Source organism: Lutra lutra, chromosome 5, assembly GCF_902655055.1.
Source record: "Lutra lutra chromosome 5, mLutLut1.2, whole genome shotgun sequence".
NCBI lineage: Eukaryota > Metazoa > Chordata > Mammalia > Carnivora > Mustelidae > Lutra > Lutra lutra.
In genome coordinates this window covers 51771641-51915819 of record NC_062282.1, presented here as the reverse complement: position 1 = coordinate 51915819, position 144179 = coordinate 51771641, and the positions used below count along the sequence as shown (strand labels likewise).

The 144179-nt window shown below is 41.3% G+C and overlaps 1 protein-coding gene and 1 long non-coding RNA gene across 5 annotated transcripts; one reads left to right on the top strand and one right to left on the bottom strand.

The window, feature by feature from the left end:
* The first annotated feature begins 31821 nt into the window (after positions 1-31821).
* Positions 31822-132382, top strand: ATP10B (ATPase phospholipid transporting 10B (putative)). 4 transcript variants are annotated; one of them, XM_047730957.1, is made up of 22 exons: positions 31822-32110; positions 33095-33289; positions 49975-50179; positions 65108-65193; positions 67870-67976; positions 71416-71547; positions 74914-75041; positions 76625-76877; positions 77981-78219; positions 87476-87667; positions 89170-89770; positions 92172-92281; positions 94250-94376; positions 97319-97503; positions 101818-102139; positions 105044-105120; positions 107125-107250; positions 114100-114300; positions 115475-115555; positions 116758-116862; positions 124729-124916; positions 129592-132382. In XM_047730957.1, the coding sequence occupies exons 1-22, from the start codon at positions 31836-31838 to the stop codon at positions 130052-130054; spliced, it is 4398 nt and encodes a 1465-aa protein (XP_047586913.1). In that variant the 5' UTR covers positions 31822-31835; the 3' UTR covers positions 130055-132382. The 4 variants fall into 4 exon arrangements, with proteins under 4 accessions (XP_047586913.1, XP_047586910.1, XP_047586912.1 ...); XM_047730954.1 differs by lacking the exons at positions 31822-32110; positions 33095-33289 and adding an exon at positions 34158-34813; XM_047730955.1 differs by lacking the exons at positions 31822-32110; positions 33095-33289 and adding an exon at positions 34538-34691.
* LOC125100631 (uncharacterized) lies at positions 95237-97176 on the bottom strand. Its single transcript, XR_007127616.1, has 3 exons — positions 96245-97176; positions 96066-96140; positions 95237-95518 (listed from the first exon to the last, which is right to left on the bottom strand). It is a non-coding gene; the product is annotated as an uncharacterized LOC125100631 (long non-coding RNA).
* Positions 132383-144179: the final 11797 nt, after the last annotated feature.

Here is a 144179-nt window from a genome sequence, read left to right as displayed (position 1 = left end):
GAGGGAAATTTAGAGGAGCGGCTTGATGGGCAACATACACATACAAAAGAAAAGTGTTTTGCTGCCTCAGTCATCTGATCTAACAACAAAAAAAAATATTGATTTTTCCCAGGAGCTCATTCAGCCTTGAGCATATGCAATAGCTGTGCATGCATCATTACAACTCTCATCAAGCAGGGGGAAAGTGCATCAGGAAGACAAAGAATTAATTTCCTACCTCATCATGTGGTCTTAGGCTTATGATTTAACCTTTTTTTTTTTTTTTTTTTTTGCTTAAATTTCCTCATCTGTAAAATGGGAAGAATACTATTTCCCACACAGGGTAAGAATGAGGTAGTATAGTATGGAAGTCAAGAGAACAGACCTGAAGTCCAAGCAACTGTTGGACCTGAAGTCCAACAACCTCACCTTCTCAGAGCTGCACACTCTGCATCTCTAAAACAAGGACAGGTGTATCTACTGTGGACTTTGTCAGCACAAAATAATTTATAAAAGAACAACACATAAGGCCTTATAGTTCAAGGGCTTAAAACTGTAGCTAAAAACTTTTTAAGTAAGTAATGGTACTTTGAAAAATATAAAACACCTGTGGGTGCACACTGGTTTTTTTATATTGTCACTATTACTATTATCATAGCTTCACCACTGATTCAAGGAAGCACAGTAGGAACAAGAATAAGGAAAGTACAACTTCAAAGTATGTTCTTATCCTTCCTTCTTCAAAAGACTCTTCCTTGCTACCAAGTAAAATAAAAATACTCTGCCTTGCTGGATAAAGTCATCTCCAGCCTCATTTCTTGCATTCTCTCCCCCTTGTTCCTGTTGCTTCCCTTGCTGTATTTAATAACCCAAGCTCACCAGCTATGGGTCAGTCCCCACAAACACATGTGACTTAAAAATCCCTGTGACTGGGGCGCCTGGGTGGCTCAGTGGGTTAAGCCGCTGCCTTCGGCTCAGGTCATGATCCCAGGTCCTGGGTTCAAGCCCCACATCGGGCTGTCTGCTCAGTGGGGAGCCTGCTTCCTCCTCTCTCTCTGCCTGCCTCTCTGCCTATTTGTGATTTCTCTCTGTCAAATAAAAAAAGAAAAATTGTAAAAAAAAAAAAAAAATCCCTGTGACTTTATTTGAGTCACTTTCTTCTCTTGGAAAAACCCTTTGATTAAGCTCTACCCATTGAAATTCTTATTTTAAATCCTATATAACTTCTAGACCCTTATTGCGATGACTACCATTGCCACTTTCTGAGTTATTCATTCACTCCTTCAAATTTTCCTTGTACCTTCGTTCATAATTAGCCCTTGTTTTATTTAGATATTCTATTTAGTTGTTTATATGACCCAGCCTCTCACCCCATTAAAAGCCCCTATAGGGCAAAGGACAGCTCATTGTTTTGTAATCCCTGCTAGCTATCCCAGTGGCTGACCTATGGTAGAATACAGAATTGTTGGAAGGGGAGGGAAGGAAGCAAGGCAGGAAGACAGTGTGCTGGAAAGGACCCTCTGTGGAGCTCCCATGCGTGATCCTGACAAGTATTAGCACTGTGTTCCAGTAAACTGGGCTACCCAGCCTAGCAAGAGTACTCAGAAATGAAAAGATAAACTTCTGGTTATAAACCTCGGGAAGGTTTTCACCCTTTCCATGCTGGCAATCATGGAATCCCAGAAAATCTAAACCCTTAAGAGACCTAGTGATAATTTAACTCAGTATCTCCATATTAAACATAAAGAAACTGAGGCCCAGGGAGGTTTAACCTCCAGTCCCCCCAAAGGCATTACACGAGTGAACAACAGACCTGAGGCTAGGATCAGGGCCCCTCTATGCCTGCCATGTCCAGACCATCCTTCCTTAGCTTCCATCTGCCATTCCAGGGCTTTACCTGATTTCCATTTTCCTGGGCTTGACCCCTGGCTTGTCCCCAGTCCCTTAATGGCCCAACCCAGTACTACAGTTGCTCATTCTAGGGGCTTGTTACTTTGAACTTAAACAAGGAGACAGGAGTAGTACACAGCCCAGACTGAAGCAGCCAGCAAAAGGGCTAATTGAGCCCACAAAGTTAGAGAGAATCACAGTCCATACACCCACCTTCACCTCTGACAGCAGTTGCAAGTTTTGGGGTTCCCAAGACTCACTTGGGATTGTGACTCACTAGCAGGACCCAGAATACACTGTATGCTGTTAGACTCATGGTTATGGTTTATGACAAGGAAAAGATACAAAGTAAAATCAGTCAAGGGAGGATATTCATGAAGCAGCTTCCAAAAAAGTTCCAGATGTAGTTTCTACTGTCTTACACCCCTAGAACTGGGAATAGTGTTACTTTCCCAGCATCATTGTGTGACAACACATGCAGAATATTTGCCAAACAGGGATGCTCCCCTCACGCTTTGTGTACTGAGTTTTCACTGGGCTTTCATCATGTAGACACAGCTATCTGCCCACATGGCTAATCTCAGTCTCCAGCCACTCTGCATGTTGAGCTGATACTACATGACACAAAGCTCCCACAGTAAATCGCATTGTTAGACTATCTAGCATGACCCAACATCCACAGGCAAACAAAAACACTCTCAGGCATGGCTTTCTGTGGCCTTAGAAGTTACTTCCCAGAAGTAGAGGGAGAAAGGCAGACCTCTTTCAGGCAAGGTTAAAATCTTCACTATTACACAGATTCTCTTCCTGACCCTCTTTGCCCTCACTTCAGCAAGGCATATTGGGAAATTCATGAGCTTTGGAGCCAGATAGGCCTAGGCAGGCTTTATCATTTACATCCCCATGACTTCAGCCAGGCACTGATACCTATAAGCCTAAGTGTTTCCCTTTGGAAAATGGAGATAAAATACCTATCACTTGCAGTGTTTGTAAGGATCAGAGTTAATGCTTTTAACATACTTCATATAATTCTCACATGTAGGAGGTACCAAATAAATGAGAGCTGGCATTAATACCTTCTGTTCTGCAGTCCTTTCTTTATCCTTTTCTCTCGTGATCTCTCTCTCTCTTTCTTTCTCGCTCTCTCTCTCGTGATCTCTCTCATTCTCCCGTGTCCTGTTTCCTTTTCCAACCTTTCATCCTCTCTCAAAATAGGAGGATGTCACTTCAGTGTGCTGTGAGTAAGAAAATGCCAAACGCAGAAGAACCAAATCTTGCAGCAGCCTTGGGATATGCTGCCCCCTAGAGACAGCCTCTGAAGGTCTATGTTGGACAGAACGGGCTGTCCCAGGCTGGGATGAACAAGAGCTAACACATTGTAATAACTTAGCTCCACTCCAGATCTGGTGTAAATTGAAGATGAAAATGTGTTTTCCAAAAATACACGGGCTGCTACAGATATCTGGTCCTGTTTCACCTTTGGTTATACAATAGTCTTGCCTGGGCTTCTCTTCTGGGTTCACAGGGATGGCTGGGCTCACATTGCAGGAAACGTTCAGAAGAAAAGCTCTGTGAGTAGCAACCAGCACACTCACTGCACAGAGAAAGAATCTGAAGCACCCGAGAGTAACCTTGACCCTGTTCTAAAGGCAGGTCTTAGACCACGGAACTCATACCCTCCTGAGCTGTTCTCACGCATCTTTCAGAAGCTCCCCTGATGCTGCCTGGAATTGTTCCAGGATTTAGGAAAGGTAAAACTTCTCCAGACTCCTATTCTGTGATTCAGATCAACCTGTGTACACTTTTCCTTCAGAATACTTTCTCCTACATAGCTATAATCATAAAGAAGGAAAACTTGAAGAAGTCCTGGTCCGGGACCTCTGTTTTCAGACTATTAAAGACCCGCGTCATAGGTGTGCTGTTCCCTTCCCTGCACTGCTTCCCACAAACACTTGGAATGGTCAGTGGTAAGGAGCCTGTACATTTTCTGCATGAGAATCTCATGACAAGCCTATGATGGATTCCCAGGCAATAAGAGCTGGGTGAGACAGTTAAACACTGGTGCACTGCCTTTATTTTACCTGCAAGCTCTAGAGAGAGAAAACCACTTCTCCAAAGTCACAGATGTTCTTAGTGAGCTGAGTAGGTGACTCCCTAATCTTGGGTAATGAGTAAAGATTGAACTGAACTAAACAAAGATTTTGCTTTCCATGACTCCTGGCTATTTTTATACTTGGCCTCTCTTATTTGGCTTGAAATGATATTTCCCCTATGAACATTCCTTCCTTCCTTTCCCTTATTTGTCATTCTCCCTCCTCTTCCTTTTCTAAATCAGGTATCATTACCTTTTTCAATCTTGATATTTTTTAAATTATCAGGTCAGAGGAATAGGGTCCTCTTCCTTAGTTCATTAAAGCAACAGATATTTATTAGGTCATTCCTACACACAAACTAGTCTAGGTTATCTAAATACTGGAAAGGACAAAACAGACAAAAATCCCCACCCTCATATAATTTATATTTTAGTAATGGGAAACAAATACATAGGAAAATAAAAAATAGTTTAAAAAAAGTATATATCAGATGGTGATAAATGTTTTGGAGAAAAAAAAATGTAAGGAAGAATAATAAAGAATATTGAGGCATAGGGGGCTTGCTATTTAGGGTGGTTGGGGAAGTCCCTAGTGAAAAGACAACATCAGAGCAAGAACCAGGGGAGGTGATCAAGGGAGCCCAGTGGGTATTAGGACAGACGTAACAGCAGGTTCTTGGGCTCTAGGGGTCATGCAAGGAGTGCCCTAAGAACAGTGGGGCAACTATGGCTAGAGCAGAGTAAGCACAAGAAGAAGGGACTTAGGTGATCAGAGCAGAGAGGAGGGTCCAGAAAGTATAGGATCTTCTGTTGTAACTGCAGAGTAACAAGGCATACAAACAGAAAGGAACTTCAGTTACTTTGACTTTTACTCTGAGCATATGGGAAGCCGCTGGAGACTTTAGAGTGTAGTTATGAAATCACTTGATTTATGTTTTTAAGAACAAGCATGGCTACTCTTTTTAGAATAGACTCGAAGGAGCCATAGTAGAAAAGCAATCAGCTTGGTTTTCATTGCAACAAGCCAGTTGAAAGATGATGGTGTTTCAGACCAGTGCTCAGACTCTGTATATATTGAGGCAGAGAAGAGGTGGTATTTCTTGATTTCCTGTATATGATCGGATATGGGGTAAAACAAAGAAAGACAGAAAGTCAAAGGCAAATGAGAATGACACAAAGGTATTTGACCAACGACTGGAAGGTTGGAGTTGCAATTCAGAAACAAATTATGATTAATCTCTTTATGCCTCAGTTTTCTCATCTGCCAAATGGGTAAGCTAATTGAAATGATAAGTTTGTAAAAGTTAAATGAGCTGTTAAAACCAAAATGCTTGGGATTTTTCCTGGTCATAATAAGCAAATGTTAGCTACTATTCTCTTGATTTTCCTCTTTTTCCTGCTTGCTCCTTTCAGAGAATCAAGCATAGTCTCTGATATGATCTTGTGTGTGTGTGTGTGTGTGTGTGTGTGTGTGTGTGTGTGTGTGTGTGTTTTGTCATCTGTTTCCTTCACCAAAATGTAAGCTTCATGAGGACAAAGATCTCATATATCAAGTTCATTCTGTATTGTCAACTCCTACAACAGTTTCAACCTTAACATATGCTTGATAAATATTTATGAGTAGAAGTGTGAAAAGACAGAACACTTGGACTGCCTGGATTTCTCATGATGTTTTTGTTTGGCATATGTACTGTCGGTTTCACACACTCATACTTGTCTGTTTGCTGTTTAGAAAATTTGGTCCCAGACATTAAGGAGAGCCTTAAAAGGTAGACCACACATAAGTTAGTGCACTCTGAAAAGTCTCTTTGTGCTATGACTTGATGAAAGGAAAAGTTCTACCTACATACAATCATCAGCAGGAGCTCTGAGATTCTGGGCACCACAGTCCATGCCTACTCCTTCTGAAGCTGAAGTGAATGCACCTGGTTGTTCTTTAATTAGCTGAGCCATCACTCTGCCTCCACCCCCTGGTTCTGCTGTCAAGATGTCGCACATTTCTGAGCTGGCTTTCCATCCCAAGATGGTTTAGTTTGCTGTGCATGGCTGGAAGAAGGCAGGAAAAGGGCAAGGAGCCAATTAGATTGAAATGGAATCTGGTCTTTGGAGGCCAGGGTGAAGAGTATTGTCAGGGTGTCAGGGTGAAGAGTATTGGATGTTCCCAAAGATGACAGATGCTTCTTTATTTGGGCTGATCTTAGGGGTTAGAGGTCATTTGTAAATAAGATTTGCTCCATTTGGTATGGCAAGTTCTATTCTCTGTGCCTTATTTTTTTTTCAGTCCCTGAGTCTTTTCTCTGTGTTTTGACATGCTCACTGCCAGCAGAAAGGCCATTTGGTTTAGAATGAATATTTCAAATCTTTGGGAGCAGCTGAAGTAGCAACCAGCAGTTAGATAGGTTCACTTAGGGCCCAATGATCAGTTCATATATTGCTAAAAGGAATCCAATGGGAAGAGAGAAGGTAGAACAACTGGTATGAGGAAGGAAGGAAGGAAGGAAGGAAGGAAGGAAGGAAGGAAGGAAGGATGGATGGATGGATGGAACGGGAGAGGGAAGGAATATTAGCAAAGTCTCAAAGATTATTTTCTCTTTTTTAGCTGAGAGGAGAGGAAATATGCTAAACACTTTTAGTCTTTATTTTGTTGGTCTAAGTAATCTTTGTATAGATGATATTCCATGGAATGTAATTTCCAAATAAATAAAAACCCATTCTGAATATAAACACAAATGTTAATCCAAATCAGGGAATTTTAACTCAGGTCAGTGGACTCACAAGTATCCATGAAATGCCTGAAATATGCTTTTTAAATATATTTCGTTAACAACCACCTGTAAGGAAAGCCCTTAATATGGCGCAGTCTTTGTTCTAACATTTTAGAAGTTTTATCTCATGTAATCCCCACAACCCTAGGAGGTAAATATTATTACTATCACCATACAAGTTCTGAGATACTAAGATACCAAGATAAGTAGGACTTAACAACTAGTAAGTGGCAGAGCTAGGGTTTAAACTCAGGTAGTTTGGATCTATTGAATACACAGTGTTATGATAGGTCAAGGAGAGGACGTGGACATAGATTTGTTGTTTTTTTGTTTTGTTTTGTTTTGTTTTGCTTTGCTTTATAAAGGAGGGTATATTGAAAAGAATCAGAACATCTCATAGAATTCAAAGGCAAAGAGAGCAGCTAGCCTCATGAGGCATTAGAACCAGAGAATGCTAAGACATCAGGAGCCTTTGCAACAATCTATCTGGTCTCTCAGCTTTTCTTTGTGTTTTCTCTGCAAAACTGGCCTATGAACCCACTCATCAACTGAATGTGGCCCATCATAGCTGACAAACACACAACCTCAGCTTCTTAGCCTTTCCTATCTGGCTCTCACCTTTACCTATCATCTGTGGCTCCATGGATAAATAATGATTGGCCTAAGTTGATGGGGTTTAAAAGTTTAATTTCTAGAAGCTTCATTGGATATTGTGAGTTGCACTTCAGCAACCTGTTCAGAACTGTGCATTCCATATTTCTTCCTTCATGCCATCATACTCATGGCAATGAACCTGAGCCTTGAGGAAGACAAAAGTGTGGGCTTGAACCCAGGGAAGATAATGTTGAAGATCTAGCAGAACCCACTCTATATCTTGAAACTTTATTTTCCCTTTTAATAAAATCAATATTATAAATCAGGTCAGCATCACCATAATTACCTATCAATGCTCATTGCTCAGGAAGTGATAACATTTGAGAGAAAACAGACTATCCCACCCCAGCATATGCCACTTTGGCACATGGATTATTTCAAAATGAAGAAAGGGCCGATCAGACTGAGAAAGAGCTTTTTACCTCCCCCTTAACTGCCTAAAAGAATTCAGACAGGGGTCTGTACGAGGAAGAGAGCTTTATATCAGAAAGGCTTATCTGCATGGCATAGTAAATATTTGTTTATAAAACAATTGCTCTTCACATCTTCCTATGAATTATCTTTCGTCTCTTTGAAGTCTCAAATCCCTACCCCTTCTCCTTAGTTAGAGTGGTAGGTAAGTCTCAGTTACCTGATATTAGGGTCACATATTTTTATGGGGCTCCCACACATACAAAGTTTATTTTTCCTGTTATCCTGTCTTTATCAATTTAATTATTAGATTAACCAAAGAACCTAGAAGGGAAAAAGAGACAAGATTTCCACCCTTACACATTCCATAAGGACAGAGCACCATTATTCATGAATTCCTACGTGTTCTGATGAATCCTGATCTCTGATTCAGGAGAGTGATGTGTGTACATTGTCCCCAACTTAAGTAAGCCCAAGTGGCAATATTCTACTTATATTGCTTTAATCATAAGTAACACAGCACACACACATACACATTCACACCTTGGCAGCCACAACTTGTATTAAAACTGGCCTACTCACTATAGTCAATGTAGACCCTCATGTCAGTTACCATCTGAGTGAATTAACATCAAGAATAATAAGAAAAGACAACGGACTGAGTCATGAAATGGAATAAGTTTTGATTGCATGGGTTTATGACCAAACATGCAAAACATATGCTTCTTCATCGCAGCTACTATTCTGACCAAGGCAACATGTCCCTTTGAAAAGCTGACAACAGATGTGGTGAAGCATCAAAGAAATTTTCAGCATAAGTAAAGGATAGTTTGAGCTCTTCAGGAAGAAGAAACTATACACCCAAGGAAAAGCTACATATGCAGAAAAGAAGCAAGGCAAGAAACTTTCAGAGAATTCAAGAGTTGAAACTACTGATGTAGGATACTAGCAATCGCATGGTATTTTACATCACAAAATAAGGATAAAGATTTTCTGGACCCATTGCACAGGTTTTCAGGCATATTGACTCATAAGTAAAGTTTAGGAGTGTTGATTTTATTTGTTTTTATTATGTTATGTTTGTCACTATACAGTACATCATTAGTTTTTGATGTAGTGTTCCATGATTCATTATTTGCATATAACACCCAGTGCTCATTACAACACGTGCCCTCCTTAATACCCATCATGGAGCTAACCCATCCCCTGACTCCCCTCCCCTCTGAAATCCTCAGATTGTTTTCTAAGTCCATAGTCCCTCATGGTTCATATCTTCCTCTGACTTCCCCTCTTCAGTTTCCCCTTCCTTCCTCTAATGTTCTACATGCTATTACTTATGTTCCACATATGAGTGAAACCATGCGATAATAAGTCTGCTTGACTTATTTCACTTAGCATAATCCCCCCCAGTTCCATCCATGTTGATGCAAATGGTGGGTATTCATCCATTCTGATGGCTGAGCAATATTCCATTGTATATATGAACCATATCTTTTTTATCCATTTGTCTGTTGAAGGGCATCTCAGTTCCTTCCACAGTTTGGCTATTGTGGACATTGCTGCTACAAACGTTGGGGTGCATGTGGCCCTTTTCACTACATCTTTATCTTTTAGGTAAATACCCCTTAATACAATTGCTGGGACATAGGGTAGCTCTATTTTTAACTTATTGAGGAACCTCCATACTGTTTTCCAAAGTGGCTGTACCGACTTGCATTCCTACCAACAATGTAAAGGGTTTGCCTTTCTCCACATCGTCTCCAACATTTGTTGTTTCCTGCCTTGTTAATTTTTGCAATTCTAACTGGTATAAGGTGGTATCTCAATATGGTTTTGATTTGAATTTCCCTCATGGCTAAAGATGTTGAACATTTTTTCATGTGTCTGTTAGCTATTCATATGTCTTCTTTGGAGAAGTGTCTGTTCATGTCTTCTGTCCATTTTTTGACTTGATTATTTGTTTTTGGGTGTTGAGTTTGAGAAGTTCTTTATAGATCTTGGATACCAGCCCTTTATCTGAAGTGTCATGTGCAAATATCTTCTACCATTCTGTGAGTTGCCTCTTAGTTTTGTTGACTGTTTCCTTTGCTGAGCAGAAACTTTTTATCTTGATGAAGTCCCAATAGTTCATTTTTGCTTTTGTTTCCCTTCCCTTTGGAGACATGTCATGAAAGAAGTTGCTATGGCCAATGTAGAAGAAGTGACTGCCTGTGTCCTCCTCTAAGATTTTGATGGATTCCTGTCAGACATTGAGGTCTTTCATCCATTTAGAGTTTATCTTTTGGTATGGTGTAAGAGAATGGTCGAGTTTCATTCTTCTGTATATAGCTGTCCAATTTTCCCAGCACCATTTATTGAAGAGACTATCTTTTTTCCATTGGATATCTTTCCTGACTTGTCAAAGTTTAGTTGACCATAGAGTTCAGAGCCTGGGCTCTCTGTTCTGTTCCACTGATCCATGTGTCCGTTTTTGTGCCAGTACTGTGCTGTCTTAGTGATCATAGCTTTGTAAGATAGTTTGAAACCAGTTTTTCAATATAGTTTGAAACTTGATGTCCCCAGCTTTGTTTTTCCTTTTTCAACATTTCCTAAGTGATTCAGGGTCTTTTCTGGTTCCATACAATTTTTAGGGTTGTTTGTTCTAGCCCTTTGAAAAATGCCATTGGTATTTTGATTGTAAGGGCATTGAATGTATAGATTACTCTGGGCAGCATAGACATTTCAATAATGTTTATTCTTCCAACCCATGAGCATGGAATGTTTTTCCATCTTTTTGTTTCTTCTTCAATTTCTTTCATAAGTGTTCTGTAGTTTCTATAGATTCTTTACCTTTTTGGTTAGATTTATTCCACATTATCTTATGGGTTTTGGTGCCATTGTAAATGGAATCAATTCTCTGATTTCCCTTTCTACAATTACATTATTAGTGTGTAGAAAAGCAACTGATTTCTGTGCATCAATTTTGTATCACATTACTGAATTGCTGTATGAGTTCTAGTAATTTGGAGGTGGAGTCTTTTGGGTTTTCCACACCAAGTATCAGGTCATCTGCCAAGAGAGAGAGTTTGACTTCTTCTTTGCCAATTTGAATACCTTTTATTTCTTTTTGTTGTCTGATTGTTGTTGGTAGGACTTCCAGTACTACGTTGAACAATAGTGGTGAGAGTGGGCATCCTTGTTGTGTTCCTGATTTTGAGAATAATATTTGTTGTGGGCTTTTCATAGATGATTTTATGAAATTGAGGGTGTTCCCACTCTCCCTACACTCTGAAGAGTTTTAGTCAGGAAAGGATGCTGTATTTTGTCAAATGCTTTTCCTGCATCAATTAAGAGGATCATATGGTTCTTGTCTTTTCTTTTACTATTGTGTTCTATTACATTGATTGATTTGTAAATGTTGAACCACCCTTGCATCACAGGGATAAATCCCACCTGGTCATAATGGATAATCCTTTTAATATACTGTTGGATCCTATTGTCTAGGATCTTGAAGTATTGACTTTAATCTGAATTCAGTTCAAAGGACCCTGAAGCAAAGAATGTTTAAGAAGCTTGTTGGAGTGATATTGGCCAGGAAAGGAAGCCAATATTTTCATTTCAAACTCCATTGCACTCAGAATTTTGTCACTTCTTAAAGAAAAAGAAAGAAAATACAATGTAGACTTTACATTCACTATTTGATTTTTGCTTCTTAATAATGTTTATAAAAGCACATATTTGGGTGCTCTTTTGGGGGGGGAATTCCCCCTCATTTATTTTCATAATTAGTGTTGGTTTTTTATGCTATACGAAGTTTCCATAGGGTAGTAATAATTCATAACATCTGTCCAATGGAAATAAATGTTTACATTATGTCAACTAGGTTTGCCAGCAGAAAACAATTAGGTTAGGAGTTACATATATTCAGGGTATATTCATGAGATAAGTAGCCAGTGCCTTGGGAGGGGTTGTAGTGCTTCACATTTGATAAGCTCTCAACCAATTTACTCCTTTTAAAGCAGGCACTCAAAAAACTCTGCCCTTTGGAACAAACTATTCCAAGTCCAGTAAGGGCTTGAATTTTCAAGAGGAGAGGAAACTCTGGGGGATCTAGATCCTTCTCTTCAGGAAGAGAGTGTAAAAACCAAAGTCCAAAATGGTGTCACTTAGGCCAAGTCACCAAACCAGAGCTTACTACCAATTCCAATTTCAGCCTCAATCTCCCCTAGAAATGTAGTCTTAACTACTAAGTGAGGAATTTTCTGATGAGCATCATTGAGGTAATCTGCCAAATGGATCCTCTCCATCCCCCTAAGGAAAATGTAGCAATCCACCTAATAAGACCCCTGCTCTTTCCACCTAACAGAAGGTGGCCTTGCCTAGAACAATATTTTTTTTTCTTTTGCTATTAACTTGCTTACCCCACCCTCCTTCCTATAATAGCCTTCCATTTTCTATAACTCCTCAGAGCTCCCCTCTACTTGCTAGATTGGATGCTGCCCAATTCGTGAATCAGAAAGCAAATTAGATCTTCAAACTTTTGTTCTTTAACAAGAGAAAAAAGAGTGAATGAACTACTCAAAAGAAGAGGAGAACTAGAAAACACACATACCCTTCTGAAAGACACACTGGATCTTAACCTCCACCGAACTTATCAAATTTTAACATTATTTCATTTTTGCATTAGAGGTTTTTTTAAAGGTTAGACATATAAGTGAAATTTATGGTGTATCCCTCTGTAGTGCTTCTTCTTCCTTCCTTCTCCAAACACAACTATTGTCCTAAATGTGATATTAATTATTCCCATACATGTTTTTCTACTATAAACAATATATAGTATTCTTTCAAGCCTTACCTAAATGGTGTTTGGGATAGAAACTCTTAATTTCCTATTCAACATTTATTTATTAGTTGACCTACTCAGTATTTACTCTTCTATTTTATAGAACAGGTAGTATATTCTGGGTAAAAGTGCGCCCTACTAAAGGCCTACATTTCTCACCTTCTCTTACAGCTATAGGGACAGCCAGTGAGAGGAGACAAAGGTCATTGGGCAGGGCTTCTGGGATGACCCTTTAAAGTGACTCGGCTGACAGGTATACCATTTGCTCTTCCTTCTTTTTCCTTCCCACTTGGAACACAGCTGTGGTGGTGAAGCTCCGATAGTGTAATGCCTAAGTTTTCGCATCTGAGAGACCACCAAGGAGCCAACACGGATGCAATCACACGAGGGTTTATTTTACAAGCTTAAGCTTGGGCCCAAGTATACTGGATGCAGCGAAGTAGGGACTTGGACCCCGAGGCTAGTTAAGGGAGGCGTTTTTATGGGTCATTACAAGACGCTTGGGGAGGGGGTGAAGAGGAGAATTTCAGACTTTTCTGCAGTAAGCTGATTAGCTGTTGCCGGAGTGTTGCAGGGTGGGGTACTTTCTTGGAACTAAAGCAGGGTGGGGGTCCCTGGAACTAAAGTAAAGTAGGGGAAATTTCAGCCCTTGGGCCTGAGATGGCTGCCAAAGCTAAGATGGCTATACTCGTGCTAATGCTAAACCTGAGGTGGGATGACCTTAATTTTCTCAGCCTCCACAATACCTCTTTGGTTCATGATATCACCTAAGGTCAGAAACCAGTACTAAGAATCATGGAACAGAAAGTCTAGGGTCCCTTATGACCCTGAACTGTATCAGCCCTGAACTGCCTACCTCTAGATTCATTTTATATTATAAATATGAATATAAATACAAATATCTTGTTCAAGGCACTTTTTATTGTTAAATATAGTTGAACTTCACCCTAAATAATAGAGAAACATACTGTGTGAATCCTCTTCCAAACTGAATTTTTCTCTCAACATTATATTTTTGTTGCTCAGCATTCTGAGTGTATTTTATAAGGCAGGTACAGTGTTAAAATCACTAATTCTGGGATTAGACTGGCTGGTTTACAGCTCAGCTCTGTCACTGATAGCTATGAGACTTGGGGGTAATTAATTACATTTTTCTGAACCTTAGTTTGCTCATAAAACAGAGATGAAATAGTACCCCTGCCAGAGGAATGTCAAGAGAATTAAATGAGTTCATATGTATATGCAAAGTGCTTACCGTACTACCTACAGCAAAATAATTAAGCTATAGAGAATTATTAACTATTATTTTGCTATTTATCCATGATGATACAGTTCAGTTTTAAGTGCCATATAATATTACATTTTATAAACATGCTATAATTTATGTTTTCATTTTGTTTGATGTGTATGTTTCCAGTTTTTAACTTTTACTAAATGATGATGCATTGAACATTTCTGAATATATCTTCTGAATTTTGAATATACATGTGAAGTTTCTCCAGGCTATCTACCCAGAAGTAGAAATTCTGAGTCTAGGGACGTGTGCACTTCCAGCCTGGCCTGATAAAGCTAAATTGCTTTCCAAAGTGTTTGTAACAATTTATATAAGAAAAGTGCCCATTGCATTTCATCTTTGCCAAATCTTAATGTAATTAGAATTAATTTTTGCCAATCTGATGATACAGCAAGGTATCACTTTGTTGTTTTAATTTGCATTTTCCTGATTACTAACAAAGCTGGAAATAATTTCATGTGATTTGGAGCCATTTAGGTTTCCTCTTCTGATAATATCCTGTTCCTGCCATTTCTTGTTTTTCTCCTGGGTTGTTTATCTTTTCCTTTTTGAATTTGTTTATGTAATAATGTTACAAGCATCTCTTCCCTTTCTGTGACTTGCCTTTCTACAATCTTTAGGACACAGAAATTTTAATGCAGCCAAATTTATCAGTCTTTAATTATTGATGTCTTTGCCTTAAGAGTTGCCTCCCTACCACAAGGTCATAAGGATTTTCTTCTATATTTTTATTGCAACAGGAATTTTTTTTTTTTTTTTTTGGTCTGCTGTGTAAAGTAGAAATTTGTTGTTATCGTTGTTTTTGCTGTTATATAAGTTAACAATCTCAACACTATTGACTGAGTATTCTGTCCACACTGATTTGTAAGGCCACATCTGTCACGTATCAAGTCCCCATATGTACACAAGTCTGTTGCCCAGCTCTCTGGTGTGTATCATTTGTCTATTTGCTATTTTGGTGCCAATACGCAATGTCTGAATCTGTCTCCAAGGGGTCTTTAATCCATGAGATAATTCAAGAACCTTGGTTTTTGGCATCGTACAGATAAATCAAATCATCAGATGGATTTTCCCCATTCAGACAGTTCTTCCAGCACTACGTAGGACAAGTCTCAGTGCCACAGAGACACAGCAGAAGGGAGGAAAAGGTTTAACTCAAAGCTGCTTTTTACCTCTCTTCTCAATATATACCCTGTGGTGTTTCAGACTCCAAAATCCATACACGCATTCTGCCGCCATCAGAGTCTACTCTACATGATGCTGTACTTGCCAGTCTCCCTTCCCCACATTGTTGCACAACAAAGCCATTTGTCTTTCTAATGGTCTAGAGGAAAAGAATGGTATCTAGGCAATATTTATAGCCTGCATAATATGAAGTGCTTGTGACAGAGACCATCATATTGGAGATGTAAAACGTCACCAAATCTCCACACGCATGGGGATTTGGTGACTGAGAGAACTGGAAATAAATTATCCACTCACCAGATGGAGTGTTATCTCCTTGGCTCTTTCATGAAAGGACAGAATGAAGTGATTAGAGAGTGGGAGGGAAGGTGAGTGTAGCTACCTACATGCGTTAATTTGCTTTTTTCTCATTTTCCAACATCAGAATAATAAGCCAAACAAAGTATACCAGAAAGAATGCTAATTTTGTCTTATAAATCAAATTTTTAAAAGCCTGCAACACCCCAAAAATGTTTAAATGGTGGCCAAACCCCCTGGGCACCAGGAAATGTAAGTGAGTCTGCCTTAGCAGCCTCAACCACAATCAATCAGACAGGAACATAAAAAAAAAAAGCCCAGTGGTTTTCCTAAACATCCAGGATCTCTAGCCAAGGATTGAGGTTTAATGAAGAGAGAGGAATTGAGCCTCAGGGACTAAGGCTTCAGAAGGGGAAGATTACCTAGAGGTGTGGGCAGCTCCCAACCCCTATCAGACAGTCCAGCCAGGAGACATTACTCTGTCATTCTTCTTCAAGTTTTTGGTGGCAGATTGATTTACCCTGTGCTGCTTTTCCACATCTCCATGGACCTTTGCCATTTAAACCATAGGAGTATTCAAGTGGTGACAACTGTTTCTCTACTTTTTTCTCATTGTGTGTGTGTGTGTGTGTGTGTCTTTTCTCTCCTCTCCTGTCTCTGCGTTTACAGATTTGTGGTTTTGTCATAGGAGACTACAGCCATTTTCTCCTTCACAGTCTTTTTCTTTTTTTTTTTTTAAGATTTTATTATTAAGTAATCTCTACACCCAACGTGGGGCTCGAACTCCACAACCCTGAGACTGAGAGTCACATGTTTCAGTGACTGGGTCAGCCAGGCTCCTGCCCTCCTATTTACTTATTTGTTTGTTTGTTTGTTTGTTTGTTTGACAGACAGAGATCACAAGTAGGCAGAGAGGCAGGCAGAGAGAGAGGGGAAAGCAGGCTCCCCACTGAGCAGAGAGCCTGATGCAGGACTTGATCCCAGGACTCTGGGATCATGACATGAGCCAAAGGCAGAGGCTTTAACCCACTGAGCTACCCAGGCGTGACTCCTTCACTCTTACAGAGCTCCTTCCACACACCCAACTTTAATAACTTCTTCTTGACTATAGGAAGCAGATTAACAATTATGGTGTATTGTTCTCCAGAAAACTATCTGTGGATCTGTTTGCTCCACCCTGAAGATAAAATGTGCATATTTCAATAGACAAAAAAGAATATGTGTTGTTTTCACCATCCAATGCAAAGTCTCTGTCCAGAAACTCTTGCTTACAGTTTAATGAGTCTTATAACAACCAGGAAGTCCTTTTAGAATCTCAAATGATGTAAAAAAAATTTTTAAAAATAAAAAAAAGGTTATGATTGGCTATCATGGAGAGTCCAGGCTCCCCGCGCCGAAAAGCCAGACTCCTAAGCACCCGTACCAGCTTGAGCATTCTGCTCATAGTGGGAGAGCCAGAAGTAGTGTGAATTGTACCAGAAAGTCACTTAGTATTATTTCAGGTATAGATAAAGGGATGTAAAACAAATGAACAATCCATAAACAAACCTTTGACCAACTGAGTTTCTTGGTGCCAATGACCAAGTATCATTATAGCACTAGGGTCAAGATCTGTACTGTTCTCCAATTTGAAATGCTCTGTAATTTAAGAAATGTTTTAAATGTCCAGATGAAAAATAAATAAAGTCTATAGTTTAGTTAATTGTTAATTGTATGGTACTGATGCTAATTATTATTTTGAGAAATGTAGCCTGATTCTATAAGATTAGGAGAATGTCAGGTAAAGGAGCTCTCTGTACTATCTTTGCAATTTTTCTGTAAACCTGAAATTATTCTGAAATCAAAAGTTTATTTTTAAACAAATAATCCAGGGAATTAAAAGATATCAAAAGTTATAGGAACAAATACAAATGGCTCACACTGAGGTAGAAAAAAACAAAAGCCACACTGTCCAGGCTGTGCATTAAGAAACTGACAATTCTACTGACTATCTTTATGACCTTAAGCCACCTAAACTTTTTTTGTTTATTATTCCAGAGTAAAAGAGCCATCAGATTGATCTCTAAAACATGGAAAAATTCAGAATTATTCACAGCCATGCCCTCCAAGACACAATTTCACCAAATATGAAAATTTAGTACAAACAAATTTAATCCTGAAATCTTCTAGTTCACCCAGACAGTATCAGTTCTGCTGTGTGCAAATATCAAGTCATTTCTAAGAAAACAGGGAACTGAAGAGTTGGTAATAAATAAAGACAGTGTATTGGAAGTAAAGGTTTACATGAGATAACATTAAAAGATAAATATTGAATGCATATGAATTGTGATCCTGGAACTGCAGAGAGAGCTTTTGCTAGAAGGTGTAAGAACAACGTTTTACAAGTACTTTAGTCAGAAATGCTCCTAAGCAGTTAAGGACATGCAATCCTATGTCATGGGGAGAGAATTTCAGAAACACTTCTCCGGTAATTTATCTCAAAGATCCAGCCATAGTCATTGAGATCTAAGAAGCCAGAAATCAAAAACGCTATTTCATAAATCAGAATAATTTTGTTTGTATGCTTCATAACAGATGTTAGCTACAAACAGAATTAACTTCCAGTTTCTTGTATTAAGAGAGGCAAGCATTAGAAAGATCTAGAGAGCAGATTCTGAGTGAAACTGTATCATATCTGTTGTTATTTTATTTATTTATTTTTTTAAAGATTTTTATTTATTTATTTGAGAGAGAGACAGTGAGAGAGAGCATGAGCGAGGAGAAGGTCAGAGGGAGAAGCAGACTCCCCATGGAGCTGGGAGCCCGATGCGGGACTCGATCCCGGGACTCCGGGATCATGACCTGAGCCAAAGGCAGTCATCCAACCAACTGAGCCACCCAGGCATCCCTCTGTTGTTATTTTAAAAGGAAAAATTTCATTTATATTGAAATTATGTAGTATGCTACATCAATTGTCTTTTTCAAAACATTATATATTATTTTCTCAAAGCTTGGTCACAAGGAAGGGGAACTTCTGCTATGAGTTCTCGAATTCCTTAATCACAGATCCCTCTAAGTAGGCATTTTGAGGAACTTAATGCCTATGGCTAGAAAGAACCACCATAATACTTCAAAGGATCATTTGGAGGGAAAAATGGAATAATAAGGTTGAGGTTTTTTGAAATTCTTAAAACAATATTGCAATACAAATTTTTTCTTCATCAAATCAGGCACCTCTTGGTGTCTATCATTGTACTGGGGAAGGAGGTGTAAAGAGCTGATTGTTCCCAGGAGGTGCTGGGGTAAAGTCATGACTAAACACACCAGGCACTGGGGAAGGGTGGTGACTACTCCCAGAATGCACTAGGGTTGTTAGTGGTGACTGCTTTCAAGAGACATGGAGTGGGGTTATTAAAATGGTGGCTGCCCCGAGGCGCCTGGGTGGCTCAGTGGGTTGAAGCCTCTGCCTTCGGCTCAGGTCATAGTCTCAGGGTCCTGGGATCGAGCCCCGCGTCCGGCTCTCTGCTCAGCAGGGCGCCTGCTTCCCTCTCTCTCTCTCTGTCTGCCTCTCTGCCTACTTGTGATCTCTCTCTGCATCAAATAAATAAATTTTAAAAAAAAAATCTTTAAAATGGTGGCTGCCCCCAAGAAACATGGAGTGTAGAGTGGTGACTGCCCCATAGAAGCTTTCAATCCAGACAAATGCATAGGCTCAATACACAGAACTAAGAGTTAAAATGGTATAAGGACAGAGTACTCTGAAGCATATGAGTAACCCTTAAATCATACTTTAGGACCAAGGAAAGTTTTCCAGGGAAGGGAACATCTAAGTCAAAAAATGAATGAAGATTAGCTAGCTAGGCCTGGTGGTGGTGGGGAGGGGTAGAAAGTGCTGCTGGTATTGGTTGTGACAGTGAGAGACACAAAAACAAATACAATAATTTCCTATGACTAGAATAGAGCACAAAAAAGAGGTACAGAAGAGGAGCTCTATCTAATTCATGGAGAGAAGGATTTATAAATTATTTTAAAGTTCAGTTATTCTATCTGATGGAAACTGAAAGTTAGAAAGGGTTTTGATCAAGGCAGTGACATGAATGGATTCACAATTGGATGACATCTTTCTGATTTCACTTTGGGAAGACAGATTGGAGGGGAGCAAATATGGAAGCAAGGGGACCAACTATGAAACTATCCATGTATTTGAGGCAACTATGGCTTAGACTGCTGTGGTGGCAAGGATCCCAGAGGAGAGTAGACAGAACTGACAAAATGTATATAGGATGGAATCAACAGGACTTGGTAACTGATTGGATACATTAGGTGGGAGAGGAATCAGAAGCCTAGTCAACTGAAAGCGTAGCACTGTCACTCCACGAGATAGGGACTGGAGTTAACATCAGATACGGGGGTAAAGATAATGAGTCTCTCTGGAAGCAAACAGAGATTGACATTCTTTTTTTTTTTTTTTTGAGATTGACATTCTTAATAGACATCCAGGTGATGATATCCAATAGACCATTAGGATCTGTCTTGAAACTCCTCCTTATATTAGGAATGGAAGTTTGGAACTTGTAGAGGCCTTTTGAGAACATTATCATGGCTATATTAATGTAATAAAAAAGGAGAAATAATAAAGATGAGAGGGTTTAGGTGTTGTTTTGGAAATGTGAGAATATTTAGCCCAAGCATGTATAAAAAAATAACTCAACCAAAATAGATCTAAGAAAAAGGCTCCATTTCTGAAAAGAGAAAGGATCAGCCACTTAGCAGTCACACGCTCTGAGACCTGACCTTTTAAGGATAGGCTATCATCTGGGGAGGAAATAATCTGCCGCCTGACAAGGTCCCTTATCAAGGTCACTCATCTCCTTGACTTCTGAAAAGTCAGGGTGAGAATTAAACCTGAAGCAAAAGTGTTAGAGACACACATGGGTGTGAGTGATTACCTAGTCAGATTCCCTCATTCATAGAGGAAGGAACTAAGGCCCAGAGAGAGTAAGCAACATGCCCTCTGGTCACACAGCTAGTCAGTGAGATGTATAAACCAGGTGTCAGCTTGGCTTGGCTTACCCCACCCTTTAAAATCCAAATTAGATGAACTTGAACCCCTATGTTATATCCTATGAAAAACCTCATGCCACCATGTGCCTCCCAACTTCTGTGAATTCTTAGGGATTTTTGTTTTTCCTTACCATCTCTAGTTCTGATTTCCAGCATTTGCTTAGTTTCTCATTCTCTACTCTTTCTTGTGCCTCTTCTTTTATCTTCTTCCCCTGGCATTGAGCCAACCAAATATGGGAACAACTCTTTCTTGACTTCTAGACCTCTACCCCTAATCAAATGCTATCATTTATACAAGTCCACTCTGTGTTGTAAAGTTTTATGAAAAAATTTCAAGTATCATGAAAACACATTACACATATTCCAATATCATACATATTTTTAGTGAATATTTGACCTTTAAAAAAAAGTCCCATATATACAATGGAATATTATTTAGTCATAAAAAAGAAGGAAATCTTGCAATTTGCAACAGTACCGATGGATCTTAAGGGCTTTACACTGAGTGAAATAAATCAGAGAAAAATACTGAGTAATCTCACTTATATGTGGAATCTAAAAGAAAAAAAAAGTAAGCTCATAGAAATAGAGAACTTGGGCATCTGGGTGGCTCAGTCAGTTAAGCATCTGCCTTCAGCTCTGGTCATGATCCCAGGGTCCTGGGATCAAACCCTGCTTCAGGTTCCCTGCTCAATGGGGAGCCTGCTTCTCCCTCTTCCTCTGCTGCTCCCCCTGCTTGTGCTCTCTCACACATATGCTCTCCCTCTCTGTGTCAAATAAATAAAATTAAAGTTAAAAAAGAAATAGAGAAGAGATTGGTGGTTGCCAGAGGTGGTGGTGCTTGGGGTGGGTGAAATGGGTGAAGGAGGTCAGAAGGTACAAGCTTCCAGTTGTAAAATAAGTCTTGGGTATGTAACATAAACACATGACTGTAGTTAATAATACTATATTGCATATTTGAAAGTTGCTAAGAAAGTTCTTAAATATTCTCATTATAAGAAAAAAAATTGTAATTATGTATGACAATGGATGTTAACTAGACTTACCATGGTGATCATTTTGCAATATATACCATTGTTAAATCATTATGTTAGACACCTGAAATTATTGTAGTGTTATGTGGCAATTATACCTCAAAAAATTTTAGAAAGTCCCTCTACCTTTTTCTGACAACGCAAGCAGCAACTATCTTAATCTCTATTTCTTATACTCTTGCCAACTAATTCTTTCCTCCTTTCCCTTCCCCTTTTTTTCCTTCTACTTAATTTGTGTTCCCTAGCCTTTCATCCCAAGTGTTGATCAGTGTGCATTTCCTTCCTAAGGAAACTCTAGAGACGCCCACTAAAATATCAGTTTTTCTCACCCCATTTTACAGATCTGGTCCCATTTTCTTTGCATTGAGCCAGTTGTCTAGTCCATTTGACCCTGAGAAAACTCCTCCCATCTTTCCCAGGTCCTGCTCTCTCACTGCCTACCTCACCTCAGTCTTTCTTGGAAGTATTAGCATGTAACTCACAGAATCATGCATATGTTTGGAGTGAGGTGAACTGAGCACATCAGTGTGTCCTATTGTCTTTTAATTGCTTTCACTCCTGCAGACTTCGAACAACTTTCTTCACCCTTCAGCTCAGCACTGATTTATTCAGCTTGTGAAAGCAATTTGTTCACTTTTAATTAGACCCAATTTAATTATTTTATCAGTAAAATAAACCAAAAGAACTATAAAACAACTTTTAAGTGAAATCACCTTTCTGCCTGAAGGGATATAAAAAATGAAATTATGCATCTCATTTTACCTACCTCTTACAAAGAGAAGATTGTCTACATTGTCTTTTTATTTCCCAAGATCTTCTGCCTTTATTAGGAAGACACTTGGGAAATCAGGCTTGGAATAGAGGAAAGAAAATAAGTAAAGGTAGTTTTCAATAGACAGCAGATATTTAAGGGCGTAAGGGAGGGTCTTTCCAGGTTTGCCGTTTAGCAGTCCCTACTTTACAATGATCTGGGAGCTGGTTAGGAGTACCAGTTTCCTATCCCATTCCCAGGATTTCTAACTTAGTAGGTCTGAGAGGTGGGAACAAGAGACCTTGCTTCTGGGTACCCAGGCTTTTATTCACTAATTGACCACTTCTGCTTCTCCAGCAAGTTTGCCTTGTCCTACTCAGTCATTCATGTTTTCTTCTACCTTTGGCAACTTCCAGAGCTTGCTGTTTGTGTTTATTTAATTCTCTGTTGATAGCCTATCTGTTACCTTTCTTGTGTATAACCTCATCTCTCCAACCATCTTGTTGGGGCGGGAACTGTGCTTTACAGAACTTTTTCTCTGCACTTAGCCAAATACCCTGTATTCAACTCTGTGCTCCCTCCGCTACACCAGTTTTTCCAACCTTTCAAAGCCCAAAGACGTCTTCTTTCATCAAAGAATTTCATAACCTACACCTCAGAGTTGGTATAATTTTAGTATCTTGGACTGAGGAAATACATAATAGCAAAAGTTTACCATGAAGTCAGTAATGCCCTTAAACAAATTTGCAATATATCCATTTCAACCCTATCTGCTACACATTTGCAAAGGTAGCGGCTCACATTTGCAACAACATGGATGGAGCTAGAGAGTATAATGCTAAGCAAATTAAATCGGAGAAAGGCAAATACTATATGATTTCACTCATATGTGGAATTTAAGAAACAAACAAAAACGAAATCAAAGGAAAAAAAAAAATAAGAGAGAGAGCCTCACCGAAGAACAGGCTCTTAACTATAGAGAATAAACTGATGGTTACCAGAAGGGAGGTGGGTGAGGGGAGGAGCTAAATATCTGATGGGGATTAAGGAACGCATTTGTCCTGATGAACACAGGGTCATGTATGGAAGTGTTGAATTATTATATTTCATACCTGAAACTATTATAACACTGTATGTTAAGTGAAATTAAAATAACCGAATAAATAAAAACTTTTAAAAAAGAGAGAAAGAAAAAAGAAGTAGTAGTTCACATATGTATGCAGCATATAATGTGTTCCATCTACAGACTATGCCTGGAGCACATACGAATTCTCTAATATCTCTCTATCAACAGTCTTAACCCAGGGCAGCAGCTAAGGGCCAGTATCTACAGATCCCTCTCTTGGCCTCAAATTTGAAGGAGGGCACCCAAATAGAAGGTCAAAGTGTTCAGAAAGTGTAGAATCCCTTTCTTCAGCTAACAGGAAATAATGACAGGCCTGACCGTATCCTAACCGCCACACTGACACGTTGCCTAGTAGCCCTCAGTGGATTAATCCTATGCCCAAATCTATGAAGAAATGTCATTTAACTTGAGACCTGGTAGAAACCACCAATTCTCGCCAAAGATTCTATGTATTTGCCCACATAGCTCACCCTCCCTTGTAGCCGAGGTTAGACCATGTGGCTGATTCTGGCAGCCATTTAATTATGAGCAAAGTCATGTAGTTCACGTCTACATCTCTGTTATGGCTCTATTTAAAGCCACATGTTAAGACGATGAGACAGAGGGAGCCTGGAGCCCTGAGCCACTGGATTGAGGAGAGCTACTTTGGAGCTGCAAACCCTTAGTGGTTGTGCTAAGCCACTGAGATCTAGGGCTTCATCTCACAGCCTGGCCTGTGGCTTAGCCTGACTAATATACTAGGCAAAGCCTGAAGAAAGGGCCTTCAAGGGAGACAAACTACTAACTGCCTAAATTCTCACACATGTGCACACGTGCACATGCACGCGTGCACACACACACACGCACACACACACGGGGTGGGGGAGACAGACGGGAGGTGGAGAAAGAAAGCTTGGAGTATTTGAGAATACTGAATAAGAAAAAAAGATATAGGTGGAAGCTGGGTCACATGAAGTCTACTGTAGGCCACAGTGAGAAGTCTGGGTTTTATACAAAAATAATCATAATCACTGAAAGTATTAAGAGACCTGACATGATCTGATTTGCACTTTAGAAAAACAACTTTGGCTGTTAGGAGGAAACCAGGGTGGAAAGGAGCAAGCAAGGATGTAGAAAGCCAACAGGAGTCTGTGCAGTGGTCCATACAAGAGACAATAATGTCTTTTCTTATATTGGAAGCAGTAGAAATGTTGAGAAGCAGATGGATTTGAAAAATATTTAGGTGAACACATGTAGAATTTTAAAATAGCTTGACTGTTCGTCAAAAAAATGAAATTTTACCATTTGCAACAATATGGATGAACTAGAGGGTATTATGCTAAGTGAAGTAAGTCAATAAGAGAAAGATGAGTATTTTATAATTTCACTTATATGTGGAATTTAAGAAACAAAACATATGAACATAGGGGAAGGGATTGGGAAAAATAAAATAAGACGAAATCAGAGAGGGAGACCAACCATAAGAGACTCTCAGCTATAGGAAACAAACTGAAATTTGCCTGAGGGGAGGCCGCTGGAAGGGGTAGGGTTACTGGGTGATGGGCATTAAGGAGGGTACTTGATGTAATGAGCACTGGGTGTTATATGCATGTGATGAATCACTAAATTCTACCTCTGAAACTAATAATACACTATATGGTAATTAATTGATTTTAAATATAACTTTAAAAAATAGACTGTAGCAAATGAAGAAGAAATCAGAGATAACTTCCAGGTCATTTGGGTAAAGGGAGATGCTACTCATAGGAATGGGGGCTACTGGAACCAAAGTGAATTTTGGAGAGAATCCAAATCTTTAGAAATATTAAAGCTGAGATACCTAGAAAAGAAGAGAAGATGGCAAAGAAGCAGTGGGACACTCCTGTCCAAAACTCATGAAAAATGTCTGAGTTCCAAATACACTTAATGGGAGACCATCTTGCTGGGTACCTGGTGATGCCCTAAACTCCAATGAACCTGGGGAGTAATGAAGTAGAGTATAGCAGACCATAAAACTTTCTTCTTGTCTGTTTAAGAAACAATTGCTGTCCTTGAAAATCTGTTGGAGTAAGGCTCTTATGGACCAAGATGCTAAGAAAAAATCAGGGTAAACCACATTCACAAAAAAGACTGGTAATGGAGACTGAGTGTGGTATGCTATTAATACTTCTATAAAGATCTACCCTCTGGTCATTCCCACACAACCCCATTCTGTAGGATTTCATTTGTGACATGTTTTCATTATCTTCTACAGAAGTACCTTCTTCAAATTAAATTTTATCTAAGGTGATTGCTATTTCCTTCTCACTCTGCCTTTGCCTTTCACTCCCAGCAGCCTCCAAAAGCCACAATTTCCACCCCACCCTGTGCAAGGGCCTCAGACGCATTTCTTATTCAAAATTTCTTTCTCTCTGGAGGAAGCCAGCATCTGGCATCCTAATTATAGGACACGTTTTGTACCCGGTGAATGAGGCACAATCACAGCTCCTGCTCCTCCCAGTGGGAAGGACAGAGCACTTTCTGGTACTTACAAGAACTGATTGCCCACAGCAGCTATATGTAGAATCCTGGAGCCGCATACAAGGCAAATGAAGGCTCTGACGTTCTGCCATCCTCAAGGCTTCTAGCCTCTCTGAATTCCACTGAAGAATAAGGTCTCCCCTTGGGCCATTCCTTTCCCAGCTTTCTCAGCCAGGTTCTGGAACTGGAAGCCTTAGTGACAGGCTTTTAAACTGTGATTTCTGTTCTGTGGTCTGCAACTAAATGTATTTCCTTGAATCTAAAATGTCATCAGCTTAATAATATGTTGTGAGGGTAAAAAAGAAATATTATCATATCAATTATGTGACATATCCTAGGTTCAAAACATTAAAATGTGGGGGAAAAAGTACATTTTGGATTCTAATAAATATAGGTTTTTCTAACAGGGAGGAGGAAGAAGTTTCCATAAAGGAATCATTCTATTCCCCTTACTTTTGTTTCTCCATCTATAAAATGGGTATGGGTAAAATAGGTAGAGGACTACATAAAAGTAGTGGCCATTTTCTTGAGCAAATCCAATCAGAATAAGTGGGGGAAATAACAAAATGAATAGGGAATTTGTAATAAGCTTGTAGTATTGCAAATTTTTCCTTGATCTAGTAGAATATTTGGGAAATGGATAGGAAGCAGTTTCTCTGGATTTTTTATTTAATTCAGGGTTGATGAAAAGCCTTTTGTTGTTTTGACACTTCTGTGGGAAACAAACAAAGAACTTGCAAAACATGTTAGCAGCATTTCCTGCATTAGTAGGTAAGCATCGAATAATGAAAATGATACTTTCTCTATAATTGATGATGTTTCTGAACCTGGTTCCCCCAATGGCAAAGGGAGATATAGAAGGTCTAGGACAGTGTTGTGATAATGGGCCAGCAGTTTTTATTTTAATAAAAGTAGGACCATGTTAGTGCCTATGAAAAATAATGTGTATCAAACCCCTAATTTCAGATATCAGTGTCATATCAGAGTTATAGTCAGCGTTATATCACTGTTAAAGTCAATATTTAAGCTTTAAAAAAAGCGAGTTGACTTAAAACATATTGCATTTAATAAAACAAATGATCTTTGGGTATGGTAAAAATTGGAAAGGTAATTCAAGAATGATTGCAATTTGGGGAAAACTGATATAATTGATTGATTTAAGGACATACTAACCCTTGACTACTCTAAGGTGTTATTTTTGTTAACTAGAACTCTAAGAGGAAATTATTTTGTGAGATTCATACATTTTGTAGGACTCAGGGTAGAGTGTTTTAAAAACTCCTGTGGTTAATTGAAGGCCAAACTTTCTTAGAATCCAATTAATTTTAATATCGAGATAGTGTACTTTTTATCAAGAATCTCAGTGTATACTAAATTTAATTTTATAGTTGTTTGTTTGTTTTCCCTTCATGGTCCTGCCTAACTGATATACTTTTTAAGGAACTGGACATGAGGGGAAAATAACTCTCTAGTCTCCACTTACTACTACTTTCTAGCGTTATTTGAATTTTCTTCCCATTTTTAAAATCAATATTTGCTCTAGCCATAGAATACTTGTAAATGTGGCTTCTTCTTAGGATGCTCTCTTACTTACAGACACAATGCACATATACACACAACACACATACACTTATCCCATCCCCCTTACAGACACAATGCACATATACACACAGCACACATATACTTATCCCATCCCCCTGATCTCAGCTCAAACCCCACCTCTTCAGGGACAAGGCCACACCCCTCTGTAGTACAATCACGTTGGGCCCTTTTCTCCTTTGTGACACTTACCATGGTTGGTGAATATACAGTTGACCCTTGAAGAGCACAGGGGTTAGGGGTGCAGACACTCCGCACAGTCAAAAGAAAAAGCACAAGTCAAAATCTACATATAACTTTTGACTCTCCAAAAACAACTACTAATAACCTACTATTGACTGGAAGCCTTTTGGATAACATAAACAGTCAATCAGCACATATTTTGTATGTCATACATATTATATTCTTCGTTCTTACAATGAAGTAAACTCAAGAAAAAAATATTTTAAAAATCATAAATTACATTTACAGTACTGTGCTGTATTGAAAAAAAATCTACATTAAAGTGCACACAAGTGGTTCAAACCCATGTTGTTCAAGGATCAACTTTACATTTATTTCTATGAGTGTGTGTTTAGCTTCTGAGTGCCTCACTAGAGTGCAAGTTCCAGAAGAAAAGAAATGGATGTGTAGGTTTTACTCACTTAGTACAAAACAAGAGTTCAATAAGTATTTTTTGGTTTGAAGAATGACTGGTTGATTAAGGAGTCATCCTTAACAGTGAAAATGGGATTTGCTGAAGATGGGGTTTCCTTGGTTTGTTAAAATAAAAAAGTAAAGGCCTAGGGTTAATTGGAATATGGGCCAGGCTAGATGGAGAAAGTTGGGGAACAGGATTTCTCAGTAAACTGTAATTAACTGTAATTAACTCAGTATGTTAGGCTAATGGTCCACCAAATAAAAATGTACCCCCTACCATCTAGAGGACATTCTGCCCAGGGGAAAATGATAGTGGTGCTAGAAGGAATTACTACTTCCAGCCAGAGGGATCTGAGTATGAATTAGCAAAACTAGAAACTTCTCAAGCTTATTGTTAGTGGGAGGTACCATTTCAGAAAATTAGGAGAAAAAAGACTTTGTAACTGGATGGACCTTGTAGAGTTGCTTCAGACAGGGCCCTCCCTCTAGGCAAGCAGTAATAAACCACACCTCAGATAAAAGGATTACGCAATACCGCCTTGTTTCCTGATCTACTTTTGGAAAGCAGTTGCTTACTTGGAAGAATGAGTAAACAGTGGGTTAAGGAGCAGCTGTCCCAACAGGGTCTTGGCCCCACCCAAACCATTCCAGTAAGTTTCTGGCAGAGCAAAGCCTGGGATTCACAGCTCTGGTCAGGTGCTTTCCCTGCCTAAAACTCTTCAGGACTCCATTCTACTCTCCCCACAATAGCCTTAACAAGCCAGCTGGTCAGGCTCCCCACTCAGTGGGGAGCCTGCTTCTCCCTACCCCTCTGCTGCACCCCCTGCTTAGGCTCTCTCTCTCTCTCTGTCAAATAAATAAATAAAATCTTAAAAAAAAAAGGGGGGGGGGGGTTTCCTGGGTGGCTCAGTTGGTTAAGCCTCTGCTTTTGGCTCAGGTCATGATCCCAGGGTCCTGGGATTGAGTCCCACATCGGGCTCCCTGCTCAGTGAGGAGCTTGCTTCTCCCTCACCCTCTGCTGCTCCCCTTGCTTATGCTCTCTCTTATTCTGTCAAATAAATAAATAAAATATTTGACAAGCCATCTGGTCCTTGTCTGGCCCTCCAGCCTCAGCCCTTGTTATTTGTCCCGTACTTCATGTGCTCTATAGGACACTCCTATGAACTTTTTTTTTTGTTTCTAGAACCAGTTCTTCTCCATGGATCACCCCTGCACAACCTTCCTACCTAGCTAAGTATGTATATGTATATATGTATACACACACATATACAAACATGGACATTATTTTCTGAACCACTGAAACATCTTGCCCCTTTACCCATAACTACTTTAGGATGAATTTTCTAGGAACAAGAACATTTTCTTATATCACCACAATATAATTATTATAATAGGGTAAATTGACATTACTAAAATGCTATTACTAAGCTTCAAATAATTTTTAAATTTTATGTATTGTCCATTTATGTCCTTTATACCTATATTATCCCCCCCAAGCCAGGATCCAACCCAGGATTACACATTACACTTAATTATCATATCGTTTTAGTCTGTTTTATTTTTTTTTATTTTTTTAAGATTTTATTTTATTTTTTTATTTGACAGAGAGAGAGAGATAGATCACAAGTAGGCAGAGCAGCAGGCAGAGGGAAAGGAAGAAGCAGGCTCTCCACTGAGCAGGGAACCCTATGTGGGGCTCAATCCCAGGACCCTGGGTTCATGACCTGAGCCAAAGGCAGCCCTTTAACCTACTGAGCCACCTAGGAGCCCCTTTTTAGTCTGTTTTAATCAGAATAGTTCCTCTGCCTTTTTTTGACCTTTGACATTTAATACCTTTAAGGTAAACGGATTATTTTATAAAATAATCCCCAGCTTGAGGCTTTTCAATGTTTCCTTGTGACTACCACAGAGATGATGCCATGTCCTTGGTACATCATAACAGGAGGCACAGAATGTCAGGTTATACCATTTTGGTGATTTTGCTTTAATCTCTTAGATTAGGTAGTGCCTGCCATGTTTCTTTACTACAATGATTCTTTTTTTACTATTGTAATTAATAATTTGGGGGAAAGATATTTTGAAACTATGGAAATATTCACTTCCTCATCAAACTTAAGTCTACTTGTTTAGCATCCATTTTACATCTGTTTTATTTTTAAGAAAGTTTATTTTACAGTGTGAATAAAGAAAAGCAAAAGATATGATATGAAAAATGGACTTTTTAAACCACCCTACCTAAAATATCTGCATCTCCCATATCAATTCAGTCTTCCTTTTTGAAGTCCTTATTATCTAAAATTGAGAGAAGCCTGATATGTATGGAATTAGGCACGGCAAGATTTCTCATTTGCATTTTCAACCCTATTCATGAATTATCTTTTCATTTCCTTTTCTTTTACAATAATAAAAAAAATCCTTGAAAGGAACATTTTTTTATAATGAGAAAGAAGATATACGATATTATTTCTGGCTTATCATATGTCATAATATTGCTTTTGGTCACATTATGATGGGCATCAGTAATTGCATTTATTTTTTCATGCTTGCTACAAGGGCTCACTTAAGACTCTGAAGAGCTCTTCTGGATTGAAAATCATTTGGATTGATTAAACTCATGAGGAGAATTATGATAAGGGTCAGATCATAGGGCATCAGGAAGGTAAAATATTATCATTTAAACTAGAAATGGAACTTTTTCTCCTTTAAATAACCATATTGTCAATGACAGGTGAGGTTGTTCATCGTAGGATAAATAATACCTGATGTTTACTGGTCTATTTATTCAAAAGAAAATCATCCTGTGAGCCTAAGTGAGAAGCCCCATTATATGCAACTTCTTACAAAGGATGTCTTTGAATAAAATCCTTCAGGGTCTTTAAGTAAGAATGGCCAGAAGGAAACTTGAAGGCCTGCTTATAGATTCCATTAAAAGAGCTCAGGAACTGGAATATCCTAGATAAAGCAGTATTTTGTCCCCCATCTAGGAGGATCATCTGAAAAAGTGCTCAGTTTCAGAAACCACCAAATGGAGTTGGAGAGTAAGAGAAGGGTCTCCCACCCTCACACCCAGTCAGCCACGTTAAAAAAAAAAAAAAGGTGATGTCCCCGACATTCTGTACAGCACAGTCACCTCAGGCCAAAGTTTCCTAGGAAAGAAACTGTCTCCTCTGTCCCACCTATTACTCTCATTTGAGGTTCTGACCACAAACAAGGTTCTCCAAAATATCTGTACCAGAGAATTTTAGAGATAGAGAACACCCTTCCTTTTAAGATATGACTCAGCATATTTTTATGTACTATTTAATTCACTCCTTACAAAAAGCTTGTGACAAAGGTAGAATAAGACTAGTTTTCCTGATATTACAGTGAAGACACTGAAGACCGTGAAGGTGAAGGGACAGCTCAGTGTTAGGAACAAATCACAGATCACATTCTGACCTCTGGGGGTCGTAGCCCACTAGGCTATACCTTTCCTGATAGGCCGAACAAGGTCATCAGCCCCCTCCTCCCATCTTAAATGCTTTCGTGGTACTTACCACTGTGCTAGTTGTGTATTATTTATATGATTATTTGCTTTATGTCTCTCACTCTTGAACATATGGTTTATAGGGATTGAACCTATTTGGTTCACATTGTATCCCAGAATCTACCTTGGATGGATGGGTAAACAAGTGGGTGAGCCAATGTACCACTTATTTTCTTCTGACCATGGCAACTGCCTGTGTCTGTTTTCAGACCATAGCTTGCTATCAGAAATGGCCCTCTCAGTGGACTCATCTTGGCACCGGTGGCAGTGGCGAGTCAGAGATGGCCTCCCCCAGTCTCCATCAGAAGCCACACCTCTGTTGTCCCAAGATAGAAGAAGGCAAAGCTACAACCTGACACAGCAGCGGGTCGTGTTCCCCAACAACAGCATGTGCCACCAAGATTGGGCAGCGGTCTCCAGGAAATACTCTGGCAACAGAATCTGCACGACCAAATATACCTTCCTCACCTTCCTGCCTCAGAATCTCTTTGAGCAGTTTCATAGGTATGCAACCAGTTGGCCAAGTAATATGTGCTTTAACCAAGTATTTGCTAGTATTTCTGAAACAAAGATGCTGCCCTTGGGGCCACCTAGCCTTTAATATCCAAATGCATAAACCTTGAAAAGACTTGTCATTCATTTGCTCATTCATTCATTCAATAAATATTAGATTCTACTCTGTGTTAGGCCATGCATTAGCTGCTAGAGATACATGAGGGGAAGAAAAGAGAGGGATTGTCCTATTTTCTAGTAGAAGAGATAGGCATTAATTTTAAGAATAACATAAATTGATATAAAATTAGAACTTAGAGAGATACTTCCAAAGAGAGGTATATGGTGATCTTAGAGTGAATAGGAGGGAGATCTGGCCTAGTTAAGAAAGTCAGGAAAGACTTCCAGGAGGAAGTGACAATTGAATTGAAGTAACCTGAAAGAAGAGAATGCATTAACTGGATAAAAACAGAAGTCAGGAAGGGAGCCAGGGGAATGTTCCTGCCAACAGAACTTCATAGTGGCAAGAAGGAGCAAAATGCACTTGGAAGACTTAAAAATGTAAGCCATACTTTCAAGATAATATATGCAAGATCATCTTTTATTTATAAAGCAAAATACATACCAAGCTATCATCCTAAATTTTGTAATTACTATTACAAGCTATCATTTATTGAGCAAGTACCATGACTGAGAACCCTCTATTGTGTATATAACAAATATTATCCTTTGTAATATTTATATGAGCCCTTAAAAGTTGGTAGTACTATCCCCCTTTTATACAAGTTGAAACAAGCTCCAGAGGGTCACACAACTAGTGAACACTTCAAGTTTGAATGTATCTGGATTTGGCTAAAAAGCCCTTACCATAATTCCAGGTGACACTGAAAGAGAGTATCATTTCTGTTGGTAAGGGCCAACAGTAGGGAAGAAGGAATGAGGAGAGTATATTTTCCTCTCCGTGGTTTTCCCTCACACTTTGCTTGCTCCTTCCAGATGGGCTAACCTCTACTTCCTGTTCCTGGTGATTCTGAACTGGATACCCTCCATGGAAGTTTTCCACAGAGAAATCACCATGTTACCATTGGCCATTGTGCTGTTTATCATCATGGTCAAGGATGGCATGGAGGACTTCAAGAGACATCGTTTTGACAGAGAGATCAACTGCTCCAACATCTGGATATATGAAAGGTAAGAGAAATCATTCTTCTGTTTGCTTTCTTGCAAATAGGTTATACATATTCACCAGCCTTTTCAAAGGATTGGTCTCTCTTCTCACATTTTATTTTCTTAAGTTCACTTAATTCAGTGACTCTCAACCAGGGCAGTTTTTCCCAGGAGGGAACATTTGACAATGCCTGGAGACATTTTTCTCTGCCATATTGTGAAGGAAAATGCCAACGGCATGTAGTGGATAAAGGCAGAAAGACGATGCTAAACATCTTACGCCATGCAGGACAGCTGTCCACAACAAATAATGTCAGTGATATTGAGATTTAGATACCTTAATTTAACAGGCATAAGCACTCAAATTATTAAATACAAGAATGTTATATTATTAATAGTACAGTTGGAAGCTCAAGAATTGATGTCTAAAATTGACTAGATTGGGGCACCTGGGTGGCTCAGTGGGTTAAGCCTCTGTCTTTGGCTCATGTCATGGTATTACAGTCCTGGGATCGAGCCCTGCATTGGGTTCTCTGCTCAGCAGGAAGCCTGCTTCCCCCTTTCTCTCTGCCTACTTGTAATCTCTGTCTGTCAAAGAAATAAATTTTTTTAAAAATCTTTAAAAAAATTTTAAAAAATAAAATTGACTAGATCATCTCAGGAGACCAAGTTTAAAACCAGCTCTTTGGAGAGTAAGTGATAGGCTATGTCTCCCATACAAGAAAATGTATACCATTTTTTTTTATATACCATTTTAAAGCATCTAGGCTTCTTGTTTTTAAAACTTAACCAGGTAGGTTTTAGGACCTAGAGTTGGCACACCTGTTCTTGGCTGCCTGGGTGGAAAAGGAAGATCCCCATGGGTCCTATCGATATTCCAAGAGGCGGAGTCTCAAGAGGTAGAAGGAAGTGGCCTGGCAGGTGCACACCTGTTCTCTGCAAGCTTTCTCCTTGTCATTTCTCACCTGGTGTTTGTAAACCAGCTTTATTTTTAATTTTCCTTTTGAAAGAAGAGAGAGAAATTTCCAGCGGAGAAGGCAAGTAAAAGATGTCAGGGACATGACTCACTGGCAGCTCAACAATGGGACTGATTAGGGAAAAACTCTTTTATGGGGAACTCATGTGCCGTGCTATAAGAATTAAAGAGATGAATTGAGCCGAGATGAGAAAGGAAGGGAAGAAAGGGCGGAAAAGGGAAGAAGACAAGAAACGAGTGGTAGTCTCCAACCTGCCCTTTGAAGGATGGTCCTGCGAAGAGAATCCCAACAGGCATTATTGTGGAAATCAAATTAAGACCAGCAAGTACACTGTGTTGTCCTTCATGCCCAAGAACATCTTTGAACAGCTGCACCGCTTTGCCAATCTCTATTTTCTGGGAATTGTGGTTCTGAATTTTGTCCCTGTGGTCAATGCTTTCCAGCCTGAGGTGAGCATGATACCTATCTGTATCATTCTGGCGGTCACTGCCATCAAGGATGCTTGGGAAGACCTCCGGAGGTACAAATCTGATAAAGTGATCAATAACCAAGAGTGTATCATCTATCGCAGGTAAACCAAAACCCACTGGGGAAGTCTTGTGGGCCTAGCTCTGATATTTCTAAAGCTGCTGCCACTACCGCTACGGTTGATAGAGGAGATAGAATAGAGAGAGAGCGTTATTTTATTTCAGTGAAGCTGTTTAATTCTCCACAGTCAGAATTATGATCTAAAAGCAAAAACCAGATTTAAAAAAAAAAAAAAAAAAAAAAAGAGTCTTGAATCCATTGCTTATTTTTTGTAAGGTTTTATTTATTTATTTATTTATTTGAGAGAGAGAGTGCACAAGCCAGGGGAGGGAGAGGGACAAGCAGACTTTGCACTGAGCATGGAGCCCCAGGCAGGGCTAAGCTTGCAACCCTGAGATCATGACCTGAGCCATAACTAAGAGTCAGACACTTAATAGACTGAGCCACACAGGCACCCCTTGAACCTGCTGTTTATTAAAATTAAGAGGTCTTTATTATGTGGTATTTTCTTTGGTGCTTCAAATGTGTTTAACATTTAAGAATTTTGCATAGGGGCGCCTGGGTGGCTCAGTGGGTTAAGCCGCTGCCTTCGGCTCAGGTCATGATCCCAGGTCCTGGGTTCGAGCCCCACATCGGGCTTTCTGCTCAGCAGGGAGCCTGCTTCCTCCTCTCTCTCTCTGCCTGCCTCTCTGCTTACTTGTGATTTCTCTCTGTCAAATAAATAAATAAAATCTTTAAAATCTTTAGTCTGGTGTTACTATGAGCGCACTGGAGCATATCTGGAGAACTTTAGATGGAACAGGCGTCACTCTTTCAGGAGAGCTGTAGAGCATTTTTTTATTAGATGCACTGGAGACACACACTCTGAATCAAACTGCTCATTAACTACATGACCTTAGGCAGGTGACCCAAACTCTCTGAGCCTCATTTTGTCACCTATAAAATTGAAATCCTTCCTGGGGTGGTCATGAGAATTGCATCATTCGAAAGTGCTTAGCACTATGCCTGATATATAATAAATACTCAATACACAAGCTGTAATTGCTTTATTTTTAGACTATAAAACTCATGTTAGCTCCATCATCAAGGCTTTCCTTAAGATTTCTCTTTGATGTTGTGCCAACAAAAGCAAAAACGGTGAACCACCTGTCTTGCCACATTTTTTTAAAGTTATTTCATACATGCTATTGTTTTACAAAGGTTCCACTGAGGGTTGTTAGGGAAAGGACATGCACTTGGTCAGCCATATCCATATCCTTCTTTAGTGAAAGAGAAAAAGATAAGAGTTGTTGTAGGTCTTAAGTTTATGACTGCACATGTAGCCAACAAAGAAGCAAGGGAGTCAAGTCTGGGCTTGAAGAGCAACTGCCTGCGGAGACTGAAGGCTTTCTGGGCTAGCAGTCTGAAGCCATTGATGACTAAGTCGAGAGCAGGGACGGTCTTGACTTTTTTGGCAGATGAGGAAAACATCCATCTCTCTCAAAGGGCACCATCCCTCTGACTTTATCAACCTCAACTCAGCAGAAGTTCTGCCGTCACTTTGGTCACTCTTAAAATGAGAAGGACTGGCTTCAAGGTGTGCGCTACAGCCTTTTAGTGGCTTCCTTCTCAGGAGGGTTTCTATTCCCCAGGGAAATGGAGGGTGATTGACTTGGAGCTGGCTGATGAAAGGTTTTATAAGAGACCATTGAATACAAGGGACTCATTTCTTCCAGGACACCTCTATGAAAAACTCCACTCCCTCCCTCAGCAGTAGCTGTGCTTCTGGTCTTTTTGCTTGCAGGGCCACAGTTGCATGTCTAAAGAAGTTAATCGGAAGCGTGTGTGTGTGTGTGTGTGTGTGTGTGTGTGTGTGTGTGTGTGTGTGTGTGTGTGTTTTCAGCTAAATCTAATTGTCTTGATTGTTGTTAGCACACTGAACACCTAGAGATGAGATTTAGTCATTCCTCACCTTTGAATAATAAATTATAAAGAGAGGGAAAATAATTGTCAGGTTGCCTTTGTTTGAAGAGACTGTCAACCAGTCTACCCCATCACTTTTTGTTTGCTCCTTTTCTCCTTCGTTGTTTTCCTCAGAGAAGACATACAGGGGTGAGCCAGGAAACTGTTTCTTTAGGGAAGAATGAGTGTGGGCACCTCAATTAACCTGATCCTATTCTCCCTCATCTGCCAGAAATCCTCTGCCCTAAGCCTCCTAGAGTCATGGGCCTGTTCTTGGGGATAATCTCAGTGTTGATCAGACCCTAGACTGACCTGTGCTGGGAGCTGGTCTTACATAGGCCACACTGTTGTTCTGATCTCAAAATAGCTTCCAGGGAACAGTGAAAAACGGAGGCAATAGCAATCCTAGCAAAAAGAGACCTTGGTCCACAGGTTCACTGGCAGTGAGGGGCATAAGAGGTTTTATAATAGCAATATTTCCCAAAATGTATTCAGTGGAATAATAATGACAAAGAGGTAGTCTCTGAGAAAAAAGGCATTCATGATCAAAAAATAATACATTGGCCCTCCTAACCTGTGTTCCACGAGGGAACTGAGAAAAGAGACACCATAAAGAAATCTGTCCATCCTTAACTCCATGTTGTTCCTAACTTACTTAGCTTGGAAATTTTTTCTAACATATATTAACATCTCAATTAGGGGAATTTTACCTTCTTCAATATAACAAAATAATTGACTACAGGGCCAGGCAGGTAATTGAATGAATGAAGTGGACTAGATACAAAAAGGAAAGCAATATTATCTGTGTACTAACAAGTGGGAACGGATCCTCCGCATCAGTGCTAGGATGAGCAAGGGAATGGTGAGCACTCTGGGAAATGGGGGGACCCACGTTCTCATATCAGGAGACAGAGCTGGCCACCATATGGAAATATAGACCTAGTGTTGCCAGATTATCTGAATTTTATTAAAGGAGCTTAGAAGTTAGTATTTTTATTTTAAATAACCTGATACTTAAATGAAATAATCTGATATAATTTTTTCAAATACTTCATGCCTATTTTGTTTGGCCTGAATTTCTTATTTTGCCTGTGAGTCCCTAATTTGCAAACTTTGCTTTAGCCTCTGGCCCTAGGAATCTAGAGTCTCTGAAAAAGAATAATTAGATTCTTCTTTTGAGATTCATCTTCAGTGAAGGAACCTCTTAACCTCTTTGCTCAGGGATGGGGTGTAACTTTGAAGTGAGAATACAGGCCTGGTATTCAGTAGGTCTAAACTTGAAGCCCACATCTACTACTGACTACTAATAATAGCTTAGAAAAGTCATTTAATTCTCTGGATCTATTTCCACTTTTGTAAGACTTGGTAGTCAGACTAGATCTTGTCCTGTGAAATGGGCTCTGAAAGAAGAGAATCCATGGGGCGCCTGGGTAGCTCAGTGGGTTAAAGCCTCTGCCTTCGGCTCAGGTCATGATCCCAGGGTCCTGGGATCGAGCCCCACATCGGGCTCTCTGCTCCGCGGGGAGCCTGCTTCCTCCTCTCTCTCTCTCTGCCTGCCTCTCTGCCTACTTGTGATCTCTGTCTGTCAAATAAATAAATAAAATCTTAAAAAAAAAAAGGAGAGAATCCACAACCAAATAAATTTGAGAAATAGAACATATTTGACCTTTCTCTTGAATCTAACAATGCACAGCAATATAATAAAGGTCCTAGGAGGACATTCCATAAGTAATCTGTCCAATTTTGTTTAATTCAGTTGTGTCTGTTGGAATACTCTCTACTATAAGCAGCAGAAACCAATTCAAATTTAAGCAACAAACAGACTTGTTGGTTTAAGTCACTACAAATGTTCTGAGGTGGTCAGGTGATCAGGTATAGTTCAGTCTGCTTTCTCGATCTAGCACTTAGCTGTCCTTCTCATTCAGTCTCCTCTGCATTATCTTTACCCTGGGCAGATTTCCCTCATGGCAGTGAAATGGCTGCAGGAGCTCCAGCCTTCACATCTACATGTGGTAACTCACAAAGGGAAAAAGAAAGGCACTTCTGGGAGTATTCTTGCAAGGGCTAGAAAGCTTATTTTCCCAAACCTCCTCACACCTCAGTGACCCCAATGGGTCACACGCTCATCCTTGAACCAATCCCTATGACTAGGAGACGGGGTTATGTGAACTAAATTTAACTGAACCACAGTTCAGCATGAAGACCATTTCCCTGAATGCATATGTGCTACCCAGAGAAGATGTAAAACCCAAATGAAAATAATAATAATAATAAAGTAGTTTCTAAGAGAAGGGGGACCAGATATTGAAGAGGCCACTTCTGTGGACTCAATACCATCATCTTAAAATATGTTTGAGCCTAAATTCTTTGTAAATTGCTTTGCACATATTAATAGGAGCATATACTCTTGGGGACATTCTGTACTATACATCAGTAAGGTTCTTCCAACTCTGAATCAATTATTGATTCTATAAAAGACCCTGGAATAGGAAGCTAGGAAATTCTAGGTAAATGTTAGTTATTACCTTAATTGATGGATGCTGAAGAACATTTCCTTTTGCCAAATATCGATGGCACATGATAGGATGTCAGGCAAAGAATACAAGATCTAAGAGGACAATTTGTTTTTCAAGAACAATGTAAAAGCTTATATCTCAGGCACTAGCTCTATCCATTTTGTCTCAGCATCACACATTTGAGAAATGTTGCCTCTGTGTGTGTGTGTGTGTGTGTGTGTGTATACATACACATGAGGGTCACTGAATACTAGGGCCCTTAGAATTTTGCTCAACCCAATTCTATGCATCATACAGCCCAGACTTGTTTATACTGTGAAAGACTCCTTTTGCAAACAGCAGAAGCCTTGTTAACAGAATTACAATCCTGTTAGAGCATTTTCTTTTAATATAGCAACTGTGCTTGTGGTCTAAAGGTGACCCATTAATCAGATTTATGGAATGACTTCAAGAAGAGATTAGCTTCAGAATTGTATTAGCTTACTTTCTCCCAGGGCTCAGTTTAATGAATCTAGGAACCATACCCAGCAAGAGATTTCTATCCTTCCATTCAGCTTAGTAAATTTTTGTTTGTATTCAGAAAACATGCAGTAAGGAAGCAGGGGTGTGAACTGAGGAGATCTGTGATGGTGTTTGTTCCCATATTATAATGAAACTAAAGCCCTCCCGTGTCTCAGCAGCAGTTGGTCACTCTTTTGTTCCCAAATGTTCATTTGGGATCTATGTGTGTACACCACATAGTAGGCCCTGAGTAGACCCCAGGGATTCTCAGTCCAGGGATCACAAGGAACTTGTAAACAGCTACATTGTCCCATGCCTATGCACAAAGGGCACAGTCATTAAGGGAATGAGGTGATGCATCTGCCTGCAGAAAACATCAAGGTCGAGGGAAGCCTTCCCTGAAGAGGTGACATTTCAAGAGGCATTAGAACATGAGCAGCATTTAAATGGGCAGAGGAAACGCATTTTAGCTCATAGCCTGTTCATGCGTCAACTAAAGGTTGTATGTGTGGCTTATGTTGGTATCAAAAAAACGCAATCAAGAAACATCAGAAATTTAAAAGAATGGCTCAGATTAGAGATTTTTGAAATTCTGGCTCTTTTACCAATTCTTGCCTGGAAGTCAGGTGGCCACTGTAACAGATGCTACGGGAGAGTGGCCAGTCTTCCGACAGCATGGCACTGAGGGCCTGATTTCCCAGCAGTGACCAGCTCTACTGGGAAGAAAGAAGCCTGACCTGCAACCTGTTTTTAGTTGTATGTCAGCCACCTTTAATGCCAGAGCCCCTACTGGAAAGCCTGAGAATGCAGAAACCCGAAGTCCTGGTCCTGGGTCTGCCACTAATTAGCTATACGACATCAGGGAAGCCACTTAAGCAGTTGGGGCCCCATTTGTCTCCTCTTTAAAGAGTGGTCATAATCTCTATGGCGTATTTTGTGAAAAGACATACAGTTGACATACAAGAGGGCTTGAAAATAACAGAGCTATAGAAACAAACTATGCAATGCGTACCAAAGGAGGGTGAAAAATGAATGTCAACGATGGCATTTAAAATGTGACCTCTTACTGGATTCTTGGCGTCAAGGACTTTGGCCTCAGACCTAGGATTGTCCAGAACTGCCACATACCAAAGCCCTGACTGTGTGTAGTGATTTGATTCCTTGAGCCTTCATTTCAACCCCTATAAAGTGGGAACAATACTAGCTCCTAATTCTTAGGGAACTGTGGAGGGAATGAGATCATCTTTATAAATTGTTTAACTTCCTGTTTGCACCATAAGTAGTACTAAGTACTTTTTTCCTTAATTTCCAGTGACTTCAACTCTAATTTTTTCAGCATCAGGCCCAGCCTGAGTCTTTAACTTTCATGCTACACTCCCCACACATGCAAGGTAGGAATCACTCATGTTAGTAGTGAAAAACAAGGCTCTGCTCCCTTCTTTCTATTCAATGTGGCAGAATCTGAAACCTGAAATCAAGAATCCCCTCTGGAACCTAGCCCTCTTTCCCCCTCCTCCCTTTTCACAGAGTACCTGAGCACACCCACACCAACAGTCACATTCAGTCAAAGGATCCAGAAGGCCTCGATTAGCCCACAACCAAGGGCACTTTGTCCAACCCAACTTCTAACACAGAGCATGCATTAGAATATCATACATGTGTGGTTATTAACAAGGCAACGATTTGGGTCTCATTTCAATATTATTTCCTCTAAATAATGGCTTTCGCTATTATTTCCTCTAAATAATGGCTCTTTGGAAAGCCCAAAGGAGAGGAGATGGTTGATAAGACAGAATTCAGGCTTTGCCAGGGTTATTCTAACATCGAGATACATAAAAACACTTTTCTCTAAAACTATGTCCCTGGGTTGCTGTGGGTGCTGAATGAGAGAATGTATGTAAAATGCTTAGCATAGTGCCTGACGCTCAGTAGCCTTCAGAAAATGTTAGCTATAATCATGATAGCCAGGAGTTACCATGAGTTTGACCCAAGATGATTAAGGAAGAAATGCCATTGGCTGGCATTTGAAACCACATGAGAGAAGACAAACTCTGTAGCTAAAGAACTTGAACTCCAAGCTCTTGAACATAACAAAATGGGCCTGAGGGAAGAATCTGAAAAATGCAAACAACAGACAAACGTCTAGTGTCATCTGAAGCATGACCATGAAAAGCACCACTGGCTGGAGTTTATGGATCAGCAGCCCACTGCATCCCACACATCTTTGCTCTGCATTTAGCATCAGCAAACTAGGCTCCACTCTGAAGCATCAATTTTACAAGCACCCACCCTATTCCCGCTGCCTCCCCTGAGCTCACAGAAGGCCATAAACTATTTGGACCAATTCAACTTGTCATTTCAGCATCGAATGCATTAGGTCTTCTCCAAAACTCAATGGATGGAAGAATCATAAAACAAGAATCCAGGTGTCCCTGAAGCTCTGACCTCATGTCAATGGGCATGATTTATATTTTGGCAGGTAGGGATTTATAGCCTCTGTTAAGGAGCTCACAATTCCAAAAGGTGAGGCTCCTATTTTCAACCTGGCTCTAGTTGTTTAGGTCACCAGTTTCTGAGGTTTCATCTGCATTGTAGCTCACTCCAAACAGAACCAAGAGACCACATCAAGCCATGAAGTTTCCATGTCTGTCACTTATATGTCCAAATAGACACACCTGTGTCACCTTATGCAAGTTAGAAAACCTTTCTGGGCCTGCTTTCTCATTTATGAAAAGGAGATAATGGTAATAATAAAGGTTGTTTCATTATTAGGTAATATAATGTAGCTAAATAGTAATGGAGCTTAAGTGCTGGGCAGAAGATAGATAAGCATATTGTGTTGTATTGTGTTCTGTTGTGTTGTGTTGTACATTACCAGAAGTCTCCCCCCACCCCCGGCAAGTCCATAACAAAAAGAGAGAGACTGGATATTAAAATGACTGAAAGTTTAGGAAAAGCTTCTCTTCTGCTGCCTCATATTCAAAACAAATCTGCACAGAATAAGTTACTAAATACTTACCAAACACTTCCCCATATGCTAGGCATCCCCCACCAGATCCTATGTAGGAACAGAAATATAAGGCTCAGGAGTCATCCCACCTCTCCACAAGCTTATTACATTGTTAAAAGTAAAAGAGACATGAAACAGTTAGGAAATGGGACCACAGTATGTCAGGAAATGGGGCAAAGAGAGGTGCACAACTGATATTCAGTGCCCAGAGTTGAAAGTGAAAGGTCTCATTTACAACTGCAGAGGCTCGAGGAAAGTCTTTTGGGGTGACATCTCATGCCTTCAGTACTCCCAGGCTGCTTCTCCATAATCTGGGAATGTGACCTTGATGGATTGCACCTGCGAGTCTCTTGTCCCCTGAGCATGGTGTTTCAATGGCCATCACTGCTTTGTGCCATTCTGTGCTCATTTCTGCTTTCTGTGTGTGACAGGTGTGTGCACAAAGAGGTCAAAGAGTGGACTATCCCTTGGAGCTTTGATACAAAGATGGGACTCTCAGTATAAAGAAGGACTTTAATAACAAACATAACTGGTTGTGTTGGGCTCATTGACCTCTGGGTGAGGTCACATTAATACATATACTCCAGTGACACTTAACCCCAAACTGCTGATTTGGGACATGTTCTCCCACCCTAATTTTAAGCCACCCCCAGACATGCCTAAGCATCCTCAGATACAGGGACTGTCACTGTGTCCCTCGATATTTCCAGTCAAGCCAGAAATCAAGGTACCCTGCCACTCCTCTGGCCCCCTACTATCCCTTTCTGGTACTTTTCTTAGTCCTGTAAGCTTGAAGCCCTCTCACTTGTGGACTGTAGCTGACAGGTGGATGCAGAGGGGAAGGAAGAGCCAGGCAGGGCACACTCACAACCCAGGCTCAGGCTGTCTTTAATGTAAATGCTTTAGCTTCTGTTCTATTTCCTGGAGCCAGGTCAGCGACAGAGGCCACACAACCCTTTATCTCTTTGTCCCTTTTCAAATCTTCTATACCTTCTTGCCACTTTCCTCCCCCAGGGGAAAAAAGAAGAAGAAGAAGAAGAAGAAAACACCTCATTCATATGAGATCATAAAAATAGACAATTTCACCCTCTCTAGTCTACCGTCTCCACAGCAGTGAACCTGTTTGCTCCAAGCTAATAATAACTACAATGATAATAATAGCAGTAGGAAATGCCATTTGCTGTGCAGTCATTAAACACTTCTCATATATTATTTTAGTTAGCTCTCACTAAACCTATAGAATATATTTCTGTTGTCCTATTTGATAGATGAATAAATTGAGGGTCAGACAATAAAGCAGTAGATTCAGGGCAGCACCACATGTAAGAGATAGTTCCAGGTTTCAAATCAGGCTCACCTGACTCCAAAGCTTTTAACCATTCTCTGGTACTGCCTCTACCTCAACACACCACTGGCAAAACAATGGGACATTACAAGTATTCCTGAAGCAGCCACAGGGCCCTGGGTTCTCTTCCTTGGCACCATGGAAAGGGTATAGGTTCTAGAGCAAATTTTGTTACAGTGTACCTTGGCCAGGTCACTCCTAGCCTCAGTTTCCTTACCTGAATAATAGGAGTAGAATTGGAAATCCATCAAATCCCTTCTCTCCTGATTTTGTTGTTGTTGTTGATTAAGATTTTCATCACCATACACAAGGTCATCTGGATTTTCTCCTATGTTAACTTCTGAAAGTCTTAGAGTTCTGTGTTTTGCATTTAGGTCTATGATAAATTTTGAATTAATTTGGGGGAAAGGTATAAGGTCTGTGTCTAAATTCATTTGTTTGTCTGTGGACATCCAGTTCTAGCACCATTTGTTGAAAAAACTATCTTTCCTCCATTGTATTGCCTTTGGTCCTTTGTCAAAGATCAGTTGAATGTGTGTGTGTGTGTGTGTGTGTGTGTTTCTGAGTTATCTCTTCTGTACCATTGATCTGTTTATCTGTTCTTTCACCAACACCACACCACCTTGAATACTGCAGCCTGAAGTCCTGTAGTCAATAGCGATAGTCCTCCAATTTTGCTCTCCTCTAATATTGTGCTGGCTATTCTGGATCTTTTGCCCCTTTATATCAACTTTAGAATCGGTGTGTCATCATCTGCAAAGGAACTTGTTGGACAGCACTGATTTTAAGGGTATTCTTTCCTGGGAGTTTGTGCCCGTAGCCGGAGCCCTAAGTCTTCAATCAGCTAGATTGAGTCCCTCTTTTCTGAACTTGGGAAAAGGATTCAGTCTTTAGAGTTTCCTGTGTTTGCATATTGTGTCGCTGGGCCTGCCATAAAATGCAATCATGGGCATAAAAGGGGTGTCCCAGCTGTGTGAAGGAGAGAGCGCTGGACCTGGCAGAGCAGGGAGTTAGCACTCACCATGATATTAAGAACCATTGTCATTATCCTTGTCCTCATCATCGGCATCATCATCATCATCATCAAACGAGCTTGTATTTATTGAGTACTTACCAAGTGCAAAGCCCTGAGCTCAGTCCCTGTCATGGGTCATGTCACCAAACCTTTCAACAAGCCTCTGAGGCAAGTGCACGTATTACTGTCAACTGAAAAAACAAAGGCTCCGCGAGGTTAAATAACTTGCCCAGGGTCACATGGGTAATAAGCTGCGACGTTGAACTTCAAACCCACTCTTAACCCCTACACTATACTCATTCTCCCTGGCATTCCTCTTTCACCCTGGGGTAGGAATGTGGACTCTTCTACGTCTGCCATTCAAGCTTCTGGAAGGACAGCTGAGGTCAGCTCATCATCCTGTTTTGAATAGATAGTCCCACAGACAACCAAACCTCCTGAGAAATCCTCTCTCCTCTAGTTCCTTAAAACTCTTTTTGTAAAACCCACACACTTGATGAATGGAGCCTTAAGCATCCTCTCCTTCCCCATCTCCCTCCTTTCACCTGCCTCCCCGTGACATCCAGTTGGTTACAAACCTCTCTTGCTGTTTATTTCCCTCTTAATAAGCCCCATCTCCTCTTGGAAAGTCATTTAGCACGGCTCCACTTAATTTCTCCTCGAAGCAGAATCTGCCAGATGGAGTCTTCATCCCAAGCCATGTTGATTTGTCTTATTTTTAAACAGCAGTGAACACCCCATGAAACTAAAATAGCAGTAGGTTCCCAGGTGTGACTCACTGAGCAAGGAGGTGATCAAGAGCGCATGGAGTCATCCACCTGAGGCAGCTGTTCCGAATGACTTCCTCAGGTGGCGCCCAGCCAGCTGCTGGCCACATCTGGGTGTCACTCAATGCAGGAGCATGCTGCTTTTCCGCATCAGCTGGGCTCAGCCACTCATCACTTCCTCTGGCTGGACCCCGTTTGGCTATGCATCCTTGCCTTTCCCACAAACATACTCACACTGCTGACTATTGGGGAGACAAAATGGACCCAGAGGACCAAGAGACCAGCACAAAATGGCCAAGTGAAAGAATGACATGTCTCATTTTTTACCCTGTTATTTTTATCTCCAAAATACCTGATTTTTTTATCTCCAAAAATTCCTTTAAAATTTGACTCTGATTCTAGAACTAACTATATTTGAGTTAATATAAATATAATTCATCAAATTATGTACCAGCTAAATTGCTAAACCATATCCCTACACACACACACACACACACACACACACACACACACACACCAGGTTTTTTAAAGCTAACATCCCAAAATCATGTTGATTCTATAGCTTCATTATCCCAGACACACGTAATAGATTGTGTGCTTCAAGGCATATGTGCCTCTGTTTCAGGTGTACACTCACAAAGATGGGCAGTCTCTTTCATAAGAGAGGATAGGCCTACAACAGGGACTAAGAATGTTTCTTTACTTCCACATGTCATCCTAAGAAAGGATTAACCTAAAGGAAAGACAGAAGTGATAGTTACTAGTAAGGCAGTGACTTCCCTGGGATCTGAGGAATAATAGAAATCAGAGACTGGTCTGACTTTCTGCATCTTGGGTGGCTCCCTGACCTCATTATACCCATCATCCCAGTGGGAATTGACAACATTCAATCCCAGCTCACAGAAGTGACTGCTTGTAAAAATGTATATACCATAAGCTTATCTCCATAACTCTCCATCTTCCATAACCTTAAGAGCCCAGAGCCCATAATAAGCAGTGGAGTCTGTTATTAGAAGGTGAAAGAATGAGGGGTGGCTGTGTGGCTCAGCTGGTTAAGCATCTGCCTTTGGCTCAGGTCATGATCCCAAGGTCCTGGGACAGAGTTCTGCATCAGGTTCCCTGTTCAGTGGAGAGCCTGCTTCTCCCTCTTTCTTTGTTGCTCCCCCTGCTTGTGCTCTCTCTCTCTCTCTGTCAAATAAATAAATAAAATCTTTTTATTAAAAAAAGGGGGGGTAATGAGATTCAGTGTTCATAGATGAGGGTATGCTGGCCTTGCCTCTGATATGCCTATGTATGCAGCAATTCCAACTAGCACTTGCAAATCTTCTGAACCAGTGTGCTCTGGAAGTTTTGGCAATGAGGATATGGCTCAGAGTCTAAGGCATTTTCACTAAACTCAATTTCAAATACCAGGCAGAATGCTGAGATTATAGGGATCAACTGATACCCACCATCCCCAAAGGCATTACCTGATAGGACATAGAAGTCAGAGCTGGGAGGTGGGGAAGAATGTGGACAGGTTGAGTGATAATCCTTTATTCCTTGGATGAATTTTGCTATAACATTTAGGAATTTTTTGTTTTGTTTTAAGCGCCCTCTCAAAAAGAAGAACAACAACAAAAACAGTAGAGAAAGCTAGTCTTTCTTTGACCCTGTGAGGTTCCTTCTCCCACGGAGAGTATGGGCCATTCCAGTTCCTTTAGGTAGCCTTATACTCAAACATTTATACTCTCAAGAAAAAAACAAATCCTTCCCGGAATCAGCAGAGAGACCATGAATTATCTGACAGTAATATTCACATTTCTGGCGGAGGAGTAGCCACCCCAAATACATCAAGAAACAAACAGGTATATTTCCGAAATGCCACTGAGAAAAAACATGAGGGGTACTGTCCCTATTCTTTACATGAAAAATAAGTGGTAAAATAAGTTGATGGAATCAAAAAGGTGTTTAGAAACCTGTTAAATGTCTTTCCATGGAAAGAAGCACTATTACTAAATTTTACTAAATTTATTTAGTAATAAATATTACTAAAATGCCACAGGTGCATTGCCCCCCAAATCCTCAGAAGTGGTGGCATTAGTCATTTGGATGATATTGCCCATGGACTGATTATACCAGTGGCTGCTTTACTGTGCTTTCTGGAGCCATGGGAATGTCCACAGAATTCTGTGGGTCTTTAGCATGGCAAGATGCTCCCCAGGGGTGCCTGGGTGGCTCAGTTGGTTAAGTGACCGCCTTCAGCTCAGGTCATGATCCTGGAGTCCCAGGATCGAGTCCCACATAAGGCTCCCTGCTGGGCAGGGAGTCTGCTTCTCCTGCTGACTTTTCTCCTCTCTCTCTCTCTCTCTTTCAAATAAATAAATAAAATCTTTAAAAAAAATGCTCCCCAGTACTAATGTCCCTGATTATCTTATAGATTCAGATCAGACCTTTCCTTGATTGGCCTTCCAGATGAAACCACACTCATTTCAAGGGATTAGGAGAGTCCTTTGCATAGATCTTTTATGACAAGAACAATGGTGTCTTAGGAGGGCTTATTTGGAGTTCTCCAGAGGGCACCAAAGAAGAAAGGAAGACCTCAAACCCTTACCCACTTTAGGGACTTTTATGAAGTTAAAAAGGAAAAGCAAAATTCCAGTCACATCTCTTTCTCTGTAGTCTTGTCATGACCAGGGCACCCAGATTCCAACAGAAACATTAACATGCCAGAGGGACTAGCACCAGTGGAGAAAAACAGCCAGAAAAGCCTGCTTCCCTGGGCCTGACTGGGCTCAGAGGTACCCAGCTGAAAACCAGCTCGGCTCAGTTGAAATGACCATGTGTACAATATTGGTTTGTTTCCAAATCCCATATTTAAAGAGGAACATTTCCAAATACAGCCCTAGACAAAACAGCCCACACTTTCAGGACAGGTCTTGAAACTGCCATACAGGAGTAATGAAGGGCACTTGGAGAGTTAAATTTGACTTGGCAAGTCCAAAAGGCTTCCAGAAATACCTGATAAATGCCTTAAAATATTTACAAAATGGTAGAAGATGGAATAGATTACCCAGGAGAGCAGAACTAGTTCAGTATTTGGCTAAGTAGAAGGAGGACTTTCTAAGACGAGAGCTTCTTGAAATGGAATGTCTTGACTTGGGTAGTAGGGAGTCCTTTTGCTGATGGTGCAAAAACGGAGGCTGCCATACCACCAGAGACCTGAGGAAAGAGGGGAATACTTTTGAGAAGGTAGGATCTCCAAGCATTGAAAACTGTGGGGTTGGATGCCAACTTGTATCTGGGCTTAGGTTTCAGATATTTTAATAAGACCTTGGGAAATTTTTCTTTGACCTTCGACTTCCTCATTTGTGAACTGGGTCTAATATTCATTTCAATAAGCTATTATACAAATAAAGAAAGTATTAACTATCACTAGTACTTGGCACAGTAGATATGCTGCTACATTTGTGATTATTGCTGCCATCTTATATCTGAGCTTGATAAATGGGGTGGGAAGAGAAAGTTCATAATTTCCTGGGATTTCTTTAACCCGCTGGTTCTATGATTACCGTGGGTCCCATCCCATCAAACTTCTGGTGCTATCTTTCTAATTCCCTGATTGTTCAGAGTTTTCCATTTCAGCATCATCCCAGATCTTTCTACACAATGGTTTATATCCTCACTTTCCTACGGCCACTTTCCTAATCAGAAACACTCTTTCCTGAACAAACCTTTCCTTGCAACCCTGCTTGCTACAGTGATAACTGGCTATTCTGGAAAATGATGTATATCAAGAGTACTAAAGTAATATGACTATATAATCACCTTCTCCTTTAATTTTTTTTCTTCTGCTAGGAAGCAAGGCTGAGCATAGTACCTAGTCTACAGCCAACAGTCAATCAAAACTCTAAAGGCTCATGAGGACAGATCTTCTATTAGTGGGATTCTTTAGACCATACTTAGCTTTTCTAGAGAGTTATGATGGTGGTTATTTGGGGCAAGGTAGAACACCAAACAATCTTGTGACAGGCTCCTTGAGGGATATTTAGGCACAGGCCAGGACTTCCTCTATTCACTTATTAATTCTCTAGAGAACCTTAAAACTCACTATTGTTCTTCTACCCAAGAAAAGAGCGGAGCTACGTGCAGAAATGCTGGAAGGATGTGCGTGTGGGAGACTTCATCCAAATGAAATGCAACGAGATCATCCCAGCAGACATACTCCTCCTCTTTTCCTCAGACCCCAGTGGGATCTGCCACCTGGAAACTGCCAACCTGGATGGAGAAACAAACCTCAAACAAAGACGTGTTGTAAAGGGCTTCTCACAACAGGTAAGGCTCTTTCTAACATCTTCATAGATGAGGTCAAAGGGAAGAAGCAAGCCAACTCTACTGGGAAATTGAACTTAGTCTGATAGCTAGAGGAAAGAGTAGGGGATGCCTCCTTTTCCCAAGCCCTTAGCTATATTAATCTTCCCAGCAAGCCTCTTGGTGGCTATTATCCCTTTATCACAGATGGGGAAATAGTCTTAGGAAAGTTGACTAACTTCCTGAAAGCCTCAGAATTCCTAAGTGGGGTTGCACTTTATTAATGAAACTGTGTTCTGAGCTCTGAAGAGTCTAATATCTCTTCAGTTACCCTTAGGACTAACTCACTTTTCCATGCTTATGCAGTCCTTGCCCATCCTCCCCAGCTCCACTCCCTCAACCATTTCCTCTTTGAATCTTCTCCAGAACTACTTTGACTCCAGTATAAGCTACAGGAAGGAATTGCTAACTATTTTTCCACTTGTGTACATCTTACCTTATCTCCTTGAGAAACAGGGAATGATCATCACCACTTTTAGTTAACGCCCATATACTTATATGTATGGTACCATAGACATCATAAGGAAGTTACAACTGTTTGGTGGTTAAGACCCCAGGCTCTGGAGGCTGACAGAACTGAACTCAAAGTCCAACCCAACCATTTATTAGTATTCTCACCTCAAGCAAGTTACTACTCTCTCACATCTTTATTCCTTCATTGGGGAAATGGGTACAAAAATAGTCCTTCTCCATTAGGATGATTCTGAAGACTAAAGGACATGTATAGAAATTATTTAGCATAAAGGTAGACACATAGTAAGAAACCCGTAAATAGCTAGCAGTAAATGTCAGTGGTGTTCAGAGGCAATATGTGTTGATAAATTGAAACTAGATGTGATATTCCAATTTTCAATTAAAATTCCTCTTGGAAGGGTTGGTTTTTAATCTAGAACCTTCTTCTGCCTGTGGAAAAGAATAAAATTCTATCAGTTTCTTCACTCTGTCAGCCTTCGGTGGGAGAGAAATTAGATGAGTCAGGGATTTAGGGGAAAGAAGGCAAGTGCTTCATTCCTCAGAGATTCTCTTGAACTAGAGTTCAGTTATCCAGATAGAAACTTCTTGAAAGAAGTTTCAATGACAACTTGACAACTGTGACAACTTGTCATACCTCACTTTGCCTCTCTCCAAGCACCCGATGAGCAGTTCTTGAAAAATCTCTTTGGTGTGATTGATTCAGTCCTCAGAAACCTGTTCTCTGACCTCTGCATAGTTCTTCCCTAGTTCTGCTCTGAGATTCAGAGGAGATAAAGAAAGTAAGGAACAAAATGTAAGGTTTGGTGCATAGTAGGCCCATAATAAATGGTCTGTTACTGCTACCTCAGCTGTATTTACTACCCTGGGCATGGAAACCACCGTGACCACTTTGCTGCCATCTGCTTTTTCTTGCTATTTTGCAGCTTCAGTCTTTCCATTGGTCTCTCTCTGTCTCTCTCAAACAAATAAATAGAATCTTTTAAATAAATAAATAAAATTTAAAAATTAAAAAGTAGCCTCAGCCAGCTCTCTAAGAAGGAGGAATTTGGGCTGCTCTTTGCTACCTTGCTTCTCCCTTATATCAGTGTGAAAAGATCTCTGAACATAAGTAGAATTCTATTCTAACTCTTTACTATAACATTTCTCAAATGTGTTGGACAGACATTGATGAGAGTTGCAGGAAAAGTATATGTTGCAAAATCATAAAGTAGAAGACAATAGGTTACAAATTTTCAAGTATTTCACAAACTACTGCCTGACATCTCAGGTAATTTAAGAAAGCTCAAGGAGGAGAGAGGACGGGGACTAGTATGTAGCATCTCTAACCATTTCACCACAAAGAACTTTTGTTCCACAGAACATACTCTAGGACTATTGCAGGAGATGTAGGATCACAATTTAGGGATTTGGTCCAAATATCTTACAGGTGTTCAAGATGTACCATCATCACCACAGGGAGAAACTTTTAAAAATATATATGCATTCTTCCCCATTATCACTACATTATGGCTCTCTAGGACTGAGTAGGGGTCGGGCATGTATATTTTTTAAATGCTCTCCCATATGATCTTGCCATGAGCCTACCACATACCAGCTTTTTTGCAGACCTGTATGACAAAAGGGAAGGTGTCACCTCAAGCACTCACAAAAAACCACTTTTAATAATAAGAACAAAACTACCATCTCCATGCTTCTTAGATGTGCCTGTGCTTTTCCATACATTGTCTCTTTTAGTCCCTGCAACCACCCTATGAAGTAGATATTACTATCCTCATTTTACAGATGAAAACTGAGGAATAGAAGTAGAATATTTCACTATTGTCTCAGAGAAGATTTTGAGCACCTACAGATATGGTTTGTTGCGAAATTTGGTATCTTAAAAAATAAGTAGTAAAAAATAAATTTAAAAAAAAAGCATTTTTTAGTTTTCCCTCTAACCCTTAATAACTATAAGACCTTCACCTTGCCAAAAGGGTTTCTACTAACAGAGATTTATAGAAACTTCCCACTCCATCTGTACACCCATACCCATTTTTACCATCTTGAAGATGATGAGAGATTATTATATTTTGTTAATTTAGAGTCAATAAGCAAACTTTGTCCCAGCTCCCCTAGATCAGCATTTCTCAAGACAGAGTGTGCCAAATGCTTATTTCAAGAGATAGTTCTTAGAAAACAAGGTTCATTGTCAAATCTGATTAGAAAAACTGTCCTGTGAACCCCTCTTAGAGGGTCCAATGTACATCAACATAGCAAAGTCTCTGAGAAGATCTGCAGTCAACAGATCTTTTAAACTTTCTTTAACCCTGAGTTTTCAGAACTATTATTTGGCACAATAATTTTAGCATTCCCATGAAAATTTGGGAGGAAAACTAACCTGGATTGTGGAGCATGCATGATCACAGTAGCTGAACAGTAACCAGAGAAGGACCTAGGCAATTCATCCTTCCTTTCCTATATAGGTTCAAATGAAATCATAAACATAAAAGAGCTTCTCAAAAGTATCTTTCTCCTGTGACAAGTCACATCATTCTCAAGGTTGCCAAAGAGTCGCTTTCAAAATCCTTTTCTTAGTATTCAACTTGGACAAGTCCAACTTTTTTTTTCAATTTAGAATTTTATCATGCTGGGTGATCTTTAAATTCACAAAATTATTGACCTGTTCTTAAAATATTTATTCCCACATCCCATTGCTGAGGAGAGGGAAGGAATCCAAAATTTGGCTTATGCTAAAGTCTGCTGAGCAGGTCAGAAGACTTTATTAGAGAATTAAATTGTACCATTCTCTCTTTGATGACATTCTGATACCCAAAATCTCTTCTAAAAAGGATTTCCAAAATGGGTAGGAGGCATTTAATACCTGAAAAGGAGTGTGTGCCTTTATTTTGGTAAATAGAAAATACCAAAGCCAAAGAATCAGAAATGAATTCTTCCAATTAATATTTCAGATGAAACATATTCCTGGCTGTCTATTATCCAAATCACTGAATCCTAAGTCCTACTAAAACGTGTGTCAGATCATTTCCTAGTGGCCAGCCAAGTGCTTACCATGGCGAGTATGATATGTGGGTGAGCCTCTTTGTTGTCAACTGGGAGCTTGTTAAAAATGCAGAATTTCAGGCCCTGCCATAAACTCAATCGGAATCTGCAGTTTAACAAGATCCCCCATGTGACAGCCGTGCACTGCAGAAAATTGAGAACTCTGGCTTAGGGCATCATCGACTGATGTAATAATTGTGCTTATCTGTTTATTGCCCAAATTAAAGATTTTTAATTGACTCTCCCTTTTAACTAGCTTGCCTTCCACAAAGGTTAGTGATTTTAAGCCATTTTCTCAGTTAGGAAGAACCACTGGAGCTCGGATCTTCTACAGTGAATGTGTGCACTGACTTGAACATATTTAGGCAGCAGAGCACTTTGCTGAAAGACTTGAGGGAAGATAGGGAGTCCTTTATCACCCTCCCATTTCAATGATGACACACCTAGAAAGAAGCAAAAGGTAGCTATCCTCTCAACCCTGCCTGCCCTGAGAACCAGAGGAAAAATCCCCTTTCCTGGGGGATTTTGTTATAAGACCTGCCCCTGGTAGGCTGTTGCAAGTTTCCCTCAAGAATGATAGTCTTTCTACCTATTAACCACTGATTAAATGTTGAGCAGAGATCATATTTTCTAGAATCCCTTCAATATAAAATCTACATCACGATATATAATGATAATAAGTAATATCAATAGATAAGTTGATTGATCATACACTGTGTGCCATGGGCAGGTCTCTTAAGTGTTTTAGACCTATTATTTTTCTCCTCTCCATAAATAACCCTGCGAGGTAGGCACTTTGAATATCCCCATTTGACAAATGAGGCAAGAACAGTTAAATAACCCTCCTAGCAGTGAGCTGAGCTTGGATTTAAACTCAGGCAGAATTATTTTACTTTAACATTTTTTCTTTTTTTTTTTTTAAGATTTTATTTATTTTTTTGGCAGACAGAGATCACAAGTAGGCAGAGGCAGGCAGAGGGGGGGGGGAAGCAGATTCCCTGCTGAGCAGAGAGCCCAATGCCTATGCGAGGCTTGATGTGGGGCTTAATCCCAGGATGCTGAGATCTTGACCTGAAGGCAGAGGCTTAACCCACTGAGCCACCCAGGCACCACTTACTTTAACATTTTATTATGGAAATTTTCAAGTGCATTCAAATGTAGGGAGAATAGTATGATGAATTTTTAATGTGCCCATCACCCAATTTCAACAACCACCATAGCCAATTTTGTTTTATCTATAGCCTCACCCTCGTCACTCTGCAAATTATTTTGAAGTAAACTTCAGTGTTGCAGCATTTCACCTGTAGGTACTTTAATTAATCTAACTCTCAAGGATACGATTTTTAAAACTTGCAATGATACCATTGTCACTCCTAAAATATTAGCATTAATTTCTTGATGTCAGCTTTGAAGTCAGTGTTCAGTGTTTTCCAGTTTGTTTGAATAAGAATCCAAGTAAGTCTAAAGACCCAGATAAGTTTCTCTTTTACTCTAGGGGTTCCCTGCGCAGCTTTCTTTTTTTGTTTTTCTTGTATATTCAGTTTTGCTGCTGAATAAATCAGGTTGTTGGTCCTGTAAAATTTCCTACAGTCTGGATTTTGCTGATCACATTGACTCCCAGCTGTGTCATTTAAACATGTTTCCCTGTTCATTATATTTCTATAAATTAGCAGTTAGAGCTCATGCCTAAATCTGATTCAGGTTAGGTTTGTGTTTGAGAGTGTATATGTCACTTTTGCATGAATTGATTCCCTCCCATCTTGTAAAAGGTGACCGGTGAGTTTGTCTTTTTTAGTATCAATATGCACTGATGGATTTAAACAGATTTGATATGTGTCAAATCAGTGCAGTTGTTATCTTTATTGATTACCCCATTTTTAGCTGGTGAGACCTTCTTTGAGTTGGCTCCTGAGCTCTTTTTTATGATCCCTGTAGTCTTAATAGATCGAGTCCCTTTCAATGTAAAATAGGATTTAGAAATCACAATAAGACATGTCAGAGGTATATACAGCTATTGGATTGATCATTATTTCCATGCCATTTAAATGGACATAACTAGGACTTCTTAAAGATTAAATAATCAAGATTTATGCCGATACTTGAAATTCAGGACTATAAGTCTTTATACAACATCATCAATATGAAATATGTAAACCCTTCTCTCACATCAGGCAAAGTCCTTAGCCACTGTACTACACAGCCTATTTTTACTACACAGTCCCCTTGGATATTTGACACTCACAACAATCCTTGGAAGTAGAAAAGGAAGGGATTAGTAACATTTTCAAGATGAGGAAACAATTGCAGAAAAATTAAATCTTATCAAAGATTACCCCACAAATGCAGTGTTATGCCAAAATTGGAACTCAGTTCAGATGTACATGATTATTTTTCCCATTGCTGAAGTGATTCTTAGATCCTTTTAGGTGTATATTTTATTTCTCAAGTAAATACAATTTTCACAGATATAAAAATACTGCAACTATACAAGTTTTGGTCGTAATTATTTGCAATAATAATAATTAGACCAGGAAGGAAATAACCCTACAAAAAACCTTACTTTTATTTTTTATAGCCCTCTGACCTATTTTTGGCCAGAGTTGTTCTAGGGCATGAGCAACACACACACACACACACAAAACACAAACATGGGAGATCCCCTCCCCTTCTCAGTGTTTAGCAGTATTTGGAAACTTCTATTAAAAAGTCTTTTTCTATTTTTGTCCCTTCAGGGCCTTATGAGGAAGCGCTGCTATGTTATGTGAAAGACATAATCATGCAAAGTGTTAATAGATGATAGCTTAAACTTTTCCTCCTCCCCACTATCTCCATATACCGTGAGAACATATTTACCTTTGAAGAGTGGCCTTCGCAGTCATAACCACCAAGGATAATTGGGAATATTTCAGGCCAGTGTGGGAACTATTTGACGTCTCAAAGGAGAACCATAGCAATCTAGTATAAGGATTAGGCAAGACTCTTCGTTGCATGTGACTGAATTCTGATTCATAGTAGCCTTGATGGAAAGAGAATTTACTGAAAGAAAATAAGGTGAATTGGGCCTTAGGGTAGTGTCAACCAGAAATTTAAAATCCATCAGTGCAACCCTCGTTTCTTGTCTGGGTTTCTCGCCATGTTTGGCTTTCATCTCTCACAAATAGACCTAACACTCACAGCTTCACTTCCAGAGAAGGACTGGAAAATTTTCTGATGTCTGAATTGAAAGGTATCCCAAAGACAGGGACTGATTGGCCTGGCTCGTTCTGTGCACCCATCCTTAGACCAACCAATTAACTCTGGCTGGAGGGAAAGGATTCTGAGATTGGCATCCTCTACTTGGACTTGATGGTGGAGATTAGCCTATGCAGCAGGAGGGTTCTGAGCAGCTCACCAATAAATGTCCATTAAATACGTATTGTGAATCAGGGCTATATGTATCTAACTTACCTATGTGCCCTATCTCTGCCTACACAGCATCCTCTGTAACGTACCCAGAGTAAATCGTTCCTTCCTCTGTGCTCCCATCGACCACTTCTGTCACTCTCAACCATTGTGCCTGCCTCACCGTAGTTCATTCAATGAATTCACTTTTCCAACCAGTATCCGATAAGGTCCTTTTATTGCCAGATACTGTGCCAGATCATTTTGTTGTTGTTTATTGGGGTGATGCACTACGATCATATCTTTTGTGAGCAACTGAATAAAAAAAGTTTCTCAGGTCAGAATTCATACTCTCTTCTCTGTGACTTCTTTTGCCAGAAACATAAGGTACAAAACATTGGCTCTCATGTCATTTTCTTTTGTCTCAGTTATCCATAGCCAGAAAAAGGTATGCAGAAAAGGTCTGTCTGTGCAATGGCCTGTGGCACCACGGCCCATCTGGTGGCCACGTTTCAGGCGTAATGTAGTCCCTCATTCATTCACCAAATATCTATGGATTAGGTCCTCTGTGTCAGGTGCTGTAGTGTGCACTAGGGGTTCAGGTTTAAACAGGAGAGATACAGGCTGTGACTATATACGCTAACAGGGAATCACAAAGACAATGATTGACAAACACTCCCACAAATAATTAGTAATTGGTTCCTTCTAAGAATGACAGAAGAAGTCATTATTTTTCCAGTATTCGCTTGGCATGCCAAACCCCTGCCTTAGAGGTTAGAAAATGTCATAGCACAATTTCAAGATTAAATTTAGTCTTAGCCCTGAATACGAATCAGAATGTCTGTCCACTTGAATGAACTCCACACAAGACTGTAAGGAATGCCTTAGATAGGATCTCCCATCCACAGCCCTGCAGCCCAATCTGTGCGCTTTAGCGGGAATCTCTTGGGCCCGCAGGGAGACCCAGGGTGGTTGAATAATGCAGACCATCTCCTCACCCAGAGTCATAAAGGAAAGTAACTGCCAGTCACTCTGTTGCCGGTTATCTTGAAAAGAACTCTGACTCGACCGGGAGCAGGAAGGTTATCGAATGCTGGTAACTGTCATTAGTTTTCAGATGGAATTCTCAGAAATCAGAGGGTTGTCTAATTTGTATGCTGGGAAGGAAACCTTGGTCACCTGGCTTAGCAGCTAGGGCGTGAAGAACGTTTGATTCTAGCATTATCCAAACTAATAAGCTTAAAAAAAAAAAAAAAAAAAAGCAAAACGTTAAAATAGTATCCTCCTAAGGTTGCCTGCAGTGTATCTCCTGGGTAGCCACCTGGGGGGTGTGGTCTGTGTATCCTGAAACCTTGCTCCACCTACATGAACACTCCACAAATTAGCTAGTTCTGCTTTGTCATCCTCTCCCTGGTATGGGCTGGTTTTTCTAGTCATCTAGCCTGAGGGTCATGTAGAAACAGAATGAGAGCTGCACAGAAGTTTGGCAATCCCTGGTTCAATACTTCTTTTTCACAGGCTCAAAGTGAAAACTCAATAAATAAGTACATTCTGTGTTTAAGGAGTTTAGCTGATTTCTTTAGCTGATTTCCAGTTAACAGAATCTTTCTTGAATATCTCCTCATAGCTATGGAGGGGTTTCAAGGTGATGTAAAATGTATTTCTCTCCTCTAAGAACTTAAGACTATGGGCACCTATTTTTTTAATTTAAAGACCCTTTATGACTATCAAAAATCTTCGATAACCTTGCCCTGCCTCGGCCTTCTGACCTGAAAGCAATTGTCCTTTCAGTGTCCATTACTTAAGAAAATAAATGGAAAAAGGTACCATGAATTTGGATTTGTAATTTACTGATCTCAAGAATTCCTAAAGAAATCAGAAAACTGGGTGGCTCAGTGGGTTAAGCATTTACCTTCAGCTTGGGTCATGATCTTAGGGTCCTGGGATCAAGCCCTGCATGAGGCTCCTTGCTCAGTGGGAGTCTTCTTCTCCCTCTCCCTCTGCCCCTCCCCCTTTTTCATGCTCTCTCTCTCTTTCTCAAATAAATAAAATCTTTTTTTTTTTTTTAAAGAAAGAAATTAGAAAACCATGTATGAGACTTATGTTTCTGCTGTCTCTGGACAACATCCTGCTGCATATAGGGATTTATAGACAAGCTGCAATGTGTAATCTACCAGCTGGCTTATAGAAATAGCTTGATATTTAGCAATTAGAAGCATAAGATATTACAAGTTCCAAGTGAATTACATGGATATTAAGAATTGTCCCAAGCAAGACAGATTGCTACAGTCTGTGGTGGACACATGGGTCCTATTGGGCCTGGCAATAAAAGTTTAAGAGAGTTATCAATACGGAAAACCTACAAAGAAAGCAGGATAAAGGAAAGGCCAAGAGGGTTTTTCCTTTGGGCAGACAGCATTAAATGCTAATGCCAAGCAAAGAACATGTATAACCTTTAGAATCAGACAAACTTGGGTGCTCGTGAGCTGTGTACTCTTAGACAAGCTATTTAATACAAGCAACACTCAATTTTCTCTCCAATAAAATGGGGCTAACTTGTCCTCAGCACTTCACAGGAGAGCTGGGAAGATTGGATAAAATCAGGTCAATAAGGGACAGCATTCTGTGAACTGCAATTTTACCAAATAAATAAAAATCATTAATTTTTTTAAAGGCCAAGATATATCTATGGGACTGAATAGGCCACTGTTTTGATTAGACTTCTTTATTTGCAGGAAACGGAAATGATTCCGACTAACTTAAGCAAAATAGTAACCTTGCAAAAATGCAGGGGCAGGTAGGGTGGAGGGGAAGAAGCGTACCGTGTGGCTCGCATACCGTGTGGCTCACAGAATCAAAGGAAAGCTGAAAACCCAGGTTCAGAAACAAGAACCAGGAGCCTCAGTGCAATGTCCAAGTATTGGGAGCAGCAACTACTTAATGATCTCCATTGTTTTTTCTTCCTTGAGTCATTCCCCTCAAGTCAAAGTCCCACAGTGGGAGAGTCTAATGGGCAGGGCATCTTGACGTAGAGTCCCATCAAGATTACAAACCATGGAGGAGAGGTAGTTTCCCGTAAGGAAGTGAAAGGACTGTTAATGAAAAGGAGGTAGACTGGAAGGCGGGTAGCCAGAAAACAACTGCCCATTACAAACAATTTGGTAACATCATTCATACATATGTAATCATATTTATGAATCAACATGAAATTCATTTATGAAGAATAGAGGAAAATAGGCCTAGAAAAGTAAAACTTGAGACTAGTGCAGGGGAAATGGCCCATTCTTGTTACTAGAACATATTGCAGCCTCTTTGTTAAACCTCGGCCTTCCTGATGGGCCTCAGAGATGCAGCTCGTTGATTGTGGGTCATAAGTCAATGGATACCTTAACCCCAGAGAGTCATCTCACACTCGCACTTGGCCCACTTTCCTCTGCTTTCCCAGATACTGCCATTGACGCACCTGGGCTAAACTGGGAACTTTGAGTTGTTTTATGACTGCAATAACTGATTTGTGTCAAAAACCTCTCCATTCTTTCTGATTCTCTCTCACTTTCCCCCGTGGCTCATATTTTATGGGAATTCAATTAAATTTTTGAATATATGAATGGATGAGTGAGTGAATGAATGAATGGATGAATTGGAGACTAGTTTGGCCCATGTTGGGATGTTGGGATCTATTTCTTTAACTACTTTTTTTTTTTTAAATACAGATTTCTCATCATTCAATCATTAGGAACTCCCAGTCATAAAATCTAACCTTTTTTTTCCAATTGAAAAGAAAAGAAAAGAGGGAAAACATCCTATCATGTCCTCTCCTGATAGACAGATAGGATAGAGTGTGTTCTCAATCTTGGCAACTTTATATCTCCTTAGCCTGGAACTGGTTCTAGAGCAATTCTCAGTTCTACCCCCAGGAAATGTCTGTAAACATTTTTGGTCATCATATCTGGCAGAAAGAGAGGGTACTACTAGTATGAGGTTGGTAAAGGCCTGGAATGCTGCTAAAATCAAAGAATTAACCAGCTCCAAATGTCAGTAGTGCCCAAGTTGAGATACCCTGGTCTAGAAATGCCTTGACTGCCTACCAACTAGATGTTTATGTAGATACTAGAAAAGGATGAGACCAAGCCAATGACTCTAAGAAACAACTTTATAAAATGTAAAAGTCTTTTAGAAAAAGTCAAATAAAAGCATTTAATGGAGGCAAATCAAAGGTCAGCATGACAATATGATGTAGTTTAGATTTTCTTGCTTCCTTGTTTGACTCCCATTAAGAAGGGTGAGGTGATCATGATGATTATAATAATGATGATTTCCAGGCACTGGGGCTTGCTTATTTTTTTACTAAGATATAATTGACTTATTATATTAGTATTAGGTATATAAACAATGATTCGATATTTGTATATATTGTGAAATCACAATAAGTCTAGTTAATATCTATCACCTCACAGTTATAATCTTTTTTTCTTGTGATGAGAACTTTTAAGATCTCTCTTAACAAGTTTCAAATATACAATGCGATATTATTAACTATAGTCACCTTGCTGTACATTGCACTGCATGACTGACTTATTTTTTAACTAGAAGCTTGTACTTTTGACCCTCTTTACCCACCCCCACCTCTGGCAACCACCAATCCATTCTCTCTATCTATGAACTCAGTTTTTTGGGTTTGTTTTTTAATTCCACATTTTTGAATTTATTATATCAGGTACTTCAATTATAGAAAATGGAAAAGAAACACAGGAAAGGAAATAGAGCTAAGGGGAGATCTTTTTTTTAATTTTTAAAATTATTTTAATTCAGTTAATCCACATAAAATGTATTATTGGTTTCAGAGGTACAGGTCTGTGACTCACCAGTTTTATATAATATCCAGTGCTCATTACATCACATGCTCTCCTTAATGTCCATCCCTCAGTTACCTCATCCGTCCACCCCCCTCCCAAAGGGAGATCTTAAACACTAATCTTTCCTTTGTGCATCAAAATAACACCACCGTTAAAAGAGCAAAGTGTATGGCATCAGAAGTCCCATAGTTAAAGCTTGCCTTCTCACCTTGCTAGCTGTAGGTCTTTGGGGAAATTACTGGGTCTCCTTAACCTTAGTTCCTTTACTTGTAAAATAGAGATAATAGTCTCTGCCTGGGGAACCTGGGTGGCTCAGTCAGGTAAGCCTCTGCCTTCCATTAAGGTCATGATCTCAGGGTCCTGGGATGGAGCTCCACTTTGGGCTCCCTGCTCAGTGGGGATCCTGCTTCTCCCTCTCCCTCTGCCACTCCCCCTACTTGTGCTCTCTTGCCCTCTGTGAAATAAATAAATAAAATCTTTAAAAAATAATAACAATAATCGTCCCTGTCTGATAGAGTTATTACGTGATTTAAAGGCAATAGCATGTATAAAATATTTAGTTGGTTCTTAGCACATAACAAGCATTCATAAGTGTTAAAGCAATAATAATAAAAACAGGACAGAGAGGATCAAATGTATTGATGATGGTCACGATGATGACCACAGAGACAACAGTGATGATAATTGGCTTTGGATTCCAAAGATGTGAACCACAGTCACGGGAGACACACACACTCCTCTCTGGAAAGGGCTATCTTTTCCTGGACCCTGATGGCTCCCCAGGCCATTTTGCTTATTAGTGGGGCTTTCTTCGATAAAGAGCTGAGTCAGAAAGAAATGTTGGATAGGTGGGTTTCATCCACAAGTTATGAAAATCTGTGCTGTAATAAATCAGAAGGGAACCAGAAACTCCTGAACGAGGCTAATGTAAGGACCTTGCAGGGTTTGGCAGGTCCCTCCATGCCCTCCTGTCCTTGGACTCTCCTAGCAGCTCCCTGGAGTGACTACAGCAAGTCCTTCAAAGCAAGCAATCCCCAGAGCTTATCTTTGAAGATGGCAAGACCCACATGCCCCTCTTTACAGCCCATTTTGGGGAGGGAAGTAAGGAGCCCAGGGGACAGGTAGCTAGAAAAGGTCACCTCCTCAGAAAAAGAGGGAGATGGACAGAGGACCCAAGACCAGGGCCCAGAAGAAAATGAGAACAAGGGACACTTGAAGAAGAAGGTCCCTGGGAAGCCCCAGCACAGGGACAAGGGAGGCCAACCTCACGTTGCCGGCATCTGCCGGGTAGGTTAGGATTCAGCAGACACCCAGGACTCACTGCAGCAGGATCATTAGCTCTGAGACCCGCTGCCACTCATACCTGAAATGAGTTTGGACTTAGAAAGCCAGCAATGAGCCGAGCGGCATGGATCAGAGTGAAGCGCACGGCTTAATCAGGGGCAAGAAAGCAGCTGACAAATTACAGCGTGATTTGTCATCCTCTCAGGACTCGGTAAGTGTTTGTCCCTGAAAGAATCGATACCTGGAGAGAAAAGGGCCATATTTTTAGAAACTCCTGGGTGGGTAATTTATTTCAAGTGAGTGGAGAGTTTATTTACGTTGGCGCCCCCACAGATCCAATGGACAGTATATTTATACGAAGCCAGAAAATGCTATCATTTCTTCTAATCAATTTGCCCCTTTGAACAGCTGTACCTTGAAACTTTCAGCAATAAATTCAGTCCCCATGCTATAAGCTCTACCCAAGAAACCATTTCTCACCCCACCTTTAGCATTCCTTCCTTCTACCGCGTGACATGTTACACCTGCTAAAACTTTCCATGTGGATTCTATTCTGTCTGCTGGGACACAAATGAGACAGACAGGGAAGGTGGAGTTAGCCCCATTCCACAGATGGGAGATTGAGGCTCAAGAGGTAAAAGGAGTATTAGCCCATGCAGGTAGAAATCAAGATCTCCCCTCCTCCCGTTGTGCCCTCCCCCACTGGATTGTAAAATTTTATATACCTAGATAACCTAATGAAAGAGAAATCATGGAGAAAAAGGCAAGCATGTGTCTGGAGTACTTTGCTATGGGAATGTTCACTGGGGGACAGCGTGCTGTGCAAATAAAGGACAGGAGTCCTCCAGTCAGACTTGGATTCAAATCCCAGTCCTGGGACAGCCATGGGCAGACTGTCTACCCTTCTGAGCCATGGTTTTTCCATTCCTAAAGAGGAGATAATTGGTATTTCTACTTCACAGAATCTTTGTAAGCTTAAAAATAAATAATATATGCAAAGTTCTCATCATAACAGCTGGCAGAAATGAATACAGTAAATGCTGTTTATTGTGTTTTATTAGCTACAATCTCTACAGCATGTTCATAATAGAAAAACAAATTGAGACAATATAAATGTGCCATAGTGAAATGGTGAAATGAATATGGTGGCATTCATACAACAGGTTTCTATGCAGGTGTTAGTAAAGTTCTGTAAAAAATTTAAGATGTAAAAATTTCCAATTTACATGAACATCATCATTTTTTTTGAACTGTACAAATGTATGTATACCCATACATAGATGTATGCATTGGTATATTTTTAAAATTGTATTTTTTTCAAATGCTACAAGTAATTATATACTCAAGAATATTAATTCTGGTTACTTCTAGGTGATGCAATTTATAATCTCTTTTTGATTGTGTCTGTGCTGCCCAATGTGGTCGCCACTTGCCACAGGTAGCCATTTAATTAAAGTGAAATAAAATCTAAAAATCAGTTTCTCAGTCATACGTCCACATTTCAATAGCCGGATGGGATGAGGGGCTTCCATATTGGACACACAGACTCAGAACACTTCCGTCATTGCTGCAGGTTCTGCTGGATGGCGCTGGTCTGGAAACTCAAACCCAAGCCTGCCAGAGAATTGTGGGACGGGCAGGGACCTCCCTCTGCCGTGCTTCCAACTTGCCAGCATTTTCAGTGCATCTGCTTCCTCCTTCTCACTGAGGATTTCAGTTTTCTTCTAACATTCTACAACTATCATGATGTGACAAAGCAGGGATTGCCTTAGCTGTGATAGTTTTAACAGTGCTTAGCTCTCCTAGTAAAATTAGATCCCTCTGATTTAATGCCCTCCTGCTGTTCTCTCCCTCACAGGACGTACAGTTCGAACCCGAACATTTCTGCAACACCATCGTGTGTGAGAAGCCCAACAACCACCTCAACAAATTTAAGGGTTATATGTAAGTCTCTAATGTCCCTGTGCTGCTGGTAACTGTTTCCCCTACAGCTAGAACACCACATCCTTTCTTGAAATGGCTGAAGAGATTGAGGATGTGTCTTTCTTTTTGCCATAAAGAAAACTAACAACATTGGGAAACTTTTCCTTTTTTTTTTTTTTTTTTTTTTTGGCCAGAGTGGCATTTAATTATTTTGCTGGGTTAAATTTACTAATTTTTTTTAAACCTCTGGTGATGAAATAACATCAAAATCATGACCGCACTCTGATTCAGGAAAGGCAAGATTTGAGGTCAGTGTTCTCACAGAGCTTGCATTGCATTGCAGGTAAGAACGGGAACTTCTGTGTTTGACAGACCTGAGTTTGAAATCAGGTTTTATCACTTACAGGCTGTGTGGCTTTGAGTAAATTCATTAACCTCTCTGGGCCTTGGTTGTCTTATCTGTAAGATACAAATTACAAGGTCTACATCATGGGACTTGTGTTTTCTATGAATTAAGTGGTTTATCGCACGCAGAACCCACAGCACAGCAACTGGCACAGAGTGAAGGGTTGATGGCGGCTGAGCTCTTGTCATCAGTGTTATTCTTAAGCCTCAACTTTAGTTTGGCCTGAGAATTTGATGGTAATTCTGCACCCATATCAGACTACTGGTCTTAATGCAAAGATAGACCACAAAAGAGCAATGGAAATGATGAGAATATGAGCCCTCACACAGTGTTTTCACAGTTTCTAGAGTACTTACAGGGAACATCATCTCTTTCACTCTGTCCAACCACCCAGGGAAGTGACGATTATGATCCTCATTTTCCAGATAGGGATAATCTAAGACTTTCCAGATACACCCAAAGGCGCACAACAGGTACCAGACAAATGTCAGGACTTGAATCCTGGTCTTTCCACTGGAACCCCAGTATGTTTTGCATTGTTGTGCAGAATGAGGCTCAGCTTGGTAAGGTGACTTCTTGACCATTCGGGTCTGGAATGAGGCTTAAGTAGTCTTCTTGGAAGGCAGATGTCTATGCTTTCTCTCCGCCCACATTTTCTCTGGCCTGTGTTGTCAAGAGGAACAATGAGCGAGGGGAAAGGATAAGAACAATACAAGATAAACAGCAGCTTTTAAACACAAATTATTTTAAAATGCACAGACAGCACAGGTGGAAACAGGCAGAGAAGGGCCAGAGCTCCTGGCAAAGAGGAGGATTTATTGCCTGCATCTGTTCAGGTGAACTTGCCACCTGCCCCCGCAAAGAGGCCATCCCTCCTGCCCGAGGTTTGTGGATTTAGTTCAGCCCAAGTCAGCTGTCAGACATTCTCATGTTAGAGTCAAAAGAATTGCAAATAGAAAGGACTGATTCAGTGCAAGTTAATGGGGCACTACTCTGGGAATCCTAGTGTTGTGAAAACAGCATGACAGCTGCTATCTATGGCCTGGGTCCCTGAGTCCTAAGATGTCCCACGTATCAGGTGTGCGGCCTTCGAAAAATCTCTCGCCCTCTCTGGGCTTCATCTTTTTCACGAGAAGGATAATCACCCTTCTAACTTCCCAGAAGTATGAAGAATCAAATAAAATGATATAAGCAAACTTAGTTTATAACCACAGTAAGGAATAATTGGTATTAAAAGGCATATTGAGTGGCAGGATAGCATTCTGGAGCCAGACTTTGTGGACTTGAATCTCCATTCTGCCATTTACTAGCTCTACAAACTTGCCTCAGTTTCCCTTTTTACAAAGTGGGTATGGTAACGTAACCTATCTTCCAAGGTTGTCATGATGATTAACCGAGTTAGTAAATGGAAAACAATTATAGCCAGACCTAGAAAAATGAAGTATTGAAGAACTAAAAGAGAAAGGCCCTAAGGGCTCAGATTATTATTCTTTTTGTTCTCCCTAATGCTTTGGGGAAGTTATATTTAAATTTAAATGATCCCAAAGGAAGGGCATCAGGGTTGATAAAGGTCAGACCCCAGGTAATAACTGGTGTTGGGTGGCTTTAGAAATTTCTAGTGTGAGGTGGAAAACTGCAATGCCCCGAGACTAGAGCAAGGAAAAACCTCTCAGCTTTCAGGAGCCGCCTCCCCCATGTGGCACAGAGGGCTACTGTCCCCCTCCTGTGAGGTCCGTTTATTTCACAAGAGACAGAACAAGAGGAAGGTGGTACAGGAGAGAGGCAAGTGAGAGATGTAGCTCCATATAAGCGGACCCTTGCCAACTCATAGGGGACAGGGTGGGGGGGCCAGCACTGCCTGGTGGCTTTGGCAGACTTGCAGTCAGACCCGGTGGTCTGGTCCCTGTAGCCAGGCGAGACAGAGTATGGGAAGGCTGCTTGAAGGAACACTGTGTGGTCTTTGGGATATCCTATCCACACTAAATCATTCTGAGTGAGAAAACTGAAGCCAATGCTTTTTCAGCAGAACCCTGACTTTGAGGTGGGTAGATGATGATTTCCATAAGGATGGATAATTCCCTTTTAATGGTCCAGTCCCCACCAGGCCTCCCAGGAGCAATGAAGGTTGTACTTGAACTTGGAAACCAGATGCCAAGTTAATAATACCCATTGCTCTTCTGAAAAAAGGGAGGAGAGGGATCGTGTTCACTCACCACTTCTAATTCTGTGACACTAACCAGTGATAGCATGAAGAGGCCACCAAACCACTCCTGGTATTTCTTCATCCCCAGGGAGCATCCTGACCAGACAAGGACAGGCTTTGGCAGCGAGAGTCTTCTGCTTCGAGGCTGTACCATCAGAAACACCGAGGTGGCTATTGGCATCGTCATCTATGCAGGTCATTGACTTATGTTGTCCTTCCCCTTGTCCTCCCTCCTCCAGCTTCTCCAAATCCACCTGCAGTCAGTGGGAAGCCACAACAGTTCTGAGGGGTACAAGCAACTTCCCATTTCTCAGCTAAGCAAAGTGAGACTAGAATCACAGCAGGTTATTTGGTTCACAGGAGATGTACATAGATGCCAGGCTAACATCACTCATCTGAACAGAAAGAGGGATTCGTGCTCATTCACCTCTCATGGTCTTGTGACCCAAAGGCAGGATGAAAAGTGCTTTCTTGAGCCTGAGGAATAATAATCTCACCAAACTTAACAACTCCACCTTTGTGTGAAAAATGTGCCTCTGTTTCCTCATCTAAGCAAATGGGAAGGACTTTTGGTTCAGTCTCACAGCATACTCATGAGGGTCAATACACGAAACAAATTACGTCTAACACAGTGAGCACTCAGGGGGTTTTAGATGTTCCTTCTGCAGTTACGTGTGTGTATTATTTATTCATTTCGTGGTGCTCTAGCTTCTCCTTTCCACTTTGATCTTGCTTTCCAATGGAAATTAAAAAAAAAAAAAAAAACCGGCAGCGCTTCTCACAATGAACCCGAAGTCTGAGAGGGCCATCTGGGTATACAGCACTTAGCTAGTGCCCAGCACACAGTTGGTGCTCAATAAATTTCAGCTCTTACACCAACAACTGCACACTCTTCCCCTGCAGAGAAAACTCAGTCTCCCTGGAGTGTCTACCTTTGCTGAAAGACCCCAAATTATGTTTTCCTGGGTCTCCCACTCACTAGGACATCTTGAAATATTTTGCTTGTTTGGTATTTTCTTTGGTTTGATTTGATGGATAGGGCAGAGCATTTAAACATCAATCTACCTGAGGATTCACTTTTTGGAACTGTCAGAGAAAAACAGGCTTTTAAACAAGTGATGTTCCAGTCTAGCTAGCTTTCCCTAACTTGGTGGAGGGGAATTGTTTGTCAGTTCAGGTTAATATTTTCAAGGGTCTTTGGCAATGAAATTCAATGCCATCTGGTAGACCTATGAAAGATAAACTCTGAAGCAATCCCCACTCCATCAAAAAAAATCCCACATAGGCTTAGAGTTTGCTTCTCTGTCTGATCAAAAGCAAAATTGTGCGTGTGTGATGAACATGGTAAATGAGGGGAAGATTGGGAGAGAGTGAATTATGACTCTGAGGAGTCAGGCTGCTTGGGGGTGAAATCTACTGGCTGCCTGCCATGTTCCTGAGTGTGTTGGTTAAGCTTTCAACACAGGGATACTAATAGTTCTCACCTTGTAGGGTTATCAGGTTCAAATGAGATTGTCTGTGAAAGGGGCTTAACACAGTGCCTGGCACATATTAGGCTCTCAAAAAGTATGAGCAAAAATGATACTAATTGTTTCAGTATAATTATCTAGAGTAAGAGGTTCTCAACCTTGGCACTATTGACATTTTGTTCTAGATTGTTCTTTGTGGTTGGAAGCTCTTCATGTTTAGCAGCATCCCTAGCCTCGAGATGCCATTAAGATGTGACAAGCCAAAATTTCTCAATACATTGCCAGGTGTCCCCTGAGGAGTAAAATCATTGCTGGTTGAGAACAACTGGTCTAAAGTCATAGTCTCTCCTCTGACAATATGGACGAATGAAATAGGAGCACCTCAGAGTCAAAGGCTCAAAAAGGTCAAAGTGAGCCTCCAGAAGGAAAAGATCCAACATAGGTGTGTGCTCCTCACAAAAAACATGTATTGAGCTCCCACTGTGTATAAGGAAGTAATTCAGATACTTTGTGTATATTAATTCACTCTCCCGCCCAAACACACACATACAACTATTGTCTCTCATTCTGCAGATGAGAAATTGAGGTACAAAGGGATTAATTCACCCAAGGTGATTTGTCTCCTGAGATTAATTCCTTATAACCCAATGTCAAGTCTCTACGGAGATAAGCTCTGACTCTAAAGACCACATTCCGACCATTACACCATACTGCCTTCCCTGGGAGTCTGTTTACCAAAAGAACAGAGGGCTCTCAGAAGGTGGGAAGCAGGTCGGTAAAGAGGGAGGTCTAGGACCCTGATGTGAGGTGAGCCTGAAGCAGGTGGGAAGGCCACAGTACCATCAGGACAGTCAGCCTGTGCTCATTGCTGTGGAAACCCCCCTTACAATTACAGCAACTTGAGTCTGATTAATAAGCCCAGAGTTTGCTCACTCCTACTGTTTTGTTGCCACTTTAAATCCACAAGGCAACCAGCTAAAGAGCATTAAAGCCATTCACTGCTGGAGCGGATATATTGGTTTTCTTTAATTTTGCACAGCAAATATGTGTTGTTTTTTCTTTAATTTGCTGAGGAATATAACATGGTGTTTAAGTTTAACAGCCCCAAAGGAAAAGCTCTGTCTGAAGACAAAATCTCAACTTGGCTCTCAGCTCTTAGCTGTGTGGCCTGGGTACCACGATTTGTAGGAGAAAGAGTAGGAATCAGAATCCTGGGTTCTCAGTATGGCTCTGACCTTATGGCTCTTTCCCTTTAGGCAGGTCTCTTCTACTCTCTGGTCCCCAGTCTCCAACTGGAACAAGGGTAACTGGTTTAGACTGGTAGTTTTCAAATTTTATTGTCCTCTCTTTGAACAAAATTTTATGCAGAATTCCAAGATAGGTGTAGAGCGGCTCAAGGCTAATGCTGGGGTAGAGGCCTTTGGCCCCTACCACCCTTACACAAGCAACACCAACATCTTGGGCGAAGAAGCAAGAATGAAAACTGCTGGCCTAAGGCACTGTCCTGCCACAAGGCCTTGGTATGCACTGTTTCCCAAGGCCAAAACCATGTTTGCCCAACTCTTTTATCTCCCTTCAAATGTCCCTTATATGTCATCTCCTCTGAGAAGCCATCCCTGACCATGTTCTCTAACACCATCTCTTACTTTTTAGCTCACTGTGTATTTCATAGGAGTTATTACTAACTGTAATTATTTATTTGTTTTCTTAAATATTTTCACCAAAATGTGAGTCATCTGCCTCATCCTTGTATCCTACAATTAGCCCATAACAGTGTCTTTGTGTAAATTAGAAAAAAAAAAAAAAGTCTTTCCTCCAGTCAGTTTTCTGTCATTTGCAGAAGTTTATCATGGTAAACCTACAAATCTAAAACAACTATAAAATGAGGGGTGTTTCTTGAGTTGTGCAGTGTACAACCTGTGCTTAGTAGCTCTATCAGTGTGCACCACAGTGTCTGGTGTGGAGGTGATTCTCAGTAAACACATGGTGACAAATTGTGTGAGGCCTCTACAGCTGTTCTCAGCAATCTCCCTGAGGCAGGAAAGATTTACGTTAGAGAAAGAAGCCTCTCTTCTATTGTAAACTTCCGTGAGAAGAGCTAAGGATATGATCCAGGCCAGAGGAAAACAGATGCTAAAGCCTTATTACCTCATCTTCTCTCAAAGGCCATGAGACAAAAGCCATGCTGAACAACAGTGGCCCACGGTACAAACGCAGCAAGATTGAGAGGCGCATGAACATAGACATCTTCTTCTGCATTGGGCTCCTCTTCATCATGTGCCTCGTTGGAGCTGTAGGTATGGAATGTTCTGGAAAGAACAAGACAACAGTAAACTTCTATTTCTTTGGGCAAATTGTTTCAGCTCTCTGAATCTCAACTTCCTCATCTATAAAATAGAGTTAATGAAAATAAGTCCCACTCTGTAATTTAATAAGATATCAGTCAAATAAAAATGCTTATGGGGCACCTGACTGCCTCAGTTGGTAGAGCGTGCAACTCTTGAGCTCAGGATCTGGAGTTCTAGGCCCACGCTGGGGGTGGAGATTACTTTTTTTAAAAATGCTTATGAAAATCTGCTGAAAGTATTATGCACTCTAAATATTAGGAATACCATCTATCATTTATTTCTCCAAGAAATACTGAAACCAGGCACTCTCTTAGCATAAGAAAATAAGAAGATGCATCAGTCTGAGGACTGGTCCTTAATGAGCTCACAGTTTAGCAGGAGGGAGTCCAACACATGAACAGAATTGGTAAAATATGTCCTACACAGTAAAGACTGCATGCAAGCACTGTCTTGGTTTTCCATTGTTGCTATAAAAAGACAACACAAATTTAGCAACTTAAAACAATACTCGTTTATTGTGTTGCAAAGCTAGAGGTGAAAGATCCAAAATTAATTCCACTACGTTAGTTCAAGGGTCAGTAGGGCTCATTTCTTCTGGAGGCTTTGAGGGGAGACTCTATCCCTTGTCCTTCTGAGCTTCTAGTGACTCCTTCCTCTTTCTTCAAAGTGCATTACTCCAATCTCTCCTCATACTTCCTTCCCCTTTTTCTGTAGTAGTATTTCCCTATGCTTCCTTTTTCTTTTTCTGTAGTAGTATCTCCCTTTGCCTTTTTCTGTAATAGCATCTCCTTATGCCTCTTCTTTATAAGGACATTTATAACTACATCATTGGGCCCACCAGGATAATCAACGATACTCTTCCCCATCTCAAGACCCTTAACTTAAATCACATTCTCAAAGGTCTTTTTGCCATGTAAGTTAGAGAGCATATTGATGGGCCAGGGAATTAGGACATGGACATTAGAGGCAGCCATTATTCACTCTACTATTGGTAATATGAGAGCATCAGGGGAGGAAGTCTTCCTTGAAGAGATGGATGAAGCTGATCCCTGAATGCAGTCGTCATTACCACAGGAGATAGATGGCAGAGGCAGGATGGGCAGGCAGCTGTGAAAAGAAAGAAGTCACTCTTAGCCTCGGGCACAGCACAAGTAAAGCACAAAAGTAGGAAGGAGAATCATTTTATGCAAAGGGGCATTTGGCTCTTTGGTGTGGCAAGAGTAAAGCCAAGCATGGAGACCTAATTAGAGCCAGGCTGTGGCCACATTCTGTAACTGCGGAGTGTGGAAAGCTGCGAGAGGTATAGACATGAATAATCTGAGCCATTTAAATTGATTCTCAGAGTATAAGCAAAAAGGGATATTTGCTCTTATCCACTCTCTCTAAGGATGGTCCTCAGGATCCTAAAGGAGACCCCAAAAAAGAACCAGGGACAATGAAGAGGAGAAATTCATGTGCTAAGTCCAGAACCCCCTGCTGACCCAATACCAGTGGGCAGCAATGGTGTGTGCTCTTTACTTGCCTTGGTCAGAAATTATGCTCATCACTGTTCTTGGAAGATTGTGTCTGAAAAGATAAGACCTCCTAGGGCCTAGGGACATTTTGTGTGCCACCAGAGTGAGGACGATGGGATTTAGTCTTGTGAGTAGCCGGGTTTTTAACTATGCTTCCCAGATATGTCCAATGGCACTCCAGGTGAGGGTGGCCCACAGCTAGCAAGAGAACACCCAGAGGGCCAGCAAAGTGGGGGGACAACACCATCCAGGTGAGGCCACCCTCATGCCCTCAGAGACACTACAGGAACTGTTGCCTCTGCTTCAGAACAGATTTTTCAGGGGATGTCAGAGCTGGAAAGGATGTTTGAGATCATCTCACTGTGTCTCCAGAGAAAGGAAGTTAATGATTAAAAGGTCACACAGGGAGATAAGGTATAGGCAAACCAGAATCTGCTTGTCAGATTGCCCAAAATAATAAATAAATTGAGAAAGTAACAGGGAGGGGCAGAATTGTATGCTGTCTGAGAATCACTACTCATACACAGTGACAGGCCTCTGGTGGTGCCTAATTAAAGCCCAGCCCCTGCTGTAAAAGCTCTCAAGTGTGTGTCATTCAAGAGTTCTCTATCACATGCTTGCTGGGACTGTGCAAAGATGATGTTTCTTTTTCCTTTGCCCAAATGTCCTCCCCAGGCCTTTCTGATCACTGATACGCTCCTGGTCTCCAGGACTCCCCAAGGGTTCCTCCTCCTTGTAGACTTCCCTGGCTCCCTTGAGGCCCAGAGTTATTCATTCTATAATATTACCTTAAAATAACCTCATGGCTGTAAGTCTCCTTTCTTCTGCAGTATATCATGGTGTTGGGCCCAACATCCTGGGAAAAGAAGCACAGGGGACAGGGCAGTATCCGCTGGGATTTTTATTCCCTGTAGTTCCTACCCTAGGGCTGAGGGCATTATACACATTCGGTCATTCTATTTTCACAGTAACCCTACAGAAGAGGTATTATTACTAATTGATAGATGAGAAAACTGAGATTCAGAAAACTCTGTAGCACTTCCTCCTATTAATCCTCAAGTGATGAATGTGGTTGTCCCCTTCTGTGGACAAGGAAATAGGGTTCAGTCTGCATTCGGATATGTTACTATGAGTTCTCATAACATTTCACACTCTGCATAGTACCTCTTAACACTCTGTGGGATTTGTCCCTTTACATCTGGTCTCTGAATTATTAGACCTCCTCAAAGACAAGAGCTGAGACCAATTCCTTCCTGAATTAATAGATGTTGGATAGAGGGAGGAAGGGAGGGAAGCAGGGGAGAGTGGGTGAACAGAGATATGGGTGGATGGAGTGTGGAGAGATGAACTATGGATGGATGGATGAATAGATGAATTGTGAAAATGTGGATGGGTAGATGAATGGATGGGTATATGCATGGGGAAAGAAGAGGGGCTAGCTTATGGGTCTATCAAGATCCCCAGCTATGAACTGTCTACCACACAACTGAAAAGAACTTGTGTTCCCTTTTCTCTTTCCAATCCCTATATAACAGGACTTCATCAAAATATAAGTAATCCGCATGCTAGTCTCCTCCGGTAGAACAGACTTTAATGCCTTCAAGAGATGTAAGTGTAGGGTATGAGAAGGACCACTTTAGATGAATACATACACACAGAATTAGTCTGTATAGAATAAAGATGAGCTCTTTCAAAGCAACTCACTTCTGGGAATAAATTAGGGGCTGATATAATAGCCCTTAATTAGACTAGTATAATTAAGTGAGGATTCTTCTTAATCTCTGATTTTGCCTACTCTCAGGTCACCGCCTCTGGAATGGGACCTTCAAAGAACACCCTCCCTTTGATGTGCCAGATGCCAAGGGTAGCTTCCTTCCTCTTGCCCTTGGAGGCTTCTACATGTTCCTTACAATGATCATCTTGCTCCAGGTAGGAAGCCCTCCCTAGCTAGGGGCTCAAGACCTGTGACCAATACCTGCACAACTTTGTGAAATAAAGAACAAATAGTGCTGTCCCCAAGAAAGAACTGACTGAACTAAGATGAGAAAATGGCCATTGCCTTCTTGTGAGTCTTTGAAAGCACTCACATTTGGGTTAATGTCAAGACCAGCCCTACCTTGTGGAAGGAACCTTGCCCCCCAGATAACAGTGGAGGAAAATATTTACCAGGCTTTTCTATTTAAGCATAAGATTATCGTAATAATCTAAGCGCACCTACCCCTTTGCCAGATATAATAGAACAGGTAAAATCCTAATGACCTGGGAACAGAAGAAGATAAAATATCTCAGAGAACTACAGAGACCTGTCAAGCCCTATGGATTGGGAGAAAGAAACCACAAGTTAGTGTTTTAGCATCTGATAGGTTGAGAGGGAAAAAACACAGCTGGCCCTATAGAGGAGAAAACACACAAGCATAGAGCACCTATAAGAAAGGGGCATTAAGGAATAAAAAGATGAGTAAATTCTCCAGGCTCTGGAAGAAGTCACAGTCAATGGAAAGATGAGGGAATTTGCAGTTTTGTTTTTATGAGGCTCCATTTACATTCATTTCTTGCAGTATTTGAGAGTGTTTTGTTGTCCTCTTACAGGTGAACTTTTTTCAGTCATTAGTTCATTCATTCATTTAGCAGAGTAATCTTTTTTAAATGTGAGTTGGGCCATACTCTTCCTCTGCACAGAATCCTCCAATGGTTTCACATCTGCTCGAAGAGAGATCCACAGTCCTTATAACAGCGAACGAGGCCCTACATGATCTGAACCCTGACTTCCCCCACCGGCCTCATCTCCTAGCCATCTCCTGCTCATTCATATAAGACCTGCTTACTTTTTCTCCTCAATTACCCAGTCCACTCATACCCCAGTCTTTGCCCCAGTCCTCTTCCCACAGATAACTTCCTGCTTCACACCCTCATTTCTTTAGATCTCTGCTCAAAGGTCATGGTCTATAAAAGAGTCCCTTCCAGTCACCACCTTCTACCCTCTTGACTTTTCTTTCTCACTTACCTGATATATATTTCTTTGTTTGTTTACTGGAATGTGAGGTCTTCAAAGTCAGGGATTTTTTTTTGCTTGCTGCCATCTCCAGGACCTAGCACAGGATCTAACACGCAGCAAACACTCAGAAGATATTAGGTATTGAATCCAGAACAGCAATCAACAATGGATCTGAATACATATAAGAGTGAGCAACACCCTTGGCGGCAAAGAGATCTGAAGGGCATCAGGAAACTCTGGACGGAGGCACTAGAGCTCCTCTCCCCTTAACCACTCAGTCATTAAACAACAAATAGTGAGAGCGTACCCATACCAGACCTCCCTGGCACCGGTTTTCCAGATGTTCCTAAGAATTACAAGGGAGGAATGAAGTCATTGACCCTTAGTTTCTCAGAGAAAGTCCATCGTGTGAGCTGACCTCAGTTTTCCATTAAATGCCTTTGCTGCCTACTGGTGAGAGTTCTGAGACAGGGAACTGGCCTGGTCTCTGACACTGTGGGACTCAATCTCCTCACAGGTGCTGATCCCAGTCTCCCTGTATGTATCCATTGAGCTGGTGAGGCTCGGGCAAGTCTTCTTCCTGCACAATGACCTTGACCTGTATGATGAAGAGACTGATTTGTCCATTCAGTGTCGAGCCCTCAACATCACTGAGGACTTGGGCCAGATCCAGTATGTCTTCTCTGACAAGACGGGGACACTGACTGAGAACAAGATGGTCTTCCGGCGTTGCACTATCATGGGCAGCGAGTATTCTCACCAAGAAAATGGTACGAGAGTTCCCAGGGGCCCTCACCACTCTTTCTAAATGAATCACCCTGCTATCCTAAAAGAGTGGCAATGAAAGACATTTTCCTGGCTCCCCACAGAGGTTTCCTGGCCCTGTGGCAGATTGCTTCCTCTATCCCCATGGGCTTCCTTTTCCTAGATCAATTGTGTTGTGTTCTTATCACCTGTGAACTTCCCTTGCTCACAAAGGCTATCAGTGACCTCCTGTGTGGAAACCCTCCAGTCAGTCTTTGCTGCCATTACACACAGGATTTTTATCTGCCAGAAATGGACTGGGGACGTGTCCAATTATGTACCAGGTATATAACCAAGATTTAAGAATTTTGGGGGTCACTTTACCTGACATGTCAGGACGGGCCTCAGTATGGATGCATGATCAGATTCAATACATCCAGGAAAAGCCTTCCATGTTAACTGATCTTTTGGAATTTTACTGAAGCAGAACTTTGACTTAGGAGGTATAACTGAAGAATGCCAGGATGGTAATCACACATGGACTGAAAGTGACCTGTAAAGCTGATCTGATTGCCTAAGCAGCTCTCCACGATCACCACCACAAACATACCACACATACTTTCTAACTAAAGGAAGACACTCAAAAGAGCAGCACCCATTCTTTTGAGTGGGAGGAATGGAGAAGAAGAAAGGGGGAGATATTATAGGTGGCCCAATCGCCTTTGCCATGTGATAACCATTTACATGGGAGCTTCTGATATCTTTTTAATAATAACAACTACCATGACCAGTACTTAGAGTGTATCAATCACTTTGACATACTATTTTATTAAGTCTTCCAAACAACCCTATGAGTTAAGTATTTCTTTTTAATCCCTAATGGAGGAAATAGGAGCACAGATTTAGCAAAGCTCAGTCACATAGCTAGGAAGGAGTAGGACTGGATTTGAATCTGTGCAACTTAGTTGTACCCCTCTTTCTCCAGTCAAGGTAGCCCAGTTGCCCATGTTCCAGAGCAGCAAAGTGCTCTTACCTTGTGTTCTTTCCTCTATCTCCAAAGTCTGGTATCCCCAAGACCGTGACTTGGCCAAGGTATGACTAGTGCAATAACAGGACTCCTTTCTTGCAGCCAAGCGACTGGAGACCCCAAGGGAGCTTGACTCAGACAGTGAAGAGTGGACCCAATACCAGTGCCTGTCCTTCCCAGCCCAATGGGCTCAGGGCCCAGCAACACGGAGGGGCCAAGGATGGGCCCAGCCTCTGAGGAGGTGCCACAGTGCCCACGTACCCATCCAGGGCCACTCTAGACAAAGGTCTGTGGGGCGCTGTGAAAGTTCACAGCCTCCCGTGGCCTTCAGCAGCTCCATAGTAAGTACCTGTTTTTTACTCTTCAAGTTGCAAGTGACCTCTTTTGGGGGATAGATGGGAGGGGGCTCTGGGGTGTGAAAGAGAGAAGACTGTGCAAATCCTGAAGAGCTCTCAAATGGCAGCCCTTGGTCTTATTATATTCAGTCCACATATGTTCTGTTGGGCATATACACTTCTTGTTCATTTTAAATGTTCAGTGTTTAGAAATTGGGAGATTTTATAGATCTCTGACTTCTCTTAAACAGGAATTGGAAAATTTCTCCACATTAAGCCAACATTTCCTTGTGGCAATAATTGGCTTGAATGATGGAGTTGATGCTCCTTAGACTGGACATGTTGTCTTCTGTTATGACAGGCTATCCCCCTTCTCTGTTTACCCCCATCACTGAACTGAGAGCCAGCAGCATGTCCATGTTGCATGTTTTTCCAAAATACAATTAAAGGAAAGAGAAATTGTGATCGTGGCAAAGAACATCTATGTCAAAATTACCCAGTACACTTCATTCCCTTAAATTAGTTGCCTGGTCCCTATGGGGATTTGACTTTGCAACTTGGGTCTGGAGCTTTTTGTATGTTTCCTTCATATTTGATCCAATGCTACAGCTATCACTAAATCCCTGGCACATAAAGAAATTGAGTTTCTTCTCCAAGATTACACCACATTCCCTAGAAGGCAAGGCCAGAATCAGAGCTTTCTGAGTCCTGTCCCATTCTACTTTCCTCTGCACCATGTTCTTTCTCTAGGAGACAAATCATCTAGGGTCTTTGGCCCTTGCAGAAAAAGCCACAGGGAGCCCCAGCTATGCTGAACAAGGCCCACATCTTAAGAAAGGACTGAAATGCTATTATCTCATTACTAGAAAATTAGATTTTTAAAATTATCCTCATAATGAATTTCCTTCCAATTTTTATTTTCTCCATTAAGACACACATAACTATGTACATTTAACATTTCTGCAGTCATAGTACCTACGAATTAAGTGTGATGGGTCTTTTTAATCTGAAATAATATCAAAAGATATTCCATATTGCTACCTAGTTTTTAAAAGCTTTTTAAAAAGTTTTTCTGATCGTGACAAAGAAGAAATTCTGTGAGTCTATGTGTTCTGGGTTATTACTTATTAAACTTGAGGTGAGTACAAAGTTAACTCTCTTATGTTACTTCCACACAAAGAAATGCAACATTAGCAAGGATAAAGCATTAGCCATGGGTTAAGACAGATGATGTTCATAAACATACAAGAGGAATGATCCATAGATGCCTTTAGGAAGAACTTTTTTTTCCTTCTTTTTCTCAGGTAAGATAACAGAACATGCATTTTGTTGCATCTTTCTCTTCTTCAATTTAATTTTGTCCCCTCTGACTATAATGCTCTTCCTCCAGCTGCTTACCTAAATATTTCAACAATACATTTAGTGAATTCTCACCAGGCACAGATGCTAAGTCTTGCGTTGCGAGTGTCTTTTGACACCTTCCAGTCATGGATGCCATGGGCATCCCAGGTGCCTGAGAATGTCTCCCCCAAGACACACAGAGAGAAACAGGAAGCTTTCTTTTGTAGATCTCACTTGGGACGACACACAGATTTGCTCCCACTTGTTCAGCCTGACAAATCTTAGTGGCTCAGGAAAACTGCAGCCCTGAGCCAGCCGGGGGAACTTCTATTCAGGGCCTATCTATCACTAGGGCCTACAACTATCACTGGCTGTTCTAAAAGTTAAATAGCATGATGTTCATGCCGACCTGCAAGGTCCCTTTCAGCTATAAATTAGGTACATTCGGGCTCAAATGCTCTAGGTTTTCATCTCTGCTCCTTCATCTACTCTGTGACTTTGGTCAGCTTACTGAGCTAGAACCTCAATGTCTTCATCTTTAAGAAGGATTATTGTTCTGTTTCCTGAGTTTATTTTGAGGACTTAATTCTTAAAATCATGTGTTCCAGATAGATAACTAGTAGAAGTCTAAAACAGTGTTTCCCAAGGAAAGCTGTCTAGCTGGTATAAATGTTCATATCTGATGACATGGGAAATGGGAGTTTTCATAAAATGCATTGTGAAGCACTCTCCCATGAGGTTCTGGTATATATGGTTTAGGGTAGGACCTGAGCATTCACGTTTTTTATTTCTGATAATTCTAGAGAGCAACAAGATCAAGAACCTCTCTAAACCTAGCATTGCCCCCATAGGAAATCATCTTCATTTGGCTCAAATGGACATCTTCTATAGCTTGGGAGGCAGTGGCTTAAGAGCGTGATTTGGGCGGCCTTAAAGGGCTCTGACACTAACACATAAAATATCTGTGGCTGGAGTGGCAGATCCTTGAGTCAATCCATAGAGAATATCGGTAGCAGCCCAGGGGTGGACCTCCTGGCTCCTGCCCCCACCCACCCTTGGCAGGCTCTCCAAGCTGTGTCCTCTTCCATCTGCCCACCTGGCATTCAGTCTGATTGGATAATAATCTCTTGGCACCACCGGTTCTTTACCTTCCCTTTGTAAATCAGTCAGAACTTGCCTCTAAAACCACCATGATGCCAAGTCCTGGCAGAGCAAGCACCCTACCACAATCTAAAGAAGGTGCTTGTTGGTTTCCTTGGAACTTGGCCCTAAACCCCGAACAAAATGAGCATTAAGGCTAACAACAACAGAAGCTGGTTTTTTTTCCTTTTACTACAAAGAACAAGGAAGTATCAGTTAATGCCTCTTAATTGGCTGCTATAAAATCTGTGGCTTTAGGGTGGGGATAATACACTTTGGAGAGTGGTGAGGTAGTTCTAAGCCAGTTTAAGAGTACTGGCAGATGGAAAATGAAATGGTTCCCCCACCCTCCCAGCTGCGTAAGAAGCCAAAATTTGAGCAGAGAGTCTTTGTTTAGAAGTGCCACTTACAAGAGGTTTTCCGGAACCATCAGACCAAAGAATATCTTCCTAATCATAAAATTTGCACTGGAGCCCTTACACTCCTCCAGATGGCACCACCAATTCCTTCTGGGGGCATGGCCTCTCCCACCTGTCTGGGAAGAAGGCAGTGGAGAAAAGTAAAGGCGGTGTCTTGGGCCCTCTGCCTCCTTTCCTTAGTTTTGGTCTTCCTTCCTTTCTTTGAAAGAAATGTGTGCAGCACTTCCAGTCTTCTCTGGACGGATGAGGACAGCCCACAGATACAAACTCCCACTCGAAAGTTAGATAAGAGTCCTGATTTAATTAGCCAAGCACACAAAATCTTTTCGGAATAATGCGGCCACACAGGGCAGGAACCCTTAGCTTCCAGGGTACCAGAAGGTGGCGCCCAGCTACGGTGACCCTGTTCCCATGGCATGAGGTCTTGCAAGATCTGGAAAACTCCCTTCTTGCTACACCACTTAGTTTCTTTCCTTGGGGCTTTTGTCCCTTTTGGGAAGAGCATATCTTAAATCCACATGCTTCTATTTAAGCAAATATTTGCTAACATTGGATTCTCCCAGTTTTTGTTTTTGTTTTTTCAAGATTTTATTTGACAGAGAGAGGGAACACAAGTAAGCAGAGCAGCAGGCAGAGGGAGACAGAGAAGCAGGCTCTCCACTGGGCAGGAAGCCCGACGCGGGGCTCAATCCCAGGACCCTGGAGTCATGACCTGAGCCGAAGGCAGCCACTTAACCAACTGAGCCACTCAGGCACCCCAGGTTCTCCCAGTTCTTGAATGAAAGGCAGTGTCCTCTAGGTCACAGCCTCAACCTCGGCAAAATTGTAACTTTCTTAAACCCTAGTTCAGCCTCCAGCTCCCCAGCAACCCAGAAAGTTTGTTTACACAATATAGTGATATAACCACATAATTAAGTAAGTAGTAGAAAGTAACTAAAGGTCAAATGATAAAAAATAAGTCTCCTTCCCTCCTCTTCTCTTCCCACAACCCTGGTGACAACCATTATTTGCATTTTCTTGTGTATGTCCCAGAGATGTTCTACCTATATGGGAGCATACAAGTGTGGTATACACATGAGTACATCCTTTAGTGCAAATATTAGCATACCCTGCACATTGCTTTGGACTTTTTCTTTTAACCTAGTGAATCTGAGGGAATATTTCATATATGTAGACAGATATTCAATGGAAAGCTGCCTCATCTTTTTTTTAATGGCTGTTAGAATTTGTTGGGTGGTTGAGCCATTGTCTGTTTATACATGTGTATTTTTCTATAGTATTCTTCAAACATGATTGCTAAATTGTATCTTTTTTATTTTGATTGATACTTCCCAAGAGGTTATTAGTTCAGACAGTCACCCACAACAAATAGAAGGATGTGCTTACATCCACTTCTGCCAATTCTGTGTATCTACTCAGTATCTACATTTCTTTGGAATAGCCTGTCATTTATTGTCAAACTTCAAGTAAGCTTCCACAGTATAGCATGTATTGTTCTAAACACTGGGATATAAGGTTTAATAGGGTCTAGTCCCTGATTTCAGAAGTTACAACCCAAAAGAGAGGAGAGAAGAACACCAGTGCCTATAGAACGCTCCTTTTGGTGCTGGGTGTAGGGTGCCGAGGGGCTGTAGGAGCCCAGAAGGGGTGCGCCTGCATCTGATGAGGCCTCAGGAGGGCTGCCTGGAAGGGTTAGCACCTGAGCTTAAGTTGAGACAAAATTAAAGGTTAACCAGAGCAAAGAGAAGACCATCTAGTGGGGAGCAAGGAACGCAAGTGACATGGAAAACTGGGGTTTTGAGGAGCAGCTGGAACAGAAGGTGCAGGTTGGAGAGAGGTTGACACCTGGAGATGGAGGCCCGGGAAGAACCACGCCACAGAGACTTTTCTTCCAGGTTGGACACCAGGGTTCCCCTTTTACTTCCGCTGCTGGTTCCATGGATTCCTAATAGCCACAAACTGCTACATCCAATGAGTGATTGTTGTCAATGTCAACTTGAGTGAGTTATCATTAAAACTGAGAAGAGAGGGGCAGACTGGAGGTTGGCCTGCTTTCCCTAGCCTTCAGTGGGGGACATAGCTCAGCCATGTAGCACACGGTGGCCATATAAATTCTCGCTGCTCAAACTGGGGTTCTGGGACCGGCAGCATAAGCACTGTAGAAAAGCAGATGCTCAGGCCATACTTCCAACCCACTGAATCAGCATCTGAGTTTAAACCAGAGGCGCAGTTGATTGTGTGCATGTTATCGTTTGGGAAGGTCTGGCATGGAGTTGAAGGGTTCAGGCGTTGGCATCAGGAGGCAGAACTGGGCCCACGCCCCATCCTTTTTATTAACTTTGTGACCTTAGTCAAATTACTTAAACTCAGTAAGCCTCATTTACCTCACAATTAAAGTGGGAGAGTAATAGTACCTATTTCAATGCGGTCATGATAACTAAACGATGTCCATGAACACACTTACCAAAACACCTGACTTTGATATAATTTCTCAATAAATGTAATCTAATGATAATAATAGAATCCTTGAGGGTATAGTGGGAGGTCCAAGATCACTTTCATCAAAGAAGGTTTGAATGAGCTTTAGGTGTTCTGCAGTAGAAAGAAATCCAGCCAGTTGGGTGGCTGGCTGCCACAGAGCTCTAACCTGAACAACCAGGTAACCCACAATTTTATATTTCTCTCCCTCAGAGAAGTAGACTAGCCAAAGGGCTCAGAGGTGGGTGGGAGCATTGCTTTCTCTAAGTGTCCTAAGTGCCAAGTTCCTAAATGTTAATGGGCCAGACAAGAAACCAATGAGTTGTGGACAAAGGGAACCATGAAGAACTTTGCCCTGTGGAAACAGTCTGTGGTGACAGGATAAAGCTTAACTGACGTCTGTTGCTGACACCTGCAGGCTGGGCCTGCTGCCAGTGCCAGAGAGAAGTAGGCCCTTTGCAGAGACTTTTTTTCCAGTGATGAATTTTTTATGATTGGGTTGAAATAAGAAGGGTTTTAACAAAGAGATCCCATGAGTTAATCAGTGATGGAGTAGCATGGGTTTGAGTGCTTGCTGTCTGCCAGGCACTGGGGACATACCATGGGCTGTCTCAGCCCTCATGGCACTCATAGACTAAAGGGTAAATGAACAAGCAATAAATGGCCATTAAATCATTTTAACTGTGTCACTGTTTGGAAATATGTAACGCATAGCTTGGAGCAAAGCAGTATGTTGTCAGAAGCTGGGAGTCAGCTGGTGTGAAAACTGTCCTAGTTCTGACCCTAATTCAATGTTCAATCTTGAGTAGTTCACTTCCCACCTCTCTTGACATTCAATTTTATCATCAGGAAAATGGGACATTTGGCTTTGCTGACCTCCAAGCTCATCCGCAGTTCTGTGAATCTGTGCAAAGGGTTAAAAGCGTCTCATTCCTGTATACCCCCAGCCCCAAATGAAATCTTTTTCCTGAAAAAAGGAGATTCCCATAATCCCTTTTATAATCTCACAGACCATCTGCTGAGTCCTAAGGATTAGATATATAAGCCTATTAGTTGTGCTTGGGATGCCAAACACCAAAGACGCTCGCTGTCAGCAACTATCAAAGGCTACTTCCTCCTCGTGGGGGATCTTGCCTGGCACAGAGGTTAAGAGCATGAATTCTGTTTGGACGATCTCAAATCAAGTAAAGGAGTCCCTTTCACTTACTGTGTGACCTTGGGAAAAACACTTAATCTCCCAGGGCAGCAGTTTCCTCATCTGCTACATGGGTAACCAGGAGAATGATTGTACTCAACAGATAAGGTTGCTGTGGAACCACAATGAGATAATGGAGGTCACCAGAATGGAAGAAGTACTGTACGCATAGAAACTATCGTTACTACTTTAAGAAACGAGCTCAGAGCCCCTTGAGTGTTGATGGTGCACTGATAACAGGCAGTGGATGGGGTCTGGAATCTGGCTAGGGGCGTTTGCCGATGAGCATTAATAAGGGAACACTGCTACTTTACCATGACCATAGAAAGGAAAGGAAGACTCTAGACTTGCAGTCAGAGGGTCTGACATCTGATTCTGGCTTTATACTGACTCACTGAGTGATTGGTTAAGTCAGCCCATCTTTCTGGATTTCAGTTAGGTTGGGACTGTGAGAAGTCAGTGAGGTCACATAAATGACTTTGCTTGGAAAATTAGGAAGAGCTATATCAAAGTGAACTCCTGCTGGGAAAACTGCATTCAAAGGCAAAGAGGTTGGATAGTGCATGCTCCCTTCCTAGGCTTTCTGAAAATAGTGACACCATATGGTCTGGATGGTTCACCATTGCTTATCACAAGGCTATGAGAAGAAATGCAGACTTGATACAGTTTTACTAGCACTCTTCCTGTTAATAAGTACTTTTCTCTGGATGTTGTTTTCCTAAGATGGTGTGAACCGGAGGAGTGTAATGTTGACTCTTGGAAAGCACTGAAGATGAAGGCTGGAACTCTTTGCTCTAGTCCATTTCCCTTCACCTCCCTGTGCTGTTTGAAAGCCCAACTCATATCCCTGCAGGCATCAAGCTCCTCCCCTGGGTGTCTGGGTTTCCTCCCCTGTGCTCTCACCTGTGCCAGCAACCCCAGAGAGAATACAGTCTGACTTCTGGAGTCATCACATTTGGTAATCAGAGAAAGACACAGTCTGAGGACTCTTTCTCCACAGGGTTCTGTTTCATTTTTTTCCTTTTTTTTTTTTTAATCTCAACTTGGGTTTTATTTGGCACTCAGTCCAGTTCACTGTCACTCAGGCTTCACCCTACACAAATTAATCCAGATTCCTTCAGCCCATCTTTTTCAACCATTGAATTTCTTCTAAACTTTAACCTATGGACTATGAACACTGATAGAAGTAGTTTTGTGTGGAAACATCTTTGCTTGGTGACTTTTGTCGTATCTGTTAAGAGTCAGTGTTTGTTGAGCTTCTGCTTCAAACAAAGCAAGAGCCGGGGCTCTTGAATGTACAGCTTTGTGGAAAATGTGGTCTCTATGTCTGAGGCTCTTACCCTATCTCCAGAGAGATTCAACATGGATATAAGAAAATTGAATTTTAAATATAGGTCAATATGTGGTGAATTCCAAAGGGACGGCACAAGTACAGCTTCCGCAAGGATGTGAAAAATTGGAAACCCATGAGTCAGATCCAGCCCACAGATTTTTCTTTCTAAAAAAACTGAGTTCTCACATCATCTCTCTTCATCTTGAAAAATCAATAAATCTGGCAAGCTGGACTAGCACCGGAGCACCTCACTAGCAGAGCACTTGCCACCTTTTAGGCAGGGTAGGACTTGCCAGGGCTCACAGCCCCTGCCATCCACAGTGTCCTCATCTGTACCGTGGCCCACTACCCTCATTCACCTTACCTACATGACTCCTGTGGACATTCTAAGTTCAAGAACACGCTGTTGTGGCTCAAAAGGCTGAGAACTCATTGTGGGCTGGATAAGATCTCATGGACAGAGGGAACTTCTCACAGCTACTGAAGTCTAGGTGGGATTTTGGCAGAGAGATGGTTGTTCCAACAGGGTGTGGTCAGAGGCGCTTAAAGGGAGTATACATCCAAGAGGCAGCAAAAGAGTCAGCAGGCTGAGCAGAGGGTCTGCACGGAGAAGCAGCAGGAGTAAAGAGCAGGAATGCAGACTGGAAGAATTTAGATGCCAGACCGAACTGACTGTGCTAACATGAAGATCTCTTGAAGGTTTTCAAGCTCAAGAATACCTTGAGGGAAATGATGTTTTAGAAAGATGCATGGTTGGGGCGCCTGGGTGGCTCAGTGGGTTAAAGCCTCTGCCTTTGGCTCAGGTCATGGTCCCAGGGTCCTGGGATGGAGCCCCACATCGGGCTCTCTGCTCAGCAGGGAGCCTGCTTCCTCCTGTCTCTCTCTCTCTGCCTGCCTCTCTGCCTACTTGTAATCTCTGTCTGTCGAATAAATAAACAAAATCTTAAAAAAAAAAAAAGAAAGGAAAGAAAGATACATGGCTAATACATACGAAGGGTTAGAAAGAAGAGAGGTGAGAAGCAGCAACACCACTTCAGAGGCTGATGCAGAAATCCAGATTTGAGGACTAGAGATCTGTGCCTGGCTGAAAGCATCAGGAATGAAGGGCAAATGGCAGGGAGAAACTGTGAGGGAAGGGCTGCCAGAGTCTGTCACTGATGGGCATGCAAGGTGGAGGGAAAGGGAGGAATCACGTACGAATGCCTTGACCAGGCCTGTGGGAGGAGGAGATGTGCTGGAGGCATGACTTCGGGAAAGACTGTATCATCCTTTCCCAGGTATGCAAAGAATCTGCTGGAGGGGCCTCCCTCCCCTGTCCCTTCAGGAAAGATTCTCATCCAGGCCTTTCCTTTTCAGGAAAAAGATGTGACTCCAGATAAAAATCTACTGCCCAAAGTGCAAGATGCTGCCCTGTGGCTGGAGACCTTGTCCGACACCAAAGCTGCCAAGCCTTTCCCCTCCACCGCCTCCTCCATTGCTGACTTCTTTCTTGCCCTGACCATCTGCAACTCTGTCATGGTCTCCACAACCACACAGCCCCGACAGAGGGTAAGGATCGCTGGGGTGGGTGGTGGGATGGACAGAAGGAGGGCTCGGGTAAGAGGTGATGCCCTGAACAGAGAGACAAGACACTTGATCCCTAGTCACAGAATCACCACCTCATCACTGTGACACTTCGAACGTATTCCTTATCTTTTCTGGGCCTCAGTTTCCTCATTTTTTAAATAAAATGGCAGAAGTTATATATGCGCTTTCTCTATAGCTTTCAAATTCTTTATCTGTCTATAGGATAGATATTAAAAGTTAATATTTACTAAGCACTTGGTATGTGCCAGACCCCATGCTAAACACATCATCTGCATTACCATTTAATCATCAGGACCCCAAAACCCTATAAGGTATGTCCTTGGATTTCACAAGTGAAGACAGAGTGGCTCAGAGAGTTTCAGCAACTTAACGAAGGATGTATAGGCGATACACAACAGAACCATATGTACAACTTCATAATAATATCACATTACCCTGGTCTCTGCTTTTATGTGAGGGCAAAAAAAAAATTATTATGATTATTATTATTAACACCATGGGTGAAGTTCTGCCAATTTAGAAATAATGCAGCTGGATGGCTGTTTATAGAAGTTTATACTCTGAATTGTTTTTTAGTACTAAAGATGGATTGCTCTTCAATGATCCACAAACTCTCACCCAAGGTCCCTTATGAGTGACTGATGAGAATAACTGAGTGTTATAACTGGTGATGTGAAATCGGGAAAAAGAAGGCTCACCCAGGTACCAAACCAGAGCCTCCGATTATTATACCTAGATCCCAAACTGCTCTGAACAGTCATTCCAGCCACTGAAAACTCACCAAGTTATCAAAAAAATTTTAGAGAGTTTTAGGAGACAGAAAACATTACCTGAGAAATTAATTCTGTTTTCAAGAAAGGAAGAAGTACATTTTGGGAAAGACAGCATCTAACTCTCAATTTTCAAATTAATGGGGAGATATATTAGCTCTCATGGAGCTCGGGAGTCCAATCTCTGGAGGCAGGCAGCCTCCGATTTGAGTCCAGCTCTATTACCTACACACCAGGTGGTTATGGCCCATTTATTTAACCTCTTTGTGTCTTGGTGTCCTCATCCAGAAGTTGGGATAACATAGCATCCCCTAGAGTTGCCAGGGAGAGTGAGATGAGATGCTGAATGCAAGGATAAAGCAAACAAAGCCATGGTAAGGACTTAGGTAATGTGAACTCTTAATATGGGTCTGGCCTTTGTCTCCTTTTTTTTCCTTTGTCCATGACCAGAGCAGGATGGTAAAATTGAGCATTATCAATCCCTAAGACGTCAGGGCTAGAAAGAGCTATCTTGCCTAGTTCCCTCATGCTATAGATAGGGAAATGAGGTTCACAGTGAAGAGAAGCCCATAATCACTGAAACCTCAAATAATGCACTTACTACAAAATGACCTTCATAGTCTTCCACAAAACAGCGTGACATTTTTTCCAACACTGAGAGTTAATGTTCTACTTTCCTCCTTTGACCACAAGGTCACCGTGCCACCCTCGACCAAAGCTCTGGGGACATCCCTGGAGAAGATTCAGCAGCTCTTCCACAGACTGAAGCTTTTGAACCTCAGCCAGTCATTCTCGTCTAATGCGCCCTCTGACACTGACCTGGGGGAGAGTTTGGGAGCGAACATGCCTACCATAGACTCAGAAGACAGAGATGATGCATCTGTGTACAGCGGAGGCTACTCCACAGATGGTGGCTATAGGAGCAGCGCATGGGACGAGGGCGACATCCAGGGGTCTGCATTGGAGGCTTCCTTGGAGGAGGTGCTGGAGGCCCCAGCTCTAGGCCTGGCCAGCCCTGAGCTCTATTATGAGGCTGAGAGCCCTGATGAGGCAGCCCTGGTGCATGCTGCCCATGCCTACAGCTTCACACTGGTGTCCCGGACACCAGAGAAGGTGACCGTGCGCTTGCCCCAGGGTACCTGCCTCACCTTTGACATTCTCTGTACACTGGGCTTTGACTCTGTCAGGAAAAGAATGTCCGTGGTTGTGAGGCACCCACTAACAAGTGAGATCATCGTCTACACCAAGGGCGCAGACTCAGTTATCATGGATCTGCTGGAAGACCCAGCATGCGGTGAGTCCCACCTCACCAGGGCTCTAGGAAGAGGGCTCCTTGGTTTAAAAGGCAGCACAGAACAGTAATAAGGAGCTTGAGTTATAGTGTCGCTTAGTCCCACAGATCCTAATTTGAACAGAGGCCACAGATGCTTTCCTCAAAGCAGTTTCCTTAAATCATGCTGCCTTCTGCATCTCCAAGCCCTGGAGAATTATAGTGCTCGTGAGCTTATTAAAGACTTAGGGCAGTCTTACGCTGGAGAAATCTCTTTACCTTTATCCCAATTTCTGGTTTTTCAAACTCATTTAAACACGGATTAGCTGTACACAGTTTTTCTACCATGACACCCATTAACATGCCATAGAACACACTGTGGTCCTAACTCTTAGCTTTGGAGAGAAGCCAGCTGAACCCAGAAAGGGAAATGACATAAGAGGGGTGCACAGCTAACCAGTGGTAAATCCTAGGCCAGGTATCCTGAATCCCAGTTTGGAACCTTTTCCATGCCACCAGAATTCTGTACCAGGCCCAGTCTGCTCTGGGAAGCCTCAGGTGTCGCTCTTTATCATGCTCTTCCCCAGCCTCCCCCAAATGGATTTTCATAAACTTGAGCCAAGCCAGAAAAATGTTCCAAAATCCCTACATATCCGTGTCCAATTTTGGAGCAGCATGAATTAGTGTGCAGCCACTTCCTGATTGCTAACAAGAAGAAGACAGTTATGGGGCCATGATTCTCCCGGGATAGCAGATTCCAGCCAAGCTTTAGAATTGCCCAGGCAGCCCTGTGCCTCCTGCAGTATCAGCTGTGGATCAAAGCCAAGAGGTTCATGGGGATTGATGAGTGTTTAGAATGGGAAGGGAGCTAATTAGGTCTCTTCATCCCAGACTCTGGCAGACAATGAATTCAATGTTTCTGAGTCAAGGGAACCACGGCACTCTATCCCTGGGCAACAGCCATCCAAACTGCCCTAGAGATGGTTTTTGTGGGTTTTTTTTTATTATTATTTGTTCCTCACCTGATTCCAAAATGGATTAGAGATGCTTCCAATAAAAGATGCGTACACAATATTACCATAAGAATTGAGAATCAACGCTTTGAAAAGGAGAGAAGAAAATAACCCTAGGTATAATAGATTTACAGTGTTTGAGCATTTAATTTGACCCTGAGGTTCCTGGTAGCCTGAGCAAAAAAATAAACTCCAAGGCACACAGGTAGAAGGCAAAAGGGACTCATCTCGGGGAGCTAGTGTCTTTGAAAATAAAGTTATAGACAGTGCTCATTGGGACAGTAGTGCTCAATAAACACAAAGATTGTGCTGAAGGCACCAGGGAAAAAAGTAGTATCTGAAAAATGAGATAATCTTTAAAATGATTTTTATATTGCATAAAAACGGCCTTGGAATAGTATCATGGGAAAAATCAGAGATTTGTTGCACTTCCTTATATTTATTTTACTGTAATGAATTGTATGTTTGATTTTGCATTATATGGAGGGAATAGATGAGGTACACAAAATCTGCTTACTATCTAGGGCCTCTGAAGATCGCAATCCAGCTCTGGTAAAGAAGGACTTGGAAGCCTTTTCCCAGCTCAGCTTTATACAGTGCTGCACCTGATTAGTGATGTCTGTGACATCTTAAGTAAAGGAGGTGGGGATGACATCAGAGCTGCCCCAGACCTGCCAACCCAGGCCAAAACATTCTTTTTATCTGATAGAAAAAAGTACTGGATTTTCAGGAGAAAAAGATAAAAGAAAACACATCAGACTTCATAAAGGGAACGTTGCACAACACAATGAAATATTTTTTCGAGCTAGATTTATAGGAAATGCAAAAAATATTTTTTTCTAGGGCCATTTCCTATTATAGAAAGAAAGCCTAACTCAAAAAAAAACCAATGTGATGAAGAGTTTAGCGATGAGATCTAGAGCTGTGGCTATCCTGAGTCCTCAGTTGTATAAAGACTGGAATAGAGGACAGAGGGGATCATGGATGGTAGATATAAGACTTAGCAAACTGTTGATCATCCAGGGCTAACTGCTACATGGAAAACACCAGAGGTAACAACAAAGATTCAGACTTCTGTGTCCGGATTCAGCAGGGCTTCAACTGGGAACCTCTATGATTTGTGTAAGTTCCCAGGTTATTTTGATGCAAACTTGTGTTTGGGAACAATAACCTAAGACAACCCACCATCCCTAAATAGGACTTTTCTCAGCCAGGCTTTTGTGGATCAGATATAGAAAGCATAAAATTTAAGGATTCCTGGAGTTATCACGACATCATGGCAACCAAGAGAGATCGTCCATATTTCTGGGGTGGGCTATAAGGGGATTCCTCCTCACTCTTTCAGAGTGTTAGAAACAAGGATCCCCAAGCATTTGTACATGACCTCATGGAGGACAATGACTATTTGACAGCAACGGACATGGATGTGGAAAAGAAGGTGAGGAAAATTCGAGCCAGGACCCAAAAGCATCTAGACTTGTATGCAAGAGATGGCCTTCGAACACTGTGCATCGCCAAGAAGGTAAAAATAAATTCTTTTTTTAGTAGCTATAAGGTCTCAACCCTGAGTCTGTCCTTTCTATTTCTTTTTAGAAGACCCTTAATATTGGTTGTTTTAACATTTTCAAAATTCAAAAATATATATATTTTCAAAATTCACTATTCTGACTCACCATAAAGACCCAGGATCTTGACAATTATGCTGGGGCAGAACTCTGAATGGCAAGGTTCCATTTCAGTGTAGCTTTGATGTTCCCTGTTTTTCCTTATATATACATATATAATTGGTAACCCATAACTCATAAAATAATTTTTAGTGTTCTAATTTTACCTTCAAAGTAGACTTTTTAAATTTTGCATTATTTGCCTAGACTTGAAATTTGGGAGAGACTATATGATCACATAAAAATCTAGATTTCTGGTTTCTCTTAAATTTTAGAAGATATGATGAACCATGTCTCCATTCTTGGAGAGCAACTAATAGCTAGAGCTTTGTAGTAGCTGATTCCTTTAATATAGGGTATATTTTTCTGTGTTCTGCAATTGGTCACAGCCCCTACCTTCCCTGTTGCCTTGCCCTTGGCCCAGCTGTAGTCTTGTAATTACCAACCTCTTGCCCTGCAGACCTTTGATTTTGCAGACCCTGCTAGAGAGGCAGGCAAAGAGATATGAATCCCAGAGTAGGGGCATCTAATGAGGCACCTAAAAATCAGATAAGGGAACTATGATGACATGCATTTCTAGATGACTAAAATTTGTTTCTTCTCTATAAATTCCCAGAGCTCTTCATCTCTTTTATGACGCTTAGTGCTACTAAGTTTAAGAGCACCCACTTTAAACTCAGACCTACCCAGGTACAAGTTCCAATCTCACTACTTGCCTATTATGTGACCTTGGGAAAGTTTCTTCACCTCTCTGAGTTTGGGATTTTCTTACCTGTAAAATGGCATTAATAGTCCCTACCTCATACAGTTATCATGGAGATTAAAGTAATATATATACAGTGCCTTAGACAGTGACCAGTGCTTACTATCCATAAATTGTAGGTATATCCTTACCACCTTCTATTTTCCATTGAAATTCTTTGTGCCTTTTTGTCTCCTCTAATAGAATTATGAATTCCTCAAGAGCCAAGGCCTACATGTGTCCCCTTGGTTTTTCCCATAACGCCATATACAGAAGGAAAAGCAAGGAATATTTGATTGTTGGACAAAAGAATCATTTATTGCTATTAGAGACAGTATGCACATGATGCCACCAGAGGGGTCTAATGTGCTATGGACTCTAAGGGAGGAAGCTACGTCCTCCAGTTGGATTCTTCCAGCTACTGTGTATCTCCAGTTGCTGGTGGAATAGTCTACCAGGCTATACAAGATCTGACTGCTGCTTACCTTCCCAGCTTCATTGCTGCCTCTTCTCTATCTGACTCTCCATCCTTTAGCCAACTGGTATATTCAAGGGAACAGAAAGAAAGCTAAGTTCATTGTTGTTTCATGGCCTTTACCTTTGCCCCTCTCCACGACTGACCCCTTCCCATCATTGGATCTCAATTTGCATGTCACTTTGTCTAAGAGAACTGAAGATCCAAATGAGATAACCACACAGCTTCCCCCATCTAGTCACACTCTATCACGTCACCCTCTTTGATTCTGTAATCCTTTAAAGTGATCTGTCCTTTTAAGTAATTTACTTGGATTGATGTCTCTCACCCTACACTAGTACATAAGCCCAGGCATGCAGGGATCTTGTCCATCTTGATCACTACTATACCTCCAGTGTCTAGAGCACAGCAGGGGCTCACTGGTGATAATGGAACCTGAGGATCAATATCTCACTGATTCATGCATTCAAAAAAAATCAATAAGGAGAAATAATTGTGTAGGGAAGTATAATTCCTACATCTAATTGTGTAGGGAACTTCAAAAAGGCCCACAGAAAATGTTCTGGGATTCACCCTACATTTGGAAAGAGCCTCTTCCTTGTCCTGCAGGTCATAACTGAAGACGACTTCCAGCAGTGGGCCAGCTTCCGGTGTGAGGCAGAGGCATCCCTTGACAACAGAGATGAGCTTCTAATGGAGACCGCACAGCATCTGGAGAATCAACTCACCTTACTCGGTAACTAAAATAAGTCATCACTAAATTTAAAAAAAAAAAAGGAAGGCTACACACTGTAGAGGGAGTTTTTGGCCCTGACTCTGGCACTGCTGCAGATGTGTCTCAATTAAAAGCCTTCCCTGGAGTGCCCTTCCAGGTATTTGGCACAAGTGGTACAGATACCCAATCCAGACTCCACAAGCCGCTTCCTGAGGATGCCCAGGAGCATTCCCACACTGCCTGCTGGATGAAGTCCAGGAGCTTGGTTACTTCTCCTCCAGTTATTCAAATGTTTATTGAGCACCTACTATGTGCCAAGTGGCATGCTAGGTATTGGGACTAGCAAACAAGAGCCATAGGCCCTCTCCTCTCACAGCTCAATCTAGCAAGGAAGCTGGATGATTAAACAAGGAATTTCAACCAAGTGTGATGAGGGCCGGGCTGGAAGATTCACCTGGAGGTATGGGCACAAAATAGAAGGTACCAGCCTAGACTGGGGCCAGGGAGAGTGCTGGAAGGCAGGAAATGAGCAGGGCAGAGGAGCTGGTCAAGCAAAGGCAGACAGTTGTCAGGCAGAGGGAGGGGCCTGAAGAAGAGTTAGATGTGAGACAGCCCAGACGGGCTGGAAACCCCGAGGTCTGCCATGACTGAACCACAGAGTGTCGGGGAGAAAGCTCAGCGTGATGCAGGTCATGAAGGACACATAAATATATGCTAATGGTTGAGAGAGAAGGGAGGAAAAGCAGGGACAGACTCAAGCTTCACAAAAAGCTGCTGCTCTATGGCAGCTCGACCGATAACACTGAGGTAAAGATGAGAAGCGGGGAGACGGGCTACGAGGTAGTCTTATGTTTCTGTGGGAGGTGAAGCATTACCTGGGCAGAAGGAGGAGGCTCTGTTTATCAGGGTTAATCACCTCACAGCTGGCAGCAAGATCTGGGAAAGGCTACTCCTGATGTGTGTACATGCTGACCACATGGCTAAAGCCTTTTTCATCCTGGGAGACAATGCTGAGCTGGGGATGAGGGCCAAATCCTGGTCCTGGGCTGTGTGCTCAGGGACCTATCCCCTCACCCCACTGAGCCCTAGCTTTTCCTCCATGTAAACCAGACTGCTCCGAACTCTCCGCCAGGCAGGGGTGCAAGGGGAAAGCACCAGGAGTGCTGTAAGAAGACAGTGACGACTTTATGTATTAAAGGTAGCAGCAAGATTTGTCAGGAAGGGTGGCAAATGAGGAGACCTGTTGCCCACCTCCTTCAGCCTTTTTTCTTTTCCTGTGTTTTGACTCCGGGGCCTTTGCCCGCTGCCTCCCAAGGCCTTTCTGAAAACTGGCCATGAGAACTTATTTTAACAAGAACCAGAAGGTAGCCAGGCCAGACAGCTCTATCCACACGCAAGGCCACAGAACGTCATCCCACTCGGGTACATGACTCCGTCCTCACTCCCTCTGCGCCCCCTACTCCCCCCTACCTAACCCCCTCCAGGTTGCTTTTGTGTCAGGGAGCACTTCGGTCTCAGTCAGCAAGCGGTACTGCCCAGCTGGTTCTACAGAACGAGAACACGCGTGTCGGGATCTGTCGGCTTCCCTTGCTGGGAAAGACTTTCACGGTGTTTCTGATTCATTTTTTTCTTTCACGCAAAAAAATGTGTTTTTCCTCTTTTCTCCTTCACTCTGCTTCCCTGTAATATAAATCAGCTTCAGAATCTTACCTTCTAGGCTAAGCCTTGGAGGGAAAGACAAGGCCTGAGCCATCACTTTCCGTGGGGCTGTTTGTGCATCTGGGCCTGCAATACAAAAGAGGCACATTTCAGGATAGAGTCATTATTTTTGTTCCCTCAAGGTGGCTTGGGGAGGGGAGGATTGGGGCTGGGAAGAGATTTCATCTTACCACCAAGAATCTGCCACACCACGAAAGCCGCATTGCATTCACCCTGGGTCCCACACTACAAAACGATCTTTTCAATATGCATCCACTGTAACTGCTTTGCCAACCTATTGTCACTAGGGATTATTAAAAGAAATGAAATGTCTTGCTCCTGCCCAGAGTAAAACGGGTAGCCATTAGTCTGTTGTCTGAAGTGAATCTCAATTTAAATGCAGATTAATTTATGCTTAATCAATTCACAACTATTTAATATTTGGCTATATATTCATCAGGGTTGGTGCAAAGCTTGAGACCATTCAAAAATTATAGAGTCTGCATATTTGATTCCAAGAACAGTATCAAAAACCTGAGTCCCAATTCTGCCGTGAGCTGTTACAGAGCAAAGTCCCTGTACTTCTCTCCAGTTTCCTTGCGGCTAGACCCACCCAGGCGATTTCTCCACAACCCGGCTCAGCCTCTAATCTCATCCCACCTCCCCCAATCTCCAGTCCTTTCTACAATGATCTTCTTAAAACTCAAAACTGATCCTGTCACTCTCCATCTTAATTCCCTTTAATAGCTTTCTCATCTACCAAATAAATCCAAAATCCTGTAATGCCCCAACAAAGCTCTGTAGGATCCAGCAGACTTCCTTTCTTCCTGGCCCCATCTCTTACCCCACTCTGCCTCCCTTTCTGTGCCTTCTTCTACTCTGACCTCTGGGCCTTCATATATGCTCATCCCTCTGACCTGGAATTCTCCTCCTTTGCCCTTTCTTGGCCTTGTCTTCCAGGTCTGAGCTCAAATGGCCCTTTTTAACAAGATTGTCCCTGACTTTCTAGAGGAAGTTCAGGACTCCTAGTGTATGGCACCCTCAGCTTTTCTTCTCATACAGTTCAGTTATAAATCTTCCTTCAACAAGCTTTTGAGTTGCAAAAGGGTAGAGACCGGCTCCATTTCACTGTTGTATGCTGACTGCTTAGCACAGCCTAGGACATGGGAGATAGTTAATAATCACTATCTGGTTTGAGAGGGCTTGAGGGAATTTAAGCAGTTTTTCACGCTAATTGTAAGCTCTGGTGTCTTTGATCACTCCAGGAGCCACTGGGATCGAAGACCGGCTACAGGAGGGGGTTCCGGACACAGTCGCTGCTCTGCGGGAAGCTGGCATCCAGCTCTGGGTCTTGACTGGAGATAAGCAGGAGACAGCAGTCAACATTGCCTATTCCTGCAGATTGTTAGATCAGACTGACACGGTTTACTCCATTAATACAGAAAGTCAGGTGAGACCAAAGTAGAGACCAGATGTCCAAGTGCAGAACAGCCTCTAAGCCAAAAGAGATAGGCTTATGGGTGGGATTTCAGTACACAGGGAAGCACCCCTGCCCCCAAAATATCACTGAACCTTGGAGCTCAGAGGCCCTCAGGAAAGTCACCCACTTCAACCCCATACACCACTGACCAGTTTGACCACATTACATCCAGTAGTACATGTTAGAAAGTTTTGATCTTCTAACTTCCACCCTTGGCCCAATCTCCACATTTTACAAACGAGGAAACTAAAGACCTTTGGGACTAAGTCACTTGCCCAGGGTCACCCTGGTAGTTTCTGACAGAACTAAATCTAGAACACTGTCCTCTCGCCAGGCCAGTGCTATCTGTGCCATAACACATTGTTTGCTCACAGAACCCCCGTTGTGAGTTTCTTCTACTTTGGATTAACTCTCCCATTGAAAAAGCCCCATTCGCATTAAAATGATTCTGAGTTTAAAATCTCACCTCCAATATATGTGTCCAACTGGTTTGCCACAGAATAAAACCTAAAGGGAATGATTCATGAGACAGCGTGCTTAGATAGGATGGGAGAGAGAGAGAAAGGGAGAAGCAGAGTCCTAAAACTGCAGTTTTCAACCCCCAGTAAGATTGTGGGCAGCAGGGGATGGGGTTTGGAGAGAGGATTGTGTGAAGTCTGAGGAAGAGTATTCGAAGTTACAATACAATTTTGTATTTAAAGGGGGGGGATCTATTTTCACAATGCAAACTGCAGAAAGTGAATTCTTGGCTGATGACTATGGGAAGGAGGCATTGAGATGTATGCTCCTACCGGAAGGAAACAATTCGGAAAAGTATCGGAGGGGCGGTGGGAGGAGGGCATGGGGAGATGTAGGCAGACCGTGGGGAAAAGGATGGAGAAGAGGGAAAAAGATGGGAATGAACAGCACAGAAAAGGGAGTCAAGGAGGATGCTGGAACCACACTCTTTCAGTTTTGCTTAAGACTGATTGGACCCAGAACAGAGGTTTAGGAGGTTTAAATCTGTTTTTTTTTTTTTTTCCATAAAGAATCACATACACATATTTTTTTTAAAAAGTAGTGTATACTATGAATAGTGCCTGAGGCCTTTTGTAAGAATTGGAAAAATTACTTTCTTGTCCAGTGCACAGATTATGCTGTGATTAGATTAAACCCCAGTGAATTTTCAAAATGGAAATAATCTTGGGGAAGTCTTTGGCATTAATATTATGCTTAGGAAAGAAATTTTTTTTCTTTCTAATTTGCCGCTTGCTTGAGTTCTTGATCTCTGTAATAATAGTTGATATCTGCCTGCCCTGCTTACAATGGAAATTCTATTTACAAGGATTATTTCACTCCAGGTGATCCCAGAAGGAGGACATGGGCAAATTTGAGTCAGTCAGACCAAGAGGGATAGAGTGGGCTTTTGTGGTTTCTGTTAAATATAATGTATTCCTCCAGGAAGCTGAAGATGTTTAACAATTAATTAGCCAACATTCTTAAGGAACAGTGGGTCACATTTCATGTTTTGTTCAGTCACTGTTGATTCATTTAAAGCTGTCTGGGACCCTCTCAGATGGTATCTGAATGTTAGCCCCTGTCCACACCCTAAGCCCACTAAACCTCTAAGATTAGTTTTTCTCACCCCCTTACCTGGCTACAAGGATATGTAAAGCCAGAAACTGGGGAAAGCCATTCCAAATCTCAGATTTACTTAAACCCTAGTTTAATATAATTCTGTATTCAGTGAATAATTTCTCCAAGGGTTTTAATCTGCCTAATTCATTATAAATTGATTTAGGGCTACTATTTCTTTGTTATATACCTTAAATCTATAAGCATGTTATGGGACCTCTTTAGACCTCAGGGTTCACATCCATAAAATGAGAGAATTACTAACCCATTTGAAAAGGGCTGGTCTGTCAAGGAATTTAGAAGGAACTAGAGTATTTGATAGAAATTAATAACAGCAATGATTATTATCATTATTAGTAACATATATTGAAAGCTTAATATGGTCCAGGTACCAAACCTCCCAAAACTTCACTCTCTTCATATGTAAAACAGGGATTAGAAAGATTTATTTCAGAGGCTATTGGCAGGATTATATAAGATCATAGAAGAAAAATACTTATTAGCATAGTATTTGTCTTAGTTTGCAAATTACTCCAAAATTTAATGGCTGCAAACAACCAATATTTATTATCCCACAGTTTCTGTGGGTTAGGAGTCCAGGGGCAGCTTAGCTGGGTACCTCTGGTTCAGGTCTTTCTGGAGGCTGCAGTTAAGCTGTCAGTCAGGGGTATGTGCTCATCTGAAGGCTCAACTGGTAGGTTGTTTGGACGTGGAGAGAAGCCTTTCTTCCAAGCTCGCAGACATGATTGCTGGCAAACTTCAGTTCCTCACCACATGGGCCTCTCCATAGAGCTGCTTCACAACATGGCAGCTGCTTTTCTCCCACAGCGAGCCGTCCAAGAGAGAGAGAAAAGAGTGCCAAATTGGAAGCCATGGTCTTTTTATAAGCTAATCTGGAAGAGACTTCCCATCACTTTTGCAGAATTCTTAACATTAGAAAGGAATTGCTAGATGTGGCTCACGCCCAAGGGAAGGGATCAGATAGGGGCATGCATCTCAGGAGGGCAGGGATCATTGAGAACCATCTTAGGGGCTCCCTACCCCAGTGCCTACCATATACTAAAGGTTAAATGAATGGTAACTATTTGGTTATTATATCACAATTTGAAATAAGTAAATTCAGAAACTTTGAAACTTATATCTCCAATGACTTCCTGCAGCCATATGTTGGAGAAATTTATATAATTTGTGTCTGCCCCAACTCCCAGCATGGACTGTCTTGATCTCTTTCCCAGATAAGTGCTTCAGGCATAACCACCCACTCCTGGAACTACTTCCTAGTACCCCTCTAGGTTCTGGGCATACCCTATTGCTTGCAACACTCAATTCAGCATTCCCTAAGGGAAGACTCAGGAATGATTATCTGCAGTTCTACTCACTCCAGAATAAATGACTCCAAATATTCTCAGAAGCTTCTAGATTAATGGCCCCCAAACCTATCGTATCAGAACAGTCTTCACAATTTTTGCCTAAATCCACATATTACCTGTACTGGTTTTTTAATGATTTCATTTAAATTGACTGACTTTAAACACATTTATTTTTAGAAATTTGTTAGCACTACAGTAAATGAAAATCATCCTTGCCATGAATAAAAGAACACTGCTAAATAAAGATCATGTGGACAAAATCAGAGAGGGAGATAAATCATAAGAGACTCTTAATCATAGGAAACAAACTGAAGGTTGCTGGAGGGGAGAGGGATGGAGGGATGGGGTTACTGGGTGATAGGCATTAAGGAAGGCACTTGATGTAATGAGTATTGGGTATTATATAAGACTGATGAATCACTGACCTCTACCTCTGAAACTAATATTATGTGTTAATTAATTGAATTTAAATTTTTAAAAAGTGTATAAAAAACAAAACAAAAAAATAAAGATTATGTGAAAGGAACAATGCTATTAAAATTGATGATACAGTTGACTGACACAACTTTTCTCTAACTTTATTTGAAAGTAATGTTGCAAAATCTAAAGAGGTACAAAGGATATATTTAGAACCAAAAGGTGACTTTATCTCTGATACAATCAAAAGTAAAAGAGGAAAATTGATAAGAGCAAATAAATTCTTCACTAGGTTTCAGGGTAAACATCAGAAAAAATCAGTGAGAAGTTTCTTTACATCATTAAGATGTTCACATTCATAGTCAGTTTTAACCTCTATGACCAACACATTCATGCCAACAGATAAACATACAATGTATTTTTTTTAATTAAAAGCCATAATTTTGGTAATAATGATCTGCCTCCACTAGTAAGTTGGGTGAGCTAGGACAAGTTACTAATGATTTCACTGTTTCAGTTGCCTCATCACTCAATTTCCTCAGGAGAAGTAAAATGACTTATGAGAAATAGAAAGCACAATACCATCATGACATTATTTATTGGCTTATACCATTCCTGTATCAGTCCCCATCTTGCTGAACTACTTCTACTCCCATTCCCTAGCCATCTATCTCTCTTTTGCCATTAATCTGCTTCCAAATTAACATTGCTTTGATGGCTTTTGAAATATTGCAGAGAAACGAGAGAAATCAGAGAATGCTTCCTGAGTAATCACTATGGTGGTAGAGTTTCGTAACTATTTTACTAAAGGATAAAGTGAAATCTTCAACCTACATTTCCAGTGTTGCTTACTAATACCATATTTATTATTCTGACTCTATAGGAAACTTGTGAATCCATCCTCAGCTGTGCACTGGAAGAAGTAAAGCAATTTCATGGACCACAGAAGCCAGACCCCAAGCTCTTTGGGTTCTGTCTACCTTCTGAGACACTACCTCCCTCCTCAAGAGCTTCAGTCCCAGAAGTTGGATTGGTCATCGATGGGAAGACATTGAATGCCATTTTCCAGGGAAAACTGGAGATGAAATTTTTGGAGTTGACGCAGTACTGCCGGTCTGTCCTATGCTGCCGTTCCACCCCGCTCCAGAAGAGTATGATAGTCAAGTTGGTGCGAGACAAGTTGAGCGTCATGACCCTTTCCATAGGTACCTATCACGCCGAGATGTGGGTGCAGCCTGTGAGGCTGATCTAGCAAGAGGCCTGGACCAAAGTTGGAAGGTCATGTGTCAAAGTCAAGATACCCAGGCTGAGGATCACTGTCTTAGACTGAGAAAGTTCAAAGTGACAGCCAAGACTGGCAGCTGGGAGATGAAGCAGAGGCTCAGCAGAGTGGGAGAGTGAATCAAAGTACTCCAGGATGAGCAGATCACTAAGGAAAACTTAGGACTTGAATGGAGGTTAAAGCCAGAAGGAACCTCAAATTCAGAACATTCACACAACTCAGTAATATACACTCAGGCCAATTCAGTTCTGGGATACAGCCCATTCCCCTTTTGATACTTAACAGCTGGCATAATAACATAAACATCAGGTGTTTGTGGATTTGATATTCTGCTGAGTGTTGATGGCTTGTGGGGAGATTGTAGAAGTTGAGCCTATCCCATATGTTCATTCCAAAATACAAGGCCCAGCACAAAGCAAACACTCAACGAATGCAGACCTGTTGGTTGATGAAGAAATTCCTCATAGGACCCTAAACTTTAAACGTGGTTAAGGCAGAGAAATCAGAACTGTACCTATATCAAACCTTCCAGGGACAAGCAAACCTGGTTTCCAAGAATCTTCACAATCTGGTCTCCACTAACGCTCTAGCCACATCCTTCACCACAGCTACTGTCTGTTCCCCAACATCTGGCACTCCATACTCTAACCAGATGGAACTGATTGCCATTCTCCATGAGCCTTGTCCTATCTCTCTTACTCCCGAGCCTTTGCATTTGCCAAGCTATTTCCTCTGTAAAATACCCCTTATTCCAATCCCATCTAACCTTCCTTGTCTCTGGGAACTCTTGCAACACACAGCCCTCACAGCTGCAGAGCACTGATACGCTTTCTGCAATGGCCTGCTCAGGAGACCAGGAGTTCCTTGAATAGTGGGAACCATATCAGTCTTATCATTTTGTCTGTGCTCTGCACATACCAAGCACATAGTAAACATTACATTCATTTAGGGATATTCCTACAGATGGTTCCAGGTTCTATCCTTCCTACACAGACATAGAAAGAGAGTTTCCTTCCTGGCATTTCAAATTAAGAAGCCTATTTGCACATTGTTTCTTCTCCCAGTCTTCAGGTGAAAGCAATTCAAACCAAAAAAAAAAGGGGGGGGTGGGGGGCATAGGCAAAAAGACAGGGAGCAAAGCTTTAGCAACTGCATCCTGATTTTATTCCCCAAATTGTCCTCTTCAGAACTTTAAACACACACAAGGCAACAGCCCAGGACTGACATTCTGAGGTAAGAAATTGGCTCCACTGCCACAGAAGCAGAAAAAAAAACCCGCAGGGTGAGTTATGGCATGATTCCGTACCTCTACTTCCACTGGTTTGCTAACAGAAGAAGTTAAAGAGTAGATTTGTTCTCCATGTGGAAGAAGAAAATAATGATCATTACAAGAATAATGGCTACTTACATTCATAAAGTTTTAAAGATTAATTTTATTGCCAAATAACAAAGGAAAGAAAATTCTCTCCCCGATTCCATATTCTCCATGTTATCTAATACATATTTAAATGCATTCTATTATGAGAAGCTACTAGAAAAAGAGGTGGGGCCAGGAGGAGAATGACGGCAATGCGGGCCACAAACCATGGCCACCAGGCTGAATCCAGCCCACTACATGCTTTTGCAGGGATATGAGAATGACTTTTATGTTTTTAACTGTGAAACGTGTACAAGACTATTCGCCTTTCAGCAAGAAGAGTTGTTCAGTTTTGCTTCTTGGCCCACAGAACCTAAAATATTTACTATCTGGCCCCTTATAGAAAAAGTTTGCTAATCTCTACTCTGAAAGATAAAGCTTTGGGAAAAGCCAGGTTTGTAAGGAAAGCCTCACTGGGTAGAGCTGTGCTGTGTAAAATGGTTGCTACCTAGCTATATATAGGTATTGAAATTTATAATTAAATAGAATTTCACCAGCCACATTTTGATAGTCATATGGGGCTCGTGGTCTCCATATTAGACAGTAAAGATAGATAATATTTCCATCATCACTGAAAAACTATATGACAGTGCTGGAGGCTGTTTGTGTATTTTTGTGCCCTAACCTCCAATTTCCTGAAATAAACACCTTAGCTCGTTAAGTGGGAACACAGTGTGATTAAATGTTCCTCAACTAAAAAAAAAAAAAAAAAAAATCAGTCAATCCCATTTTCCTATATTCAGAAACAAAACCGAACACCATCCCTGTCCTTGGACACCATCGCCAATCTGATGATTTAGCTGTCGAGACCTTCCAATGGTCTTAATATGGTAAATATTTTAGCTTCTACTGAGTTAGGAAAGGTAGCAAAGATCTTCATGCCAATGCTCCTAGGCCCCTTCCCTAGCTTGGTTTACCCTTGCAGAATCTCTATGTTGCTCAGATTCTCCATTTGCTCATTAGTGAAGTCCACTGTAACATTTGTGAAGGCCTTTTAGTGTAAACTGCAAAGCCATGCCCCAGCCTCACTCACCACTTTATTCCCAATAACTAATATTGTGCCTAGACAAAAGGTACAATAAACATTTGTCAAATAATAGAGCTTCTTGTCAAAGAAGAAAAGGCTATGGTGAGTGCTGTGAAGTGTGTAAACCTGGCGATTCACAGACTTTTACCTCTGGGGCTAATAATATATTATATGTTAACAAAAAAAAATTTTTTTTAATTAAAAAAAAAGAAGGCCAAATACTGTAGCAATGACTTTTCTTGTAGGACTATTCAGAGCGATGTTAAATGTATTCAATTATGTACAAATGGGGAGACTTTAGAGCCATTCTTGTAACACCCTTTTCATTGTCATGCAGCAGTTAGACCAGGAATAAAGACACCTCATGATCTCTCTCCTTTCAGGTGATGGAGCAAATGACGTAAGCATGATTCAAGCTGCTGATATTGGAATTGGGATATCTGGACAGGAAGGCATGCAGGTACTGTTCCCCTCAATTATTCTCATTTCTTCCCTCTCTCTGACCCTTTTTGGAGAGTTATGGAATTCCCCCCCAGTGTTGGAGGATCTTCTCCCCAAGAGCTTTGCAGAATTATCATCTGAGAGTCACAGGGCTTCCATGCCTATACATAACCTCCATCACTATATCCTTTGCTGCCCAGTCCTTCTGATACAGAGGAAAATTGAAGGATGCTTAGCCTTTTTTATTGGGGGGGGGTGCAAAAAAAGTGGTTTTATTAAGGCATGGAGAAAGGACCCATGGGCAGAAAGAGCTACACCAAGGTCATGGGGAGTGGCCCGTTATCTACTTTCAAGTTGGGAGGGAGTTACAGGTAGCATAAGTCCCTAGGGAATTTTGGAAGCAAGGTTTCCAGGACCTTGAGGGGGCTTAGCTTTACCAGCAATACCTGTATTCTAAAGCCTCCCTGAATGGGAGGAGCTAAGCTTTCTACTGACTCCGTTCTTCCTCTCTGTAACCTCTATCCACATCCAAGAGTGCGGTGCCCTCCATGAGCAGTGACAGATATAAGGACATTTGAAAACATTTTTCAATTGCCATTTTAGTCTTGATGGCTAGATTGACCTATAAATTGTAAGGTACACTTACTAAGTCAAAATTCAGCTTGGGACAAGCATACTAGCTTGAGCTACTAACATTTCCCACTAAAAGAGACCCCACTTTGTGGTTTTGAACCATTAACAACTATATTCCCACCGCTAGTACAGACAGGAGGCATTGCCTAAATTTGTTGGTGAGGATGAAAGAACACAGTTACCTTTTGAGTTTCTTCCATAAGCCAGCACTGTACTAGGCATCTCGCATTTATTATTTCAATTGATTTGAACGATCACATCCCTGTGTGTTAGGAATTATTATTCCTTTTTTTTTCCTAGATGAAACCGGTGCTGGGAAAGGTTAAACAGCCTGACCAAGACTTATACCAGGGTCCATAACCAGGCACTTCCAAACCTCATACTTCTTTTTTTTTTTAATTAACATATAATGTATTATTTGTTTTAGGGGTTCAGGTCTGTGATTTATCAGTTTTACACAATTCACAGCACTCACCATAGCACATACGCTCCCCAATGTCCATCACCCAGCTACCCTATCCCTTCCACCTCCCTCCCCTCCAGCCCGGTTTGTTTCCTGAGATTAAGAGTCTCTTATGGTTTGTCTCCCTCTCTGGTTTCATCTTGTTTCATTTTTCCCTCCCTTCCCCTATGATCCTCTGTCGTATTTCTCAAATTCCTCAAATCAGTGAGATAATATGATTATTGTCTTTCTCTGATTAATTAATTTCACTTAGGATAATACCCTCTAATTCCATTCATGTCATTGCAAATGGCAGGATTTCAGGGTTTTGATGGCTGCATAGTATTCCGTTATATGTATATACACCACATCTTCTTTATCCATCTGTTGATGGGCATCTAGACTCTTTCCATAGTTTCAAACCTCATACTCTTAAGAGTACCATGACCTATGTCCTGTTCTGAATAATCCCAAGGGCAGAAGACACAGTTCAGCTCCATGTAAAGGAAGAGCTCTCCCGCCATCAGCTCCATGTGAGGGTGGAGCCAATGTTCTTCCGCAGGAGGCAACCAGGGTGTTGAGAGGTGTGAGGCTTTTCTGCATGGACGCCACTACTTTCTGGTTAGCCGTCGCATCTCTAGCATGGTGCCAACACATTTTAGGCCACAGTTAATGTTTATCAGATAAGTGGAAGGAAATGAAAGGCCAGACTAGACCACTAATTCTTTACAAGCTGCCTTTCTTGGATTCTAGTGAGGTTTGGATTTTTCAGAAGAAAGGATGGGGGATGTCCAATTCCAAAGAGCCACCCTAGGTACCACTTAATGACAAAGGGTCTTTTGGGCCCTACCAGGTACGGACCTAGAACAAAGCAGAGCCCTCAAGGGGGACTCTTTGGTTCACTGGTGGCCATGGGTAGAAGCTGATGTCTCTGTTCTGCCCTCTCAGGCTGTTATGGCCAGTGACTTTGCCATATCCCGCTTCAGACACCTCAAGAAGCTGCTGCTTGTGCATGGCCACTGGTGTTATTCGCGCCTGGCCAGGATGGTGGTGTACTACTTCTACAAGAACGTGGTGAGTAGCCCTATGGGAACCTCTTGTGCAGGCCTTGGTAGGCCCTGCCAGGGGACCCACTCCTACCACAGTGGTAAGACAAACAAGCTCAGCATAAGGGAGGGAGACAGGCCAGCCTAGATTTTGAATCCCAAAACCTTCCTACTAGTTCTGTGAACTTGAGCAATATAACTCACTTCTCTGGGTCTCAATTTCTTCTTTTGTGACATTATTGTGAGCATTAGCAACACTGTATGGAAAGCACCTGGTACAAAGAAGGCAGCATGAGTGGTTACAAGCATGGACTTTTGAGTCAAACATATTTGTTTCAAGTCTAGGCTCTTTTATTTGGTAATGGCCTTATACCTTCTTTTTACCATCTGTAAAATGGGAATGATAATAGTACCTTTCTCCTATATTTGCTAGAAGGATTAAAGGAGAGCTTGTTTATAAAGTGATTAGCACATAGTAATCACCCTATAGGGTCAGCCATCATTTTTATTATTGCTATTGCCATTGCTCTTAGATGGGCTCCATAAAGGAGATTTACTTTCTGACTACAAGAAAAAAGGACTTGAAGAATAATTAGCCTGACACATATCTTAAATTTTCTCCCCAGACAGACCCACCCCAATGCAAGCACTATACCCCACACCTTGGGAGAGTACAGGTTTAAGACTGGAGTCCCTGGCTTCACCTGATACATAAATCATTTCAGCTTCCCCAGCCTTCCCAGCAGGGAATTCACTGAGGTCAGGACATTAAATAAAATGTCTCATGGCAAAAATGTTTGGATTGGGGAGATCATCTGGGTTTTAGTCTTGCCTGACTCTAGCATACTGTGTGAACTTGGAAGTTACTTAACCTCTCTGAGCCTTGGTTTCCTCATCAATAATATGGAGACACTAGGACTCCCTCTGTCCCTAGAAGTATTATCAAGAGACTTTAGTGCCAGAGCTCAGGAAAGCATGTGACACTATACAATCATAGGAAGGTAACATTGTTTCTCCTAAAAAATACATCCATTTCTGTCTTGTTGATAAGAGCCCAAAGCTGGCACACCCTAACTGAGGCATTAAAACTTTCAGAGGCTCTTACTTGAAAAGCCCTTGATTAACAATGGGTATTGGAAAAAGCCAGAACGTTGCTGTACTAAGGGAGGGAACAAGGCGCCTGAGTTTTCATTACCTAGTTCAAGGACTTTTGAATAATCCCCAAGAGTCTCCAAATAGAATCCAATTCCTGTTTGCATAAGGAAAAAGGGAGGATTAAGAATTGAGTGACGAGGGGCACCTGGGTGGCTCAGTGGGTTAAGCCGCTGCCTTCGGCTCAGGTCATGATCTCCGGGTCCTGGGATCGAGCCCCGAATCGGGCTCTCTGCTCAGCAGGGAGCCTGCTTCCTCCTCTCTCTCTGCCTGCCTCTCTGCCTGCTTGTGCTCTCTCTCTGTCAAATAAATAAATAAAAAATCTTTAAAGAATTGAGTGACGAGTAGAGTGATGTCAGAGAAACACGTTAGCTAAGTAGCAGCTGCAAAATTGCATTTTGTCCCCTTGTTCCATTCTCCCAGTCCTGATTTAGGCATTGTCACAGTTGCCCTCCCTCAAGAGTGAGCATTTTTGTGCAAAGTTCAATGTATTCGTAAATAAACAGCATGACAAAAAATAATGTAAATTCGATAAACTGCATGGTAATATTCAGCCAGTCTATGCAAACAAGTCACTCTATTTAACTTGAAACTCACTCTGGGCATGAAAGACTGTTTACTTAGAATTCAAAATGCCCGTTTAATTTTTTTTTCTTGCCTCCAAAGGAGCTGTTCTTTGAATAAGCATAACCTCTTCTCCACATTAAATTTGTGAAATAGAAAAGGAAATGTTTCCAGCCAGCCATGCTTTCAAAGCTTAAATGGTATTTATTTCCAGCCTGATGCCGTGCTCGAAATTGTGATACTGATGCCGCATTATCTCCCCATTGCAATTAGAGGGTGGAGAACTATGACTTCCACATCCGAAACCAATTTCAGAGGGGATTAAAATGCTGCCTGCTCTGAAATTTGAACAATGAATTAATTACTGCACTGTAGCTTCTTGGGAGGAAAACGCAGGCCCCCTTTCAGTGATGCCGTCACCAGGTTCTGGGCGCCCCCTCCATAGGGCAGAGATTCCAGCGGATGGAAGCGGAAGCAAGCAAGGTCCTAACAGGGCCTGTGGAGGAAGAAAACAGTGTTAAACTCCAGGATATTGTTGGGACAATGGAACAACGACTGATTTCATTTATTCAAATCATTACCGAACATTTCCTGAGCCTGACAGTCTAAATCAGGGCTCAGTGAGCTTGTTCTACAAAGGGCCAGGTAAGAAATACTTTAGCTTTGCAGGCCGTGTAGTCCATGTTACTTACTCCTCATCTGACCTACTCAACTCTGCTGCTGCGGCAAAATGAAAGCAAACTGTAGACAACATGCAAATGAATCAATGTGGCTGTGTCCCAACAAAACCTGATTTATGGCTGGATTTGGCCTGTAGGAAGTGGTTTGTCATCTCCTGGGCTCCATAAATCTTGCTTCTCAAAATGTGGTTTCTGGACCAGAAGCATTAGCATCACCTAGATGCTAGTTAGAAATGCAGATCCTTAGAACTGCATCCCAGGACTACCGTCTCAGAATGTCACTTTTAGTAAGATCCCCGGCTAATTTGTATGGACCTTAAAGATTAAGAAGTACTACTATAGGAAAAGAAGTATTACTATGCTAAAAGAAAAGAAAAAATACTTTACAATATTTTCTTATACACATCTCCCTCGAAGAAGGTCAGGGTGCTAAGGACATATCACCAGGAGATTCTTGGCCTAATCAGTTAGAAAGAAAGTAACATTTAAGCTAGGACCAAAAAGAAGAGCTAGAACTATGAATTTGCCAGTTTCCTTGCCAAGAAGGAGAGGCTTGACAACCTGAGTCTTCATAGAAAATATTTTAGGTAGTTTATAATTTTATATCATATACTGTATCTAATTCCAAAAAAAGAGATAAAAGTGACTTATAGTAAAAACAGAGGCAATAGAGAAGCAAGAAGGGACATTTATAAGAGTATAGAGCAAAATTACAGAAAGGAAAGAAGTCAGTTGTACCAGGAACCTGGGTTAAGATGCAAAATATTAAATGTCTGGTTAAAACAAGCATACCAGTTCTCCAGGAGGAACACTCTCTCTTTGCATCAATTTGTCAAGCAAACCTTTAGACGGTCACACAAATACCTTCAAGAAACTGTCTTCTGTGGCATTTTTGTTGGAAATGAAAATTAACCTCCATATGGTAACTTTTTCTAACAACCCTTGATAAATCAGTATTAAATTATAATTCAGTAGGAATGGTTCTATGGAAAAATGAGCCAATGATATCCAAGCAGTGTTCTCTCCCTTTTTTTTTTTAAAGATTTTATTTATTTGACAGAGAGAGAGAGAGATCACAAGTAGGCAGAAAGGCAGAAAGAGAGAGAGAGGGAGAAGCAGGCCTCCCGCCGAGCAGAGAGCCCGATGCGGGGCTCGATCCCAGAACCCTGAGATCATGACCTGAGCTGAAGGCAGAGGCTTAACCCACTGAGCCACCCAGGTGCCCCTGTTCTCTCCCTTTGACTAGGGATTAAAACCCTTCAATACTGCCCATGTGTGAAGTGTAAGGCAAGGAGCTCAGTAAATGCTAGTTTTCCAACACCAAGGTCCCCAGAGTTCTCCACGCCACTCTTGATTGCTGTAGTGTCCTTGGTACTTAGCACAGCTGGTTAATGTTTGGCATAGCATCACTAGCATTAACACCCACCAACATCTATAGGGAACCAACCACATACTAGGTGCTGCCCTGGTATGTATGTTTATGTATGTATGTAACTCTGAGAGCTACGTGTAATATTGGGGTTAAGACCAAAAATATGTGCTAGAACCAGACTGAGTTCAAATCCCAGCCACAATCTGCTACTTAGCAATGTGGCCTTGAGTGACTTACTTAAGCTCTATGTCTCAGTCTTTTCACCTGTAAAAGGGGGATACTACCTAACTCACAGGGTTATTATGTGCATAAATGAGTTAATATGTTTGAGGTACCCAGTAAATCTTCCATCAGCCCTGTGGGGGTAAGGACAGTTATTGTCCATCTATAGATATGGTAGCTGAAAGCCAAAGGGGTTACCCAGATCACACAGCTAAGTACATCACAGAATCAGGATGGGACCTAGTTCCACTGTACTCCAAAATCCCCAGACTGAATGTCCTCTCCACCATGGCATTCAGTGTCTCCCAGAGGTCCAAGCACCCTGTTCTCCAGCAGTTGCCAAATTCTTTGTGTGTTTTCTGCTGTCCAAGCATCTCTAGCACCGTGTCTCAACATAAATTGTTCAAGAAATATCATGTGATATCACACTTGACCAGAGAGCTTCAGACAGCCTCCAACACCAGCCAGTCACTGCTCTCTTCCTCCTTTAGCTTAGACTATGGCTGGAGCTTGGGTGAAAACTGGGTCAAGCATCATAAAATCTACCAGATAAGCTTGTACAACTTAAAAGCTGCAATTTGGAGAGGAAAGATTGAGGCTTGGAGTTAGAAAGACCAGATCTACATTGCAAATATCAGACGATGGCCTACCCCTGGCAAACTTGCTGCCTTGCTCTCTTGGCCCCCATGGCGGGAACTGCCAATCACAGCATTCTGTGTTCAGTACTTTCCCCCACTTGTAGCACTTTAGGATGGATCCACCTGGCCTCTCATGGTGTAGGATAAATGACTCTAGACATTAGTGCTGGAGACTGAGCTGTAGTCTCAGATCTTGAATTGGTTTAACAAGAGCATCCACTTCCCCCATCATGTTTATGAGGATGGACTCTAGAGCTAGAACATCTGAGCTTGAACTCCAATCTGTTACTTAATAGCTGTCTACTGCCGAAGCCAGGACTCTGAGGCTCAGTTTCTTCAACTGTAAAGTGAGAGTAGTGATGACTGACTGCCTCATGGAGCTGTCAGGTGGCTCATGGGTCAGAACAGAGTTTAGCAAATAGTAAGTGCTTTGGGTGTTTGTGTTGCTATTAGTAGCCTCATCTGTAAGATGGTCTCGCTTCCAGCTCTGGCATCCTAGGCTTCTACAACTGGAAGTCACAGTTCCAGTCCCAGGTGGCCAAGGGTATTTGGTACGGTCACTTAGCCTATCTGAGCTGCTCAGTCTACCTATGTGTAAGGGAGATAAGAGTTACTGTCTTGCCCATCTTGCTGGGGAGGGAGAAGCAAGGCAAGGTTCTCAAAGGGGGAAAAAAAAAGAGAGAGAGAGAGGTCAAAGCTTCATACAGCTGCTGAATGCTAATACCAAGGGGACTTCAGTATTTCAAGTTCCTCTTAAGCCAACCATGTCAAGTGCACAAGTGGTTGTTGTTGATCTCAAAACTCTAAGTCTGCCCATAGTATATTTCAAACCTACCAGCACAACAAACAGATTGAGCCTTCTCACTCCTTCTGACAGAAAGATGCAAGGTCCAGGATATCTCAGGGCACCAGGATCTCTTTCAGAGCCAAGAAACATCCCACAGGTCACCTGAGCAGAAAAGCCAAAGGATAGAGCTCCTTAGCTAGAATCTCTCTGTTAGCATTGTTACTGTGTAATCCAATAGGAGATTAAGAAAGTTTGGGGGTAGTCAAAGAGAAAGAGCTTTGAAAACTCAGATGCTGGTTGTGTGACTTTCTAGCTCTGAACTTGGACAAGAGGTAAGTGAGTATCTGAAAACCTCAGATTCCTTGTCAGTCGAGTAGGGCTAATAACATTATCATCAAGATATAACATTAATATAATATGTACTATTTTTATTAGCAATAAGCTTTCAAGAGTCTTGGGACAAATTAGGTCTATGGCACACCTAATCTACTATATACTAAAATAGTATAATATATATCACACACTTGGCATGAATAGGAGCTTCAGTAATGATCATTGGTGTTACTAGAATTAGCATGTCCATGTTATTAAAATTCTAGAGAACCTCTTCAAAATAACCCTGGCCCAACAGTTAGAACACGAACATTCTAGTTTGTACACAAACCTGCTGAATGATTTCTTGTAATACATTTCACCTTTCTGTGCCTCAGTCACACAGAGCTGAGAATTTCTAGTCCTAACTCTGGAGCAGCAGTTTACGTGACCATCTTGGTCAAGTTACCAAAGCATATCACAGTGTGGTAGATAATACTAGTGACCCAGCCCATCTCAGGGTGGGGTGCTTTTGAGTGGGAAACAGCTTTAGAAAGCATAAAGAAACAGGGAGAAGATTTCTTACTCTTCTGAGTTGCATGACCATTAGGAAAATAATGTAAGGAAAACCTCATGAAATTTTCTTCCCACCAGTCTTCCTGCCCATGGTCCGGTCTTTCTATGATTCCTTCCCCAGGAGCACCGCCTTCTTTTTCCACATTACTGCTAATAATAACTACCTTATCCCATGCCAGGTCTAGGTACGACTGTTCCTGTGTGAAAGAGGGCAAGGTGATGTTCAGAAACGTTAAGCAATTTGCTCCGGGTGACACAGCTCATAAGTGACAGACCTGGAAATTCCAAACCAACCTTTTCTGCCTCCACAACCTGTGCTGTTAACCAGCACAGTGTACTTATCTTAACGAGTCGGTGTAGTTCCCTTCAGGTCCTAACTCACAGTCATAGTTGTTGTAGCGGCAGCTGCTACTCTAAGGATTAGTTACCGCTGACCCTTACACAACTCTGCGTGTCACAAATGAGAAAACAGAAACTCCAAGTCAGCGTGGTGACTTGCCAGAAGCTCCTAAGCAGCTGTTGTTGACCACAGCCCACGGGTCCTCACTCACAAGGCCACACTCTCTGCCTGCAGTGCTATGTCAACCTGCTCTTCTGGTACCAGTTTTTCTGTGGTTTCTCTGGCTCCACCATGATCGATTACTGGCAGATGATATTCTTCAACCTCTTCTTCACGTCCTTGCCTCCTCTCATCTTCGGAGTCCTTGATAAAGACATCTCTGCAGAGACACTCCTGGCGTTGCCCGAGCTGTACAAGAGTGGCCAAAACTCTGAGGTAAGATGGAGAGGCCCCAGCTCCTCCCTGCTGGTGTCAGGGAAGGAGCACTGACTTGGGGTCGGGGGCCCTTGCACTCCCGTTGCCACTCTGCCTCTGTCCTCCCATGTGACCCACTCCCCATTCCTGGCCTGTTTCTCATGAGGGTGATAGATCAAACCAGTGGGTTTCTAGGAAATCATCAGGATGGTTTCCTAGAAGGCAGAAAGAGATCGCATTGACACCCTGAATGGTTTGGAGAAATCAGACCACAGGCACTCCAGGTGGTCTGATTTGCACAGACACAGCCCAGAGACTGGATGGAAGAGACACACAGGGAAACTGACTGCCTTGAAGGAAGCGTTCTGGGAAGAGGGGCATTAAATGCATGAGAATACCTCTGGACCCGGGAGAAAGGTGTTTGAGAGCTAGTAATATTTTGTGGACAGCCAACAAAGAACCAAGCCCAGTCCTAACCCAAAAATGGTAGGAGAGCAACAGAGCTACCCTAGCACATCAGGCGAGAGAGACACAGTGATGGCACACGTACACCCAGAGCTCCTCTGATTTTTCCCCTCCCTCTGATGTGCTAGATGTATAATGTATTCCTTGGGTATCTAACAGTAAGAGAAGTTAATACAGCAAAAACAAACTGAGAATAGCTTCACTTTTCTAGGGAAGGCAGGAGGAGGGAAGCACAAAATGAGAACTTGTCTCTGAAGCCACGGAGCCCTGTCTGTTGGGAACCTGTGATCCTGGACTGGGATGGAGAGCTCCCTTTCAGATGTTATGTAGAAATCTTAGAATCTCTAAACTTACCAAGTGTGTATTACCACTAGTGATGTGCTAATGAAAGGTAGTTATTAATATCTGAGCACTTCCTGGGGACTAAAGCACAACTGCATTTAGATTTCTCAAAACCCAAGGAGATAGTTGATGTTGTTTTTACCCTTTTTGTGGAAGCCACAGCCATTATCAAAGCAGTTTAGTGACTTTCACAAGGTCATACAGTTAGTGGCACAGCTAGGACTTGAACTAAGGTCTGTCACCCCCAGGTCTATACTCTAATTTTTCCATCCTATTGCTTCTAAGAACACTGTAAATACCATATTGTCTGTCCAGGTAGCACAAGAAAGTTGCTTATAAAGAATGGAGGCTCACTTTGGTGGTTAGTTGATGTGTTTTTTCCTGGCAGTGCTACAACCCGATGACTTTCTGGATTTCCATAGTGGATGCATTCTACCAGAGCCTTGTCTGTTTCTTCATTCCTTACCTGGTAAGTTCTATAACCTCATTCTAACTAAATCACAGAGTGGAACTGGTCCTGTTAATATGAAACACTGCAGCACAGAGGCCCCAACTGCAGACTACATCCAATGCAGTATTTGAAAAATCAGACTGCTTTACCAAAACATCTCAATTTTTGCTAGCTTTTGAGAAACTGGAAGCTACCATTATACTGGGTCATTTTTCCCACATGGCAAAAACCCAGAATTGACTCACAGCCCTGGTAGATGGTGTGTGTGTTCTCCAGTTTGCCATAGTCCCTACCACTCCCTTTTGTCTTATACCTAGCCTTCTACACTCCTTTACCATTTCTTACTTGAACACTGAAGGTATTTGAATTTATAATCCTTGATTTATATTTAGATTTGTGATTCCAGGGTCAGGGCAGCATGCATTCAGGCAATAAGTTCTGATAATAACAAATGCTACATCATCTGAAGTAATAGCAAGAGATACCAGCCCCATCTCAGTATGGTTCCCAGTTTAAAGAGTGGGAATTTAGATAGTCAAGCATAGCTCAATTTCTCCTGGATAGGGTACCACAAGGTAGGGTAAGTGCATTCTTTTGTAGTTAGTGACAAGATGGGTCAAGGAGACAGTCATTTTGTGCTTTTGAATTTCCTATTTTACAATACTTTCCTTCTCTGGGACTCTGCTTGCCTTTCTTGGTTATTTTTTGCCCCTACTCTGTGCTCAACACACCTACCTTCTAGGCCTATTTGAACTTTTCACCCTGAAGTTCTCACCTTTGCCTGGCCTGCCTTTCCTCTCTTTTCAAGAGATAAACTCCTCTTATTATGGTCTCAGCTGATTATCTTCTCTTCTGTACCCCCAGGGTATTTTGTATACCTTGTACCATTATATCATTTATCCCCTTAATTGTACCACATTTTCCCTGCCTAGTAGACTATAACCTCCTTGAAGGTAGACACAGAAGTATCTTAAGCATTTGTCATTGTGCCTGCTGGTTCAGCCATTCCACAATGTTCTGGAATAACCATCGTGGATTCTGCCACAAATGTGTTTCCAAAGAATTTAGCCATATTAACTCACTCTTCATCTTGTCTGTTCCTTGGGTCAGTTCCCCACGGATGGCAGCTGCATATCTTCTCTTCATTCCTTCCCCTCCCACAACACTCACCTTGAATCCCAGGGCACATCTAACAGTGCTTGCTTTTTCCTTCTCTGCAGACCTACAAGGATTCTGATATTGATGTCTTTACCTTTGGGACACCCATCAATACCATCTCCCTCACCACAATTCTCTTGCACCAGGCAATGGAAATGAAGACTTGGGTAAGCACCTCAGAACCTCTCCTACCTAAAATATTTGAGTTGTTTTACTCTGTATCATTGATCCACTCTAGAAGTCAAGCAGAGAAAGAATTATCATATAGTTTCACTCATATGTAGAACATAAGGGCCTTAGGGGAAAGGAGAGAAATTCCCATTCCCTCTGAATGGGAAGAAATCAGACAGGGAGACAAACCTGGACTCTGGGAGACAAACTGGGGGTTACAGATGGGAGCAGGAGTGAGGTAACTGGGTGATAGGTATTAAGGAGGGCACGTGTGGTAATGAGCACTGGGTGTTATACACAACTAATGAACTGTTGAACACTACATCAAAAACTACTGATGTACTATATGCTGGCTAATTGAACATAATAATAAAAAAGTAACTCCTGAACTCCTACCTGTGTCCCACTTGTACAGGGATGAGCCAGGTATAAAAGATAAAGTGCCTAGCCTCAACTTGCTTATCATCTATCCAGGATTATGAAAATTAGGCCTATAAAACTATGAGACAATTCATTGCAAAAATTAAATATGTGGGATTAAAAGCTTTTAGAGTATTTTGGAGATGAGGAAAACAGTAGCCTGACTGGACTTAAGGCTGGGTTAGGGAAGCATATGCTCTCCATTTAATTTCAGGGTAAAAGATTAGAAGGCTACCTTCATGTGAGCACACCTCAAGCATGTCCAAATATCACATCTCAGTATCTAAAAAGATAATGCCAGCTTTTTCATTAAATTCTTATAGTCAGTGATAATTATAAAAACAAAGAGCTTAAAATCATAGAGCAGGTACCTATTTATATGATTTTTAATGTATCATCTTATCTAACATCCCAGAGCACTCTGTAGGTTTTGGGGGGTAGTGGTTAGTCTTATATAGTGCTGTAATTATTCCTCAACAAGTTTAAGGTACACAGGATAATCACTTGATATGCATTTATTGTAAAGTAATAGATGTTAATTAAATTAGATCAGCCTGTACGACGTGAGAGCTAGTAGGAGCCACCCAGGAAAACTTACAGATCACAGACACCCTGTGTTCCAATTCATGCCAAAGACAAACAGAACAAAGTGATAAAACCAAAAAGGTATAGTCAAGCTTAAGCACAGGATAAATTTCTTCAAGAAGCACCAGCAACAGAAGAGGCTGAAAAACAGTGAGGTAGAGGAGGGAGAGGTACTGGCCTGGCTCAAACTAAAGGCTTTCCAGAATCCAGGACAAGAAACTGACTGGGGCAGTGGGGAGTCTGGTCCCTATGGGGTAAGGAAGATTGGAGCCCTGTTTACTGCTAGGTTCAAGGCCTTGGCTAGAGTAGCCCACTCAAGAAAGCAAGCTAAAGAAAAGTTGACAAGGACATGCTATTTGGAATTCCAGTTTTATCAGAGGCCATGAGGAAGGGAGGTAAGGATCAAAGACAATTTTAATACTGGGAACTGAACCAAGCTGAGGAAACATAGAACTCTTCAAAATGAACACTTTTGTCACTGAAATTAAGGATGCATTTTGTGGGATCCACTCTAGATCGGGCTCTGACAAATAGTAAACTACCAGATTGAAGATATGATTGGGAAATCATCTGGAATGCCACCAAATCTACCAGACTGAAGATATGATTGGGAAATCATCTGGAATGCCACCAAGTACGATAAAGTAATTCAAAGGAATAATGGCTAGAATAAATGGCTCCAGCATCCACATAAGAGTCATAGAAGAAGAAAAAAAAAATGGTAGAGAAGCAGTATCTGAAGAGATAATAACAGAAAATTAAAATAAATATGAACATATCACTTGGATATATCACAGTGAAACTGTATAGCATACAAGAGACAATCTTAAAGTCGACCAGAGGCTATGGACAGCTTACTTGAAAAGGAAAGCCGTTAAACTGACAAATAATAGAAGCTAGAAAACAATGGAATAATTATCTTCAAAGACCTGAGGGGAAATAACAAACAGTTACACATCACTTAGAACCAGGGCAAAATCAATGACATTTTCAGATAAACAGACATTGTAAGGTTTGCTACTCCCAGACCCTCAGCAAAAGAAGAAACATACTTCTGTAAGAACATAAAAGCCAAACTGTAAGAAACAACAACAAGGTAAGAAAGGATTGTTCATTAGGCAATTTATGCTAAAATATTCATCATTAATAAGAGAATAGAAATATGTATTTAACTATCAATTTTGCCATGAAAGTCCATATTTATTTAGTGTGTCTCAAAACTTAAGGTCTCTTAATACTTGAAAATGTATCTTCAAAACTTAAGGTTTAGCCATAAAGAAATAGAAAAAAATAAGAGGGAAATAGGAAACTATCAATTCTGCATGGTGTAGGAAAGATAAAAAGTTAAGAGCAAAGAAAAATGATAGCCCCCCTCAAAAAACCCACAAAATAAGATGTTCAGAATAAATCCAAATGTATCAGTACTCATAATAAATGTTAATGGGTTTAATTCACCTATTAAAAGCAAAAATTATCAAACTGGATTTTTTTGTCCAGCAAACATAAGGACAAATAGACAAATTCACAATTGTAGTGTGAGATTTATATACAATGCTATCCGAAACAGATCAAATAGAAAGAATATAAAAGCCTGAAATTATCACATTTGATCTAATGTAGTTGGTAAACATGCATCTTTTCAAAAACACACAGACCATGTACCAAAAACTGAAGGACCAAATTCTAAATTCTTATAGGAATTTGAAAGAATCATAATCATCTTTTCTGACAATGCATTTAAATTAAAAACAAACAATAAAAAGATAGTCAAACAAACCTAACATGTCTGGAAGTTTCAAAATATACTTCTAAATAACCCATGAGGTCAAGAGTAAATCATGATGGAAACTATTGCTGAATGACTATAAAAATGCCACATATGCAAACTTGTGGGATGAAGCTAATACTTTTATTATTAAAAAACAAAAAGATGGGGCGCCTGGGTGGCTCAGTGGATTAAGCCTCTGCCTTCAGCTCAGGTCATGACCTCAGGGTCCTGGGATCGAGCCCCGCATCGGGCTCTCTGCTTGGCGGTGAGCCTGCTTCCTCCTCTCTCTGCCTGCCTCTCTGCCTGCTTGTGATCTCTCTCTCTCTCTCTCTGTCAAATAAATAAATAAATAAAATCTTTAAAAAAAAAAAAAAAAAAAAAAAAAACCAAGAATTCAATTCAAGGAACTTAATAGAAAGGATCAATAAAACCAAAACTGAGTTCTTCAAAACCCTAATAAAAACTAATCAGCCTTAAAAAAAGAATGAAATCCTGCCATTTGCAGCAACAGGGATAGGATCTAGGGAGTATATGCTAAGCAAAGTCAGTCAGTCAGAGAAACAAATACCACACTTATGTGGAATTTAAGAAACAAAACAAACAAGCAAAAGGAAAGGCAAACAAAGAAACAGGCTCTTAACTATAAGGAACAAATTGATGGTTACCAGAGGAGAAGTGGTTGAGGGATGGGTTAAATAGCAGATGGGAATTAAGGAGAGCACTTGTGATGAGCATTGGGTGTTTTCTGGACTTGTTGCATCACTGTATCACACACCTGAAACTAATATTGTACTGTATGTTAACTGAAATTTTAACTTAAAAAAACTAATCTCTGGCAAACCTGATCCAAAAGACACCAAAAAGACCACAAAAATATGAGAATGATTGGTAATTATAGATAAAAATTTTAGGTATTTTTTGAAAATTTAAAACAAGTTGGTAATTTCTTTACATGTAAAATTTACCAGAACAAGAGTGGTGAGAGTGGGCATCCTTGTCGTGTTCCTGATCTCAACGGGAAGGCTGCAAGCTTTTTCCCATTGAGGATGATATTTGTTGTGGGTTTTTCATAGATAGATTTGATGAAGTTCAGGAATGTTCCCTCTATCCCTATACTTTGAAGCGTTTTAATCAGGAACGGATGCTGGATTTTGTCAAATGCTTTTTCTGCATCAATGAGAGGACCATGTGGTTCTTCTCTCTTCTCTTATTAATTTGTTCTATCACATTGATTGATTTGTGAGTGTTGAACCATCCTTGTAGCCCAGGAATGAATCCCACCTGGTCATGGTGGATAATCTTTTTAATGTGCTGTTGGATCCTGTTTGCTAGGATCTTGTTGAGAATCTTAGCATCCATATTCATCAGTGATATTGGTCTGAAATTCTCCTTTTTGGTAGGGTCTTTGCCTGGTTTGGGGATCAAGGTAATGCTGGCTTCATAGAAAGAGTCTGGAAGTTTTCCTTCTGCTTAAATTTTTTGAAACAGCTTCAGGAGAATAGGTGTTATTTCTTCTTTGAAAGTTTGGTAGAATTCCCCAGGGAATCCATCAGGTCCTGGGCTCTTGTTTTTTGGGAGGTTTTTGATCACTGCTTCAATCAAAATCAAAAGCTTCTGCACAGCAAAGGAAACAGTCAAGAAAACAAAGAGGCAACCCACGGAATGGGAGAAGACATTTGCAAATGACAGTACAGACAAAAGATTGATATCCAGGATCTATAAAGAACTCCTCAAACTCAACACACACAAAACAGATAATCATATCAAAAAATGGGCAGAAGATATGAACAGACACTTCTCCAATGAAGTCATACAAATGGCTATCAGACACATGAAAAAATGTTCATCATCACTAGCCATCAGGGAGATTCAAATTAAAACCACATTGAGATATCACCTTACACCAGTTAGAATGGCCAAAATTAGCAAGACAGGAAACAACATGTGTTGGAGGGGATGTGGAGAAAGGGGAACCCTCTTACACTGTTGGTGGGAATGCAAGTTGGTGCAGCCTCTTTGGAGAATAGTGTGGAGATTCCTCAAGAAATTAAAAATAGAGCTTCCCTATGACCCTGCAATTGCACTACTGGGTATTTACCCCAAAGATACAGATGTAGTGAAACGAAGGGCCATCTGTACCCCAATGTTTATAGCAGCAATGGCCATGGTTGCCAAACTGTGGAAAGAACCAAGATGCCCTTCAACGGACGAATGGATAAGGAAGATGTGGTCCATATACACTATGGAGTATTATGCCTCCATCAGAAAGGATGAATACCCAACTTTTGTAGCAACATGGACGGGACTGGAAGAGATTATGCTGAGTGAAATAAGTCAAGCAGAGAGAGTCAATTATCATATGGTTTCACTTATTTGTGGAACATAACAAATAGCATGGAGGACATGGGGAGTTAGGAGAAGGGAGTTGGGGGAAATTGGAAGGGGAGATGAACCATGAGAGACTATGGACTCTGAAAAACAATCTGAAGGGTTTGAAGAGGTGGCGAGGTAGGAGGTTGGGGGAACCAGGTGGTGGGTATTAGAGAGGGCAAAGATTGCCTGGAGCACTGGGTGTGGTACAAAAACAATGAATACTGTTATGTTGAAAATAAATTTAAAAAATGATTTAAAAAAATAATAATAAAAATAAAATAAAATAAAAAAATTTACCAGAACATAACCAAGGTCATTTAGCAAACCTGAATAAATCAGTCACCATTAAAGAAATTGGCTAAAATAATCCTGATACCAAAATAGGCACAGAAAGTTCAAGGAAAGAAAATTATAGACCAATCTGACTAAATGAACAGAGATATAAAAATTCTAAATAAATTATTGACAAATTAACTCAGAAGTATGTGAAAGCTGAGAAAGCCCAACCAAGGAACTTTCATATCCTGGTAGTAGACCACAAACTATAAGCTGATGCCACCACTCTAGAGAGCAGTTTGAAAATAGCTGGAGATTGGGGCGCCTGGGTGGCTCAGTGGGTTAAAGCCTCTGCCTTCAGCTCAGGTCATGATCTTGGGGGCCTGGGATGGAACCCTGTATCAGGCTCTCTACTCTGCCGGAAGCCTGCTTCCTCCTCTCTCTGCCTGCTTGTGATCTCTGTCTGTCAAATAAATAAATAAAATCTTTAAAAAAAAAAATAGCTGGAGGAGTTTAAGTACTCACCTGCTAGGACACAATTCCACTTTTAAGTATAATGCACCCTGGAAATACTCTTACATGTGTATATACAGAGATGTCTTTAAGAATGCTTATTATAGTATTGTTCCTAATAGCAGGAGAAAAAAAAAAAAAGGAAAAAGCCTAAATGTTCATCAATGGGAAAATAAATTGTGGCATATTCATATAATAGAACAGTTAAAATAAATAACCAAAGCCAGATCCATCAACAAAGATGGCATTCCAAAGCATTAGGTCTAGTGAAAAAAGTTAAAGACGCATTCATAAACATGTATGTATAAAATATGCGTAAGAATGGTAAACCACTGGGGCGCCTGGGTGGCTCAGTGGGTTAAAGCCTCTGCCTTCGGCTCAGGTCATGATCCCAGGGTCCTGGGATCGAGCCCCGCATCGGGCTCTCTGGTCAGCAGGGAGCCTGCTTCCTCCTCTCTCTCTCTCTCTCTCTCTCTCTGCCTGCCTCTCTGCCTACCTGTGATCTCTGTCTGTCAAATAAATAAATAAAATCTTTAAAAAAAAAAAAAGAATGGTAAACCACTGAATTTACGTTCGAGACTGAAGAGAGAACATTTGCAAGGGAATCATGGGTACTTTAATTGTATATGTTAAATTTCTTTAGTGAAAACTGGAGGAAATATGACATAGTTAAAATTGATAAAGCTGGATGTTGGGTATATGAGGTATACTATCTGTTTGCTTGAAATATTTTACAATTTAATTACATTTAAATAAAAGAAAACTAGCTCAAGACATTTTCCAAGAGGAATTCTACTATCTACCACCCTCTTAACCACTAGAATTTTTTTAGCCCTTCAAAAGGCCCTGAAAAGTACAATCAGGCCTCAACTGTGTATCACATGGGTGATGAACTAAAGATTCTGTACCTTGATTGCTCAGCCCACCTTCTCACAGCACTGCATGCATCTGCTTTCAAAGAGGGGACCTTTTCCTTTCACTCCCCATTCAGCATTATTAACCCACCCAAAGCATTTCTAGACCAGCTAAACCGGTAGTTACTTGTAATTTCTGGTGCTCTTGGAAGGAGTCGGTTACTAAAATCATTATGAGAAAGTGTATTTCCCTTTTGAAAGTACTTGAAGCCAGACACTCTCTTTCTTGGGTAGAAATTTAATATGAATTTTAGTAACTGTCAGTTTTCACTGACATGACATTCAACTATAATAATGACTTGTCTGCTTTAAAAGAGGATAGAATTAAAATATGCAATAGCTATAAGATTTAAGTCAGGAGGGAGTTAAACAGAGTTAAAGTGCTCTAAAGCCCTTGTATGATTCAGGAGTAGGGAAAAGTAGTTACATACTTTAGACTATGGTAAGTTAAGATTGCTTATTATCATTTATTGAGTAATCAATGAAAGAAAAGAAATGGAGTACACAGCTTTCAAACCAGTAAAGGGAGAAAATGAAATTGTACAAAATAATCAAGTTTAAAAGAAGATAAGAATGGGTAAAAGAACACAAAACAGGACAAAATAAGATCGGACAACAGGACACACTATTGCTTTGAACATGAATAAACTGCCAGCCACATGTGGAAAAAATGGATTCCTCACACCAAACAGGATTTTATTTATCTAACATTTGAAAAACAGAGTATATAGGCAGTGAAACTACAAAGAATGGCTTGTAAGTATCACCAAATTCAAGGGTGAGACAGAATCTTTAGGGGTTCTTTGAGTAAGTATGTTCAAATTCTGGGTGATAGCAATATGGGTGTTTGCTTCTAATGCTCCATTAAACTGCATGGTTTTTTTGAATTTTTTAATGTGTGTGTTGCATTCCCCCCTCAAAAAAAGTTTAAAAGGAAGTTTGTGCCATGATTTCACTGCCCCCTGATCTAAGCTATAGTTTCAACAGTGTTTACTTTTCCTTTCCTTCCACAGACCATTATCCACGGGCTTGTTCTTATAGGCAGTTTCCTGATGTATTTTGTGGTATCCCTTGTTTACAATGCCACCTGCGTCATCTGCAACAGTCCCACCAATCCCTACTGGGTGATGGAAGGCCAGCTCTCAGACCCCACTTTCTACCTCGTCTGTTTCCTCACACCGGTCATGGCTCTTCTCCCAAGGTTTGAGCACAGGGATTGTTTTCTTCCTAGAACCATAAAAGTCCCCCCGCTTAATAAGCTATTTTCCTAAGCCAAGAGTCAGGAGTTTGACTCCTGCTGGGAAACTTGAGGCTATTGTTTCAAAAACAGGATATTAGATCAAGAGAATAATGAATTAGAAGGCAAATAAGAGGGACTCTGATCGGAGGTCAGCCACAGAGTAGCAAAGTCACCAACTGGCATGCCCTCAGTTGTGACACCTATAAAATGATAATTCCTGCCCTATTGCCTTACAAATTTTGTTGTGTATAAGGGATCATTTTGAAAAGTTCTGTGATCCTTTATTAGCCCAGGAGTCTCATAACTCTAATAACTATAGGGACAGGCACACAACTGCAGTAAACCAGGTATAGTACAGACATGGGGAGAAAGACCTTCTCAGCTTCTCCCTATCATTGTCACCACAAAAGATCAAGTCTCAGCATTCAGAGCTTTAGACTTCTTTCAGAAGTTCAAATTTTGCATGAAATAGCCAACTTTTTAAAATAATTCAAATTTATTACACATAAAAAAATGTGTATTAGCCAATAAAGCATTCCAGCCCAAAGACTATTTCTAACATTTCTGGCCTAAACCCGCATTCTACTTTTCCAGAAGAATAACAACAATCATGCCTTGCATTTCCTTGAAGCTCATTCTTGCTACACACTATCTAGCACTTTGTTTTGCTTTTGCCATCAACTAGATGTTAGGCAGAGCTATAGTTCTAGTGCCACTTGCTCATGGGACAGCTAAGTCCCAGGAAGGACCCTAATGTTTCTATAAGTCCACCAAAAACCACAGTGGGAACTGGATTCTCCCAATTTTGTGGCCAGTGTTCTGTTCTGCGGCCCATACTCGAGTTAGAACAGTCAGTGAACTTGAACATGTACATGTGTTCAGGACTTAGCCCCTTTCCATCCTTATGATCTCACCACTCTGAACACTGAAATTCAGCCACCTTATCATCATAAACTGTAGTAAACAGACTATCTCAATATTGTGCAGAACTTTCTCTAATCCAAAATTAGAGAGCCATAGCCAGTCATACTTCCTTTAATAAATGTGGCAGCTTGCTTACCTAGGTTGGTCTCCATTTCCTTGTCCTAAGCCAGCTCAGAACCTTGATCTCTGATGCACCTCTGATGCAAGGTTGAAGGCTGACGATACCTAGATGGAAACACAAGGTCTCCTCACCTTCTTGCTCTTATTCATGCTGTTCCTTCTATTTGGAATACACTTTCTATTACCAAACCTCCTCATCTTTTGACATTTCAGGCATGACCAATTCCAACCCTTCTATGATTTCACCTACCTTCAAGTGGAAATACATTCCCATCACCTGGGTGTGTCTCTGTCACTGCCTGTAGCCATTTGTTATAAATCATCTATCTCTGTCTGGCCATTAATTTCTGGACAGAAGGTATACTCCTTATATTTATATAACCAATACTTAGCACAGTTCCTGTCACATAGGCTTCATTCTGAGACAAATGAGCAATCCAGGTTAGAAAAGAAAGGGGAATAAAAGAGGACCCTTTTTCTTAAGAAACCTGCAATCCAACAGACAATTCCAATAGAACTGTTATCATAATACAGGAGAAGTGACAAGTTTTGAAAAAGGGCCTTGAGTGAAGAGCAGGAAGCAATTAAGAACAAGTACAAGCCTCAGAGGATATATTGCCCACCCCACCCCACCCCTTCTTCGGCCCAACTCCTTGGGAGAGACCATTAAGAATGTGGCTTAAGTACTTTTGGGTTAAGTACTTTTGTTCACACTTTTGGATTAAACAGTTACGATCACCACAAGCCAAGGACTGAGCTCCCCTGTTCCATATCATATTTAGGGTATGGAAGGAAAAGTCATTAGCCTATATTCTTTGTCTTACGCTTGGGTGGGAAACACCTAGAGCCAAAACCAATCAGGTTGCTAAGGATATTTAAAAAGTATCAAGACTGTTGACAACTGTTTTGAAAAGACAAGCCTTCAGCATTAGAGCTTGTTATAACAGATAGGGGACAAGTTAGGAAAAAGTTAACAAATATTTGCTTGCTAATTAACATAGCGCATAAGTTAAATCTCTGTTCTTTATCATCATTTACTAAGAAAAGCAGATATTTCCTCTGATAAAGATTATTTTAATAGTTCCAAGGACTATAGACTCATAATCTTGGAAAAATAAATGTTTCATATAGAAATCTACATGAAAGAATGTTTGCCACAGAAAACTACTCATTCACTTAAAGTTGTAAACTACGTTTATCATAATGGAGATTGATTTCACACACCAAGCTTGTGATAATTAGCCCACTAGCTGTGACCTCACTTATCTTGGTCTAATTAATTCAAGCAGTATAAAAGAAATGTACAGATTCTCTTAAACTAGGAACATGTAAATTATTTTACAGATAAAACAAAAGAAACTACTGCACTAAGTTTACAACACAAAGCAGTATCTTAATTAGCTATAAGGGAGGATAACCATCCTTGAACACTCTTTCCTTGGCTTCAGTAACACAACACTCTGTTTGTTTTTCTCCAACTTCTTTGCTTCCTTTGCTGGTTTGTGTTCTTGACATGTGGATGTCTAGCCTTGGTCATAGGTTCTTCTGTCTTCTAACTTTATATTGTCTCCATAGACATAGCAACCACTATTGTGAAGTTAAGTATCATTTTTAATAGATGAATCTCCAGTATAAATTCCTAGTCCAGACTCTCTTCTGAATTCCAGATGTATCTTTCTAGCTACCTATCATCACCACCATGAGTCACGTTTACTCTGAGGAAACAGAGGCATCTGTAATTTAATTCATGATCCATCCTCTATCAGCACCGCCATCAAAGAAACAGGTCTCTTCCAGAGTTCTCTCCATCAAATGCTACCCACTTAGGACCAGGACAGAACAAACTCCTGGGAGTTATCCTTAATACCACCTATCACCTCATATCTGACTTGTCAGAAGAACAGATGGGTTTATCCCCTAGTATTTGTCAAATCCATCTACTACTTCCATTTCTAATCTTTTTACCCCAAATTACTTCAGCAGTCTCCTAATGGGTTTGCTCTAACCCATTTTCATTGTGTCAAAGTATAATTTTGTCATCTGTTTATGTCCCACCCCCCACCCAAGAGCATCTCAAGGCCATCACAATAAAGCACAAAAACCCAAGATATGGCTACAGTCCCTGCCTGCTCTGGCCCTACCAAACCCTTCTGTCTCATATTCCCCAACTCTTACCCTCACTTTCCATACTGCAGCCATTGTATGCAGGATTTTGTTCTCATCCCCTCTTTGCCTGACTACCTCCTACACATCTCTCAGTCCTCAGCTTAAATGTTTTCTTCTCAAGGAAGGGCTCTCACACCAGATCAGGTGTTTGACACTTTTCATTGCTCTCTCCATTTATAAAAGTCTATTTATGTGCTACATGAAAGCAAGAACCTTGTCTTGTTCACAGTTTGATCCTTTTAGGCCTGGATTATTGTAGGGCCTTTACAGGTATTTGTTAAATAAATGGATGGAGAAAAGAAAGTGATAACTTGAGGGAAAGGCTTAAATTTCCAAGAAATTGAATCTTTCCTGAAACATATACATGACTACCTGTACTGCCTCACTGGGTGAGATGGAAAGAATAGGGGAAATTTTATCTTATGCCATTGGACCTACTGTTGTCTTCAGAAACCCTTGCCCACTGTGAGGTTACCCTAAAGCTTTTAGACAATAGTGGAAGGATGGAGCCTTTCTATAAGGCTTTAGAAATAAAACTTTTTAAAGAATTATTTTTGGAAAAGACCATGAGTGTTCTCCTGACCAGTTGAATTACCTTTTAGGTTAGGAAATTGACACCAAAAGAGGGAACATGAATTGCCCAGTATCATAAGATGGTGTAATGGTGTGATTCTTTCTCCATACACCATATAGTTTTACTCACCTCCCCACTCCTTTCTTCTCTAAACTTGGACTAGAGAAAAGATTCAAACACAGAGACTCCCAGAGTCCACCTTCAACTTGGCAGAAACAAAGAAACACTTGAGTTAACCATCAGGGAGGTCAATTAGGTCCTCAGTTTTTTCATCTAGAAAATAGTGATAATACAGAGATGCTGTCAAGTCAGTCCATAGATTCAGGGGAAATATGTATTTAGAAACTACTTAAAAATTAGTAAGTTCCACAAAGGGTTGATATTACAAAGCAAATACATTTACCTGAATTAGAATATCCCAGAAATAGAATGGACCACCTTCACATGGTAGATAAAAGCCTTGGGATCCAGAGTGCTCAGTTCTGATCACAGCTCTGTCGTTGTGTGGCTCTGGACAAATCACTTAATCCCTTGGTGCCTCAGTTTCCTCATCTGTACACAGGGGAAACAAAAGTACAAATTGCACAAGATTGTTGGAAGAATGAAATGAGTTAATACCTAAAACACTTAGGATAGCTCAGACACACAATAAATGTTAGCTATTATATTTTGTTGTTGTTGAACTCCCCATTACCAGAGGTGCCCAGGCCTAGATTTGATAGCCAACAGTCAGGACTATAACAAAGAGGATCTTGCCCTGTGTGGGGAATTGGATTCTAAGGCCCTTTCCAATGCTGAAATTCAAAAAGTCCACAAAAAACAAAGTACTTTTATTGTGTTGTCTCCCACCAGGTACTTTTTCCTATCTCTACAAGGGACTTATGGGAAGTCTCTGATCTTAAAAGCTCAGAAAATCGACAAACTCCCCACAGACAAAAGAGACCTAGAAATACAGAGCTGGAGAAGCAGACGGAGGCCTGTCTCTATTCCTGGAGAGGCTCAGCCCACCCACCATCCAGTGCCACCTGTCCCAGAACAAGACTTCAGAGCCAGTAGCCCAAAGAGCTCTAGCCCTCCCAAGAGGAAGTACAAGGAGGATTGGGTGCTACATGGAGAGAAATGCAGCAGAGACCATCTGAAGGATCACCCATGCCCAGGGGAATCCTCAGCTAAACCCTCATCCAGGGAATACCCTCTTCTGGGACCTAGCAGAACAATGGCTTCAGGAGCCTACTCAAGGGGTGGACAGATTGATGAGGACAGGCCCTTAAGCAGGGGCAGTCATCGCCGGTCCCAGAGTTCAATGACCATATGAATGGCCTGCAGAAATCTGTACAAACTCAGAGGAAGCCACCCAGTTGATGGCCTAATTAACCCATGAATATTCCTCTTCATGGAGGAACCAGGCTTGACTTCCTTGGAGAAAATGCTGGCCCCAAGGGCTTTCACAAAGGACTGGAAACCAGTCAACCTCTAGCTTTCTCCTGCTGCCAGGCAGCACATTATGCCATCAAAATTTTTATAAGAAAGCTATGTTTTTAATATATTGAGTTGTTAAATATTTTAGCCCAGAGACATTGCTGTGACCTTCTAGGTAAGTAGAGCCAATGGCCAACACAACAGGGCCATAACTTTCTAAGATTCCAAGAGATCTATCTACCCAGGCAGTCTCTCAGGATATGGAAGTTTCTGAGCTTGTCAAGCCATCACCTCATCTTATTGTGCCAAAAGTTAAAGTTTCAGAAGAGACCCATATACAAAGGTACTTCATCTTGAGTGTATTGCAGTGGTAATTATGTCAAGTTTAACAATACTTTCATTCATAGAGAATTGGGTTGCTTTCTGTCTCTAAGCCAAAGAAAACATCTAAAGATTAAAACTAGGTTTGAACTCAGTATCACAGACACTTCTGAGAGTTGTAGGTCCATAGCTAGTATAAGAGACAACAACATCAGCATGCAAAAGTGAATGGGTGCACTATAAACCCCAAGATTTTGCTAAAGGACCATATGTCCACAGTCAGTACCAAGAGAATAGGAGCAGTACTGTTTAAGCTATTTATTTATTTTTAAATGGAAGTACTCATCCTTATTCAGATATAAGACTGGTAGACTTTAATACCTCTGGACCCAGAATAAACCTGTATGATAGAGAAACTCTAAGCCCAAACAAGGACACCTCAAAGGACAGGTCCAGTATTAAACTCTATCATTAAGCTTATCCCAGATTCTTACCAGCTGGAAGACACTGGCCCATGCTTCATTTATATTAGGGAGAGTCAGAGGAAGTCTCATTTCAGAGGTTAAGGGATTATGGAAACTTCTTTTTCCTAGAGGTTACAAATGCCAAAATGTACAAGTGCTCAAAACAGTACTTTGAAATGAAAGAATGCATGATAGAATTCCAAGAGGCTATCAAGAGAATTCAGGCCTATTATGGACAAGGATAGTGTATCCCTAGTCTTTAGGATAAGTCAGACAAGGCTACTGAACCCTCTCCTCCTTAAGGTAGTACCTGTATATTAAGCAAAAATCCCTGTATATTAGTGATGGATGCAACATGGGTGACGAGTCTTTGAGCCTAAGAGTCATAGCCACCCACAAGTTGACTTATCACTTAAGTAACTTCTCAGCAAAGATGCACAAAAATATCTCAACAATCAAATTGGCAAATGACAGACTGGGCTCATCCTCTGAACTTCTGCAGACAAGCCTGAACTGGAGGGATGGTTTAAAGCATTGTGTCCTTGGAACCAATACACTGGATCTCTTTTACTGACTCTGCCACATAATGATGCCAATAATGGCCAACAGGAGAATCCTATATGCTGATTGCTAGAGAAGGAGCAGGTGAACACAGCAGGCAAAGCAGTAATGATAGGAATTGTTCCAAATGAGAGGATTGAGCCAAAACTTGGATCTTGGGGTCCCTACTTTCCCCATTTGATTCCCGCCCACTCCTGCAAGCCAGATTGAGAGCAGTAGGCTGTTTTAGAGAAGAACAGAGTAGTGGGAAGAACACTGGCCTCAGGAGATCTGGGTTTGAGTCTTTGCTTCTTTACTCTCTAGGAGCCAGGAGCCAGGAGCCTTGAAGCAAGATGCCATGCCTGCAAGTTAGGTTAAAACTGCCTTACCTTCCAGGCTTGGCCTGGAATATCAAGCCAAAAATATGCAGGGGACGTGTAAACACTTTGAAAGTTGTAACACCCTCAATAGTAACACAGGGATTTCATTTCAGAGCTAAGGGGAAGCAAGGTAATGGGAAACTTGTAAAAATGACCACTGTAAATATATGTCAAACCATACCCAACATTGTGATGTTGTGCTCTTTCTTGCATGACCAAACAATCCCAGATTGCCTGGGATTTTCCAAGTTTTAGCACTGAAGGGCCCACATCCTAGGAAACCCCTCAGTCCTGGGGCACCTGAGACAACTGGTCACCTACTCTTGCCCCTCTTTGAAACCAAACCAACTGTGACCATCCAACATGCCATCTTAAGGGAAAAGGTTATAACAACTTTTCCTATAACATTATGCTAATGATTGTACTTAGTACACTTTCATACTTTTATGACCTTTTACTGATTGACTGGAAATGTGTTATCCTTTATGAGGAAAAAAAAATAAACATTGTTTTCCATAATTGCCTGCATTTCTGAGTACCTTCTCATCCATCCATCCACCCTTCTTGCATTCATTCAGTAGTCTGTCCATCCATTTATCTATCCAATAAACTTCTGTTAAGCTCCTACTAGATGCCTAGTGATGTGCTATGTGCTGTGAGAAATTCAGTTCCTATCGTAAAAGAAACTCATACCTTGTCAGACAGAGTATCAGGTACATGTCTGATCTAACAAGATAGTGTGACACAAAACAAAATGGCTATAAGAATTAGAAGCAGAAGCACACAGAGTCTCCTCTGTCTGAAACTCTAGCCTGGCTATCCTCCTCTTGATGGAAGCTTGACACCAACCTCCAACCCAGATTGATTCAGGTGCCTCCTTACACTCCTTTGGAAAAGATCAAGTGGGTGCCTGCTGTACACAGCACTGTGTTAGGCAACAAGGATAAAATAGGAGAGAAAATGGGCCCATCTCCTGCCCTCAGGGGATTTACAACCTAGAAGAGAAAACAACCTAGAAGGGAAGCTATAATTAAGGAAATAGATAAATGAGACAGCTGAACTCTATGAAAAGAAAGAAGAATGAAAAAGAAGGGAAGGGTGGTTCCCAGAAAAGGCTTTCACCATGATAATACGGCAGGGAAGGGCTATTCCAGATGGAGAGAATCAACTATTAAAACCCATGAAAAGGGGGTGCCTGGGTGGCTCTTGGGTTAAGCCTCTGCCTTTGGCTCAGGTCATGATTCCAGGGCCCTGGGATCGAGTCCCGCATTGGGCTCTCTGCTCGGCGGGGAGCCTGCTTCCTCCTCTCTCTGCCTGCCTCTCTACTTGTGACCTCTGTCAAATAAATAAATAAAATCTTAAAAAAAAAAAAAAAGCCCTGAAAAGAAAGAGTTTGGTATACAGAAGAAGAAAAGAAAGGTCAGGATGACTAGAACTCAAATAAGAAAGAGTAAGTGCCCCCACAGTAATGTTAAGAGTAACAACCACACTAGCTCACTGTGTGTTTGACAGTAGGCTAATGCACATCATCATGGAAACCTCATAGCAACCCTCCGAGGTAGGTAATATTATGCTCCACTATTTCAGTTAGCTTCTGCAACATACCAAACCACCACCACCACCAAATGGAGTGGACCAACACAATTACTTATGTGCTCATGATTCCCTGTGCAGTTTGAGGTGGAAGGGCTGGGATCTCCCATCCTCGAGAACGTCAGCCAGCATCATCATATGCCAACAATGTTCTGGGAGTGAGAACAGAATCTACAAAGCCTCTTGAGACATAGGCTTATAACTCATATATCATCCATGTCACTACATTCTATCAAAGCAAATCACAAGGCCAGCCCAGTTTCAAGAGAGTGGGGAAAATACATTCCACCTTTAATGGGAGGATCTACAAAGAAATTTGAGGCCATTGACAATCCACCGCATCCCATTACAAAGGGAGAAACTGACGCAAAGACAAACCAAATAAATATGGCACAGTCACACAATTAACAAGTGGGGAGACAACATTCAAGAGTCTGAAACCAGAGCCTATACTCTTAGCCACGAAGCTACACAACTGCAAGATGGGGCTGAACAGGCAGGTAGGAAACAGATGACAGAGGGTCTTGTCTTCTCCACATTCTCCTGAGAAGCAAAGTAGTTCAGTATTCAGTGAGCTGGAATTCCACCCTAACTCCATCACAGACTGGATGGTCACATGACCCAGAGAAAGACCACACTGTGTTCAGCTGGGTTGCACAGTCAGACAAAATCTTAAGTAAAGAAAATACTAACAGCTAAGATGAACTGGAACTCATGCCTACCCTGCCCTAAAATATCTTCCCATGAGCTGTTCACCTAGCCAGAACTTTCTATTCTGCCCTGAAAGCCCCAGGAGAAATCACATAGAAGCAAATTCTCCCATGCAATTGAAGAAGAGATGGCCCTTCCCTTCACCTCCAACCCAGGCAAGATTTCACTGTTAAAGAAGGTGGGGATTGTGAGCTGGGCCAAGCAGGCCTTTTGAGAGCATTACAAAAGGAGTCCTGCCCATCTGAACTTTAGGATACCCACAATGAGGATATGGGTATTGTCAGACAAGAGCTGAAACCCGGAGCCTTTTTCTTCAAAGGCGTTCTGGTGCCACCTAGCATCAATGGAGGAGCTGCTGCTTCTGACGACTCTTCTTGCAGCTAAAGCAAGGAAAACAAGATGGAAGGGGAACTGAGCCAGGAGTTGGAGCCCAAATTTCAAGTCTGCTCTGCCAGTGGTGTCCACTGTGACTCTGGACAAATCCCTTCACCAGGTTTCAACCTCAAACTGAGGTTCTCTTGGCTTCCCCCAAACACTCAAGGTAGGAACTGGACTGGTTTTAACATTCTGTGGTTCTAAGAGCTATTTGTGAGGGGGTACAGTGCGGAATGCCCTCGTGCAACTGCAGCCTTTGGTTTACTGTTTGTGTAACTGTCTGATTCTCTATCATGCATACACACAGTGGAAAATCTCATAATGAAGGGACCCTGCAATCTTTTCTCTGCTGTGTTCCAAGTGCTCAGTACATGGCAATGCTCAACAGTGTTGTGACTCTGGCTGTTGAAGAAACTCATTAACGGGGGCTGGTCTCAGAGGGAGTAGAGCAGTCAGGACAGCAACACTATTTGGGAAGATAATGAACCCCCCAAGCCTTTGCAAGGCCCCTGGTTGCCTTTCTCAGATCAGTAGATTGTAAGAAGCTGCAGGGCCAGGGAAGCCACCATCTCCAGCTGACAGGGGGAAGCCAGAGCTAGGACATCTCTCTCCCTCACACAGGCTGTAGACTCACTCCAGGTACTGAGGTGTCTAAGGAGTGGGGAAGAACAGCTTTAGGCTCCTATCTCCTCCATCAACACCTCTCTATCCCCAGTCACTTACTCTTTAAATAAAGCACCAAGTTGAGTCTCCAGTACCCTCCTTCCATGCATATCACTATGCCTAAGCCCCTCCTCTGTCAATATGCCTAAGCCCCTCCTCTGTGCCCTGACTTTCAGTCTGTCTACAGGAGAGGCCAGCCTTTCTTTCACAGGTCAAGCCTGAGGAAAGACAAGCCCAGGCACCTCAGGAACCAATACCACCTGGGAGGCAATAGTACCCTCAGGCCATGTCCCCAGTGCCAGTTCAGCAAAGGGAGGCTGGCTGACCAATTTTTTAGGAAAAATGTTTTTTCCCCCATCAGTGTCATGAGCTTTTCTTACCCCAGCTAACCTTTATCCCACAAGATGAGGTGAAAGATATCCCTGCAGAGGCAGATGACAAAACCCAAATAACAGGTAAGTGGAGGAGCCCAGAGTTACCAGCTAATTTACAATTAGAGCTGAGACTGGAACTGGGGTTCCCTAACCAGTTAGTGAGGGCTCTTCAACCACCTCATCCACCAGAGATTAACTGGCAGTCCTTTCCAGGGCTTCTTGGACATTTAAATCTCAGAATGTTAATCCAAAGGAGTAAAATTTGAAAATATCAGGCCATATGGCAAGTGAGTCAGGGTAGATTTGACCACAGAATCCTTCCAGAACTCCTCATATCACCCTGTTTGCAAAAGGGCAGCCTAGGGTTGAAGGGTAGGGTTATACCAGGTAGTCACCTCTCAGAATTCTCTTCTCCCATCTGCAGGGTCAAAAGTGAGTCCTGAAACCCCTCAGCTGCTGCCTCTAAGCCTCTAATCCTATCTTCAAGACTACCCAGGTTTTCTGGGGGCAGGGGGAAAGAGAGAGAAAGATTTGTAATCTTTTGCCCCTTTTTACAAAAAGAACTGTTTGAAAAGAAGCATCTATTTGCTTTCCCCATTTATAACAGACCGGTATGTTAGGCAATGAAAGTGGTCTTTCAGGAAGGGGATACAAGACCCCAGGGAAGCTTAACATTTGCTGTGCTTCCAGCCAAGCACTCCTCTTTTTAAAAAGCAAGGAACCAGAGAAGAAATAGAAGGCCCAAAGAGGGGACATGAACTTGCCAGAGACTGAAAATCACCTCTGCTATCCTCAGCTACCCCATGAGCTCAATCCAGGTGGCTGGAGAATAGTAATTTAGGAGGTCTGTTCCAGGTTGAAAATGAAATTTATGGAGTACCCTTTTACCAAATGGTCCCATTGGTGCCTCTCCCAGTAGGACCTCATATCACTCTCCTGGCTCCATTAATCAGTTGGCTCAGGATAATCAGAGGATGTCTTTGGGGCATGCTCTTAATGAATATCATGACCAAATGGGAGAGCTTGGTAACATAGTTTAACAGCATTGTGGGGTACTTCATCATTAAGAATAAGCAGGCATGGGAGTTCAGGCAGAGTGGGAGACCAGAATGGTGGCAGGGGCAAGGGAGCACAGACACCTTTTGTCAGAAGACCCTTTCTTTAGAAAGCCCTTGTTTCACCCCTGGAAGTGATGGCCTACACATGAGGTGGCTCTTGGAACAATAGGACAAACAGGGAATACACCTCATTTTTTTTTTGTTCCCTGTAAATGCCAGTATTTTTTTTTTCCATTCTGCTCCTCTATAAAATGGAACAAGGAAGCCAACTAATGTCTGATAACTTGCTCAAGTCAACAGACAAATATGTGGCTGAAAGAGGAGATTCAGCTCCAAGATGCCCAACTTCAGAGACCAAAATATTAACAACTACACTACACTTCTATAGTACAATGAAAAGAGCCCTGACTAGATTTAGGGTTGGGATATCTGGGTTCCCAAATCTATAAAGAAATTATATAAGACTTTTCTTCCCCTATCATTTTCCATCTTTAAAATTAGGGGGTTGGCATGTAGACTTCTAAAGCCCCAGATTTTTCTGAATTTACTCTCATTTACTAAATGAATTTAATCATTTACTCTCACCTGTAAAGAACACATACTCAGTTTACTCTTAAGTGCCCTTGAAGCTTTCACTCAACCTACCAGTAAGAAATCTTTTTTCAAGTAGAAGAGTTGGAAACCAGAATAATCAGCTCTTGTACAGGATAATTAGAGCCACTAGCAAGTCAATTGAAGACCTGCTGACTGGTTAAGCATTAGAAAATCACAAATACATCTTGGGGATGGAGAGCAGGAAAAGTAAGCAGGTGGTAAAGAAGAAATATGAAAGATGTTAAGATAAATCCCAAAGGAAGTAAGCAAAAGCTGTGTGTTCTACTTATGCCCCAACTCCTGAGTCGGGCATACACTGGGCCCCCATCACTTGATCCTGACCTGCCTTGCCAGGCAGAGCACCTGTTCAAGGGAAACTAATTGCTTACCATTATAAACACACTGTATACTTTCCAACTTCTGTGCCTTTGGTTGAGCCATCTCCTCTACCTAGAATGCCTGCTCAAAGCCTGAATCTCAAATTCAGCCCTCTAGAGACCACTTCTTCCATAAAGCTATCCCTAGTCACTGAACTCCCAAAACTCTCTGCACATATCTTATGGTATTCAATACAGACACTTCTCGTTACTCAGGTCTTTCCCCCCACCCCTTAATCATACTTGCTAGAATGACAGAGCCTGAAGTGACAAGTCCTAAATGATTCACCCCAGGGCTAGAACCAAACCTTGGCTAATGATAATAGTGGACCAGCTCATAAGAATGTTCTTTCATCTACTCCTGACTACAAATCCAGGAGGCATAGGTAGGGAAAGACATTTCCTCTGCCTCTCCCCATACCAGAATATCTCTGCTTCAGCCTCCCACTTCTTCTCTTCCCCAAAGGCAAAGACCAAAAGATGATCCAATGGTCAATGTTCCAGAAAAATCAGTAGTTTTGAGGACCTAATCTTAAAACAGCTTCAGACACATTCTGGGCTCTCCTGTCTATCTTCCATTTCCTCTTTCCATGAGGTCAAACAGTACAATTAGGCTAAGTGTCACTTCACAGGGAAAACCAACCTCTCTTTTGCTCCCTTATCCATCTTCGACTTGGGGCCACTGGGCTCACATTTATAAATAAGTTATTTTTGTTTCCATTCTGCTAATGTTTCTGGTAGTACTAGTACAGGAAGAAGGAAGTAGACCACGGGGAAAGTGAAGGCCCACCAAGGGGAGATTAAGTGATTATCCATGTGGGTTGCAGACATTCTTGTATTCTAGGTCTATGATGACACCAAAACACCATCAAAATTTCAATTGGTATTTTTAATTTCCATTTTACAGGTAAGCAAACTGAGACTCAGAAAAGTTGGGTAGCTTATACAAGATGCACTACTTTTTAAGTAGCCTCTATACCCAGCGTGGAGCCTAACATGGGGCTTGAACTCAGGACCCCAGGATCAAGACCTAAGCTGAGATCAAGAATCAGATGGTTAACCAACTGAACCATGAGGCACCCCCCCCAAATAATGCATTATTTTTAATAATGATGTGTGTCAATAATGCATTAATAAGAGCAAGAAAAGAGGCAGAAAAGTTATTCCAAACCAAGACCAGATTCCCAGCCCACTGTAATTAGCAACAAGGGCAGCCTGGCCTTTGGTAAACAGCACATCCTGTAATTTTCCACAGTTCTGTCTCCCAGACTCTCTCAGGGTCTTAGTTTGTACCTCTAGCCATTTAAGATTTCCAGCCTCCTTTCCTCCGTTTTCCATGGGAATACCCTCCAAACACATATAGAGCCTGGGAGAAGGATTGGCACCCTGAAAGACATGAGACATTGGCTTAGCTCTAATTACAGCTCTAAAAGCCTGTGCTGTGCCTGGTAGACAAACCATACCAGAAGCACATTAATTTTCTGCCCCAGCTGGCTCCCACCTTGGGAAGGCTTACATTGCCATGCTCAAAGGGGCTCTTTCTGAACCCCTGATGTGGGAGAGATGCACCCATCCCTGCCTCTCTTCTTATTTTTAATTAGAAGTTCCATTAAAACCACTACAGCAATGAGGCACACACCAGGCAACATACTTCAGGACAATTAGCACACTCCTCGGGGGGCTAAAATGGCCTCAGCCTTGGTCTGGGCAACATAATTGTACCAAAACATACAGCCTACTAGGAGGCTCCCATTTTAAGTGGAAAGAAACAATTAGTCACACAATCTATCAGGCAGTTAGATCTGTAGGAAATTATTCAATATGCATAATTTAAAAGTTTTCCAGGGGTTGAGATATATAGAAATTATTACTTGCCTATGACTTGGTACATCCATAAGCAAACCACTATCCCCACCCACACTTACCCCATACTATTAATGCTCTGTGTCTCCATGTGTAAATGCATACCACATAGAGTCTAGTTGTAATTATGTGTCTGGATCACTGTAGACATTATTTCATTCCTAGAATGTGGGAAATAATCAGTGGGGCAGAGGTGTTATGGAAACCCCACCTACCTCACTGCCACTTTCTGAATCCCCAAGCCACTAATTAAAACCTGCCCCTAAGATAGCTCCTGGCCAAGTCATCCTGGTGATTCTGAGAAGTAAACAAAAAGAGCAAATTAGAAGGCCAGAAAGACCTTTCTGAACACCAGGAAAGCTGAAGAAAATCACCTGAGGCTCCCTGGACTCTGTTTGAAGCCACACTCCCAGATTCCACATGCAGAAGCATCTCGTCTGCATTTGATCACCCTTCTCTAACACTCATTGCTGAACCATTGTACCTTCCGCAGACCAGCAGTGCCGCTATAATTAATATTCAACTGACATTGCCACTGCACACTCAAAGCCTGTTCTTTCAGCCTTTTCAAATCCAATTCAGACCAAAGTAATCTTTGCCCTTGCACTTTGGTTCAGGCAGCAGCAATTGTTAGGATGGCAGATAATGGTTTATTAGCACTACCGAACAGCAAAGGAGCCCAGCATGGTAGTGGTCATCACTAGGTTTCTGAAACTAAATTAGGTCTCACAAACTAAAATTAACAAGCCAGCAGGACACAAATACTGGTGCAGGAATAAGGCCATTTCAAGAAGGATTATTAATTATAATTTTTCATATAAGACTACAGATGGAGTAGGAGGTTGTGAGGCTTCCAATAAAGGGTGTGGTCCAGCTAATAAGAGGCAACCACTGTTTGACCACTAACTTTAGACTCTCCACAATCACCCTTCAAATCTCATTATTTGTGGACCTAGAGCAACTGCTACAGTGTAAGGAGGCCTTAATTCAAATCCTAGACTAAACCACTGCATGACCTTGTGCAAATTCTTTCCCTCTAAGGAACTCAGCCCCTTATGTTTAAAATGAGAGTTAAGGGGCACCTGGGTGGCTCAGTGGGTTAAAGCCTCTGCCTTCGGCTCAGGTCATGATCCCAGGGTCCTGGGATCGAGCCCCGAATCGGGCTCTCTGCTCAGCGGGGAGACTGCTTCCTCCTCTCTCTCTGCCTGCTTCTCTGTCTACTTGTGATCTCTCTCTGTCAAATAAATAAATAAAATCTTTAAAAAAAATTAAAATTAAAAATAAAATGAGAGTTAAAAAAGGATCAGTGGTGGCCATTACCCTTCATAATCATTTCTGGAGAACAGAGAGATAGGCAAAAGTCAACTGCAGTGAACATTTTAATTAAGAGGATCAGTCCTATAGAAACAAGATGGCAGAGGAGTAGCAGACTGAAATGACATCAGGTCCCAGGAGTTCAGCTAGATGGTTATCAAACCACTCCAAACACCTACAAACTCAACAGGAGATAGAAGAAGAGGAGCAATTCTAGGAACAGAAAATAGACCACTTTCAGGAAGGTAGGACATGCAGAGAGATTAATCTGAAGCAACGGGAAGATAGACTGTCGGGAGAGGGGCCAACTCCTGGCAAGCAGTAGAGCAGTGGAGCACAAAATCAGAACTTTTAGAAGTCTGCTCCACTGAGTGATGTCACTCCAGAGGCTAAGCAGGGGTGGAGCCCTTGTGAGGACAGTGTGGTCTCAGTTCCCACAGTGTCACACAGAAAGACCAGGGGTGTCTGAGTGTGGCAGAGCTCCCAGGTATCGGAGCAGGGAAGCCAACCACAGAGACTGAGCCGAGGAATGGGCTCTCACATTCATGATCCTTTAGTCTTGCAAAGTTAAATTTTTTAAATTTTTTTTCCTTATTCTATTTTTTTAACTTTTCCTCTCTCCTCTTTTAACGTTTTTTAAATACTTTATCTTAGCAATACTTTTTTTTAAAAAATCTTTTTAAATCTTCATTGTTATAGTCATATTTTATCCCTTCATTGTATTTAACCCTACTTTTTGTATACATATAGGGGTTTTTTTCTTTAAAATTTTGGGATACAATTTCTTCTAATAGATCAAAATATACCCTAAATCTAGCACATGGCTTTGTTCTACTCTCCAGCCTGATCACATTCTTTTTTTTCTTTTCCCAACCAACTTATTTTATCAATTCTTTCAGAATGTTAATTTTCATGTTTACAGTCATATTCCATCCCTTCATTGTCTTTACTTTTATATTTTTTTTCTTTCTTTAAAATGTGGGGAGGTAGTTTCTTCTAAGAGATCAGAATACACCCAAAATCAAGTGGGTGGCTCTCTTCTATTCACCAGTCTAATATATATATATATTTTTTTTTTTTTTAATTTTTCCCCCTTTCTTCTCCCCCCAGCTTAGGGTCTCTTCTGATTTGGTTAGCACATATCTTTCTGGTGTCTTTGCCACACTTTTAGTATTATATTCTCTCATTCATATATTCTTATCTGTATAAAATGACAAGGCAGAAAAACTCACCACACACACACACACACACACACAAAACAAACAAACAAAAAACAAGAGGCTGTACTGATGGTTAGGGACCTAATCAGTACAGACATTGGTAATATGTCAGAACTAGAGTTCAGAATGATGATTATCAAGGTGCTACCTGGGCTCAAAAAAGGCATGGAAGATACTAGAGAAACCCTTTCTGGAGAAATAAAAGAAATAAAATCTAACCAAGTTGAAGTCAAAAAAGCTATTCATGAGGTCCAATCAAAAATGGAGGCTCTTAATACTAGGATAAATGAGGGAGAAGAGAGAATTAGTGATATAGAAGACCAAATGATGAAGAAAAACGAACCTGAGCAAAAGAGAGACAAACAACTACTGGACCACAAAGGGAGAATTCAAGAGATAAGACAAAACAATATTAGTATAAATGGGATCCGAGAAGAAAAAGAAGGAGAGAGGCAGAAGGTATATTGAAGCAAATTATAGTAGAGAATTTCCCTAATATGGCAAGGGAACAAGCATCAAAATCCAGGAGGCACAGAGAATCCCCCTCAAAAATCAATAAAAACGGGTCCACACCCCATCATCTAATAGTAAAACTTACAAGTCTTAGTGACAAAGAGAAAATCCTGAAAGCAGCTCGGGACAAGAAGTCTGTAACATACATAGAAATATTAGATTGGCAGCAGACTTATCCACAGAGACCAGGCACACCAGAAAAAACTGGCGTGGTATATTCAGAGCACTAAATGAAAAAAATATTCAGCCAAGAATACTATATCCAGCTACGTGGTCATTGAAAATAGAGAGATAAAAAACAAAAATTAAAAGAATTTGCAAACACCAAACCAACCTTACAGGAAATATTGAAAGGGGTCCTCTAAGCAAAGAGGGACCCTAATAGTAACAGACCAGAAAGGAACAGCGAAAATATGCAGTAACAGTCACCTTACAGGCTATACAATGGCACTAAATTCATATCTTTCAATAATAACCCTGAATATTTTCAGAATGGATAAAAAAACAAGACCCATCAATATGCTATCTACAAGAAACTCATTTTAGACCCAAAGACACCTCCAGATTTAAATCGGTGGTGGGGGTGGGGGGGATATACCATGCTAATGGACATCAAAAGAAACCTGGGTGGCAATCCTTATATCTGATAAATTAGATTTTAAGCCAAAGACTATAATAAGAGATGAGGAAGGACACTATATCATACTTAAAGGCTCTGTCCAACAAGAAGATCTAACAATTTTAAATATCTATGCCTCTTACAGGGGAGCAGCTAATTATATAAACCAATTAATAAAAAAAATCAAAGAAACACATCAACAATGATACAATAATAGTAAGGACTTTAACACCCCCCTTACTGAAATGGACAGATCATTCAAGCAAAAGATCAACAAGGAAATAAAGGCCTTAAGTGACACACTGGACCAGATGGACATCACAGATATATTCAGAACATTCCATCCCAAAGCAACAGAATACACATTCTTCTCTAGTGCACATGGAACATACTTCAGAACAGATCATATCCTGGGTCACAAATCACATCTCAGCTGGTACCAAAAGATTGGGATCATTCCCTGCATATTTTCAGACCACAATGCTCTGAAGCTAGAACTCAATCACAAGAGGAAAGTTGGAAAGAACTCAAATACATGGAGGCTAAAGAGCATCCTACTAAAGAATTAATGGGTAAACCAGGAAATTAAAGAAGAATTGAAAAAAATTCTTGGAAACAAATGAAAATGAAAAAACAACTGTTCAAAATCTGTGGGACACAGCAAAGGTGGTCCTGAGAGGGAAGTACATAGCAATGCAAGCCTTTCTCAAGAAACAAGAAAGGTCTCAAGTATACAACCTAACCCTATACCTAAAGGAGCTGGTGAAAGAACAGCAAAGAAATTCTAAACTCAGCAGAAAAAAAGAGATAAGAAAGATCAGAGCAGAATTCAATGAAATAGAAACCAAAACCACAGTAGAACAAATCAATGAAACAAAGAGCTGGTTCTTTGAAAGAATTAATAAGATTGATAGACCCCTGGCCAGACTTATGAAAAAGAAAAGAGAAAGGACCCAAACTAATAAAATCATGAATGAAAGAGGAGAGATCACAACCAACACCAAAGAAATACAAACAATTATAAGAACATATTTTGAGCAAC

Coding starts and splice junctions, on each gene's coding strand:
- ATP10B (XM_047730957.1), top strand. CDS start 31,836: ATGGCCCTCTCAGTGGACTCATCTTGGCACCGGTGGCAGTGGCGAGTC. Junction 67,977..71,415: donor TGGCATCGTCATCTATGCAG/GTCATTGACTTA, acceptor CTTCTCTCAAAG/GCCATGAGACAAAAGCCATG. Junction 87,668..89,169: donor CCACACAGCCCCGACAGAGG/GTAAGGATCGCT, acceptor TTTGACCACAAG/GTCACCGTGCCACCCTCGAC.